Source organism: Notothenia rossii (genome assembly GCF_949606895.1).
Source record: "Notothenia rossii genome assembly, chromosome: 4".
Classification (NCBI taxonomy): Eukaryota; Metazoa; Chordata; class Actinopteri; order Perciformes; family Nototheniidae; genus Notothenia; species Notothenia rossii.
The window spans coordinates 27,077,260-27,221,438 of NC_136902.1; the positions used below are offsets into that span (position 1 = coordinate 27,077,260).

At 40.8% G+C, this 144,179-nt stretch overlaps 4 protein-coding genes and 1 long non-coding RNA gene across 10 annotated transcripts in view; all 5 read right to left on the reverse strand.

The window, feature by feature from the left end:
• The window catches only part of rhoab (ras homolog gene family, member Ab), a 12,803-nt gene extending 3,324 nt beyond the window's left edge, over positions 1-9,479 (reverse strand). Inside the window, exons 1-3 of the mRNA XM_079677661.1 lie at positions 9,332-9,479; positions 1,885-2,042; positions 618-738 (exon numbers count right to left, since the gene is read on the reverse strand). Coding sequence (XP_079533787.1) covers positions 618-738; positions 1,885-2,040 — 277 coding nt within the window. The 5' untranslated portion in view covers positions 2,041-2,042; positions 9,332-9,479. The remainder of the gene's footprint in view (positions 1-617; positions 739-1,884; positions 2,043-9,331) is intronic.
• Positions 9,480-10,973: 1,494 nt separating this feature from the next.
• On the reverse strand, positions 10,974-21,959 carry tmem115 (transmembrane protein 115). Its single transcript, XM_079679482.1, has 3 exons — positions 20,534-21,959; positions 18,667-19,031; positions 10,974-15,080 (listed from the first exon to the last, which is right to left on the reverse strand). Exons 1-3 carry the CDS (start codon positions 21,023-21,025, stop codon positions 14,795-14,797), a joined length of 1,143 nt encoding a protein of 380 aa, XP_079535608.1. The 5' UTR covers positions 21,026-21,959; the 3' UTR covers positions 10,974-14,794.
• A 1,718-nt stretch (positions 21,960-23,677) lies between these two features.
• Positions 23,678-119,763, reverse strand: LOC307037678 (helicase ARIP4-like). 6 transcript variants are annotated; one of them, XM_079678733.1, is made up of 24 exons: positions 119,595-119,763; positions 95,030-95,190; positions 59,471-59,705; positions 57,748-57,881; positions 57,334-57,504; positions 54,602-54,822; positions 54,106-54,189; positions 54,007-54,033; positions 51,521-51,654; positions 50,404-50,600; positions 50,090-50,293; positions 49,820-49,958; positions 49,544-49,721; positions 48,736-48,954; positions 48,106-48,224; positions 47,812-47,936; positions 37,927-38,026; positions 37,625-37,830; positions 36,887-37,062; positions 28,682-28,878; positions 28,345-28,544; positions 28,129-28,218; positions 27,740-27,832; positions 23,678-27,393 (listed from the first exon to the last, which is right to left on the reverse strand). In XM_079678733.1, exons 2-24 carry the CDS (start codon positions 95,142-95,144, stop codon positions 26,393-26,395), a joined length of 4,365 nt encoding a protein of 1,454 aa, XP_079534859.1. In that variant the 5' UTR covers positions 95,145-95,190; positions 119,595-119,763; the 3' UTR covers positions 23,678-26,392. The 6 variants fall into 6 exon arrangements, with proteins under 6 accessions (XP_079534859.1, XP_079534856.1, XP_079534857.1 ...); XM_079678730.1 differs by having other exon boundaries at positions 54,007-54,189; XM_079678731.1 differs by lacking the exon at positions 119,595-119,763 and adding an exon at positions 119,300-119,587 and having other exon boundaries at positions 54,007-54,189.
• Positions 66,204-70,531, reverse strand: LOC307038207 (E3 SUMO-protein ligase ZBED1-like). The gene is made up of 3 exons (XM_079679530.1): positions 68,770-70,531; positions 67,500-68,119; positions 66,204-67,331 (listed from the first exon to the last, which is right to left on the reverse strand). The coding sequence occupies exons 1-3, from the start codon at positions 69,614-69,616 to the stop codon at positions 66,927-66,929; spliced, it is 1,872 nt and encodes a 623-aa protein (XP_079535656.1). The 5' UTR covers positions 69,617-70,531; the 3' UTR covers positions 66,204-66,926.
• LOC307036837 lies at positions 106,945-113,590 on the reverse strand. Its single transcript, XR_013807486.1, has 2 exons — positions 109,321-113,590; positions 106,945-108,492 (listed from the first exon to the last, which is right to left on the reverse strand). It is a non-coding gene; the product is annotated as an uncharacterized lncRNA (long non-coding RNA).
• Positions 119,764-144,179: the final 24,416 nt, after the last annotated feature.

Consider the following 144,179-nt stretch of genomic DNA (forward strand, 5'->3'; position numbering starts at 1 on the left):
AATCAACATTGCCTTTATTAAAGAAAACCGTTTTGTTGTGTGATGTTCAAAATGCTTTGAAACAAATCATGGATGATTTTGATATCTATGTTAAATAGTTTTTTGGCGGTCATTATGGTGAAAAGAAGATTAGCGAAGTATTAGGTCTGTATTAAAAACGTGTCACATGCAAAGATAATTGTGTGACTGAAGACAGGGGAAAAAATCTAATCTAGCATGGTCAGCAAAAGCACAGCTTTAAAAAGGGGAGCTGTATGTCTGACATGTGGTCATGTACAACGATTTGATTACAAGCTTTAGTACAATAGGCCTGTCATTTGTTAAAATAGCAACTTCCTCTCATTTGATCCCGTTTGATTTATGTCTGGACCTATAATAATGTTCAGCTTATATCACCTTATTTTGATGTGATCACAGAAGTACTGTTCATAATCATTAGGACAGGAACTGGATGACTTTTTTACGTTTCCAGCATTGCTGCAAGCCCCTGAATGACACACGATTTGTCTAGACTCTAGGGTATGTGTGTATGTGCAAACGTAAGCAGTTCCTCTGCAATGTGGTTTTATGTCATGTATGAATGTGTGTGTGTGTGTGTGGGTGTGGTTTGTACTCACCCAAGCTGTCGGGGCTGTCTATGGAGAAGCACATGAGGATGACGTCAGTGTCTGGATAGGAGAGAGGTCTCAGCCTATCATAGTCCTCCTGACCCGCAGTATCCCACAGAGCCAGCTCCACCTGACACACACACACACACACACACACACATCAAGAGGAGACGGACAAAGAGAAGGGGAAGAACTGAAGTTAATACACCATGTCCAATATGATCAGCACAACTTTCACATTGAAGCCCGAAAGTAAATGATAATAAACAAGGTCCACAACGGACAAGAAGAACTGATTGCGCCATGATCACAAGATTCCTGCTGCAGAGCTCAAGCCTCGGGGGCTTTCCCCCCATTTCAATGAGGACGATATTCTATGATAGGAACAAGAGTTACAAGTCTAAACAAAAGAGATTCAATCAGAAACTCATGCATTTCTATTGGTGGAGCATCTCTGTAATGCTGGTAAAATGTTCATTAAAAAGGGAATTATGTTGGGAAATAAAAACCGAGCAGACTGCAAAGCTAAATCGGGTAAAAGGAACCAGATTTGGAGAGTTTGACACTTGACAAGAAGTAGTCAGAGTCCAACCCAGCAGCGAAAAGGGTTAGAGCCAAAAGCCAATAAAGATTCAAAATCCCAGTATCCCATTGCCCAACAATGAGGTCAGGCCTTGGAGCTGTGTGCTTTAAAAAATAGGAGTACATCCCGAAGCTGGAAGCCACAATGAGTCTTACTCCAGAGAGCAAATGCCTCTTCATTTGAGCTACACATGTTTTAAACATTCATATTCTTACAATGTGCTGGTTCTGGGGGTATAAAGGATTCATTTAGATTTGGCATATAATCTTTCATCAATGTGTATCCACATAGGACGTCTTTGACGTCTTTTTTATACAATCTAATACATAACAATTCAAGAGCCCTGGTTAGTGTGAGCAAGCATAGCAATTGACTGCATTTCTGATGGAACACAGAAACGTAAAAGACGACCCAGAATCCAGACAAACATTTTGCCAATCCATATGAGAGCCAGTGACTCAGCCCAAAGGAAGCAGTCTCTTTAAACAGGCCCGACTTGGCAACAGCTGCAATGTGAGGGAAGATGTGAAAAATGGAACAGTGGCGTTTTATCCACACATTGCCCTCAAGGTAGAATTAAAGCTGGAGCATTATTAAGCACCAAGGAGAAAATTAGCCCTTGATTCAAACACAAAACATTGGGAAGATTGAAAGAGAGATATGTTGCGGCAGTGGCCGGTGAAGTTGCCTCACCTGTTTGCCGTCCACCTCGATGTCAGCGACGTAGTTCTCGAACACGGTGGGCACGTAGACCTCAGGGAACTGATCCTTGCTGAAGACAATCAGAAGGCAGGTCTTTCCACAAGCTCCATCCCCCACTATCACCAGCTTCTTGCGGATGGCTGCCATCCCTGGAGGAAAACACGGAGGAGGAGGTTAGGATCAAGGAGCCACTGGAAAAACACGACATTAAGCATAATCAGAACTGTTGTTACTGACTATCTAAAACTGTTAAAGTGTGATCGTCAAGGGGAATACACAACAAATGATGCTATATGATGCATACACATCAAATAAAACATACAATTGTGTGCAATATGTGTGGCCTGTAAGCGAGACTATGTGTTGGGTAGTGTTGCACAGAGCAGGTTCCCAATGCAACACTTCACTTAACACATTTAACCACAGCGCTGAGAAAAAAAAAAAGCAGTTCTCAACCTGAAGTTCAGATTCTCTCAGGGGGGTTAGATTTGAAAAAATGGAATCTGAAAAAGTGCCAAGACAGAAATGTAATGTCATATTTGTGATTATGGTTTTTCCCCTGAGGTAAGGAAGACTGCAAACGGCGAGGCTTAATAAATGCACATGTGGCCCCACGAGAGCAGGAATCACTTCATATTAGGGATGGGAATTTGAAAGCAAATGTATATTCGAATATTCGACCCCCCAAAAAACGGTTAACTGAAATGTACATATCCTATAAAAAAAAAAAATTGGGTAACATTTTTTTCCCACAAGAATATTCACTTTTTTTTTACCCAATTTTTTTAAAAATAATTTTTGTAAATACATACATGTTCAAAAAGGGTAAGAAACCAAGTCGAATTTGTCAAATGTATTGAACTGGTGATCACAGTTTGACAGCTATAGGCCTACAGCTTTCATGTGCGATTCACAATCAGCCCAGCTGTAGAGAAGACCCTCTCAGCTGGAACGGAGGTTGCGGGTATAGCAAGGTATAGTATGTATATATAAGTTTAATTTGGCATAGTTTGACCTCTACACCGCACTCACTAACCTGGTCAAAATATTTCCACACATTACTCCTTTTTGACGCCATGTCTGTTGTGTAGGACTCTTCTTAGAGTGTAAATAATTACCGGACTATGACTGGTAAAATATGTTGAATACTGGCAAAACTAAATCTCTCCAGTTAAAATGTCTATGTACTTTGCCGCCACACACGGTTTCCAAGCAGCGCTTATTGTTGTTTAGGCTGGCCACTCATGTGTCGCGAGTGTTGACAGGGGGCGGGGGAGCACGCTCATGAACTGTTAGCACCGGAACCTCGCAACGGCTGCGGAGCGCATTTGCGCCACATTTGGGCATAAGATGAGGTTTGAGTCTGCGTGATCTGCGTGTAGGGAGGGGCAGCAGCCATATCATTGGCTAGAACTAGCTAGATCTGATGGATTTGAACATAAACACGAGTGAAGTATAACCGGACGCGAGAGAGAGATCAGCACCTGCAGCTCTGCCCGCTGTGAGGGACCGGTGAGCGGAGCAAAACACACCTTTAGACGTCAACTAACACATTTAGCTATGGCACTGTCGTATATATACACATTGAATTATTCAATTTGATAATATGTAATCAACTTAGGCATCACTCGAATAATAATTTCGAATATTCGATTAATCGTTCCCATCCCTACTTCATATGTTAGGGCAGTATGTGTAAAAGAAGACCTGAAATCACAAACAACCTTCAGAGTAGCTCCATATGAGGTAAGTGTAACCGATAGAGCGCTCAATTCAAACAAGCAGGTTGAATCTGTGAAGACAGATCTGTTGTCCTGTGTCATACTTTTATCAAGTATCTGATCAGGATGTATGCTGATGAGCATGTACAGCTTGAGTAAGGAGTAAAGTACAATAGGAGAGCCGTTTTAAGATTGCACCAGTACCGCCCAAGTATCTTTGCACGTCTCTGCCCTGCAGGTTCCTGTCCCATCCTTAGCAGCATACAGGTGTCAGCAGAAAAATGTCATTACAGAAGAGCACACCATGAGCTACGAGGAAGTAAAAAATGCAGCTATAGTTCCAGTTGTTCATGACAATAAACAACCTTGCAGACGTGTCAGCGTGGGTGGAAGAGAACAAGCTTGCCCAACAGCGTTAAGGGAAGTTGGGGCAAATGAATGTCAATCATGTAGTCTCGTGTCATTGGCTGAAAGCAGCTTCGAACACTACATATTAGGAAATTCCTTTTGAAAATCACAAACACAGGAACTAGGTTAAAACGCCTAACGTTTTCTCTTGAAGTCTAGCCAGTGTATGATAAAAAGAATAAGGGCCACATTTTTTCCAGGAGCAGAATGTGATCACAACATGAAACAGGAAGCGGCCATTTCCCTTCATACACAAAGAACTGCGTCCAAAAGGCACAGCGGCTTTGTTCCCCAAGAGCACATCAAACGCACCTCATTTGTCATTGAGGCACTGCTGCAGAGACAACTTTCACACTGACACAGTACATGCACTGTGTACTTACTAACTGCACAAGGACAAGCGGACCCCATATAGAGAGGGTAATACATCATACGCCTGACGGGCTGTTTCCTCCTTTATCCGGAAAGGTGCAGCACCGTGCGCTGTCAATCATGTATTCCAGCCTGCTATCTCCTTCACAGTGAGTCAGCGGGAGGCTCGATAGAGAGCAAACTCCCCGATGCCACTCCTGTTCTTTCGGAAATGATCTCTGGAGATTTAACATGGCGCTATCAAAGTCCAGGTTAGAGCTTTTATTTCCTTGATTTACTTTGCCCCTTTGAATAGAGACTGTGGGTTTAAATGTTTCTGTAAAAAAGGATTTCACTGCTAAAAACGGGTTATTAATCTGAAACAGGCTTTGCATAGGAAGAGGGTCTCTGGCCCCAATCAGTCAGTCTTCCTTCCCCCTTGATTTGTTTTGGTCAATACAGCAGTTTGTAAGCAACTGACATTTTCCACTACTGTAAGCTGCCTACATTTCCACTGCTTCAGTTTGAATTTCCATACCTTTCAGATGAAAAGCCAACATTTTGTTCCCACACACCTGCTGTGGCACATTGGGCATACCAGTAATCCCATATGTTGAAGGATGAATGATTAATGATTTTATGGCAAGAATACTGTAAAACCTCTGATTAATCATTACTCCCAAATAAAATGGCCTTAGATTATACAGCTTTTTAGCCCTCAGGCCCATTAGTTCCTGACCCTAAATTGCACTTAAGCACTGTGAGGTGCTGCAAGCTTTCTATAAATTGTAGATGAATCCTTAAAGTAGGACAGCAGTGTCGAAAAAGATTAGCCCATTCCCCCATGATTTGAAAAACAGTAAAGAGAAGACAAAAACGGGGGCAGCTGTAGCCTCGAGGTTGGTGTCTGGTCAATGCTTGAAACGTTTGACCAGCGGGTTAACCATGGTAAATAACAATGTGCCCTCATTTTGAACTAATGCTGCCTAGGTGCCTACAAACAAATCATTGGCGCCACACATGAGTCCCACAAAGCAGCTTACCAGACAACAGGAGTCTACAATCTGGTGTTCATATAAGGCAAAGAAGCTTCTATCATTTACAGTATTCAGAGTGCAATTTGCCAGCAAGTACGTAGAAAAATGTCTGGCCAACAAAAATGAGGCAGGAAATCCCTTAACACAATAAGGACGGGGCACAACAGGAAAATGTCCATTAGCAGCGGAGACTGTTGTGTCTGAACTGTCTGAACTCAATAACATACAATTGCAGAAGCACAAACTCCGATGTGAATAAAAACGATGATCAAAGTATCATCTTGGAGCAAGCTAATTGAGCAAGGATAATCTAGCGCTGATTGATTTCGGTCGAGTAGCCAACAGACAACAACCACTTGACTCGCCGTGTGTAGCAGGACAATCCATAGACACTGTTCCACAGAATAAGGGGTTACACCAAACTACACAACAAATACCTCAATAGTGCCAACATTTCCCATGTACTGTATTCAAAATGTCAGCAATGCTAAAAGCTGTTTTTATTATTTTATTTGAAGGGAAACCAGTCAGGTTTGTGAGACGAGAACAATTATTTCAGGAATGCACTAGGGATGGGAACGATTAATCGAATATTCTTATGAGTTATGAATATTTTTTATTCTAATTCTTTTTTAATTAAATTGTTTTGGGAGGGTGCCTAAGTTGATTACATATTATCAAATGGAATAATTCAATGTTCAAAATACGACAGTGCCATAGCTAATTGTGTTAGGTCTAAAGGTGTGTTTTGCTCCGCTCACCGGTCCCTCACAGCGGGCAGAGCTGCAGGTGCTGATCTCTCTCTCTCTCTCGCGTCCGGTTATACTTCACTCGCGTTTATGTCCAAATCCATCAGAAAACCAAGTTATGTTTTAAGCGTATAACTGTCGACTGTTCAAACTGTGATCACCAGTTCAATAAATTTGACATATTCGATTTGGTTTCTATACTTATTTGAACATTTATTTATCTATTTTTTTAAATTAAACTACATATTTATTTATTTTTGTACAAAAAAATTCCCGTATTTTTTTTATAGGATAAAGTACAATTAGGTTAACCGTTTTTTTGGGGGCCGAATATTCGAATATACATTTGCTTTCAAATTCCCATCCCTAGAATGCACGAGTGGTTTGTCCCAAAAATCTGGATAAAAATGTATTGCATCTGGCTAGTTTTCGACACATTGGAATACAAATAAATCCATCTGAAAATGTTAACTATTCCTTTTCTAAACATTTAAATATATTTCCAGTGAAAACGCTCCCAACTCTGGAACCATAGCCTGCAGCTTCATGACACAAACGAACAGAAAGTAAAGCTACCACCAACCACACACATCATCTTGGGATGTTGTTAATATGTTAGTCATGTCTGCCAGACAACTTGGCCAACAGCCAAGCCAAAATATTAAACAGGCTTGTCAAGAACTAAAGTGGTGCACGTGTGAAGAGATGTAACACCAACTACAGCTGGCTGTCTTCATTGGTGAATAGATATTAAATGTTTACATACACCAAGAAAAGGAAAAGGTTGTTAGGCTAATGGTCACAGCAACATCAAATTGAGTTCAAATCCGATTTAATCCCCCGGTAAATTGTAATCATGGTCGGCAAAAAGGACAACGCTACAAATCACCACCCCACCTGCATGCTAGCTAGAGACCCTGAGAAGAAATGAAGAGACAGACAGGGATAACCCAACAGGAGCATATTAACAGATTAGGATAGATACAGAGAGAGCAAAAGGGAATACTCCTGACTAAATAAACCACGCAATTATTCAAAGGAATGCCATGTTTGAGAGGTCTCGTCTATTGGGATTGTTAAGTAAACCGCCAACCTATCAAGCTATAACAGACAACCTTTGAGACAGCAGGCCTGCCAGTCAAACCCACTCTCATGTGTCCACACAACCAGTTTCCATCAAAAATGAATCAATTGTATGGCATGTTCGCTGCTGAAGAAAGTGTTAAGAGAAACACTATAGATTCTGCATTGTTATATTGTATGACAAAGCTTTATTGCACTTCATGATTCATCAGCCTGTTCTTTAGAAAAACCCCGCACAGGCAACAGTCGCATCAAAAGGCCTGTGTTTGTGTGTTTATGCCAGGAAATACCCGACGCATTCATAAGCGCGGAAAATTTGCCCCGGCTTAGAGATGGTTCACTGACTGTTGGCTGATGAATATTTCAGTTTCTGACAGAAACATGACAGGTGGTTTTCGTCTGTCATCTGACATGCATTTAAGTGGGCGGAAACATTATGAATATATCCATAACTGTGACAGAAGAATGTTTTTTTTAACAATGTGTGCAGCACACACACACAACATGGTAATACAATCTCCCTTGAGGTAAGTGCTGTATGCACCCAAACAGGGCAGTTAGCTAACCTGTCTTATCTACATGATACAGATGAATGCTACAGCATGCATGTGCTCACGAACATGTCATTTTTTATTTAATAAAAGTCACCCAGATTGATCATATCATACTGCTAATAGAAGCATTGAATTATCGGACCGTAAGACACAATGTCACTGATTCTTCCAAACCAAAAGATTGGACTGAGCTATAACAATTACAATTGGGAAAACCATCTTTCGTCTGCTTGCAATACATCCCCATTTAGATCAATGTGTGGGTGCCATATTATATCTTTATGACACTGTCCTATGAGACACCAATTTATTTCTGGTTGAATTGGCTTTTAAAAACAGGTATTCTCCTGCTTTACACTTCAATGAGAACATTTTCTTTAAGTCTGTCGGGGTGAAATTGACAAGAAATTAATCCACCAGTCTGAACAGCATGGACATTAGTGCTGTTTTCATTAATATCTCTGACTTTGATTTACTGCTACATATTACAAACTCACATTCAGAATACTGTCGTATGATCAATGACCGTTGTGAATATAAAAAAGTGACATAATTTGATCAGTAACCATGAGCCATAGGAGGTCAAATATGTAAGACTTTAGCATGACTGGTTAGAACATTCCCTAATGCTTCGTGTAATAAGCCACCGTACCCATGGCTCAGAAGAAAAAGGAAGTTGTGTTTCTCGCCTGTGAGAGCTCCCAGTATTTAGTCAAACATTGTTTTTAAACCAGCTAGCTACTGGGTGGGTAACCAGAAAGATGGCGTCATCACAGCGGCAACAGATGGCTAGTGTGTCCGCAGTGGAAGAATGGGTGGGTGGCCCCGATCCAAACTAAATACATAGACCAGTATATACGTTCCACATGACTTCTCAGAGTGAAAGACTGCTAATAACAAAACATTGTAGTAGAAAAAATTAAACGCCACTATAAACTAGAGACCGTCTTTTAGTCACCGACATCTCCTACATTCTACAACACAAGAAAATACTGATTTGGTGTTTAAAGAAGGCACATGGTGCTTTATCCGTTCCTTAATATTGTCACGTTACTAAAACATTAACGTCTAACTTTAACAAAAAAACGACCTAAAGCAGGCACATCTGACCGGTTGGGAAGCCGCCTGGTCAGCCGGGCAAGTCAGGAAAAGAGCCTCATTGCTTGGCTATGGTTGGATCGCCAATGTAGGCCAGTTTTGCCGGTTAAATGTGCAAACATCACATAAGTTCTCGCAGATGAATAAAAGCCCATGGTGTAGTCTGGCCATGGTGTTTCAGTCAGAGAAGCTTCTACACTGAGAATACAGCATTTTTTTCCGTAGCATGAGTGTGTGTGGCAAGTGCGGAAGCGGCTTGAAATCGAGGTCGGTTAGGGGAAACGCTAACGTTAGCTAACCTCGCTAGCTTTGAGCCTCGCTAGCACGGACTCTAAAAGATCTGGACAACTTTTAAAAATACTCCTGTCCGCTTTAGAACTTTAAAATACGAGATATGAGCACTTTATCAAGGTCTGGTACCCCAGAAAGTAGTTTACCTGCAGTTGTATGTGGCTTGCAGTCGGAGTTACAATGTTTCCCGGAGCAGAGTTGCTTTGCCGACCAGTCGAGTCGCTCTTCCTCCCGTCTCAATCTGATACAATGAATTACTTCGCGGGAGCGCGCAGCCACGGTTTGTAGTTTGTAGCTGGGGGAGGGGTGGCGGGCACGAGCCCGAGAGCCACACCTGCGCGGGCACGAGGTGTACGAGCAGAGTTACCGGCTCATCAACTGTATGGAAATTAGTAACTAAGGTAACGGCGAGCTATAAACGCAGTCTATTTTCAGACGTGACATTTTCACAACTTTTAGTGTTTGTAACAGCAGGGTGTTGTTTTACCTTCCAACACAACTTTATAAATGTAAGGGTCTAAAAAAAAAGTGATTCTTAGTAGTTTTTATTTAACTATTAACCTGGGTCCAACATGAGTTACTGTAAATAACTCCTTATATCTGAAGTAGGCTACCACTGGCATTGTTTAGTAAGCTGTCCCATGTTAAACTCTTATTTAGTTTAGCTTCTGGAAAAACAAATGATACATAATAATGGACACTGCACTTATCCATTACAAAATGCTGGGGTTATGTCCTTAGGAGACACATATCGTTTACAGTAAATTGTGTTATTCCCCCAATCAGAGTTAATTGAGCCAATTAAAGCTTGGCCAACACTGTAACGTTAGTTGTATTGCCTGCAGTCATGAGAAAACTGTGGTTACTGCCCCACCTGGCGGACAGATGAGGTAACTCATCAAATTCAGAGAAACGAAGGGAGAAATAACCACAAATATAAAAGAGATTAAAACGAATAGAAACATGTAAATAACCAACGTTGAGCCTAACTACTGTACTTAAGTACAATTCCGACCTTCTGCATTATGCTTTTACTCCACTACATCTCAAAGAGAAAATATACTAATTATTTTTGCGACTACATTTTTAGACTCTTACACATGTATTTTTACAATGTTAGGCATTTACTATACTGGGAAGTTGTGCACAATACAATTACTCACACATTCACAAACAAACAAAATACTATTACATGTCAGTGATAACATGTTATTTAATATTAAAATACAATTATAAAACACTATGTGCATAACACTTTATACGTTTGTCTAATGAAACATCCATGTACAGTCAAATGTGTCGTAATATAAAGTTCACTAAATTGATTAAGGCTATTTGCATATACCTTTATCCTGTTTTCAATTTTGATTTGATGAAGGATCAAACAAATACTGTACCCTTGAAAGTTGCATACCATGCCATACATTTTGACAAATAAATTGGGTTTAAAAAACAATTTCATTTAGATTGATTAATAGAAATGTTATTGTAAACCTTGAAAACTGTAGGTAGTTGAGTATTATGTCTGAATTAAACATATTTTTGTAATTATGAATGACCCTAATACTCAGCAGTGACACATGACAAAAGGGTGTCATATAGGATTTGAGTAATTGCTATGCTAATTGTATGCATATTCAAGATCTGGTAGAACACTTGGATTTCCTCCTATAGATCATTCTGTACGGTTCCTTATAGGATTGTACAGGTCACATCATCCCACCACTATCTAGCCCACCTTTAATGTCAAATCACATCCACAGAAGGAAAGCAAATGTCACAAAAAAGAATGAAAAACATATTTTTATTTCATACAATCGTCTTTTATTTCATATAGAGATAAAGTCAAATATCTGAAAACCAAAACAGAAAAGTCTGTGCAACAGAGATAGATAGAGAGAACGACTGTCATTAGTATGAACACGATCTGTTGGTGCAAAAGTAGGGACAGAAAAGGAAAATGAAAGTAGTGAAAACTATTTGAGAAAAGTAAAACATTGCTGTGAATGAACCCCCCTTCCCAACAGGACACAGCAGTCTCATATGATGTCATTCATTTCAGGGCCGGAGGAAAGCTTTCATTTACAAGATGTTTCTCCAAAGTCTCCAAACAATTAGATTTAATACGATATTTGTTGCCAGCCTTTCAAAAAATAAGCCAATTAGCAACTTTGAAATGTAAATTGTCCATGAGCTTTTGTCTCCCCGGCGGTGTCATTAAAACACTTTTTTTTCCAGTTTACATATAAAATGATAAGAGAAACTGGACTTGAATTTGTTACTTTGACAGGATACCATCCAGGGAGAATCGAATTGTCTGGGTGAAGCTGCCAAAGCACTCATTAAGGGTTTCAAATTGGCTTCCTGTCTGCGGTGTGTCTTTAATAATGATAAGATACTAGTGTACAGCACAACACTTATAAACCGTGTCTTTAACCACATTGAATTCCAGCAATAAAGTGCTTGATTATAACCTAAAACGACAACACACTCATTATCCTCGCCTGTAGCTCTTCTACTTTTCAAGAGCGACGATAAATTGGCATTATTCAAACTGACGGTCTGTCTCTTTTCTTCTCATTGAGGATGTTTACAGCCAGAACAAATGTAAATACAGGAATCAGGTATGGAGGTGCGGCCAGGCAGAATGAAACCTCTGACTGCCAACTAGAGCATTCCAACACGCTTCATTTACACAACTTCACCGGATTACACAACTGCATCGTTGGCAATGGCATCCATGTAAGAACGTGTTTCACTGCATTGCTGACTTTAAGGTATGATGCAAGCCTAGCAGCTAAGCCAAACCAGATAACATGTAATTTCCAGAGTAACTCCCAATTAAAAAAAGGTGCGAGATGACACCATAAAACTGTCATTGCGCGGTTAAAATCTGTAATTAGTTTTGACACTTTTCCACCCTTGCTACTTTGCTACAGACATTTGAGCTCTGCCTTCTACAACCTGAAGCTGTGTTTCATTTCTGTCCATTCAATTATATCAATAACGCAGCTCATTCATATAAAGCGTGGACACCGACGTAAACATCTTGTAGCCAAAATAAGAGCAGAGTGTCATGAGCAGAAGGAGAAACACAGAACACACAGAATCACATCACTCTATTATGGCTTATCACTTCCCATACATTACACCTTTCCATACGGGGAAAAGCAACCGTTTTTCAATGCTAAACTAAGAGTTCAAACCGTATATTTCATCTGAATTTGCCGTATTTCACATTGTTCATCTGGAGCACACTGTCAGATTCAAACAGAAGCACGGGTTGGAAATCTAAAGGGGACAAAATGTAAGCTGTTGAAAGTTTGAACGTGACTTTTTTGTCAAGAAAGTCAACAATTTCCCAGGAGCATGTGTTCCTTAACTCGTAGCATTGTAGCGTCAACACATTGAGTCAGAGGGCACTATGTCTCAAGAGCTAATCTTGTGATGCTATTACTCCAAACTATCAAGTCAAGGAATCAGACTTCTCCGCCATTTCCCCGCACATACCAAAATATCCTCCACCACTACACACCATTTGCTTGATTATCAGATATCAACAAATATCCATCCCAAAATCACATTACAGATCAAAGGCCAATTTATCCGGGTGAACAGGGGTCGGACATTTATAATAGAGGGGCGACACGTGGCAGAACAAAACCTGTCTTCTGTTTGTTATTATTTGTTTAAATGAATGCCAACTCAATTAGCGACAAATAAAATGATCAGTAAGGCCACTGCAATAAATAACACATATTAGATTTTTAGATATAAAAACCAAAACTCCTTATTTGATTGAACATGTATTAAAACATTTAAATTAAAAATGTTTTTCTCGAGATTTAATGTTAGTAATTTGGAATGCTTCTGATGACTTACTGAGGTGATGATGGTACTTGAAATCAAACCGTTTTATTTTCCAGGATGGTTTGTGAAATAAAAGACAGATGACCTTAGTCAGACTGTCAATAATCCACTTTAGTCCCAGGAAGACTTTTAACATCACAATTTATAAGATTTGTCATCACCGTGATCGCATAGCTGAAATAATGTATTGGCTGCTTCCGACTTTAATCAACAAGGACAGGAGGGAAATTGGGAATTTAATGGCTTGAACGTTAGCATAATCTGCGGCAACATCTACACCAATGACTGTCAACAAAATGAATAAATCAACTGACCTTTTTGGTCTGCATAGAATCTATGATGCGTTTTATATGGGACAATTTAGCTGCCAGTCAACCTCCCTAGAAAATAATTCACCACCAGCTCTGTTTGGCATCGAGAGTTTAGAAATGACAGATGTTATAAATTCAAAGGACATTGTTGGGAAATGGCTGATTACTGTTTAATGTCTGCGCAGTCGTTTATATAACAAGTGACAGCACAGATACAAACTGCTACTCTGTAAATACCTAAATGACCATCACGCCTCATCTCTACCCTTCTCCTGCCTGTCTCTGCAAATGACGCAAACAATCTCGACAGACCCCTCTCTGTATCACATGCACTCAGATAGTTAAATAGCTATTGATGATCCTTGTGTCATTTCAGATCGTAGACGGTGGAAGTGTAAAACAGTACAAGAGGATGTTTGAAATGAACCTACAACGTATAACTTGTAAAACATCCACACAACAGATCTGTGTGTAGGGGTAACGCCATTCACGTATCTGGTTTTTTTATAGGAACAAAAGGTGTTTTTTGATTTTGAATAAAAAAAAAAAGAAATCAAAAATGTTCTCCACTGTACAACAAATGGGATCAAAAAAGGTGGGGGAGGCTTTCCATTTGTCTGCCTTCTGTTTCAGAGACACACCGGGAAGCAATTGAACCTGGTCTGGATTCCTCTCATCTGGCACCTATTCAAAATCTTGAAGTTTTGTATCATAGTTTTTCAGCAGGACAGACCTGCAGCAGCTTCTTTCCTCCGGGCAGCACATCTCAGAGTACGTGCTTTTCATACTTCCTCCGTTACACACCTGGGTACACTTCAAGGCCCAGTGAGCGCTCCTTAGGGTCAACCTTCTGACAAGAATTCAGTGTTTGTCACTGACGTATTTCTCAGGCAATCAGAGAACAACTACGGCTGCTCCGAAAAATAACTATAAAAAGAATGTTGTACACCCATTTTGTTATTTATTTAGAAAGCAAGAGAAAGAGACATGAAGCAGAGGAGCGAGAGTTGAGCTTAAGTCCACAAAGACAGCATTTCTGGTCGCCTTTGCAGGAAGAAGGAGAAGAATTTGAGAGTCCAGTTTGCCCAACTACACTGAGATTTACAACATGTCTGAACTGAAAGCACTGTACAGTTACCAACAGTGTGTTTGTGAGCGCACGGCCGTGTGTATGAGCTGGTCATGTTGTCTGTGTTTGTGTGTGTGTGTGTGTGTGTGTGTGTGTGTGTGTGTGTGTGTGTGTGTGTGTGTGTGTGTGTGTGTGTGTGTGTGTGTGTGTGTGTGTGTGTGTGTGTGTGTGTGTGTGTGTGTGTGTGTGTGTGTGTGTGTGTGTGTGTGTGTGTGTGTGTGTGTGTGTGATATCGAGTGTGTTCTCACTGTCATTGGAGTCACAGAGCGAGGGTTTCTCTACGCAGCGTGTTCAATTTGTTACGATCTAGAAGGGGCGTCCTCGAAGCTAATGATGCTGGACTCGGGGTGCTGCGCTCCGCCCGTGGACGCCCCCCCGCTGCTCTGTGACATTGAGGATGAGGAGGTGGAGGAGAGAGAGGCGCCGGCAGATCCCCCTGAGGAGGAGGAGGAGGAGGGGAGGAGCGGCTGCGTGTCCGTCCTGATCTCGTCGTCCTCCTCGTCGTCTTCGTCGTCCATGCTGGGCCAGGCCGACTGGTCGTCCACACGCTTCAGACGCTCGTTCAGAGCCTTCAGAGCCAGCTGTCTGGAAGGAGGGAAAGAGAGATGTTAGTTTCAGCTTCAACTAATTGTTAAAATGGCAGGAAATGCAGATTTCAAACTCTCAAATACAAAAGGTTTGTTTTACATTGTTTTATATCATAATAAACTAATTTTTGGGGTTTTTGGACTGAAAACAGGACATTTAAACCTTGGACTTTAAGAATATTGGAATTCTTCTTTGAATATACATTTCAGATTATCTTTTATATGTTTTGATATTAGATTCAAGGTTTTATTTATTGTCATATGCACAGTAGCCACAGTGTAGATATGGCAATGCAGGCTCCTACCACAATGCAACATGAATATACAGTGTTTCCCCTATATACAAATAGTGGCGGCGCAGCGTCGCTGCTGAAATATGAGCGCCGCTGCTATTATTAAAATAATAATAAGTGGCGACCCTTTTTCATTTTTGATTGTTTGTTATGTGGATTTGTAGTATTTGTGTTACTGGCATAGGCGACACAGGCGGTCGCCTGGGGCGCCAGATCTGGGGGGCGCTGCGCTGGTAGCTCTGGGAGGGAAAAAACATTTTTGACCGTTGGCGCTCATCCAAATGTTCGGCCTTGATGTAACAACATTCATAATTAAGTAAATGTAACACCCTTTTCACCCCGGTTACACGTTTAATTTGCCTTGTACGGTGGGCGCTGTAAGTGATGAAAGTGGGGGATGTTGGCTTATCAGGCGCCCGCAGCTCACAGCCAAAGTGCGAGCGTGGTAGCGAGAGAGCGAGCAAGGGAGAGGGCGCACCGGTACCGGCGCTGTTGTTATTAGAATCTGGTGCTAGCTGCGCTAACGGATATAAGAAGTAGATGTTTCTACAACCAGGGTGGAGGAGAGCTCTCCTGTCAGACTGAGAGGCTCAGTGAGGTTAAGGACTCTCTGAGTATTTAGATTGTTAATTTTAGTCTAAGTTATCTCAGTGGGTCTCAAACGTTTTGACCACAAATTATGTAAACACATATTTCCAAGGCACTCCTTTATAATTATTAGGATAAATAAAAACAGGTTTGAAATCATTCCAATGTATACAATAGGACAGTTAACCAAAAATATCATTTAAAGTTGGAGAGATACAAAAATATGCATAAATAAATAAATGTTAACTAGGTAAAATAAGATATGAATGAACAACAAAAATAAAATAAGCTACATTTATTTGTTATTGGCTATGGTAGGTTATTGGTTATGTTCACATACATATTTGATTATTAAAATGTAAACCGATCTTTTTCATATGGGCGTTTTAGAGTTGTGCCCCCTAGATCAGGTCTCGAGTAAGTGTGTGCTCAAAGTGCACCAGATTGAAGCATTTTAATGTAAAATGTTAAAAAAAAATCTTCCCGGGGGGGCATACCCCCGGACCCCTCTAGAGGATTTGACGTTCACCCCCCCATTCAAACATGTTCATACAATACTGAATACATTTGAAGCCATTTTGACATCTATTACCTATGTCAATAAGTTTCTGTTTTTGCAGTGTATTTGTCTTTTGTAGAGATTTTTCATTTATTCTTTACACATAAAATCTCACCTAGGGCAGCAAATTGTCTAGAACCGGCCCTGGTACTAGGCCTCAAGAGCCTTTCTTGTGCAGACACATAGAAACAAATTTGCGGGGCGCACTTCGCACACACTAAAAAATTCCACGCGCTCCGCGCTCACGCTGGGCCCACGTGCCTTAGCACCGCTGCTATGACTCCATCCTAGGGGAAACACTGATATATATATATAAGACATAAAACAAATAAAAACAAATCGGACAAGGTACAGAATAAGGGAGGCTGATTTAATGGCCTTATTTAGGAGACGTAACAATTACATTGAAAATGATCACCATGAGGTTAATTAGCCAGTCAGCAGAAGTCATTCCTCTTAATCCAAAGCAAATCAAAACAAAGCATAGAGGGTTTCTTCCAGCGGCAGCCATATTTAATGTGTCATACCCGAGGAAGAGAACAGCACCTAGAAAAGGCAGACCGGAGCCTATGGAGTTCAACAGGTTTCTGGGTAAATGTGTAATAATATGTATGTGATGTTTAAGCATGTGCAGCAGGAGGCCTCAATGGCTATGCTGAATGGAAGATGGATAAGTTGAGGCTTTTAATGTTCAGTCAGGACAGTGTAGATAGACAGGAAACACAAAGGGACATCCTGCCACAAAGGACAGAGTTGGTTGAAAGTATCAAATTACCCCGTGACAATTACAGGGGTGCAGGTCTGTGTTAGTGTGAAAGAGAGATCTATCTCTGTAACTGAATCTGTGTGACAGCTTGAGAGTGTGTCTGCTGGACAAAGGAGCAGAAGGAAAGGCCATGGACTGTAACCTCTGACAGCAAGAGAGATTAGTGAGTGTGTTTAAGATTGAATGCATGATCTGTTTGAGCAGTATGACTGGAAAAGAGCACAGAGGTTAGATATACACTGCTTTTGTTATTCGTCTCCTCTAGGAGTATTTCTTTGACTATATGGGTGAGTGTGTATTTTTTAAATCAGTCACGGGTCCTTGTGTGCATTCTGTTTCTTTCTGATGACAATGGTATTATATCATTAAACAATATTTCACTGCTGAACAATATGTGGCATCACAGAAAGCCCCAGAACAGCTACTTAATGACCCTTATTGGGAAAATGTTAGCAGTCAACAATATTTTATATTTATCGACATTAATGAAATAGAAGATGATCATTATTTACTCAAATTGAAAGTATTCAGTATCAACAACTTCTGAATCAACATTTAGATCATGAGGGATGACTACCCTTTCATTGGAACCACATGAGAAGATTTGAAGGTAATGTATTATTGGTACAGCAACATATTGTTGCCATAGAGAGCATTTAAAGGGTCCCTATTATGCTTTTTTGGGTTTACCCTTTCCTCTAGTGTGTTATATACGTTTACCTTGAGAGCCTGGAAAGACGCCTATATAAATAAAATGCATTATTTGTGTAATTATAATGTAGGTTGTTGTGTGTGGAAATGGGCTGCAAAGGCTAAAATGCTCCATTTGCCACTAGAGGGAGTTTCTCTCCCACACATTCCCCCCTGCCTGAAAAGCCTTAATTGGACTCCTTTGTTTACTTCCGCGACAAAGTGACATAACCATCGCGCTTCAATTGGCTAGCGCTCCAACACAGTGTACGTGATAGGCTATGGCACAAGACCTCTCTAAGCGGTTGACCAATCACGACAGAGTCGGCCAGCTAACCAATCAGAGCAGACTGGGCTCTGGTTTCAGACAAAGGGTGAACAGAGATGCTACAGCACAGGCAGTATGAGAAAAAGAAAGAGCTTTTTGAACATTAATGCATGTGATATGTCACGGTAGAGGCACCAAATATGAAACCTGAATATGAGCATTATAGGGCCCCTTTAATCTACAATTTACACCAAACGCTTTAATGAAGATTATTGTAAAGGTCAACTAAACCATATGCAAAGGCTCATGAAGGTACCCCTGAACTCTACTAGACTGTAACAGGCCAGTGTCATACATTTAATGAACCAATATACCCAACCACCTTTTCCATGAGATGACTAAGAACAGAATGTGACTCACCTCCTCCTCTCTGCATCCTGGGGGTCTGTCCCTGGCAGGCTGATGGTGATGGAGGAGGGCGCCCCCACGTCATATCTCTTCACCATCTTCCTGCACACCTTCAGCTTCACCAGGGCAGCGTGCACCAGCCCCGCCAGCAGCCCCACTGCCGGCTGCAGCGCCTCCGGGAAGAAGCTAGCGAAGGCGAAGTGGTCCGACATGTCCCCGCGGCCCCGGCTGTGCCTCTGGTAGAAGCGCAGGTACACCCACCCGGACAGGGCGCCGAAGCTGTACGCAGCCAGGGGGGCGGAGCTCTCCAGCAGCCCCGACAGGCGCAGCAAGGAAAGGAAGAGGAGGACCAGGGCCGGTGCTGCTTTGAGTCTCACCTGAGAGGAGGGCGGAGACAGATTTGAGGTCCTGTGAACAGAAACCATCGGGCACAAGGAGAGATACTATTGGGTGCACAGACCACTGTGGCTGCCAGTTCCCACAATTCACTGAGGTCAGCAGGATTGAGGAAGTGTAACACCAAACAATAGCTGGTTACACGCCAGGGTGGCAGGTGAGTCCAAATGTACCAGGGTTTGTTTTGATACAGTTCCAAACGTGCTTTACTGAAATGAGGGATTTTAAAAAGGAAGGCTTTCACAAGTTGGAGAAAAAAATATATAACTTTGGCTGATATTGAGATATGACTCGCGACATTAGGTACCCACATAATCATTACAAATATATACTAAAAGAATTATGGTGTGATTTTGGATTTAAGTATTTTATTAAGTCTAAAAAATGGCATTTGTAGGTCGGGACTTAATGCATCACCACAATAATTTACTTAAATATTTTTAAAAGTTTCCATCTACCAAAATTAGAACTTACTGCCATTTGGATACAGAACAAGTCGATATTGCCATTTTGATTAAAGTTTCATTAATTGTGCAGCCCTACTCCTGTTGATTTATTTAATAGTTAAACATTTATTTTCTGGCTGTTTTAGTTTATTGTAAATGTACCTTATATTTAGTGTAATTATTGAAGTTACTTGAAGTAGTTGTTTATGCTTTTACTTTGAAGGCAGTTTGGGGCACCTGGTGATTATGTACCGTACATATTGGGGACACGTGTAGGTCGGATTGGCAAACAAGAGGGCACATGGATTTTTTGCAGGAAATGTAATCATATTCTTGAGTAAGATTCTCTATGGTGCCCCGGTGGCAGTTTCATTGTCTACACCTACATTACAGTAAAGTAACCTAGTGTAATAGAAACTCATAAAAAGCACCAAAAATGGCCTGGTTTAGACACATTCAGAATGTGTAGCTAATGTGTGCTTCAGCAAAACACTAAGCCCTTATCGGGACATTAAGTGTAAGCTGCCCTGCAGAAGAGTATCAGATATCATCTTTAAATGAACAGATCACACCGTAGCCCACATTTGGAAGAGAATCACAGACAACACAAACTAGGCACTGAGCGATCTAAAAACCACTGGCCTTTATGGCTTCAATACAATCATTTGACGTGTGTTCGTTCATAAAACGATTACAGCTATTACTAACAATATCACACTGTCATTAAACAAACTAAAAGAAGCAAGTGCTGTATACTACGTGACAAGAATAAACCAAACTAAAATAGGTCACAGCATAAAATCCCAATTCATGAAACTGGGAAGTCATCCCACTGAAACAGTCACAAAGAAATGTAAACATATTTTGTAGAGAAGTCCTGCAGTAAATATAAATGTCTTTGTTGTTTTTCTTACTGCTACACTTTGTAGTGTTGTTGTGTTTCTAGTATCCTTTTAGGGTTTTCACCAAAGTGTTAGTAAGAGGCTGTCAAATAAGCATGCAGAGCAGAAATGACTTTCCGTGTTTGTTATGCTCACCTGAGGCACTCTGAGCACTGTAGTGTCTCCCATGGTCTGCTTCAGCGCCACCAGCACTCCTCCCAGGAACCCGGCTGCTCCATAGGCCCGCACAGCAAACAGGTAAGTGAGGTCAAAGGTGGCAACATATGTGAGGAGGTAGGCGAGGCCGGCCAGGAGGCCTGCAGAGACGTTAACCACTGCGAAAAAGATCAGGAGCTCCAGGGCGCCCCAGAGAGGCTCCAGCAGGCGCCCAGAGGCCATCACTGTCCCCACATTCACTGCCACACCCCAGATGTGCTGCTCCACCACCCCATGGGTCAACAGCGTCCACACCCAGAAGTTGGGTGGAAAGAGGTAGCCTGGTGTCACCCCTAGTGCGTATGGAGTGTCCACAGCCCATGACAGCAGGTAGAGGAGAACCACCACAGCACTTATACTCTTCACCACCACACTGGTGCTGGCAAGGGCAGCCAGGAAGTGCTGTCGGGCCACCGGCAGGTAACGATTCATTGTGGTCTCTTTTGATGAGGACCCTTCTTGAGCAAATCTGCCCAAGGGAGCAGAGCAGCAGATCAGTGGCTTCTGGTGGAGCAGAGGTCGGTGTGAGATTAATAATGCCAAGAACAACAGGTGACACCTGTAGGTCCTGACAGCATCAAAATCCACACTTCTCTGTGAGCCTTCATCCGTGATACTGTCTTCCAACTGGTCAGAGATAGCGTGGATGATCAGCTCAGTAGGACTATTCCTTCTCTTCGAACGACTAACACACTTTGGGCAGCAGTATAGATAAGATGTGATAACCTTAACTAGGAGACCTTTTGATCAAGCTGCCTGGCTGGCGACCTTCAGTCCACGTACATAGAAGTACAACAAGGTTACAAATTACCACCAGCTAGCATGAAGGCGGAAGTACGCAAATCCTAACAGAAACAAATACACCAAAGAGCCAACTTCTCCTGACTGTCTGGGCTGGGCTAGCTTGTAAACAGAGCAGAGCTAATGTTAGCTAGCTGTCAAACTGAGAGCGCCTGGAGTTTCGCTGTATATATCCGACACCCGGAGCAGGAGAGGTTACGTCTTCGTTGTGTTATAAGATATAACTGGCAGGGTCAGTCAAACCTGGTCGTTATCCCGCGGAGCTCCTGTCCCGGTCCCTTGCGCTCTCTCGGCCCGGTGTCTACAGGGCTAGCCCGAGGATCCCCCGCAGCTAGCAACAGGCCTTCAAAACAATGTTAGAGAAGCTCCTGAAACAGCGTCAAAACGGGTATAGTTCCCGGGTTTAAATATAAGCGTTGTTTCACTCGTTTGTTGTTTTGTTCCTCCGTGTTTTCAGAGCAAGTCGTCGGAGTAAATTATTTTTATCTTGGCAGGCACTCCTCCCAGTACACCGCTCAGCTACTAACCTGCGCTGTGTCTTCCGTCGTCATCAACAATCGGTGAAAAAAACGTCAAGTCAAGTAACAGCAGAGAACTCTGGGAAACCGAGTTTTCAACAAACGACGCATCTATGTAGGTCTCGTCTCAGTATGACACTACAAAATACGTTGTGCTGGGTTAAAAAAACTTTGAATTGTGCTTTCCTCAAAAACTCTTAGACGCTTTACATAATTTAAAAATATAACAATTATGATGATAAAATGAGTGTGAATAATCATAACCTTTAGTTGCCTTTGGTGGAATGCAGCCAAATTACATTAACTCAGTTCAGTAAAGTTAGACAGTTACTACCGGATTTTATCTTGACGGTCAATCAATAACTCATAAACAAATCAAAGTATCTTCACAACCGTTGTAAGGGAGACACTGAGCTATCATATATAAAATATTTGTTTTAATGAAAAACAATGTATGGTAATTGATGGTCTTCTGTTGGTTATAATTCGCCAACAAGTTAGGGGGAAATATTTTTTCATAATTTGGTTGATTATTTTTTGTGGAAAATATTTTTTAACTTCACTGTAGGCTACGCAGTGTAGCTTATCACTGCACACATTAATAATAGTCTCCTTCTGGTAAGGATTTAGAACAAATCCAATACTTTTTGTAACAACTGTTCTAAACAGGCAAAGAATGCAACAGAGACAAAGGCTGAGGATTAAAACAACTTCACCGAACTGAGTCCAGTACAAAGTTAAAAAGTCAGAAAGGCAACCAAAACAGACAAGTAGTAAGCAGGTTCTCTGGCTTACACTACATTTGATTAGGAAGCATATTTTTGTTTCAAATTCCTAGTTCTACTTGGTATGACTTTTGCAATTTTCATTAATTGCATATGAGGGGCCGTTGCAGATCGGTACATTTGCACTGAAGTGTAAAGGGTCGAATAAAATCTAATGAAAAGCACAGGTGTTGTACATACACATCCATAACAGGTTCTGTAATTGAATAACCATGCAAATCTACTAGTGGGCTATTTGTCTGTGAAATTAGATCCCCTTCTGTGTTCAGGACAATATCATAAGAAACTTATTTTGATTATTGTGACATTTGAAACTTGTTACTGGCATTTGAGGTCAATGCATCCCTTATACTTAACTGTTAGTCCTGTTTCGGTGTTTGGAATTAACTGATACCAACAAACCAAGAACTCAAGTTACCTGCAAAGTAAAGTCTGCAAACTTTCAGATTAACTCAAATTGTTCAGGAGAAAAATGTAATGATTTCATGTCCTTATTACAACTTTAGGAATTCAATTTGATGTCTTCACTTTTTATAAAAACACACAAACACACAAAAACTCCACTATTTGAGCAACATTTTTTAAACTACGAGATTAAAAGCAGATCAGTGAAAACCCCAACCCAGATTTAACTGTTAATGTTACGTTCCATTGATCTTAATCATATATACTGCCAAAAGCAATGACACTGGAGAAGGCAACAAGAAAGTTATCCCCCTTCTAACTTTATTTTATAAAAGCTTTTTTTATAAAAAAGATCTCATAAGCCATAAGTAATTTGATTAGTGTCATGAACATATAAAAGGTCTATCCCATTTCTCAAAGTCTAAGATGAGTTCTTTAAATGTCTTATTTTGTCAGTACTAAACCCAAACATTTGAAAAAGAGAAAAGACTTAATGTTCTGTGTGTATGGGGAATACAAAGGGGGTATGCACTACGCCTGCTACTCAAATTGATGTAAAGAAATAAGGACAAGTGTTATTTAGAACATGTTTCTTTTTATTTACAAACTTCAAAAACCAAAAAAAAGGATCTAAAAGTAATCCAAGGTCATACACATTGATAAACGACACAACAGGCTTTGACTAGAGCCAATCCTCAAAGACAGCAGCTTTAATCTTCTCCTCGGCTAAAATGGAATTCAGACGGTCGGCTCCACTCGTCTTACCGAATCGATTTGTATAAATAAATATGTAAATTCAAGTAGAAAGCGGTGAAATAAAAGAGCAGTCAGTCGGCGCGGCAGACACAGAGCTGACAACAGTTCAACAGGGAGGAAACTCGCCTCGGATGTCACCATGGACATTTCTGATGATAATAGTAACGGACCGTACAAAAAAAAAGTAAATTAAATGAACTGATATCATTATTTTCTTGTCCTCTCAGATGATAAGTGGTTGGACTGCTTCTGTTTCTGACCCATAACGTGTGAATGAGCTTCATTTACGTGCACCTAATATTAAATATTTAAGATTTGTACCCCAATTGTTGAGAAGCTTGATATTCTCACGAAGAATCTTGGCTCATAGAATCGAGAAAAAAAAGGTTTTTAATACGGCTTACTAATACCAATGTATCCCTGATGTTCTTCTGTTGGGTTTATCATACTGAAGATCTGATCACAGTTATCCTGACCTATAATGCGTACAGTAATGCACTTATTGGTTGATCTGCACGCAGGCTCTGCAAAAGTTCACATGTTCTGGGTCAGACTCGCAAAGACAAAAATAAAAATCACCAGAAACCAAAGTGTTTCCATCTGTAGTAACAACAAAAAGTGACTGTAAAAATCTTAAAAACAAGATAAAGAAGAGCAAAAAAACAATGTACAAAAAATGAATAAATATGCACCATGATAAATAAATACATTTGGTTAATTCAAAGAGCACAAAAAAAAAACAAGTAAACTAAAACATGGAAGATAAAGAGGATGACATGCTGATGTCTTTACTTGACGATGTCACAAAAAGAGCTGCTGGGTTTTAAAGCTCTTCGCTGCAGCCGTTTTTGAGGAGAAGATTTTTCCACTTAAGGACAGTGCAGACCGTAGCCGATCCGTTTGTGTGATCAGAGGGGATCAGAGAGATGCTTCATGGGTAATCTAGGGGGAACTTGGTCACATGCTGAAGCTTTCACAGCTTTTCTAGACGCATACAGATTTGTGTCTCTATAACAGTGCAGTACAGTGTACAGTGTTACCTGCAAGGTCATACAGAGAGATGGATATGGACGTCTCCACTGTGCTTCGTGAGGATGCTGTAGACAGAGCGTGTTGCCGTGGTGGCGTTTGAAATCCTGTTTTTTTTCATTATTTGGTCTTTTAAGACACAATCCTCTTCGACGGAGGTCTCCGATGTGCTCTTGTTTTTGGCAAAGCTACATCGTCTCCCCCAACAAATAAAAAGAAGTTTGGTTTCACAATGTTGAATGAGATGAGACAGAAAGAACAGGCAACACAAGCTTCTATTTTGTTTAAATGATTCCTTTTGTAACCCTTAAGAACACAACGCACAGATACGAACACAGTAACGACACAAGCGTGACCAGAACTCAGGGTTAATTCCTCGGGGGGTTCGTACGTATACATTTATAGGCTTGAGTGAGTGTTTTGCATCGCTTTTCGCTAGGCTACAGTAAGACTGTGGGTGAGATCCAGAGAGCCGCAATGGCCGTCTGTCTCTCTTCACCTCTACTCTCTCACAGTTAACATTCAGTAAGATGGAGGCAGAAAGGCATTTTCTGTTGGTGGTTTCTCCGCTACGAGGAGGACACCTCACAACAACACAGTTATTTCCCCCCCCCCCCCGTATTTTCACCTGGCTGTTTTTAGGCAATTGTTTTCTCTAAAAAGTATAAGAGATTACATCAATATAAAAAAGAAAATCAGATCTTCCAACGTCTGAAGCCTAAATAGGAGACTTTTCAAAAAAAGGCCTGGTTTAAAGGCATTTGATTTAGCATACATTCGTTCAATCGAGTTTTAAGGTTTCAGTAAATGTCTCCCACCTCATCCTCAACAAGTCTTTTTGATACTTCAAGATGCTCTCGTTACTTTTCTTTTTTTCAACTGTACAATACCCTTGTCCTGGCAGTGAATTATTCAATTCAATCAAAAATGCTCTTTACATTTCTGTGATCTTTTTACCTTTTTTACCATTTGAAGAAATATTCAGTAGCAATATTCAACAACTGAAACAAACACTACCAAGTTACTGATATTTAACGAACGTTACTACCAATAATCAAACCTTTTTTTTACGTAAGCGACTGCATCCTACCATCATCTTTTTAACAAGCTGAAAAAAGCGAAAGAGTTTTGACATTTAGCAAAGCTGCAGAACTAGATTCTCTAAAATCAACACTACACCCACTGCAGGCCCACAATCAGCAGTTCAGTCCAGTGATTTGTTTTAAATGCCAGTAATGGAGAAAACTTGGAAGCCCAAAGTCCTCTTGGTTTTCATTTTCTTCCTCAGGTTTTATCTTCTGATAGTCAGCATTGAGATTTGTCGCTCTGTGTCCAGTCTGTGTTCAATCCCTATTCAGGCCGTTTCTCCAAGGCAAACAGGGGAAACACTGATTTGCCATCACTTCAATTTATTTTGTCCATTTCCCTCATGGCACAAGCCCTTTTACACCTTCCTCCCGGAGGACTTGATCTTATTTCGATACTTTTTAAAAATCATTGGTCTGTCACTGTCCCCTCACCTCGATGACATCGTCGTCATCATCCGAGCTGCTGGCGCTGCTCACGTTCCTGCCGTCTACCAGCACCGTTCCCCGGCGGCCCTCCCCCGAGGGGGAGAAGGAGGAAGGAGAAGAGGAGGAGGAGCTGGAGGCGGCAGTGGAGGGGAACTGGGAGAGGAAGCTGGCTCCAGCAGGACCTGGAGTGGCGGCAGGACCCGGCAGCCCCCCCGGCAGCATGGACCCCGTGTAGAGGCTGGCCAGGGAGGGGCTGTAGGACAGAGGGAAGCCTGCGGGGAGCATCCCGGCCATGCCCACCATGCTGGGGCTCAGCATGAACGGTGGCATGGCTCCTGGAACCGAACCGGCCCCTTTGACTGAAGCAGAGGATGACGAGGAAGATGAGACGGAGGTTGCGGTGTTGGTCGTCGGGCAGGAGGAGGAAGAGGAGGCGGTGCCGGTTCCACCTAAGCTGAACAGATCTGGGTACATGTAACCGGGGTCCCTCAGCTGGGTGTGAGGGGGCTGGAAGTAAGGCGAGAACATAGAGGTGTTGATACCCAGAGGAGGGAGGCTGTAGCCCCCGTTGAAGGGGAAGGAGAAGCCTGGGTTGACCAGAGGGGCAGAGGAGTGTTTGCCCGAAGGGGGCTGCTTACTGGGAAGCTCCTCCAGAGACAGGGTGCAGGCTTTGCGCTTGGGGCCCTGTCTCAGGTCAATGGCGTCCATGTTGGGCTGGATGACATTAGTCACAGAGGCGTCATGGTGGTGAGTTTTCCCTGTGCTGCCATTGGTCTGAAGCAGTTTGGTGGAGGGCAGGTTGGTGGGGGGGCTCTCTGGTTGGGCTGCGGGGGGGGCGGCTCCTGTGTAGCGCTGCAACTCGCTGATGATCTCTGGGCTGTCCGGGGAGAGGGGGCGGGGCACAGTCTTGGAGGGCGTCTGCTGCTTCCTGTCAAGTGACAGGCAACCGTTGCTGCCATCGGTTGACATTTCCTGTGGTAGGGCCTGGGAGTCTGAGAAGAAGAATCAATATATTAGCTCTTGAAAAGGAATACATTCCTAACATGGACTGCTTTATTAATATTATAATGTCAGTATTTTTTTTCTGCATGCTTATAATTATATAATGCTCATTTTCTTCTCCCTCTTTCTGGTTTGCTCCATTTTAGCGGCTGTGTCTTCAAGCCCCCCCTCCCAAAACCCTGCCCTTATTGGTCAGTATTTCTGTCTTTGGTCTTGCTCGTTGCTACCTCAGCGCCTGCATTTCCTGGAGCCTCTGCACCAACTTTACTGTGAGCAATGACTGTAACTTTACGGGACATTTGTTTGGAAGTTAGCTCTGGTAATAGATCATCCTACCTTTGGGTGGCGCTGTACTCTCTCCTTCAGGCTTGGCCTTGCCAGCTGCTCTGATGGCAAAGATTCGACCATCAGACGACCTGATGTAAGTCCCTAAAACAGACAGAGGTGCAAGAAAAGGGCAGTACACACAGAGAGTTTACTGATGAGCTTCATTAAGTTAAGCATAAATGGTTCTCAGTGAAGCGGCAAGAGCTACAACTAATGAATATGTTTATTATTAATCTGCAGACAATTTTTTGTCTGAACAACTGTCGAAAACCCACAATTATTCAGTTTAGTATCATGTCAAACGTTGGCGAAAACCAAATGTTCACATTTTGAATGATAAGTTGAATATAAGAGCCATCATGCACATATTTGTAAAGTTTAGTAAAGGGTCTTTGTACCTTTGGTGCCCCTGATGATGTGGATGCTGTCTCCAGCCGTGATCCTGGCCTGGACATCTGTTGAGCTGTTGGTTCCTGGAATCACTATGTCTATAAAAGACACATTTATATTATAGAGTATATAAAAACATAAATTATCATATCAAAATACCCAAGAGGCGGAGAACAGGAGAGACAATAGTGAAAATAAGATCAGGCAGTAAACAGTTTGCCTACCAGTAGTGGTGACGATCTTCTGTACGAACACCCCGGCTTTTTGCAGGCACTTGACAGGAAATTCTCCGAGGCTGGACTCTGATGAGTCGTTGCCAGGGGCGGAGCCTGCAGACGCCTGTTTGGGAGTCATGGGAACTGGAGTCGACTGGACCGGACGGACACTGGCCACCGACTTCTCTTCAGTACGAGGAGGTGGACGCCTGAGTACAGATTTTTTTTTTTTTTTAACTCAAGACTTCAGTAAATTATTTCAAAACTTGTAAAAAGTTGTTGCTGAAAAGTTTCTAATAAGAATAGAACAAAAAGTAGATTTTTTGTTTCTGCTGAAAGCACTTACCAGTTCCTCTGACTGAAGGCGGGGATGTTGGTGAGGCTCTGGTCGCTGGCAGGGTAGTAGTGAGCGTAGGACGGGCGGGTGTACGGCACGGACGCCCTCTTCTCCTCTTCGTATCCTTTCTTCGCCGCTTTCTTCTCAGCCTTGCTCAGCCTTAACTCTCTGCGGTCTATCAGCAAGGACTCGTGGGGGAAGGGTTGCTGGAAGAGACAATAAAATAAAGATGTGATGGTCAATCATTTTTTTTCCATATTCGGAATATTAACAAACAAAGGTTATATGGGTACCACTTTACAATAAGACTACCCTTATAAAGGATTCATAAAGGGTTTATAATTAGGTTGTAAAAACGTTATTAATCATTAAGAACTATTTATAAACCAGTTCTAACAGTTTTCATACATCAACACAGGCTCACTATTTGGCAAGATGACTAAGCCTTATATTGGCACTAGTTTACTTTGTCTTCATCAGCCAGCATCCTTGGTATCTGTTGTTCACTGAGTTGATTCTCTCACCCTTCCATCTTGATGTTTCTTGGCATATCTTTATGACCATTTATTTACGAGTTACTAACATTTATAACTGCCAAAAGGGAGCCTTGTAAAGTGTAAAACAATCACCCGTTATTAATGAGTTACTACCATTTATCATTTGTTTAAGTTTTGTTAAAGTGGACCTATCATGCTATATTTGAATAATATAGTGTAGGACCATACCTATATAAGGCATATTTATACTTTTTATTTTTCAAAATGCCAAACAGATCATGCATTTTAGCCATTCCTCATTTCGCTCAATTTAACACTGTCTTTGCATGGGCTGATTCTCTGAGAACAGCACCATCTACAGGCCTGGCATATGTACTACAGCGTCTCCAGCGCTTTCGAACGGCAACGTCCGTGGCTGTCTCCTCCTGATTGGTGGAGTTGGCCCAATAGCCATGGCGCCACTTCTGTGACGTCATAGAAGTGTTCAAATCTGGATCAGTCTGTATCAGATCCGTTGCAGCCCTTTTTTAAGAGATTTGGGTATGGAGGAAAATAGAGAGGGTTGTGTTTTCTGACACTTGGGGTGTTCCCTGGAACACCGGAGACACATATTCATGTATAAAAGACGTACAAAAGTGCATTTTGCATGATAGGTCACCTTTAAGCCTTAAGGTTATGCATAAATTAGGGCGTGATCACATTGAGTGACAGGTAATTCCAGTGACTGCTGTTGTTTGCTAGCAGCTCCATGATGCTACAGGGGCTCTGCCTCCTCAGCTCATCCGGGGAACATAACTTGAACTCGGCCGTGTTTGTTTTGCTGGTGCCTTGTATTGTGACTCGCTCTGCGGTTAAAACAGACGGTGCATGAATGCGGTTTTGCGGCAAGTGAAATTTGAGTACTTTATTTATGTGTTGCTTATGTTTTGCAGGGGCGGATCTAGACACATATTCCTGGGGTGGCAAGAGGGTGGCAGGAGAATTTCAGGGGTGGCATCCCCTGGCAGAAGTATATGCTTATTTAATCACAGTCAAATCAATTACTGTAATGTTAACTTGGAAAGCCACAATATTTATTTTAACTCAATAACATTTGGTGACATTATTGTGGCACATCAGTAAAGCCTTAAATATAAATACTGTATATAAGGTGGCAGAATTAATTTAACCCTCTATGGTATGATATTGCCTCCAGGCAACATACCCATTTTTTGCTTTTTGCATTCACACAATACATCTCAAATTATGATGCAATACTTTAAAAAAGAGACAGGACCATAAGGAACCAATAGTAGTGTTTGTCCCATGACTCTCTGGCGGCCAATTTGAAGATCCTGTTTGCTGCCTTTCCCACAAGGATCAGATCAGCCATTTCCTCCAAGAAATGTGTCTAAAAACGTAATTTCCTGCGCATTTCTTGTCTGGAAAAAAATGTATTCAAAATAATAGGTGAGTAAACCTTAATTTCTAATAGTTTAATATACTTAATTTGCTAATTAGGTAATGGAAACTTGTTAAAATGCAAATGTTGCCTGGAGACAACATCGTACCATTATGGTCAATTGTAAATGTTGCCTTGAGGCAACACCGTACCATTATGGATTCACCATGATATTGTTGTATTGTGTGTTTAGTAGGGATGTAACGATATACCGAATATCGCGGTATCACGGTAAATAAACTTCCCAATACCGTCGTGAGACTGACAAAATCTACAGCGATTTAAAAAAAAAAAAATTTTTAAAAAATAATTTTTTTTTTTTTTTAAACACTTTTTTTTTTTTAAACCTTTATTTAACCAGGTGGTCCCATTGAGATCATCGATCTCTTTTTCAAGAGAGACCTGTCCAACATGGCAGCAAGTAGGTTACAACATGAAAATAAAACAACAGATAACACAAAAGGACATCGTATTTACAGGGCTACATTTACACACCTAGAGACATTGACAAGTATCAACCATATATTTATATCTCGCCATGTCAATAAGCCTGGCGTTAGACTTTTTCGCTGTCCGTCATTTTGACAGACAGGATCGTAAAATATCCGTCATAATCCCTTATTACGCGTCGGGTCTGAACAGTTCACGATAGAGCATGCTCGTGAACTGTCAACGCGGGGGGGGGGGGGGGGGGGGGCGGTGTTATGCCGTGTGTGCATGCAACTCGCGGGACGCGCACAGCGTGAAGCAAAACCTCCCAGACATGTATTGATCTGTACGGCAAATTACGGTTTGGGAACTATATCATTTCCTTTTGGAGGGCATGCATAACACGGCATAACACCAGAGCCTTGCTGCGGGGAAACGTTGGCGCTGTTCCGAGTTTGTTCTAATCTGTCAAAATGACAGACTGCTTTCAGATTTTTCCGTCATTGTTAAATAAAATATTCGGTTAACGCGACCACTGGTGTCCCAGCAACATCAGTACCAAGCGAGAGAGTTGTTTCCAGAGCAGGGGATATTGTAAATGCCCAAACACCCCAGCTTATAAATACCTGGAAATGTGGACATTCTCATATTCCTAAAAACCTGTTGGATGATGCTGAGTGAGTGACTAGTGAGTTTGAGTTGAGTTACTTGAAAAACTAAAGTGAAACTTGATTTATTTTATTGCAGGGTCTGATTATTAAATGTCCTTGTTTATTTGTGAGATGCAGTGGCATAAAGAAAATGCTTACTTTGTTTGGTAGTACCAGTAGGTACAAAAACACTGGTTTTCTTGTTCCAGTCTGTTACTGTCACTTTGTTTTTGACACTTTAAAATACTGCTATCCTACAAAAAGGCTGTAAAAATCAGATTTATTATGTAATAAAGAAACATTTTCCGAGTAAAAAAATGTTTTATTGAAGAAAAAAAAAAATATGATTTTTTTTTTCTTCCCTTTATTATTCAATATCGCGATAAATACCGTACCGTGGACTTGTTATCGCGATATTATCGTACCGTGAGTTTTTGGTATCGTTACATCCCTAGTGTTTAGGTATAAACGGTTCAAAAGCATACCATTCATCATAGATCTCTACAATTTAACCAAGATACATTTGATGTTAAAGCCAACCCAACGATCTGTGCAAAGATGGGATAAGAAAAAGAAAGAAACATTGCAGGTTACCTGCAATGTTTTCTTTGCATACAATAAAAGTATGGGAGGAATGGATCTTCTAGACTCGCTGATTGCTCTCTACAGAACAAAGATCAGGTCAAGGAAGTGGCATAACAAGATCGTGTTGCACATGATGGATTTCACTCTAGTGAATGCGTGGTTCTTGTACCCCAGGGACTGCAAGGACTGTGGCATCCCCAAGAAAGAAGTGTATAGCCTGCTTAAATTCAAAGCTGAAGTTGCAAGTTGCCTTTGCAACGAGAGGAAAGTTTTGAAGAAGAGGGGGAGACCATCTCATAATGTTGACAGAGACCTGGCTGAGAAGAAGCACAGAGGTTCTTCCTCATCAGTGCCATCAACACATGTGCATCATGACCACACTGACCATTGGCCTGTGTGGGTGGAGAAAAAGGGCCGGTGCAAATACCCTGGCTGTAAGGGTGAAAGTGCAGTGATCAAAGTGTGTCACGTACCTGTGCTTCACTGCTGACAATAACTGCTTCATGAACTTCCCCAATAGTGAGTCTATTTTGTCAAATGGCTCAATGAAGTTTGATGAAAGATGCCTAGGCTCTTTGCGTATTTATTCCTAAAGGTTGTTTCACAATGGTACAATGTTGCCTGCAGGCAACATTCAGACATGTAATCTTGTTAAAATATAAAAAATAACAATTTTCACATTTTAATTGGCATGCAATTTAACCTGTTGAGGCTATTTAGTATTTTCCATGTGTTTTTAAATACATTTTGTTCAAATTTGAAACAATAACTCTCTTTTTTCATAACTTACTATTATGGTGCAGTGTTGCCTCAAGGCAACACACCCCAAAAAGTACCCCCAAATAATTATTTATTTGAAATGTCTTTAGATGATGTTTATTTGGTCTATTATATGACAAAAAAACACTCCAAACATTTTTATCATAGTGCGTACCATAGAGGGTTTTAATGAATTTTAACTGAACAATAACTGAATGAGTTTGTCTCACTCTTAGACCAGCAGGGGTACCAAATCTATGCAGACTGCTGCAATAAGTATATTAATTAACTGTCTATTCGATGTTTGTCTAAATTAATATTATATTAGCTGTCAATCACTATTATGATTCACATATTCAGTGTTATTATTAAAAAAAACTATATTTTTTGGAGGAGTTAATGATGGATGTTCCACAAGATGCTTGCTCACCCTCCTTCAAATTTGAAAGACCAGTAATTAGTATCATATATCAATATAATCAAAAGAACAGTTCAGCGCCGCACAACTTCATTGCAAACAGTTACAACCTTGACTTTACATTAGAAAGAACAAACATTAAAGAAGTGACTAACTGCATCAGTTAGGGTTAAAAAACGTGTATTCAACTCAAACATAAACATCGCTACAGTAAGTTATTTTCCAGTGGAAAGTCCTTACCTACTGGCCTAGTTAAATCAAAGTGGTTACTTTTTTTTGGCTGGGCAGTGAAGTTTTACACACCGTCTTATTTGACTTTCTCAGGACTTAAAACAGAAAAAAATCATATTTACAAACGTAAGGTCATCATCTTAACAGTTTATTATGCTCATCGAGTCATCCGTGAGCAGAGCATCAAGTTGGCATGCCTATAACAGCTGAATGTGGCGATTACCATCTTGCTCAGCAAAACGCCTCACAAACTTATTAAGATTTAAAGCTATGGTGCATTTTGATTCAATGCTGAGGTACAGCCTGAAGAACATATCGAGGATTAGAAAACTAATGTCACAACAGGACTTAGAAAAGCTTGTCCATGCTTTTATCTTTAGTAGACTCGACTACTGCAATAGTGTATTCACAGGGCTGACAAAAAAATCCATCAGAAAACTGCATCTGATTCAGAACGCCGCTGCACGTGTCCTCACTAACATTAAAAGATTGGATCACATCAGTCCGGTTCTGAAATCTTTACATTGGCTTCCAGTCGGCCAAATAATTGATTTTAAAGTACTATTGCTAGTTTTTAAATCATTACATGGTTTAGGACCAAAGTATATTGTTGAACTCCTACATAATTACGAGCCATCAAGGTGCCTCAGGTCTTCTGGGACGGGTCTGCTATCGGTTCCCAGAGTAAAAACAAAACATGGAGAGGCAGCATTTAGCTATTATGCCCCGACAATCTGGAACAAACTACCCAAATCATGCACGTCCGCAGAAACGCTTACTATTTTTAAATCGAGACTAAAAACATATCTCTTTGCCGCTGCTTTGAATTGAGCTGCTCATATTCGCACTACAGTATGCCTTTTAAACATGTATTGTATACCTGTGGTGTTTATTTTAATTATTTTATTATATTTGCTTTGTAATGCCTGTTGTAAAATGCCATTATATATGTGTTTTTACTGTATGTATTCCTAAAAAGTATTTTAATTTGTTTTGTAAAGCACTTTGAATTGTTGCGTACAGAAAAGTGCTATATAAATAAACTTGCCTTGCAGCCAAACTTGACAGTCTCTTCTCTGTCATTCCAGACCGCAAATACCTCATTCCTTCCGTCTACTTGGATCCGAAATGCTTCTCGTTTTGCGCTGTCCCCCCGTTCAAAGGAAATTGCCGCCAATCATATTTCCAGGCTCGCGCCAGGGCCGGGAGAGGGGTTACAAGGCGCGTCTTGTGCTGCATTCACTTGCACTCGGACATTAGAGATTTTCTCTCATAAATGCCCGATGAGCCACAACTTTTCTTTCAAAACAAAGCTGCCATCTGGGGTGGCAGCTGGGGTGGCAAGGCATTTTTCTGAGGTGGCAGCTGCCACCCCGTGCCACCCTGTAGAACCGCCACTGGTTTTGAGTCAGCTAACGTTAATGAATGTTAAGGCCTGGGTTAGCATGTAAGCAAGTGGTAGCTACATCTGTGCTAACGATGCTAATCGTAGCCTCGAAGTTAAAACGTAATAGAGAAATGTTAAGCATTAAGTGGGATAATACTGTAGAATAAACGGCTTCTGTTTGAGGTTGGTAAAATAAGGTCATTCTTGTAAGTTAGAGATATTTTATTAGGTAGGTAACTTTATGCATTGCTAAGGTTAATTTAAATTAGCTATGATCGATTATGTAGACAAGCTAACTTCAAAGTAGTGTTGAAGAGCAGCGTAGTGTATGTGAAATTAACCTCACAATAAGATGTGTATATTACAAATATGAATGTCATATTTCAAGATGATTATTTAGATACAGTATTACAATATGGTAGAGGAAACCGTACAGAGAGTTTGTTGGAGGAACAACTCAAGGTTCTTGAATGGTCATCTTGGCTTTGCTCTGGTCACCCTGATGGACTGCTTGGATGCTTGTTCAAGAATATACACAAAGCCTTTCCAGTTTGAGTACCATTATGTCTTACCAGGTCTTACATTTATGTCTGAGAAAAGCTTTTATGTTTAAATATGTGTATCAGTCAAACTAAACAGTCATTACTTTGAGTCCTGATTTTCTTCATGTGTGAATAAAATGTTTTGCTTGGTTCTGTTGCATCTTACTTTGCATTTAATGGGGAAAATGTGTATTAGGTAAGCGTGAATGTTATAACTCATTCATAAATGGACATGTGTATTAAACTTAAAAACAACGCACCCTTTCAGTAGTTATACATTTTAGTGACTCATCAATAGATGGTCATAAGAGATGCCAAGAAACATCAAAAATGGATGGGGGGAGAATCAACTCAGTGAGCAACAGATAACAAGGATGCTGGCTGATGAAGAAGACAAAGTAAGCTAAGTAGCCAATACAAGGCTTAGCAGTACAGATAAATGTGGGCTCACTATTTGGCAAGCAACCGGTCACAGTTGCCCTGTTTATCTCATGTCTTATAAAAGCTTAATATTAATGATTTATAAAGTGTTCACAACGTAATTAACAAATGAATTACAAACTATTTGTAAACCCTTTATAAGGGTAGTCTTATTGTAAAGTGGTACCGTTATATGTTTAGCACGTATTCGGTAAGAATTTCCATAAGTAAGCACCAAAAGATTTAGATGATAAAAAAGAGACAGGATAGTATTTTATATAGAAAATAAGTAAAGCAAAGAAAAATGAATAAATAAGATTTATAAGAATACAATTAATGTAATCTAAGGATAGTTATCAATCTTTTTTACACTTTCAAAAGAAGCAGAGGAACACAATGCCGTCTTTGTGCTTCAATGTGGAAGCCTTCACCTGCTAAATTAGTTTTGGAGGTGAAAATGTAATTGCCACACAAAGCAAGCTTGAAATATTATAGGCTCAGTCTTTTACTACGAGAGTTAAGTCTGAAAAACATCTGCAAGGATACAGTGGGTGACTCAACAACCTCTCACACTGTAGATCATTGGGAGCTATTTAAAACAGTGTTATGAATATAAAAGGACGTGCAAATGCAACTGCTTGGGGTAGTTCTAAACTCAGATGTAATCAACAAAAAGACTAAGATGGATAATGAATGAGATGTTTGACGAATTCAAACATTTGCATTGATACAGCCATTATGACTTGATTGGTTGTCAATCATTTTTGCTACAGTCGAATAAAAAAATGACACTTTTTCTTAGTAAATTGATTAAAATACAAAGTGTTTTTTTCTCAGTATCTTGCGAGTGTCTACCTTAGTAATCTGGCGAGGATAGAGGTGCAGAGCCTTCCTCAGCACGCTCTCCATGCTGTCCTCGGGCCGCAGCTGGACCTGGGAGGGGTCCGGCTCCTCCTCCACAAAGTGAAGAAGAGACTCCACCTCCCTCCTGGTGAAGGTCAGCACAGGGTTCAGGTCATCCACCACCCGGTCTGATGGAGAGAAGGAAAAAGGGAAGACAGAAGAGAAGTCAAAAAAAGGAGCAAATTGTGAAAAACTGTTGCTGATTCCTACAGCTCTGCAAGGCTTAAGCAGCCTCAATATGTCTTACCAGTCAAAGTTTACTCTGTCAGACAAGAGGCTCTTGGCAGAAGAACTCTAGTTTCAAGGCAAAGCTGAATATTTAGTCTGGTTACTAACAGTATTGAATGTACATGGATTGAGCTTATTGTGTTTTAACATGTTTGATCATTTCCATTCTGATCTGTATGTATTTTTCCTCCTTTTTTGTATTTCAGTGATTTTATATTCATAGTGGTTCATATAACATGTTTATGCTGTTGATGCGACCAGGACTCTCAGGATATCAAATAAAAAAAATGCACCAAAAGCATTTTATGTTCCTTTGCAATTGCATCATGTTTTTATTGGTCACCAATCTGAAAGGATTTATTTCACAAACTTCGCCATACCATTCTGTTTTTGGTATGAACAATAGGAAATAATTGTCTACTGAAGGCATATTCAAACTCATCCATGCATTTTCCGACTCACCTGACATGCCCTGTTTGGAGATCTGGCGGTCGTAGATCTTCTTCTCCAGCGTGAAGTCGCACACCAGCCGGTAGATGTGGCACTGCTTCCTCTGACCGTAGCGGTAGACGCGGCACACGGCCTGGGCGTCGTGGCAGGGGTTCCAGGAGGCATCGAACACCACCACCCGGTTCGCCCCGATCAGGTTCACACCCAGGCAACCAGCCCTGACAGAAATCAGGTTATGTTTGTTATTGTTATATTGTTGCCTGAACTTTACTTCTATTTTCTTCCATTGATTTGATTGTGTTGGTGAGTTTTACCTGGTGGACAGCAGGAAGACCCATGCTGAGGTGTTGGCCGGATCGTTGAACTGGTTTATAAGTCTCTCTCTCTCTGAGGCTGCCGTACTTCCATCCAGTCCTTGAACACATCACACAACAGAGAGTTAGAAGAGTTCCTAATGAATGTCATCAATAGGTAATAAAACAACATTTGTGTGTAGAGGACTCAAGTTTAGATTCAAACATTTAGTTAGTTCATAGTTAAACCCATTTTACTTTAAGGTGGTTGACACATTAGCTTGGTGGACAAAACACATATTGTACTAGTGGTAGTTTGTTACATTTAGTAAGAACTGTACTTAAGTTCAATTTTAGTTACTTGTACTTTGAGTATTTTCATTTCTGGCTACCTAATTCCTTATACTTCACTACATCTTAAAAACAAATATTGCACTTTGTACTACATTACATTTATTTAAAAGCTTTAGATACTTGACATTAATTCAAATTACTAATATAAAAACATAATGAGAGACTTCCGGTTTACACATGAGGCGATAAGCAGCTAAGAAGAGGAGCTCCCGGCCAAATAAGTTCAAAAAGGAAGAAAACCCCAATAAATGTGATTCGAAGTTGGAAGAATAGGTCATGAGCAAATTAGTAAATAAGAAAGGAATGGAGAAAAAGACGAAAGCCGAAAAACAGCCCGGAGAGATGCAGGTCCAGATGGAACACAGTCAGCCGCTAACGGCTAACGCTAAAGCTAGCAACGACGAGCAACCTAGCTGGGTGTCGGCGCTGCAGACTAGCTTAGATGCCATGCGGGATAAACTCGAGAAAGCCCAGCACAACATGGATGCTAAACTGGATCAAATTGGTAGCCGGATGGAAGAAAATCTAAGAGGAGTACGTGAAGAAATGGGACAACTGAGAGAATACAGGACTGTCTCAGAAAATTAGAATATTGTGATAAAGTTCTTTATTTTCTGTAATGCAATTAAAAAAACAAAAATGTCATACATTCTGGATTCATTACAAATCAACTGAAATATTGCAAGCCTTTTATTATTTTAATATTGCTGATTATGGCATACAGCTTAAGAAAACTCAAAAATCCTATCTCAAAAAATTAGAATAGTTCCTCAGACCAAGTAAAAAAAAAAGATTTATAACAGCAAAACACAATCAAACATTTGAAAATGTCCATTAATGCACTCAGTACTTGGTTGGGAATCCTTTTGCACGGATTACTGCATCAATGCGGCGTGGCATGGAGGCAATCAGCCTGTGGCATTGCTGAGGTGTTATGGATGCCCAGGATGCTTCAATAGCGGCCTTTAGCTCATTAGCATTGTTGGGTCTGGTGTCTTTCAGCTTCTTCTTCACAATACCCCACATATTCTCTATGGGGTTCAGGTCAGGGGAATTTGCAGGCCAATCGAGGACAGTAATGCCATGGTCAGTACACCAGTTACTGGTGGTTTTGGCACTGTGGGCAGGTGCCAGATCATGCTGGAAAATGAATTCCTCATCTCCATAGAGCTTTTCAGCAGACGGAAGCATGTAGTGCTCTAAAATCTCTTGGTACACAGCTGCATTTACTCTGGGCTTGATGAAACACAGTGGACCAACACCAGCAGCTGACATGGCTCCCCAAACCATCGCTGACTGTGGGAACTTCACACTGGATTTCAAGCAACTTGGATTTTGCTCCTCTCCAGAATTTCTCCAGACTCTGGCGCCTTGACTTCCAAATGAAATACAAAACTTGCTTTCGTCTGAAAAGAGGACTTTGGACCACTGTGCAACTGTCCAGTGCTTCTTTTCCTTAGCCCAAGTCAGACGCCTCTTCCGTTGTCTTGAGTTCAGAAGTGGCTTGACCATGGGAATACGGCTATTGTAGCCCATTTCCCGGACACGTCTGTGAACAGTGACTTTTGATACCTGGACTCCAGCTTCAGTCCACTGTCTTTGAAGCTCCCCCAAATTCTGGAAGCGACTCTTCTTCACAATGCTGTTAAGGCTGCGGTCATCTCTCTTGGTTGTGCAGCGTTTCCTGCCACATTTCCCCCTTCCAACAGACTTTTTGTGGATGTGCTTTGAAACTGCACTCTGTGAACAGCTTGCTCTTTGAGAAATTTCTTTTTGTGTCTTACCCTCCTGATGGAGGGTGTCAATGACGGTCCTCTGGACAGCAGTCAGATCAGCAGTCTTCCCCATACTTGTGATTTAGTTTACTGAACCAAGCTGAGTGTTTTTCAAGGCTCAGGAAACCCTTGCAGGTGTTTCGAGTTAATTAGACGATTCAAGTGATTCGTTGAACACCCTACTAGTATACTTTTTCATGATATTCTAATATTTAGAGATAGGATTTTTGAGTTTTCTTAAGCTGTATGCCATAATCAGCAATATTAAAATAATAAAAGGCTTGCAATATTTCAGTTGATTTGTAATGAATCCAGAATGTATGACATTTTTGTTTTTTTAAATTGCATTACAGAAAATAAAGAACTTTATCACAATATTCTAATTTTCTGAGACAGTCCTGTATATGGACAAACACGGAGAAGATATGAAGCAAGGGCTTGATAGCTTCAGAGAGGAAACAAATAGAAAATTCGAGACCGCCGAGGCGGAGATGCGGGCCCAAAAGAAGGATATGGAGATCCTTGAAGAGCGTACGGCTGGGGTCGAGGAGTGGAGTACCGACGTCCAGGACATTATTACGGCCTCTCTTGAACAACAAACCAAGCTCCAAGATAAGCTGTCCGACATAGAAGGGAGGTCGAGAAGAAATAATATACGAATCTGGGGGTTGAAGGAGGGAATAGAGGGAGATTCGGTCTCCGAGTACGTCGACAGGTTAATTCACAAGGAGCTGGGAATGTCGGAGGATATTAAGTTGGAGATTCAAACGGCGCACAGGGCACCTGCTTCAAAACCACAACCAGACAAACCCCCAAGACCCATTATTGTCAACTTCTTGAGGTTCGAGGTCAAGGAGAACGTCATTAAGACGGCCTGGAGAACGGCGATGGAAGTGAAGGGACGGAGAGTGACATTCGACCACGATTATTCTTCTGAGGTGGCGGTTAAACGTCGGAAATATGCGGGGCTCAAGAGAATTCTCAAAGATAAAGGGATTCGTTTTCAATCTCCAATGGACACACTGAGGGTTTACTGGAACGAAGGAACGATAGCGTATAAGAGTGCTCAGGACGCGGCAAGGGCGATGCGGCAGAGAGGCTGGCAGGTGCCGGACCCGGGAGTAGAGAGACCTACGCTGCTGCAGAGACTGGAGGCAGCGCGCAAGTGGACCAGACTTCGGAGACGAGAGCGGGGAGACAACAACGAGATAGGAGTGAGGGAAGACCGGCACCGTATCGAGGGTGTTGATGAGTAGTCTGAGGGAACAAGATACGGCGTTGAAAAGACAGAAGGATGAGGTGACGGGCCACGGCGATCAGAAAAAGACAGCACAGACACAAACAGATTTAACCAAGTTACTTATAAATGCTATAGCCTTTTATTTTGTGCCACTTTGAAACACTGCAGTGGGTGAGTAAGTAAGATTGTTATTTGTTTTTATAAAAGGAACCTGTATGGACATGTATGCAGGCTGGGGAATTATTTATCTATAACATTTTACGATTTGATTCGGACTAATTTAAAGAAGTGCTAATTCACTAGAAACATAGAATCACCTCCATCGCCAATACAGAGACCAGGGGTTTAAAGACTATATCAAAAATGTTCACAAAGTTCCGGCCGGGAGCTCCGGAGTTTAAACCACACGCTGGAAAATTATAGTGAGCTTGGAAGATCAGCCACAGGAGAGATCTCCGCCACTAGGGGGGGCCCTCTCACTAGGAGAGGCCTTACCTTCCATCCACCAGCGGGGGAAAGGGGGATATTTTTAAAAACCCCGAAAACCTTGGAAGACCAAGTTCTGATGTTTAATTTGTATTTGTTTAGCTTAGCGGTTGCTGCTACTATATATATTGTGTTTTGTGACATGGTGGGAACGAAAAGATGCTTTGAAGGGAAATATAATGCAACGTAGGGGAATCAAAATGGTGTCGTTAAATGTTATCAGTACAAGAACATGAAAAACTGAAAAGGTATGGATATAACAACACATTTTATAGTTCATTTAAGCAAGGTAGGAGAGGGGTGGCTACACTAATTGGGAACTCAGTAAAATTTGAAATAAACAAAGAAATATATGACAGAGAGGGGAGGTATGTGGTGATCAAGGGGAAAATGGAAGGACAAATGGTTACACTAATTAATGTTTACGCCCCACCGGACAGCGATAAGACTTTTTTTAAGGAATTGTTTGATATCATAGCTGTGGAAATGGAAGGAATCCTGATTTGCGGGGGGACTTCAATGTGGTACTAAACTATGATTTGGATACAACAAGTACAAGGAAGGCTAGGACGCACATTGTCAGATACATGAACATACAACTGATGGAACTAGGAATCACAGATATATGGAGAGATATACACACACTAGATAGAGACTACATACACTACTCACACCCACACTCAGTCTATTCTAGGATAGATTACTTTTTTATGTCAAAGGGAGATAAATATAGGGTAGAAGACTGTAGAATAGGTGTTACAGATCTGTCTGACCATAGTGCAATATATCTAACATTGAATCTAAATGGTAGGAGGAAGAACACTGTCTGGAGATTGAATGTGGGTCTATTAAACAATAAGGGGTTAGTGGAAGAAATAAAGAGAGAGATAATCAGATATAAGGAGGAAAATGATAACGGGGAAGTAGACCCAACTATTCTGTGGGATGCACTAAAGGCGGTATTAAGGGGGAAACTAATAGCACAAACAGCACACCTTAAAAGAACCAGACTGGAACTCTATCAAAATTTAACTGGGCAACTAAAAGAATTAGAGAGGCAACATAAAAATACAAATGACCCAGAGACACTTAGGAAGGTTAAGGACATTAGAGGGAAGATAGAAAATATATTATTAATAGAGGTGGAGAAGAAAGCTAGGTTTGTAAAGCAGGCATATTATGAAGGGGGGCCCAAAGCAAATAAATTATTGGCTAGAAAGATAAGGCCACAACAAACATTAAACACTATACATAAGATTAGGAATCCTAAAACCAATGAGTTACTTAGAGAGCCGGAGGAAATAGAGAGAGCATTTGAGGATTATTATAGGACACTATATGCACAACCAACTGCAGCAGGGGAAGAGAGTATGAAGGCATTTTTAGAGGGGCTGGACCTACCATCGATAGGAGAAGAACAGAATAGGTTATTGAACTCAGATATTACAGAAAAAGAGATGGGGGATGCAATTAGTAGAATGAAAAATAGTAAGTCACCAGGCAGCGACGGGCTGCCACCCGAATTAAGCCCCTTACTGTTGGCATCATTTAAATATACTATGAAAGAGAACAAAACTCCCCCGTCATGGAAAGAGGCTATCATTACTACAATTCCCAAGGAAGGCAAGGATAAAGAATTATGTAGTAGCTTTAGACCAATATCCATACTTAATGTAGACTACAAGATGTATACGTCCATAATTTCGAAAAGATTTGAGACATTCATGCCCGACATTATAGATGAGGACCAGACTGGTTTTATTAGAGGGAGACAGACACAAGATAATATAAGGAAAACAATTCATATAGTGGAGGAGGCCCAAAGGAGGGGAGACAGTGCAATTTTAGTGAGTATAGATGCAGAAAAAGCTTTTGATAGTGTGAACTGGGTCTATTTGTATAATGTCTTAGAAAAGTTTGGATTTAATGAAAAGTCAATCAAATGTATAAAATCATTGTATCATGAACCAACAGCTAGAGTGAAAGTGAACGGTAGTCTGACGGATCGGATTAAATTAGAGAGGTCGACAAGACAGGGCTGCTGTCTCTCCCCAACACTTTTTGATATCTTCATCGAACCATTGGCCCAAGCAATTAGGCAGAACCAGAATATAAAGGGGGTTGAGGCAGGAGGTTTAGAACACAAATTGGGACTATTTGCGGACGACTTGATAGCATACATGGGGCAACCAGACGTGGGCTTCCCGATACTGATGGATTTACTGGAGGAATATGGACAATACTCAGGGTACAAACAAAACGTGACAAAGACACAGATTTTAGCACTAAACTACACACCAACACCAGAGATCAAAGACAAATACAGAATTAGATGGAACATGGATACAATTAAATATTTAGGGGTTAACATCACAAAAGGGTTAGACAAATTATACAATGCAAATTATACACAGATCAATCAGAATATCAAGAGGGATTTATGTAGGTGGACAATACAGACCTTAGACCTTAGTTCAAGGATTGAAATAGTTAAAATGAATATACTGCCTAGGCTACTGTACCTTTACCAATCACTACCTATATCTATTCCACAAAGTCAATTTATGGAATGGGATAAATGGATTTCGAGGTTTATTTGGGGGGGGAAAAGGCCCAGGATTAGGCTTGCGACACTGCAGCTACCCAAAGGGAGAGGAGGATTGGCAGTGCCGAGTTTCCAGGATTATTATTATGCAGCACAAATCAGAACAGTGGCATGCTGGTGTAATATGGACTACGTAGCTAAATGGAAGGACATCGAAACAAATGCGGAAAACTACCAGATTCAAAAACTACTCGGGGATAAAGAATTATTCAGGACAAAGGAAAACGTATTAGACCCAATCACAAAATTCACTTTAAACACTTGGAACACGGTAATAAAGAGATACAAAATAGGAAAACAGACAAAGATTTTGAGATGGATAACAAATGATAATACATTCCAGCCGGGAAAAGAAGATGCAGGTTTTAAACGATGGGCCCGAGGGGGCATCACAGCAATATGTAGGATGGTGGAAAAAGGGGAAATGCAGAGTTTTCAATATCTAAGAGATAAGTTCGATCTGGAAAGGGGTGACCATTTTAGATACTTACAGGTGAGAGACTATTATATAAAAGAAATAAAAATGGATAAAAACACTAAACAAAATGGGGTAATTAAGGTAATGATTGAAGCATATGAAGGGAAGAAAGGCAGGGTGATTTCAGCTCTATATCAAGCTCTGTTGGAGAGTAGGGGGAATTCAACTCTATATATAAAAGAAAAGTGGGAGAAAGAACTCGGGATTGATATGACAGAGGAAGAATGGTATAATGTATGTAGAGTGCAGCATTCAACTACTGGGTCAAGGGTATGGAGGGAATTTGGGTGGAAAAACATAATCAGATACTTCATAACCCCAAAGATAAAAGGGAGGTATGCCCCGGAACACAACGCATGTTGGAGGCAATGCGGCGAGGTGGGGGCAGACCACACACACATTTTTTTTAAATGCCAAAAGATGAAGGGATACTGGGAGGAAGTATGGGGAGTATTGAAGGGGATATTAGGTTATGAGGTTCCTAAGACCGGCCTGATGTTATACTTGGGGAATCTGGTGCAGGAAAACACACAGGGTGGGGACAGATACCTGATTAAGGTGCTGCTGGCTGCAAGCAAGAAAACAATTACCAGAGCATGGTACAAAGCAGATCCACCTACAAAGGAGCAATGGCTGGGAGTAGTACAGGAAATATTTGATATGGAGAGATTCACACACACATTGAGGGTCCAGGAAGGGAAATTTGAGTCCAAATGGGAAAAATGGGTTGAATATAAAAGAAAAATGAACGACACCACAAATTGAGAGTTGGAACCAGACCATGATGTTGCATTAAAATAGGATAGAAAGCTTCCATGTCACTGTTTGCTTGTTTTTATTATTATTTGTATTTTCTTTTTTCTTCTTCAATGGGTTTCTAATTCAAGTGTATACTGAACTATATGTGGTTTTGTATGATTATAAAAATGTCAATAAAAAGTTAAGTGAAAAAAAACATAATGAAATGTGTATGGAGGTAATAACAAGCTAGGCAGCATTGCAAAGTACATTATGTTATTTTTGTACTTTTACTAACAACATTTTTGAAAGCCCACTGTTGGATGTAATTCTTTCTTCACAGTGGTGGTAACACTCCTTTTATTTTAGTTAAACATGAATTCTCCCAAGACTGCATTTACAAGATATTTCTTTAGATATCCTTGTAACATACAAACAAAATCTGAATTTCTGTCTGATCCTTTGAGAACTATGGACTAAAGTCTGGCTGTTATCAAGAATCACCAGCAGAGGGCAGCACTCATTGTAAGTCAATGAGACAGGGTATATGCAGGAATCCTGAAGTCAAATTAAATACCTTTTAAGACCCTTTCCATACATTTTAAGACCTTATCACAACTTCGAGTCCGGTTACATTGGCGACACACTTTACCTCACATTTACTATATTGATTGTAAGATAGCATAACTAAACAGAGCGCAGACAGACTACTGAAGCCTCCTTTCCACATGAACTTCAACCTCTCTGTGAAGGTCAGGTTTAATGCAGTATGCTGCTTTTTTGCTTCTGTAGACTGTGCTCTTTCATTCCAGTAAAACTCTTCAGAAACCATTAGAAACCAGTATTTGATCAATAAACAAAACAATAGACAAAACTTTGAACTATGAAATATATTAAACTTTGGTGAACTTCAGCAGGGTAATGCCATATAGGAGCTCCCTCTCAAATACCCAGGGGTTAAATTGGCCCGGCACATAGGACGATGCTCACACATTTGTCATGTTTACAAAAAACGATATATATGTTAAGACTTTTCTCGTTCTTAATATAGACTATATTTAGGGTCGATATGTGTTGAGTTTACTTTAAAATAGCAGATCTCTGTCACCGGATATAGTTTGGCTTAGTGAACAAGGCTCCTCCGCGGCTACTCCGCGGCTCCTCCGCAGCTCCTCCGTGCAGAGAGTCTGCACTGCAGCGGTGTGTGTCAGCGACGTGCAGTCTCAGGGGAGGCACGGATTGGTCATTTTAAATGCCGTGGCTTTCTGGCTAGCATGTGGGACCGGACAGCTTTGATCCCCATCGACAGACTCTCCACCCCCCCCACAGAGCGGAGCAAGGCAACAAAACTTAAAATAAGAAGCAGCATTTTACGGCGCGCTATGCATTGGGCCGCCTTGACGGGGTTTCCCGACATGTCGTTTCAGTAAATTAAAGGGTGTTTCATTTTGTCGTTGTTGTGAACCTTCTTAATATCTTGGAAAATGCCGTTTAATAACCTTAATTTTCGCTAAATTGATTTATCAACTTTTAATGCTTTTTAAGACCGGACACCCTGATGAGAGAGCAGTACCACTCAGACAGAAATATACATATAAAGTATAGAATGTACCATTAGTTAAGCATGGTTTATAAACAGGGCTGCACATAACAGGTGTGCATGCGCACCCCCCGCCAAAAAAGAACCACCGGATCATTTGAAAAAAGGCTCATTTGCGCACCAACATTGAGAGAGAGACAGAGAGAGAGAGAGAAAAGAGAGATGAGAGAAAAGAGAGATGAGAGATATTTGCGAGTTGCATAAGAACTGGTAAGATAGCAGGGTTTCCCATACATAGATTTTACTTGGGCGGGTCCCTAGCTCTACCCCTCGCTATCGCGTGAAGGGTCTGCTTTATGCGCTCCGCACAGTAACGCTGCTGCGAGGCATGGGCGAACAGTTAATGAGCGTGCTCACTAGCGCCCCTCCCCCCCCCGTTCATAACGTCAAGTACCCCTCAAAAGGCCCGGTTTATTTCATTTTAAGGATGCGCACCAAGCAACATCTCCAGGTGCTCCTTTGAGAACCAGGGCAAAAAAGTTATGTGCACCCCTGTTAATAAACTGTGACACATATTTAGACCATCTTTCAATTAACCTGTCACTGTGATCAAAACAACCTTTCACCTTGTCTCCTTATGAATACTGAATAAGAGAAAAGCATTTTTAATCATCATTTCTCAGGACTTACTGTAGTAGTTGTGGTTGCGGATCCAGTTCTGGTTTGGTCTGCCTTTGCTGGATGTGTTGGGTGAAGGAGGCACAGGTCTCTTAGCCAGGAAATCCTCAATCACCGTCAGCGTGAACAGACTCTGACTGCAGGAGGCACACAAACGGTTGGGAACATTACGGATTGGGTCACATGCCGGAAAGAAGTTTGAAGGTTCATAATGAGTTATCTTTTCTGCTATAGTTTTGTGTTTCATTTACGTAACAAATGTTGAATTATCCAGTTGAAACGCTCTTGTTTTGTCTGGTCTCGTACCTGAAGACGAGGATTTTGTCTCCCTTCCTGACGCTCTCCTCGATCAGATGGAACAGCAGCACCATTTTGGCAGAGTTCTCCAGGATGCCAGGCTTGTAGTCATACAGGATCTCCTTCGCCTGGCCATGTGAAGAGAAAGACAACTGTTAAAATGTAATGTACTATTAAACGTCACCTTTATATTCATAGTTCAGTTGAATAGTTGACCTAATTTCACAAAGCTGCTCTGCACGCCTTATAAGTCAGGATGAGATAACAACCACAGCTATGAACTTTATTTGAATGCTTAACTTAGCAAATGTGATCTTAAAAACAAAAGTAATGCTCCATGCAGCGCTAAATGTCAGAAAGAGATCAGCATTTTCATTTTGCAGACTTAAATGCTTAGAAATGACATGCTTTGATGTGTGGATTAATGGGTAGTTAAATAATTATTTTTGTATTTTTCTTCATTTTGCTGTGGGTGGCAGCACTGGACTGTCAGCAGTATCTCAGGCAGGGGGAACACAATGTTCTGTTTACCATCAACTGAGATTTAGGGTTAAAAGGTGTACCTGAAAATCAGCATTTTTATGTAAAAGGAAGCTAAAATACTGAATAAGATCCAACACACTCAGTTTTTCAACGTACCCATTCATAAGTGATGACCTGATTGGCCCTCTCCTGCAGCTGGTTGAGGCTCAGTCCACCAATGGGGTTGGGGCTCTCCAGGGGCTTGGACTTTTGATTAGTTGCGGTCGTACATTGGGAGGGACCTGTGGTGGTGATGTCATCCAGGTCCAGGTCCTGGTCAGTGGCCAGGTTTTCTTTCTGTAACGCCTCGTACAGCACGTCAGGATGGTTCCAAATCTGAAGAACGACAAACAGTCAGCGGTGTGAAAACTCTCTCAAAGTAGCAATCACTGGATTTGCCAAGTATGATAAATATAGAGGAATTAATTTTGGTGCCAAAACATGTTGACTTGAATGGTAACTTGTGCAACTTGTATTACAATGACTGCCTTCAGAGAGAAGAAAACAACTATTTTCACAGTGATTTTTGAATAATGATCCTGTAATTAAGGATAAATTGTGTCATTTTTTATGAAAAGGCTTCGCTATATTTTTTTCCAGAATACTTTCTACCTGGTAGTACGCATCAAGTTTGATTTTTTTCATTGACAATTTTTACCTCAGTAACAGTAATAAAAAAAAAAGCCAGTCCAATAAATGTCACTAATGAATATTCACAAAACTAAGTAACCAAATAAATAATTTAAATAAAAAGTGAAAAAATATAAAGTGAAAATACAAGAGCAACAAGTACATAAAACAGCTAAATAAAATGACTTCATTTGAAGGAGGCTAAACCATAGATGTTAAATAGAGGTCGTATCCAGGCAGTGTTCTTTTCCACACCCATGCACCCCCCCCCCCCCCCCCCCCCCCTCACCCTCACCTTGCAGCAGACGGCGAACGCCTTCAGGGGGTTGAGGCTGAGCCAGCCGCTGTTGCCTGCCTCTCTGAAGCGGTTCATGAACTCTGTGTAGAGCGCCCTCTGCAGGGGAGACAGACGCACCAGGATCACATGTTCCTCTTTGGAGGGCAGCTGGTCCTTCAGGATGTCGTGACCCCGCCTGGAACCAACACAGGTCAAAATGTTTAGAACGTTACTAAAAGGGAAGAATATCAGGTCTAAGAGGGTTAAATGTCTGTAGTCGTTTATTGGGCTCACCTCTGTACGAAGCCCTCCAGCAGGCTGTGCAGGACGTGGGTCCTGTACCTCATCAACTGGTCGTCCTGAGGGGTGCTGTCCATACACTGCCCGTTCAGAATGGGACGTTCAAACATGTTACTGAACTCCTGCCGCGTACCTGAAATAAATATCGTAAAAAATTAGAGGATTACAAGAAATCCAAAGTATTTTGATGACCAACATTTACATGCTTATCCCAGAAAGATATGGCAAAAAAAACTGAAACTAATCGCTGACGTTGCCCCATACCTAAGAAGTCGGGTCTGACGAAGTCGACCATGCACCAGTACTCGATCAGGTTGTTCTGGAGCGGGTAGCCGGTCAGCACCACGCGGCGCAGCGTCTGGATGTTCTTCAGAGCCTGTGAAGTGCTGGCGTGGCAGTTCTTGATGCGATGGCCTTCGTCACAGATCACAAGGTCTGGACCAGGCCGGGCCAGCGCCTGCTCGATACCTGGAGGAAGACAACAGGGAGATGTATCTTTAAAAACGCTTTTTTTTTGGCACATTCATTCTCCTTCTGAATCCCTCTTGTTCCCCCCCTGTCCCTATCATCCCTCTTACCTTTGAGCAGTTCCTGCTGCCTGTCCTCTTCGTCCAGGTTGATGACCACCGGTCCCGTTGCTTTCTTGCTCTTCTTCTTCCTCCCAGCCACAAAGCTCTTCTTCGTCGACAGGAGGCGGTACATCTCGTAGCCCATCAGCAGCACCCCTCCGACCTGAGCCCAGTCCTCCACCACCTTGGCCCTGATCGCTGTGTTCCTGGGTGACATAAGGAAAGGTAAGTTCATTTGGAACAATCCAGACCTCATTATCCCTGTCAAAGAGAGGATTTCACTTATTTTTTTATGTTGCTTTACTGTATTTTTGCACAAAATGAACCCTAAAGCAAAACAGAAAGATAAACACAGGCATTTCAAAATAAAAGTACCTAAATATTATTAAAATGTAAAAAACTTGAACACAATGTAAAATGCGACAATGGTGTATTTTGCATTCTCAGTCGTGGCTTAAAATATATGTATAAAAGAAAAGTGTATGAGGGAAATGAAAGAGGAAAAAAGCTTGGCAGATAAAAAATACATGGTAATCAATCACCTAATTGAAATAAATTACCAATTAACTATGAATGAATAACATTTTTATATTAGTAGAGTAGAGTATTGCTTGAACAGTTGAATAATTGCTTGTGAATTTTGTTAATTTTCAACGCTGTTAAGATAATTTTGAACTGAGACAGAATGAGGTTACTGTGTCGCTCTCAGTCATGGCTGTATTACGAAAAACTGTGCTCTCATCTTACAGTGTTTCCTCTATAATCCTGAAACACACACAATGCATGCGAGAGTCAGGAAATGTTTCCGGCACAGGCAGCTGGCCAGAAAGAGGATGATGGAGAAGAGGAAGAGAGGAAGAGCCAGATGGGGATAGATTGCAGAGGCAGGTCAGATCACAAGGCCAGCGATGCCTTTTTTTGAAAGAGATAAGGAAAGTCTGTGCTTTGGATGAATGGAACTGTATCCAGCCTCCTGAAATGAACACTTTCTTTCTTCTCTTCAGAACAATGTAGCACTGAAAGTCTACAGTTCTCATAAATTAAACATTTTCCAACATATATACAAAGCAGGTGGGTGAAATTATTTAGGTTTCACACAGGGAAAGCGTATGTTCCCGTTACTCACTTGTGTTCGTCGTTGAGGATGTGAACCTTAAAGGCACGCGGCGTCACCAATCCCGGGTCGCTATCTCGAGGTAAAGCCTCTGGGGGCGGGACCCACATGTTGAACTCTGCCAGCCAGTTCTGCAGCGTGTTTACCTGGGAGGAAAATATAGAAATAATCTAACTTCATTTCACAATTTCTACTTTTTAGAGGTAAAAACTGCATCTCTTTTTATTACTTTAATACCAAATATTAATTTACAAATGTATGACAATAAATGTAATGCAAAATGGCAGGAAAATTGTGCAAGAGCTCATGTTATTTAAAGTGCACCTATCATGCTATTTTTAGGCAATAGCATAGGTCTCGGATATATACAAATATATAAAAAACATGTCTATGAAGTGTTTTGCTCAAAATACCAACAGATCACCCATTCTAGCCATGCCTCATACCCCTCTATTTCAAAAGTGCTGATTTTGGGTATAAAACATTGATAAATATTAAAAATTGATAAAAAAATAAAAAAGGAGGGGGCTGAGGGCAGCTACTGTCTAAACTAAATGCTGCCGTGATGAAACGCCATATCATGGATTATCAAGGATTATTTCTGAAACAGTATGGAGCTCAAAGGCTTTCTCTCTTGCCGGTTATACCACAAGGTGAGTTCCTTTTTATTTCCTGCTTCTTCACACACATGCTCTCCAGTACAGGTTAGCTCTGAGTGTTAGCGATGCTAATGTAAACACCGACCATATTACATCCAAAAAAGTCTGGCATTGTTTCTGATAGCAACTTTCTGATAGTGCCGTGGGTCCACATTTCCGATATTATGTCATATCGGACGCAAATCTGGATCAGCTCCGTTGTACCCCCGTTTTTAGAGATTTGGGTACGGAGGAAAAGAGAGGGTTTTATTTTCTGACGCTGCGTGAGTTCCCCGACACACCGGGGACACATATTTATTTATAAAAGACATAAAAAAGTGCATTTTGCATGATAGGTCCCCTTTAAGTCATCTTCTGATTCAATCAAAATGTATTGTGTGTGTGTCTACTAGAGATGCTAAGATTCACCGATTCGCATCGGTGCACCGGCATAAACGTTCAAGATGCGAGTGCACCGGTTGAAAGAGTGCACATCGGCTACAGTTTGGGTTGAACTCGCGATGCATCGATTGCGTAGCGTCTTTGCATCGGTAAAAAACCGATTCATTCATATAAAATCCCCTCATCTTGTCAACGCTCAGCAGAGACGATCTTTGATATTTGCTTCGCCACTACGGAGAACGAGAGTCTCAGTTATCAACACACACGGAAGTTGAGGAGAAAGAGAAACACAGCGCAGCGAAAAATACCTACAAATCAAACGTTTGGCAACACTTCGGATTGTTCAAGAAAGACGGTGTAATAGTCATTTATGCTATATAGTTGACCGCAGGTCATGGAGAGTAATAAGGTATCCGTAGACCTTTGTATGAGGTATCTTTATTACTTAACAGGTCTACAGCCATGATACATAGATCCGTCCTAGATGCGGACTTGCATACACACAGTATCACTCGGCAGCCGCACCCCATCAGTAACGTCCTGATGGTATATGTGCGCGGCACTATTACTACAGACGGTCAACTTGAAAAATCACTCGCAAATTGTTAACGATGCCGAGCCGCTTTAAAGTACACAAGTAGTACGAGGAACTTAGCGACGCACATAAAGAGGCGACATGGGGTCTGCGGCTGAAAAGAGAAACCTGAAAGTGAGACATATGAGTTAAATCACTCAGTGAGGTGTTCTGTCAGAGAGAGGTGTTTAGCTTACAGCAGCCTGTGACGGCCAATAATAATTTAAATGTCTTCCTTAATGTAAGCAGTTATGAAATACCTGTTTGTGAAAGGTTATTTGTTTTCTTTATTGTTCAGATAGAAACCAATGCTTTCTGCTCACTGGTGTGTTAGCCTCTGAGTGTTAAGCACATCAGGCTGGCAGCTGTATGGGCATTGCTCTATGGTAGCTGTTATTTGCACATTGTTAATCATGAGCAATGCATCCTTACATTGTTTAACTGTGAGGTGTTATACAATTGTACTCTGGAGAGCTTTTAAAGGTAAAAAAATAAACGGCATGATGGGATGTGCAGTACCAAATATGTAAAGCACTTTTTTGTTAATGTATGATTTGCTGCATATAAGGAATAAAACAAAAATCCTCTGTCGTACCATATTGAAGTATCATTATTTTTGCATCGTGTTGAATCGCATCGTATCGCCCCGAATCGCATAATGTTGAATCAAATCGTATCGAACTGTATCGCAACAGGGGTGAATCGTATCGCATCGCATCGCCTGGTGTTTCAAAGGTATCGTTAATGTATCGTATCGTGGTAACGTATCGAGATGCGCATCGCATCGGCCTCAGTGATGGAGATGCACATCCCTAGTGTCTACATCTGAGCACTAATCTATCCACATTTCCTTGTATTCCAACTGTCAGCAGAAAGGTGCTTACAGGTACGATGGCAAGCACGGTGTGAGCCTGGGTATGCCTGAACAGGACATCGATGAAGGCGATGATCTGCAGGGTTTTGCCCAGGCCCATGCTGTGAGCCAGGATGCAGCCGAACCCGCCGGTGCTGCCGAACCGCTCCACCGACTCCACCAGGTTGTCGTACAGGAAGCGGATTCCACCGATCTGAGCAGGGAGGGATGAGAGGGGAAAGACGGAAAACGGTGAAGAAACGGGAAAGTTGGAGAAGTAAGAAAAGAGAGCAAGGTGATGGAGAAAGAATGAAGAGAAAAATGAAATTGAGACATGGGAAGAACAAGAAGAGAAGGTCAGCGGAAAAGAAGAAGAGGTGATATCTCATTCAAACTGAAGATCACACTGAAGACTGTCCCTGACATTAAAAAGGTCAAGAAATAGGAGTTTTAAAGAAAGTGATTTTCACACTATGACTTTACAACAGTAAAAAAAAATTACATGGTATACATTATGTACTTTTTAAAAATGTTTATTCAGAAACTTATTTCCTTAAAAACTTCCCAAAACGTTACAGGATAACCACACACAAGTTGGTTTGCCCTGAGGTCATGAGTAATCATACCTGGTGAGGTTTGACAGCTCGTGCCAGTTGAGGAGACAGGAAGATGTCCGTCTCCACGTCCGGATGGTTCAGGTTGACCAGCACCCTGCCCCGGCTGTCCGGCCGGTTGAGAGCATCAATGACATGAGCTCCGCTCGGCTCGCTGTCTTCCTCCTCGATGGGGGATTCGCTGCTGACGTGGACAATGGTGTCGTCTTCCCCCGAGCTGAGATCGATCACATCTGCATGAGGGGAGAATTTCTAATATGAACACTTGCAAACACATTTTGACCTCAAACTATAGTAAAAGTAAAAGTAATTGTATATATTTTCATTCCTGCAGGTTCAATACATTCTTACACACCAACTTAAAAGACAAATTCACCTTGTTAAAATGTTAAAAGGATAAGAAACTTTGGCTCCATCACGAGTATGTTACGTCAAACATGGACGTCACTCTGCGCGCGCGTGTGTGTGTGTGTGTGTGTGTGTGTGTGTGTGTGTGTGTGTGTGTGTGTGTGTGTGTGTGTGTGTGTGTGGCGGACATCTGATAAAAAGGAGTTTAACGTCAACGGTATTAGTTACACAAGCTGGCAGCCTGCGAGGGCACGGCGGGGAGAGGATGTGTGTGTGTGTGTGTGTGTGTGTGTGTGTGTGTGTGTGTGTGTGTGTGTGTGTGTGTGTGTGTTTGTGTGAGAGATCGCTTATATAACTGCAGTGAATGGCCAGTTATACAAGTAGGATTAGAGTGGAGGGGGAGACTGGTTATGCAACCCCAACTAGAAATGTCACTGTGCCACTGCGTGAGTGTGTGTGTTGGGTGCATACGTGTGTGTTGGGTGCATACGTGTGTGTGTGTGTGTGTGTGTGTGTGTGTGTGTGTGTGTGTGTGTGTGTGTGTGTGTGTGTGTGTGTGTGTGTGTTCTGGCTCATAACCAGGATTAGCCAGCTTTATTGCTCCACAGTCCTGCTCTGATTTGCCCCGCAGACGCTCTCTCCCTTCATCTCTCTTCCTCGCCCCTCCCTCCTTTTTTTCCCTCCTCCGCTTTTGTCTTTCTCCCAAATCAACATATGATATGTCTTTGTTCGTCACAACACTCTCCACATCTCTAATTCATATGTATGTGTGTGTTAGATGTATGTGCCTGCAGTCTGCCTTCTTTCAATGCAGAACATATGTGTGTTTATCCCTGACTGAGTGGTGGTAAAAGTATTTGAGTGGCTCAGTGAGAGTCAGTCAGTCAGTCAGTCAGTCAGTCAGTGTGTGTGTCAGTGTGTGTGTCAGTGTGTGTGCACTTGGGCAATAAGGGAACAGTACATGATGTACCCTGAGGAGGATTCAGACATTGTGATGCAAATGGCAGCTAAGCTATGAAACCCCCCCCCCCCCCTCACACACACAAAAACACACTTAAAAGTAAAAGAGGAGATGTTTGACCTTGGTTGTTTACATCTTGCAAGTGAAACTTAAATGGCTGTTCATTTATACAAAAATGTGGCTATACAACATTTGAGGGATTCGAAATGAGCCCCAATATGCTCATTTTCAGGTTCCATAATTTCATTTTGTGCCTCTACTGTGTTCACAAAGTGCTTGCTGGTTCTGTTATGATTGGTCAAGTGCTTAGAGATGTCCTGCCCCTTAGCCCATCATGTACAATGTGTTGGAGTGCTAGCCAATTAAATAGCACACTACAAGAAAGGGAAAACCCCAAAAAGCACAATAGATCACCCCTAAAGTAAAAGTGTTGAATTGAAACTTGAAATTAGTGTAGAAGTCCTTCTGGTATAAATCGAGCCGTTAACACTAAACTGTCTCTGAAGACGTGAACATAATCCAAAACATTTTTTACAGTTCATCCTAACATTTCAGATGAACAACTGGCCCAGACATTCGCTATGTTTTATTTTTTTGGGGTAATAACCTCATTATAATTTGGGTAATTTTTCAATCCTCCATGTTTTTTTTCTCCTGGAAATTCAAGCTGATGCAGCCTTTTAATTCCCAGACGCTCTACAACCCCTGGGCTCAGCATTTGGGCTCAGCATTTTGAAACAGCGTGTGTAATTTAATAAAAGCATGGCTGTCATGAGGCTATTAGGGCTGCTTTGCCTGATCTCTGAGAGACTGATGCTTTGGAGATGAGAGGATTCAGCCCGACACAGACAAACTAGCACAACTGTAAATTGTGTTTTGCTTTGACTCTCTCAGTGTGTGATAGACATGCCCTCGAGCAAGTTATTGGACCCTAAATGGCAAAACTGAGGAATTATTCTTAAACTCAACCTTAACATTTTTTAACATTGACATCTGAAACTCTTGACATGATGTACCAAAGCTCACACTTGGCTCTTTAGCATTTGCCCTATTTAATATTTGCCTAGCTATGTGGACAGCTGAGAATATACTACTGAATGTTGGGTAATAAATAGCCTTCTCAGCCCTGTGTGCCTATCTGCTTAATGACCCCCCCCACAGCCATCTGACACACTAGCCCACTTACACACTCAAACCGCAGTCTGAAAGCCTGGTTAACATAAAAAGGGGCTTTACTTTTCTCCATTTTCTCTAGCAAAATTATATTTTTTTATCCTGACTATGAATTCATCCTATAAGCTAATCCTGCTTTTAAAAAAGTACAGTTATACACATGGAATAGTTGGGAAATAGTTTCTGCATTTTAGTTTTTCAGTATTTGTTGCTGATTTGAGTTGCTCCAAGACGACTGTATGTATTAGTGTGTGTGTCCCACCTGTTTTGTGTGTGCGCTCGGTGGCAGCAGAGGCTGATACGTTGGTCTTGCTGTCGTCCTCGCTGATGCCGGTGCTGCTTGAGTCCAGGCAGATCGCTTCAGGTCTGACAGGCTTCACTTCCTTCAACACTGTTGATGCCGACGATGACGACACATGCTTTGTCACATCACCTGGAGAAATGGACAGTTATGACCCAGCAGTAGAGAAAGTAAAAAGAAAAGAAAGTAAGATAGTTAAAAAAGATGGAGGCAGTGATCAAGGGTTAATTATGACATTATATGTGTATGGCTTAATGTATAGTCCACGCTGAAATGTTAAACAATGTTAAACCTGGTTGAACCCTGAATTATTTGGTTGACAGTTTGGGTGATATTATATTTTATGGAAGCCTTTTCTGGGGTACATGCTCTCACCAGTAGAGTATTCAGGCAGCAGGGGTACGGGGAAATCCTGTTTGCTCTGCTGCTCCAGGCGTCTCCTCCTCTCCAACTCGTCTTGCTGGGCGCTTTTTGTAACTGCCTCTAACTGATTCTCCCTCAGTAACTTCCTGCATAGATAGAGAGAAAAATATGTTTAGGCTATTTACAGTCTTTTAATAAACTTAGCCGTGTCAGTGTAATTAGAACTACAGGATGATATGGTTTTCATTGTATATGCATTAATTTGTGGATTCATCTTATCAAACAGTGTTTTTTTTGTGTTTTCTCAGATAAAAAGTTTAGCTAAAACCCACTGCATGCTACCTGGCTAGAATGCTGCTGACCGTCAGAGTTAGCAACTAGCTAGTGTAGCAAACCATTACCCTCCTTAAGAGACTGCTATTTTACCTCAGGAGTCAGTGGAAACAAAACCATAGCTAAAGGGTGAGTGCAGAATAGACTTTCATGTACTTTTTGACATAATTACAAATCCAATTAAATGCTTATGCTGCTAATTGCTTGCTGGTTGTCTGTTTCGCTAACAAGTTAGCCACAAGGATTATGTTATGGTTTGGTGCATGTTAGCTTAAAGTCGAGCTTAAAGCTATACTGCCTATTTTTCTATTTAAAAAGCAAAACAATAAACAATACATTCTGTGTTTGCCGGATATCTTTTTTATAAGATTAGACAAAAACATTTTGATGTGTTTAACTCGGCACACAGGCATTTTTAGAAAAATGTGAGTTTTATTTTGTCACTACTTCCAGCAAATGTTCCTACATTTTGTATAACCCTGCATACTTTTATTTATTTCGAGTCCCCTCATTAAAAACGTACACAAACAAACATTAAAGCAAGGGTTTAAATATCTGGCATATGTTTCATGTTATCTGAAAAAATGCTGTTGCCTTAAAAATCAGCATCATACTTGAGGTTGAGCCTTATGGTGGTTACTGGCAGCCGGAGGAATGGAGCTGCAGACCGAGCATACGCATAAGCATGCATAAGCATTGAAAGATTTCTGCTCCTTTTTTAAATCGGAGAACTAAGGCATAAAGACAGATGATAAATTCTAGTATGCAGCCAACAATGAACATTATAAAAAATACAATAGGCTAATAGTGGAATAGGCTGAGTGAGTGTTTCTGCACCTCAGCAGAAACACACTTCATCTCAAGGTTGACTGCCTGGCAAGCATGAGTCATTTTCAAATATCTAGTTTAAAAAAAAAAAAGACTTACAACCTTGTAGTTTGGTTGGATTTTTGTTTTGTTTTATATAATATCTATAGTCTATTTATAATGCTGTATTACAAATCCTTTTTTTAAAACTCTTAAGAGACTCCCCATTTTGATTACAGATTAAATATAACTTTGACCAACATCGGCCCAACATACGGTTAATACTTTGCATTGACCGTTAATAGAATAAATAAAAGTGCTATCTATGTGGCCTTATATTTTACAAGCAAATCCCTTCAGATGATTCATTACTCAGAAACATGTGTTTAAATGTCATGGCAACAATTTCCAAGTATAGGGATCAGTTTCTTATTAAAGCTCCAGATGAAGGGTTCAACCTGTTTTATATAAGAGATGATGGTGGGTTAATTGCTGCAGTTTCTTGAGGCTCCCTACAGAATCAACACGTGGGTATCTGGTGGGCATCCACTTGATCTCTCGATGGTTCCTGCAGTAAGCATGTAGAGCTCAGTACCTGATGTTGCGCCTCATGTGTGCCGGTTTGGAGTTTCTCTTCTTGGTTCCCGTCAGGGCGGAGGGAGAGGAGGGGCTTCGGCTGGCTGGCCTGGAGCGGGGTCTGGACACAGTGGGAGGGTGGGCTGGCGTCTCCCCTGCAGGTGAGGTAGATGGGGGAGGGGTACACTGCCACGCGGCCGAATCGCCTCCCTGAGCCTCATTCTCCGAGGTGAAGGGGGCTCTGTGGGACTGGTCTGTGGGAAACAAGAAAGAAGAGAATAAGTAATAGTTATTTTAAAGTTTAAGTAGATTCTTCAGCGGGACATCATGTTTGTTATGAGTCAGATGTTTAACATCTACGATTTAGAATCTTTCAACTACCACATTTAAAGAACCTGTCCCAGGTGTCATTTCACAACAACGGGTTAAAGTCGATGACCCCGGAAGCATGGTACGGAACTGCTTTTCACTAATACAGCTCAATAAAAAATGTGAAAACATAACAAATATTAAGAGACGCCTCTCTTTAGGGTGTGTAGTGTCTGTCTGTAACGGTTTTCACCTAAAAAACGATGTTCAATGTTCAATTGTGCTCTAGTATTTCAAATTGGTTTCAAAGTGGTAAAATGTGGTTCTACATTATACAAATCCTTACAGGTATTCTTATATTTATGAGGACCTGTTTTTAAAGAGCTGCTGAAGAACTTCTAATGATGCATGTTTATGATGTTTGAAATGGAAAGTTTCCATCAAACTGGCTCGACTCATTTAAGCTGTGGTTGCCAGTCGGAGCCTTTGAGGATTTCAGTTTTCATTGACATTAAACTAAACTAGATTTGCAAAACACCATGAAGAGGATTCTTCTCACCCTATGCCAGAGCATACTTCAATAAAAAAAAAAAACCTAAAACTGTACCAGGTGGCAGCTTTAATTTCTGCTTGTTTTCTTTCTCCCTCTTGCTCTAAACTTCTTCTTTATATCAACTTTGCTGTTTCTATGATAGAAATATACTATGTGTATCAGAATTTCACCTTTCTTCTTGTCAGTATCCTTCTTTCTGAGTTCTTCTGGCAGAGACACACTGAACCAGATCTGAGGCTTATGTAAGAGCTGGGTCATAAATATGGACGGCTTATGAAACACAAGACAGGACACACACACACACATTCCATGGGACAAGTGTTTAAATAAGAATATAAATCAGCAGCCAGCAAATCTCACACACACACACACACACACACACACACACACACACACACACACACACACACACACACACACACACACACACACACACACACACACACACACACACACACACACACACACACACACACACACACACACACACACACACACACACACACACACACACACACTACATAAAACACCTCTTCAGTACATCGCGTGATAACAAACTTCTCCATCTCGCCTTCTATGACACCAGCCTGTCTCAGAAGTTTGTTAATATGTGTGTCGCAACACTTGCAATCTAATTAGTTATTGCCCATGAAGGAAAAAAAGAAGGTCTCTAGCTTAACCAATTAAATCTCAAGCATACTAGAATACATTAAAACCGCTTTGGCACATTTTTGGTTGCTAATGATTAAAAAACAGTTCATCAGCATTAATTTGAGCGGTAAATTACACCCAGTGACAGACGTGCACAATTAGAGATCTTCACGGGTTTCACTCAGCAAGTAAACAAGTTCTGACCCCAGCCCCGAGTTGGGCTTGGTCCAAATTATAAATACAAACAGACTGGACCTTTGAAGACCTCTGTGGAATATTATTAGCCATGCTTGTCAGTGTCACCTGATTGGATTCATCCCTGCAAATAAGATCTCAAATTAAAATCACTGCTAGCAAACATGAAAGAGTGGAAACAGAGCTTTTGAGTGAGTTTAAAGAGGTCTATTGTGATTGGTGGTGTTTTCCCGTCCCGTTAGTGTATTATGTAGGTTTGTGTGCATGTAAATTAGACCCTCCAGAAAAACGCGATTCTGCGTTTGCAGAATTTACCGCATAATCAGCAAAATGGCGAAGATTTTTAAAAGGCCGCATATTTATCAAAAGGCCGCATAATCCCCACATTTTTCCACGCAAAGTTGAGAGAAAAAAAAGTTGACTCGTCTTGACGTGACGTCATCAGCTCGCGCATCACAGAATGTAAACAACACTGTATAGAGTGAACGTGTGGAGCTCACACGATAGAGAAAACACCAAGATGAAAAAATCTAATCCATCTAATTTACCAACGAACATTTCTACTAAAGACCGGGCAAAAAGTTGGGGGAAACTATTCTGCACCCCGTGCGACTGTGTGTTCGAGCATAAGAGAAAATCGACGGGGATGACCCACTTTGATTCATTCAAACATTCGAAAATGCTTTCTGCTGCTGTGGACAAGAAAGCCAAACAACTCACGTTCAGCGAGGCATCAACCTCCAAAACCCTTTCGAGGGCTACAAGAAACGATGTGAGTAGCCTACAAGATTGAGGCTGGTCAGATAACGAACGAGTAAATGAAAACGGAATGAGGCGGAGAGGTGTGTGTGTGTGTGTGTGTGTGTGTGTGTGTGTGTGTGTGTGTGTGTGTGTGTGTGTGTGTGTGATAAAAAAAGCCCAATTGCTTTTACAATAAATAAACATTGAATGTGTTTAATTGAATAGTAAAGGGGTTTAACGTTGGCAGGTTGTGTGTGAGAGAGAATAAATAAGACAGCCCAATTTAAAAAAAAATTGTTATTCTTTTTCCCCGCATATTTAGCATATTTCGCAACTTCCCGCAATTTCACCGCATAAAATCCCTGCATGTTTAATCGCATAATCAAGGAATTTAGCCAGCATAATAAAGGATTTTTGCCCGCGTTTTTCTGGAGGGTCTAGTATATGGTCTGCAAAGGCTAAAATCACAAAGTTCATTCCAGAGGGAGTTTCTCTCCCCCCCTGTCTTTTTTTTACTTCTGTAACATAATGACATCACTACGTTACACACGCATTTCTATTTTCTAGCGCCCTGAATAGAAGCATAATAGGGCCCCTTTAACAGAAGGACAGATTTATATTCGTAGTTTGTTTTTTCTCGAGCAAGGTAACATTTATCCTTGGCTTATAGTTGCGGTTTTAAAAGCTTTAGTTGTGAAATGTGTTCCAAATAATGAGTTGTGAAAATCTAAAACAGACAATGCCTTCCTTTGCCAGCCACTGTTCTTCTTCGACTTATTTCAATAAATCAAAAAGCGGGAAGCGTACATCAGATCATTTCCTGTTCACTACATGATTTTCTTTCCAGGAAAGAGCTGCCAAACGTGGTGTGTTTACAACAGAAAATGTAAAGCTTTAATAAAACTGGACACGAGTTAAATGGTTGCTATGTATGAGTTAGAGATACGAGCAGGGAAACAAGACGTTTCTTTGCATGGAAATGTCCCAGAAGTGATTTATACATCCCTGATTCACCCTCGACTCAACCTTACAGAACAGTTATATAAAGATTCCTGAAAAACACACACACACACACACACACACACACACACACACACACACACACACACACACACACACACACACACACACACACACACACACACACACACACACACACACACACACACACACACACACACACACACACACACACACACACACACACACACACACACACACACACACACACACACACACACACACACACACACGGAGAGAGCAGGAGGGAGATGAAAGCAAGGTCATCATTCAAAAGAGAAAAAGAGGTGCACTTCAGAGGTGGGGGGGGGGTGGACACACACATCTAAAAGAAATGGTGGTGACACACAGACGTAGATTCTGGGAAGTGAGACTGTTTCCTCTGCCCCGGGTCAAGAGGAGAGAGAGAGAGATATTGGCAGGGACTTACGCAATATGTTACATAATATGATTGTATTAGTTGTTAAACACACCTCGTGTCCACATTTAGTTTCACTGTACGGATTCAACGCATCATTTCAATAGGATTTAGTATAATTGATATGTAATTGCAAAATTATTTATAATAAATTCAGTTATTTTTACCCAAAAAAATGATATAAATATTTACTTAATGTATTTGTCCCTTGTCTTTTTTTAGTTGCAACTATTAGGATGTGGCCTTTGTTAGAACCGATATGAAACCGTTTTCATAATGAAAAGGGGGATTAATAGGAAAATAATACAGATCATATTGTAGTGCAAGAAAAGCACCTGTTTCCTTTTTTTGTTTCCAGAGCAAATTGGCCACAGGAAGTCCAACAATCAACAACCTCTTTTATGGTTTTACCAGGAACATGCATCTTGTTTCAGAAAAGAAAAGGACCTCTGGCTGGCTGTCTGAGAGGCGTGAAGAAGAGTGTCAACAGCAGGCCGATTGATCATGTTGTTTGGCTCGTGTTCCTGTGTCTACAGTGTGAAAAAGTTAGTTGAGTTGTTGACATTAACAGTTGGTAACTAAAAATATTCTGTATTGTGTATTCAGTAAAGTCCATTCAATTGAAGAACACAACATCTTTGTGTACAATATCATGATGGCAAACTATGATTCTTAATCAAAGGAAATGTATAATAACATTCATATTATTTCAGCAGAACATACACAGTGTTGTCCAATTCTAGAAAAAGGATGGATAGGATATAATTAAATAGATCCGATTGGACGATGTCACATTGAGCTAGAGGACAGTATTGGATTTTCTTCTGTATTTCCTGCCATCATATGAAAAGCCTTTGATAATACAACAAATTGTAATGTGTACAGTTACAACAGAGTTCTCCAGCTTTTATTATTGAGGTTAGGTTTTTATATGCAAGTGAAGACACACTGGCGTCACTCTTATGTAACATTGTTTGTCACTGTGATTACAGGCTGGCATTCAGCCAATCACTTGTTGTTGATCCACAGGATAACAAAATACTTCTAAAAGAACAGGAGGAATCACGCTAGGAAACATGCAGGAAAACAGGAATTATAACCTCAAAGTACTGACAATCGCTCTATGATCTTTTACTGCGATAAAAACGTGTCGTCATGATGGTGAAGGATCTGTGATTTGAACACAAACTTGATTTAAACACAGACGCATGATGAGGGTGAGGACAGCTTATATAACATATACAAATGCACACAGGTTATATAACTAATGAATCATTCGATATTGAGGATCCAAAAAACTGAACACACACACACACATTTTAGCTACAGCGGAGATTATACTCAAGAGACATAAGAGCAGCGGACCTCAAATCCAAATAGCCCCTCAGATAAAAGGCGAGTCCCACACATTACATAACGCTGTGATAATAAACACAATGCAGTCAAGACGTGTTTTAAACTGCAGAGTTGAAGAAGACACTTCTTCCAAACATGAAGTAGTCAAACGTGGAGAATTTGTAAATATTAAGAGGTATCCGCTTTCTATGTGTTAGCAAAAAGCCATATGTATGCATACAGAAGAACAGTGCATCATTTGAATGATAGTAGCATTACATTTGTCCCATTAAGAGATGTTTGTCTAGAAATAGACACACGTTGGTTTAAGGCTAGAAACAATTTGCCTGTGGTTAAGGCAAACTTCAATGATTCTTTGAAAACATACTTTTTTGTTTTACTTTAACTCGGATAACGGGAATCACTTTATCATGTTTTTGTGGCTGCTATCTAAATAAAGCTTCAAACTCCAAATTCTATATTTTGTCTTTATCAAAGTTTCAACATATATTTTTTAGTCCAGAGAAACTTCTTGCTGAACAGCCGAGTGGCAATTACTGACTTCACCTCCAGTAACTACATGCTGCTTAATCTTCAGCTTCACAGGCTGCCCGCCTCATTAAGAATCACTACCACATGCATGAGTCCATAGAGGTGTTTTCTTAAGGTGAAGAATGGATTTAGAGAGCCGATTGTTGCTAGGCGATCAAGTCAAGATCCAATATTCAGCTGTTCGTGATGAGGAGGAGATGAAAAACAGGAGAAGGGAGCAAAACAATAGTGATGAAGTGCAGGCAAAATGAGACGATACAAAGCAGCGAGAAGAGACAAAAGTGAGAAAGTGTCACGATGAGTCAGCGAGTGTCACAGAGCATATACGCACCACCCGCAGCACATTTTCTTCTGTTGTGTGTCATAAACAGGGGCTGCAGTGGACAAACGTCTTCTGTGACCATGAGGTTATGTAACATCATAAGTATACAGTATGTTAAGTGATTATATAACCTGTCACAGAGTACTGCAACGGCACTGAGTATGTGTCTGCTGGTGGTGGTCCTTCAAGTGTGTCAGGTTTTTAAAGAGCATTGATTGAAAAACAAGAACAAATAAATCTAATTTCCCCCCTGTCTCCACATAATTAAAATGGCCTTATTATGCTTTTTGGGGTTTTGGCTTTCCTATAGTGTGTTATTTAAGTTTTTGTTCAAGTAAATTGTCTGTGAAGGCAAACATCCCAAAGATTCTCTTCACTCCCCCCCAGCCTGTTACGCCTCAATTAGGCTCCTTTGTTTTATTCCTTAACATAATGACATCACTATAGGCACTTTCACACCAGAGTACTTTTCCAAGTATAGTTCCGATAGTTGTTGACATTTTGCGTTCACACCAAAAAAATCCGAACTAGAACTTAGTTCATGAGAACCTTTTCAGACCCTTTTTAGTCCCTGCTAGAGAGCAGGTACTTTCATGGGAGAAAAAGGTTCCCATTTCTGATTGGCTGGTACGGCAAAGTACTTGGTGTGAAAGCGCCTTATTAGGGCTGAACGATTTTAAGAAAAAATTGAAATTGCGATTTTTCTGGCAGAGATTGCGGTTTCGATTTCAACCACGATTTATTTTCTTTAAATCAAGTTTCAGTGTAAATTAATTAAAACAATGAATTTCATTAAGATAATGCAAGAATGAAAACGGCTGGCAACAGATTTCAAATGCAAGACTGTTTATTAACAAAATATCAAGCATTAAAAAGATCAATGGCTCAGCAGCATCAAAATAATTGCACTTTTGTAAAATAACGTAGGCTACATACAAATTATAAATTATAACAACAAAGTGGAGCAAAAAAAGAAGTCTTACGTTAAAAGTAGTGCAAAATGGCTCAAAGGAGCTAGCTTATGAACATCAACATCAGCAGCAGTTACAGATATTCAACCCGTGTATTCAGAAACCTGTGCTTCTTCTTCAAATAAAGTGGCAAGAGGAAGTGAAATGTAAAGGTAGTAAAAAATAAATAATAATAATAATCATAATAATTTAAAAAGTTTAAATTACCCTACATTTTCCTCATCAAGAAAAGATGTCAAACTGGTTAAATTATTTTACATCTAGTCTGTATACAAAAGATAAGTAAAAAAGAGTGAACATCTTTTTTAATGGAACAAAGACATGTCAGGGTAAGGTGCCGATAAGAGATTTCAGGGCAAAGGGCAGAAGAACAACAACAAAAATCAATAAATCTTCCCCTTCATCCCTTCAGAGATTTTTGGCCAAGAAAACCAACATGTCAACCTTTGCTGGCTTCAGACATGCACGCTGACATGTGACAATATTGCCACTGGCACTGAACAGTCTCTCTGATGGTGCACTCGTTGCTGGTATGCAAAGGTACTTACGAGCCAACTTGCTAAGCCATGGGAAGTTGACATTGTGCACTCTCCACCAGGCCAGTGGATCTTGCTCTCCATCAATGGTAGGAGTTATGAGGTAGTTGTCCAGTTCTGCTTTAATGGTATCCTCCAACTGCACAGTAGAGGAAGCAGGGACCACCTTGGTCTTAAAAAAGCTGCCCAGTGACCGCTTTCGTTTTGTAGAGGTGGATGGTGGTTCTTCTTCTGCACTCAGGGGCATGGTATGGGTTATGACACAAGCCCTCTGCTCCTACAACACACAGTAATAAGAGGCATCAATGTTTTGCTATCAGTTGTGATTAAGACCAACGAGGCATTTTGTCTAAAAGTTTAAAATGTCAGTAGAGTATAGTTAAAAAAAACTAAAAATACAACTTTTTGTTTTATTTTGAAACAACAAAGAAAAAGGACAGCTTACCTTTTGTGCCACCTGTTCCATTTCCATCTTCACTCTGTCTTTGATGTATGGGACATTCTCTTCGCTTATGTAGCTTGTCTTGAATCTTGGATCAAGGAAGGATGTGATGTCCAAGAGCTCCTGTGTCACTGGGTCGCTGTATTTCTCTTCAATGTAGTGGAGAGCTCTTGATTTGATCTCCTTGGTGAGATTCGTGTCCTGGTCAGTTTCAGCAAGCGTTGCTGTTCTGAGGAGATGGAGCACTGGCTTCAGGTATGACACGCTTACGTAGTCCTCACCTGAGAGGGCGTCTGTGAACTCCTGAAGAGGACCGAGGGCATTGTTTACAGATTCAAGTACATCTATGTCTTGCCAAGTGGGGATCAGGTGCCGCGTCTTCCTGTCTTCAGACAGAACCTGGCACAGTGCCTTGCTCTGCTCCAACACCCTCCCAATCATTTTCTGCCGGGAGCCCCATCGTGTCGGACATTCAGTGACCAGTGACTGTTGAGGTAGGTTTAAGTCTTGCTGTGCCTGTTTGAATGCCCTCTTCTTCTTCCAGCTGTGAGTGAAGACCGCAACCAGCTGCTTGCAAAGTCCTGTGGCCCGTTTGATTCTTTGATCATCTTTGACAGCATTTTCTGGTGGAAAACATTACATGTATTACAGTATGAAAAGCCATAAGGATAGCTCATAACACAGAATTCATAACATATTGATTACATCTGTTGTCATCTTGTATTAAGTTCAATTACGTTTTTTTAGCAGCAGACGTCAGTTATTGCCCATAAATTAATTTGTAATTGGTAATTAATGTACAAGCAAGGAATATGCTTTTTAGATATTCCACTAAAAAACAAAAAATCATTTAATTCGTAATATAGTAGCATCAGCTGTGGTTGCACCACCCTGACATCTGCTACTACAAAAACGTCATTGACCCATTAGTAAGGGCTTCAAAAATAGGGGAGACCGCCTTTGCATCTCTCGGCAATCCGCAATTAAACAGAAGCAAGCAGTATTGGGAGGTTTTAAAGTTTACCCATGAAAGGGTTCATTTTTCTCACTAGGATAAACAGTATGTTAAAGTAGCATTGCGCTAACAGTTGGTCAGCTAACTACAGCTTGACAACAAACCTCTCGGCGCTTCATCCCTCCCCCCTCCCAACTGTGTTTGAGGGCAGAGTAATATAGCAGAGACTAGGGCCTCTGCGAGGATAATACGAACTCTCACACTTGTAGTAACTTTGTAAACATACACACTCGCACGAACACACATTCTTGTACTTACCAATTGCAAGATGCAGCCTGTGTCCGAAGCACTGCAGTCTGGTCCATTGGTTAAGTTCCATTGCTTTGATCATATTTGTAGCGTTGTCTGTTGTTATGCACGTCTGGGCCTCTTCTTTTAGACCCCAGTTGGCCAAGCACTCCTTCAGCCCCATGGCAATATTCTCCCCTGTATGGTCAGTGGGGAAGTATGCTGTCTGCAGGCAGCGGCTACACAACTCGAAGTTGGCGTTGACGAAATGCACGGTCAAACTCATGTAGGGCTCGGTCGTTCTGCTTGACCACAGATCAGTAGTTGACGCATAAAACTCCGTGTTTTCCAGATCATTTAGAACTTTGGCCTTACATTCTGTGTAGAGCTGTGGGATGGCAACTTGATTGAAGTATGTGCGGGAGGGCAGAACATACCTCTTATCCATTGTGCGTAGCAAACTTTTAAATGCGTCTTTGGTCACTGTGTTTACAGACACCATGTCCTTCGATATGTAAGTCGTTACGGCAGCGGTAATCTCCTTGTGTCTTCGGCTAGTTTTTTCATAAGGCGTCACACTGGCGAACGATGATGTTATTGTTGGCTGACTTGCCGAAGTATGGCTGCTGCTTGATTTTTCACGGTTCTTTTTCGCCATGCACTGCTCATACAAGTTCAGGTGGTGAACTCTCAAGTGGCGATGTAAATTGGTGGTATTGCCAGCCGATGTAGCCACTTTTACACGACATGTTTGGCACATCACCTGTTTCTGGTGTTCATCATCATCCTCAAATCCAAAATACTGCCAAATGACCGACGTGCTGTTTCTTTTTGGTATTAATTTAGTCGGCTCCGCTTCTGCTCCCGCTTCTGCCATGCTTGAAATTTAATGACGAGCTACACACTGATTGGGGTGGAGAACACGTCATCTGGTCACGCGCAGGCTGCAGCTTTCTGATTGGTAGCTGGCACAGAGCCTTGGGCATTCATGTGAAATTATTGACGAAATTATTATTATTATGCACCAAGAAAAACCGCAGCTTTGACGATCCCAAAATCGTGTTGTCTGAGATCGCGATTTTCGGTCTAAAACGATAGATCGTTCAGCCCTACGCCTTATGTAACACTTGCACTTCTTTAGGCTAGCACTCAGACACTTTGCACGTGATATGTTAAGGGGTAGGACATCTCAAAGAGGTTGACCAATCAGGACAGAGCTGGCCAGCTAACCAAAAGGAAAGGTAGAAAAACAACACACCTTTTGAACATTAAAGCATGTAGGCGTGTCACAGTAAAGGCACAAATGCAATTAGGAAACCCGAAAATGACCACAATAGGGCGCCTTTAATGTATATAAAAGCAGTAATATACCATGAAAAGTGTCTTTTCCTGTGTGGTCTGATAAATCTGTGACACTTTTAGGTGTGAGAAACCTTTTAACCCTCACTTGATGAATTCAGGCCGTTTTCTTGGCTGTTAAAAATCTGTTAATAATACCAAGTGTTCACCCAACGGTGATAAAAACCGCTTGAGAAATCCACTGAATAAGGTTTTTTTGTGTGAGCTGTCTCTTAGTATTCAGAGAAGAAAAACTTCCCTGGAACAGATGGATAAACGTCTGCCCTCGAGCTGCAAACACAAGTAAAATATTTGAATCTGATAAAGTCGTCCGCAAAAATTTTGTCGAGCTGCTCCATTAATAATTACCGTACACAGACTGTGACAGAACAGACTGAGTTCCTCTCTGCGATATGCTTTCTTAGAAAACAAAATACCTTGACCAAACCCAAAGCCACTGTTTTCAGGTGTGTGGGTGTGTGTATTCTCCACTGTTAATGTCTAAATGTTTCTGCCTCTTCACTGACCTATATGCTGAAGTCAACTAAAGAGACATAAGTGGACAGTCTGTCTGTGTCTTGCACTCATGCCCTCTAATGGTCTACATAAGCAGATTATGGCTGACGGCACATATTTACTACAACAAGGCGGAGAATCCCACACACACACACACACACACACACACACACACACACACACACACACACACACACACACACACACACACACACACACACACACACACACACACACACACACACACACACACACACACACACACACACACACACACACACACACACACACACACACACACACACACACACACACACACACACACACACACACACACACACACACACACACACAAAAAACTGTGCACTGTGTTATCTAACAGAGACCAGGGATTCCAGGAAGTAGACAGGAAATGGAGGGATAAAGAATTTATTGTAATCAATGGTTTCCAGGAAGTAAAGGTTAATCCGTTTCATGGCCTCTCTACTAAGCCCCAAATTTCTATTTATTCTGACGTAGTTATTCAACAGGCTTTGGGAAACTTCAATGGGAATTATGTAACGGCTGACTTTTGAAATGCCAGGGAGAGAGAGGGTAGGTTTGGTTATAAAACAAAGATTGTTAGGTTTGAAATGATGAGGTAATCATGGTTTATTGAACCTTTACGCCCCCCTTATATCATTAGTGTGGACCTTTATATATACAGTCTACGGTGTGCACACACTGATATCTTTAGGAAAAAACCCATTATTTGTAAAATCTCTTATTGACATCTAAACTATAGCAAGTCAAAGGGATTGGGACATTTTCGCTGCTCCATCTAGGTTAAAAATGAATATTTGTCCCTTTTAAAAAAGTATAATTTGCAACTTAACCATCAAACTTCTTGTGTTAGTTAACTTTATTGGTTGGCATTTTCCTGCAGCAGGTAAAAACAACTAATAAGGTATATAAATTCAAGTTATTATTATTATTATTATTATGTGGTGGAAATTACATTTGGTTAAAAAAATGTTTGAACTGACAAATGTTCTTATGTTTTTAAATCAGAACATTTGACATAAATGTGCCTCTTCTATGGGATAGCAAAAAGAACATGTATTATACTTTTAAGCCCTTATTTTATTTTGCGATCACAGCCTGCTCCAATCTTTATAAGTGAAATCAAATGTCAGATTTGAACTTCTGATTTTCCCTTCTGATGCGCTCTCATTTTACATTTTCTGACCTCTTCCTAATTGTCCTGCCACTTTTACTTCTTAACTTTTCTCATGTGTCTGATTCTACCTGCCAACACCTTCTTATCCCACCTTATCATCATCCTTAAGAACTGGACTGCATTTAATCTACTTGCATTTCTCCTACGCAACTCTTATCTCTATTCACTGGCCACTTCATCTTCTAACCTCAACCTGTCTTCTCCTCTTGCTATATTACATGTACTATCTCTTTATTTTATTTCCTTTCTCTTCTCCAACCTTCCCCTCATCCAGGTACATGTCTGAGCTCATTGGGCAGCCATGTCCTCTTTGTTACATAACCTCCTCCTGAGGTTATGAAACACAGGATAACGTCTAACAGGGCAGGAAGACGTTCTTGAGATGTTCGGCACGCTGCTGTCATAACAAGGTGTAATTAACCTACAGACAGATAACTGGCTTTTTGACAAGTTGACATCATGTCAAAATAAAATACAAATAGAGATAGACAATCATGGGATATTGTCATACAAGTAAATATCTAATGGAAAAGTTGTAAGAATGTTCTATCTAAAAAGTGTTCCATCAAGTACTGATACTACCAAATACGACAAGTTATTTTGCACCAAATTCAGATAACCAACTCATTTTATAGTGATAGTACATACATAAAGTACGGAAGTACAGCACCACTTACAGGCCCGGCATATGTTCCAGCGGACGGACACGTTTCTTGAGCCGATTCCGTGTGGACGGAATACTTTTTTGATATCGACATCGGTTCGTTTTCATTTTCGTGTGGATGGGGCCCAAGACAACATATTTAAAATTCCCTGAGAACTGAAGTGATCATCTCACAGCAACCAAACGCATCCGATTCAATGAGGCGTTTGTGTTCAAATGTCAGAAAGGGGTCAACATGGCCAACATGAGATGGGTCACGGATGAATGCAAGGTTAATAACCGTCAGTAGGTTGTGTCGAGGTCAACGAATACAACTTTTGTTATTTTCCCTTTTTACTTCCAAATCAAGGTGCCTCAAGCGGTTGCTGCCCAGAATGAGACGACACACACACACACACACACACACACACACACACACACACACACACACACACACACACACACACACACACACACACACACACACACACACACACACACACACACACACACACACACACACACACACACACACACACACACACACACACACACACGTCCTGTACGCAGACACACACAAAATATGTACAGTGGCACTGACACAAAGCACAGTCGAAGGAGCTTCTAGACAAACAGGGACATTTAAAGGACATCTACAGTAGACTTAGAGACACACAATCAAATGAACACACTGGCGGATATTGAGAAAGGTTGTGTGTGTGTGTGTGTGTGTGTGTGTGTGTGTGTGTGTGTGTGTGTGTGTGTGTGTGTGTGTGTCAGGATTTTCTGCCCTCCTCCAGCTGCTGGGCAGAGTTCATAATGTTCTCTGAGTTTTACGACAAAAGCAACAAGAACAACGTGGGAGAGGATTTCAGATTTGACAGACAGCATAGTGATAAATAGGAAGACAATTGACTCAACTCTTTCAGTCATTATTGACTTGGATTATGTTCTTTGGTTGGTATTAGGTTTGCAAAAGAGAAAACCTGCAAATTCCCAAATGTACGTAGGGGTGAACTGAGGAAAACATTACAAAGTTCAGACAGTGAGACATAACAGGTTTTTTAAAAAATAAAGGAAAAACCCAAACCAAAGAAAAAGTTGTAGTGGAAAAACTCTTGTGGTTTCCTTCCCGGGAAAAAACAGGATTTCACTGGGTTACGTAACTTGTCTTGAGAAAGACAAAAAACTACACACACACACACACACACACATACACACACACACACACGAGCAGCCCGACCAAGCAAGGAGGCAGAACGTCCAAAAATATAACCCGACATGGGCATTTATTAAAACACTGTGCACAAAGTTCACACAGCCTCAATCCTGCTGCTGTTCACGCGAGCGCAGCCTGCAGCCACCAGGATCTCACACACACTACCTCTCACAAGAAACAGCACTTAAATACACAGACACTAACAAGACACAGGTGAGGGGGAGCAATTAAACACAGGTGAGGGGGGAGGAGACAACCCAAGGCCCCAGGTGCACACAATCATCAGCCACAGACATTCAACATATTATTTGCACCCTGATTACTCTCAACCGCTGTCATCCTTATCCCAGCATCCAGATGACATCTCAATAAATACGGCTTAATCAGTTAAAAGAACACTACTTCAATAATTAGTATAAATTATGTGCAAATACGCAATGTGAACTGTACTATGCAATCACACTAATAAAGTGCAATATCACCCGGCCCAAAGCCGTCAGTCCATAGTGACGAAGTACACACACACACACACACACACACACACACACACACACACACACACACACACACACACACACACACACACACACACACACACACACACACACACACACACACACACACACACACACACACACACACACACACACACACACACACACACACACACACACACACACACACACACACACACACACACACACACACACACACCTGAATGAGTTATTAAGGCTGCTTTATTAGAGCGAGGCAGGTGAGTTATGAAACCCTCCCACTGAGTGTGTGTGTCAGAGAAATAGAGAGATTAGACAAGCATTTAAAAAATAAAGAGACAGACCAAGACTGTGATGGAGGAAGAGCAGCAGGAGGTTGGACGCTCTGTTTGTGGGCCAACGTGTCAATGCTGCTGAGGAGGACGAGGAAGCGGAGGACACACATACACATGACTGCAGGCTACCAGCCATTACCATTGTGCTGGTCATACTATAACCGGTTACATAAACGCTTGTTGGCAGCATTTTGGACCCTGTGTGTACTTTCAACCTCTCAGAAAAATAAAGTGTGTAATTCAATATGATCTATTAGCCTGACAGACAGTATACTCTAGAATTATAAAAGCTTATCAATATTTACACTACACAAATTTCATTTTGAATGTTGCTAAAAAACCTCTGTGAAGATGTTAATCGATATGGTGGGCTTGGCTTTCTAGATGGCTAGGTTAAGCAAAGTGCAGCCATACAAATATATTAAATAATAGCTTAGTGGTTTTATTTTACTGATATTGAAATCAAAGTTCAGTTTCGGACATTAAGCAGCGATATGAAGCGACCCCCAGTTTTAAGACTGGCATTGTACACTGTCGCTTTTTTTTTCTTTTAATGTAAAGTATGAACAGCATGTTCCTGACTATTTAAGTGAGGAATGTCAGAAATAGAAGGAGGGTTTTGTTTTGGGACTGAGAATAGGGGACTTTGTTTAATCATGACGTATGTTATACAAGCAGCAAACTCCTTTCAGGAGTGCGTAGGTTGTGTGTATCGCTAACAAGTGCGGTAAAAGAGAGAGTGTGTGTTTGACGTATGAAGTCAGCAGGATGTAATAGCTGTAAATGCAGCATATGTGCAAAATGTGTTGATGAATAAATGCTAAGCCAGGAAAGTAGCAAAAACAACGGCTCAGAGGATCCTACTTAAAGTCCATGTAATGTCCAAAATAAAAGTTATTCTGTGTTAATAAATCGCTTCATCACTTTCCACTGTTTCATTTGACATATCAACATCAATGATTCTTTCCATAAATACCCCCCAAATAACATGAAATGTGTGCCACTTTCCCGTGTTATTCCGCTCCGGTAGCGAAAAGCTTGCCAGCTGTGTGACGTCACACGTGGCAAACACCAGCCTCTCTGGATTGTTTGTTTTGTATCCTTCCGCTATTTTCGCTCAACATATGTGTAACCGGACCTCGCTAAACTTTTTTTATCTAACAATTCATGATGGGGAAGCGATGTGTAGTTGTGAGCTGCTGTGAATGTTTCCTGATTGCTATAAACATTGATCATGGGTGCTGGAAGATTGTGCACAAAACTCGGGTCAGAATTAAGTTACTACAGGTGTTATGCCAGCTTGAGCTAAATGTCACCAGAGTACAGTGAACTTGCCTAGTGACTGAAATATATAAAAGTTGAAGTGAAATAAGTAAGGCCAAAAATGAATTACGTCTGAATATCTTTATTATTTTTACCACTTTTAATTATTTGTGGGCTCGCACATATACCAAAATAGACTAATGTACACTGCAATAAAGATCAAATGTTACAAGTGAAAAATTAACAAAAGAACCCTTTTTTATTTATCAAACAGTAAATTAATACAATCTTACAAATTTGTGATTTGGAAAATGTTGTTATATTTACATGTTTCTTTGGAAAAATAATATTGTAAATGATGTACTTTGTAAATTATTTACATCATGCGAAACCATTTTAACCAGTTCAGCTGCATGATTTATGTCAAATTACAGATTTGGCCATTGAAATCCCTGATAGCGGCCTCCCGGCTCAGGGTAAGTCTTCCGTATCTCGGTTACAGCACATGCAGCGGGACTCTGATTTTTGGGCCGAGTAGGCCTACACCCTAGCACCAACGTACAAACTGTCGATAAGCTGTATATCGATACTTCCTAATGAAAAAAAAGTATACAGATTATAAATATATTTGGAGAAAAATAAAATGTTATGTAGTAGCCTACTATTATGTAGCAATGGTTACAAATTGGCTTATAACATGATATTTGTATTTTACTTGTACAAAATAAATATGAGGTTATACATGACTGCTTGACAGAATCATAGACCTCTTATATATTTCCTCACATGTGTAGTTGTTTCTTTTCTCAAGCATATACATTGAACTTGCATACACAGAAAAAATAAAAGCCAAGCTGTTTTTGACTGCTTGAAAGAGTTTAATGGTATCTTTAAAAGTGTACCATATCTGTAGCGACTAAAAGTATTATATGAAAGCAAAGCTGCAATAGGCAGTTGGGTCAATCAATATTTACTTACTGGTGTAGTGGGCCATCAACTGCTCTGTGTTGTTGTTTGTATTGAAGATACGCTATTTTCAGTGTCCAAACACTGAGACAGCCTTCTCTAAAGCCTGGGTGGCTAATAATGCACCTTGGTTTCTCGTCGGTGTCTTCTATCTGGCAGAGTCCTGCACGGGTCTGATTTTCAAGACCCGCTCCCGCCCCGCACCCGTGACGTGCAGTACCGAACCCGCCCCGCTACCCGCACATATTGCCAATTAGTCCCGCAACCCGACCCGACCCGCCGGCACATGATCCGCAACCCGACCCGAACCCGCATATATATAAGCAGTGACAACGTGCAATTATTAACACACGCAGTTGCATATTTGGCTCAAAAAGCCTGGGATGTTGTTTATTTTCTCCATCTAGGATGACACCAAAAGCCTCCCAGACGTTGGATTTTGCTCTTGAGGAAGAGTTATTGAAAATGCTGTATTCTCCCCTATAGAGAGCTTCACCTCAGCCATTCAGAATGTGGTGCGCTCAGCAGCAGATAGATGCACTGCAGAGGTTATGATTATGCTCGGTACCGCGGAGGAGAGGTCTGAGGATTTAAACATTAAACTAAATTATTATTGTTTAAATATATTTATTATGCAACACCCGCAACCGGACCCGCATCATCTTTGTTTTACCCAGAAGTGAACCCGGAAAAAAGCGTTTGAAAAAATACCACCCGCAAATCACCTTTTTTGCGGGTCACCCGTCGGGTACCCGCGGATACCCGACCCGATGCAGGACTCTGCTATCTGGTCAGTAGGTTGCAAACTGTCTATTTGTTCCATCACCTGCCAGATCTCTCTGCAGCATACACATTCATCTGCAGTGGGCATGCTTTCACAGCATTGACATGTACACCTGAATATTGTACATAACATTAAAAAACAAAACAATATCTGCCGGACGTGTGAGGAACAGATGACAAATTAAGATCGACATTTAGTGCAGGTCAAACTAAATAAAACAGAATTTACCATTCAGTATTGCCGACTCGAGTCTCGCCGGCTGCGGAATCCGCTTCTCTTTCACAAGTTTCTGCCTCGTTGTTCGATTGCTGGGCAGGAGGCTCGTACTTATAAGGCAAAATGCCTTGAAGTGAAAGGCTAGCTGGTTCACTCTCTACTTCTGTAACTGAATCCAGATAACCCACTGAATCTGAGCTTGAATGATCGCTGTCGCTGTCGCTGTCTGAAGTTATCGCGTTGCTTGCCATTTGGACTGATTTGATCAAATGGCAATGTTTGCCACGTGTGACGTCACCGCTCGTTCGGGAGTGATCGGGGGCGTACTCGGCAAACTTCGGAACCAACATCGGTTTTTAACGTATATGTCATTTAATTATGACGAAACTTTAAAAAAAATTATTTATTTTTATTCTGGTGATATCTAAACTACATGTTAAAAAACACCTGTGTTAGATGCATTACATGGCCTTTAAGGTGGAGTACGCTTTAAGGTGTTTAGTAGCTCCTTGGGCACAGCTATTCGGAAAAAAGGCTAAATTAAAAAGGATTAATTTTGTTTTAAAAATGACTGGTTGTAATTAAAGGTTTTGCTGCCATGTATAATAATGAAACTGGCGTCAGCTTGGCACAGGCTCTACCCTCATGACATTCATCTGATCATAAGACTGCTGTAATGTAACAAGATACTCTGCAGACATTTAATGTGTGGGAGAGAGACAAAGGGGGCTGTTTAAGGTAAGACAGAAATGTCCTCATGAGCAAGAACAAAAAGGAGTACAGACACAACAGAGTTAGAGATGAAATCTAAAGAGCCCCAGGAGTGAGAAAGAAAAAAAAGAGAGTCAGAGAAGGGAGGGGCATCATCGTGCAGCGGCAAGGTAAAAAGAAAAATGGACATCGCCCAACAAAGAGAACAAAAAAAAGGAGAACATTTACATTAAAAGAGAACAAAAAAGGCAGCAACATTTTTTTTGGACAAAGGCGACATTGGGGAAGTGGTAATAAGAGCCATGTGGCCGGACTGGTGAAGCCTAGATCCTCTGAGCCGCGGAGTTATAAAAGCAGCCAGAATACACGTGTTCCCGGCGTTTAGCCCGACCCGCCGCTGCTCTGAGAATGGACAGGTTGTTCCTGTGCATCGTGCTGAGACAAATTACAACTCAACAGAGCATGCGGGGGGAAATAAACAAAGAATTCATTATAATGACCGTAAAAGGTGTTGCTGCTGTAAAACATTCATTTTCAATTATTTTCACAATAAGCAGTGTGTGACTGATGGACAGACTGTACTCACAGGATGAAAACACAACCACACAATGTTTTGAGGGAGAACAGCGTGTTCTTTTAGGCTTTATCACTACTCGCCATGCCACGGTTGAGGCGATGACAAGGCATCTAGTGTGTCTTTTCACAATGAGCCACACACCCGGAACAAAGCCCAGGAAATTAGGAGCATGTAGGCATCAGTTATTCCTTCATAAAAGGCTCCTCTAAATACATGCCAACAGAGTGAGAGGCATCTGAACACAGTGCACCTCGAGGAAAACCAGAACAAAAGATTCATAGAATAAAAAGTATAAATATTGATCTGATTTTGTCATATATATATATTCTATAGTCCAGATTTGTAGTCTTTCATTGTTCTGGGTCTTTCCCTCCAACAGTATTAACATATGGCTTCAATTTATTGGGCCAACAACACTGTTGGACCTTAAGGTCAATGCAACAGGTAAAGGTCCGGTAAGGTAAGAGTTTTTTAGGGTCAGATTTCAGTCACCTTATTCCACCCGATCATATGTTTAACCATCTGGGGGAGACATTTCCACTTACTCGAGTACCCTAACATTGTGCTACGTGTATAAAAAGGCTTTTAATTATTGTACAATATGTCTCAAGTAGAATTGAACACACTTGAATTAAAGCTAAAAGTCACCTGAATGAATGGACTTTAACTTTGAATCCAATGCGCTGAGACATTATAAGAACTCAATGTCCTATATTTACAGACTGCATATTACTGTAACAATTATTTGCTTATCAGCTGGCTAATCTATCATTTCTGTGAACTTTCGGGCTGTTAATGATGTATCTAAAGGTTTATCTGATGATAAAAGGGACAAGTTAAAAACCAATAAACATGTAAAGAAAGGATTTATTGACCTATATCGATCCGTCATGAACTTTTACAGAGTAGATTCATGTCACAAATCACTCAATCTCGCATTAAAATATTATGGAAAAAGTTGGTATAATATAATACTACAATCTAATTACTAATACTGATATCTCTCTTTTGATAAAAGGTTTTTTGTATTCCCTTTGCTATGTGAATACATTAAGAAATAAAGCATTTCACATCAAAAAGAAATCCCCTCTTTGAATAGATATATCTTTCCAGATAAACTGCCAACTGCAGCATTCTGACTCCCTCCTCACGCGTTTACTTGTCTCACCCATGGTCTGATAAACGATATGTTTTCCTGCCTACACATGCTCACACTTCCAGCATGGCCCAATGTTGATCGGATCCACCAATCACGCACCGGCATTGGTTTAGGTAACCGTAGTAACAGCCAATGGGAGGAGCGGGCCGGAAACAACAAGACGAGAGAGAGAGAGAGACAGCCGGGCACGCGGGGGACATACCGGCTTAAAGATGGAGGGAGGGCCGACAGAAAAAAGGGAGAAAATCAAAGAGGGAGGAAGGATGGATGGAAGAAGAGGAGAGAAATATGAAGGGATGGAAGTTCAGAGATTGAAAACAGCAAGGTAGACGTAGCATGCAAACTTAAGTAGGTATGGATCCACTGTTACACATCAATGTTAAGTTACGTCAATCAACTACTGCTGCACATTCCAGCCACTTCTAAGATGGTTTTTTAATATCAAAGCCCCCCTTCATGTCCTCTTTAACACATTAATGAACTCTCCGCATGCCACTCATTAGATATAAAGTACAGTGAGTATTTATTCAGCTTTGTAGGCAGCATTTCTTTCCTAGAGGTCAGTGATTCATCCCAACGCCGACCTTTTCTCTGGGGTCATGATGGTGATGTCACTCACCTGCAAAAGACTCCGTTTCATCCAGGAGCAGCATGGTTATCAAGTTAAGAAGAGCCGGGTCTTTTCTGCTTTCCTTCTTCCTCTCAATCTACCTGTCAAACTCTCAATACTGCCTCCTGTTCTAGGCAGCAAAAGAGGTGTTTTTCTCCTGCTCTCAGCCTTGTTTTACACCCTGCTGGCCTTCAATATATCTCCTCAGTGACTGGCTGGCTGGCTGGCTATGTTTCGGGTGCTTTGTGTGCTCCTCTCTGCTCAAAAGCAGTGTGAGTATGAGGTAGAGGCATGTAGAAGAGATGGCAGCTGAAAAACTTGCATAACCCTTCATGCTGGAGCCGGGGCCCGCTGAGGGGGGACTGGTACGGACGATCATCCCCCATTCTCCCTCCCCTTTTAGGCAAAAGCCACTCCTCCATAACACGCTCAGGAATACAGAGCATGTACGGAAGCAGCCGCCCACACACGCATGTCTGTTAGTTAACAAATGATTGATTATAGGAAGAGGCTCAGATTTAAACTCCTCAATGACATTTGAAAATGGGTTGGTTACTTAAAATGAAAATTCTTTAAAAAAATGGACACACAATTACAATTTGAAAGTATTGATATGAGATTGATGCTGGTTGCATTTCACACAAATCCATGGATGAAGAATTTGATTGTTTTAATTATATGTCAAACTATTACCTCCTCTCCCACATGGTCATCTGTATACAATAGAGGCAACGCACAGCTGACCTGAAAGACAACTGCGCACTGCGTGTGTGTGTGTGTGTGTGTGTGTGTATAGCAGAAAGAAGGGCACAGCGGAGGAATGTGGTACCAAAAATGTGTGTCAAGGTCCTCTAAACAATCCTCGATGGTAGAAGTGTGATGTTAATTTACCCTGGACTCAGTCTTGAATATAATTTGTCAAACAATGGCAAGTATTGAAAAATACTCACTAACTGTTACCTCCGCATGTTACTTAACGTAAAAAATAGTACAACAAATATGTACAATAAAGTACAACAACAGCTTCCATACTCATCTACTGTTGCATAAGGAGTATTTTAGTATCACCATTCACCAACACTCGTTTTTTTGTCTCGAAAATAAATGCTGCAGAAGAACATGGACACTACACATCATTCATCTGATTTCTAGTTAATGAATCAAATATGTTAAAATGTTCCAAATAACTAAAGGACTTATGTTACAAAATGTTACAGAAAACTCTTCACCCTGGATTACATGTTGCATTGCGCCAACAATATAAACTACTTTTATTATAGCAAAAAATTACTCGTAATGAAATTAAAAAAGATCAAACTAAATCCATTGCTTCATCCAATTTCTGCGAGAAAAGATGACAATGTAACTTAAAAATGTTTCATCCACTTAACAAGCATTATAAAACCTCTGAGTTCTGCCCAGGCCACAGGCTTGGCACTGCCACACATATAGGTCAGTGTGCCTGCATACAGCCCTGACAGAAAGGCATACAGCAGAGGAGATATTGGGACTAAAAGAGATAAGTAAGTAGAAGTTTGAAAGACTAAACAGAAAACAACTTACACACTGAACAAGTAAAAGATTTAAGCTGCTCACCCATGTCATGTGGTTTGGAGTTGTCTTTTGTCATAGCTGATGATACATCCATGCCTCCTCTACACTTTCACTCTTAGAAACTCCAGCTGTTCCTCCTTCCTGCCCCTAACACACTCCAAAGGGAGTGTTTCAGAGTGTGTTTTCTCAACATCTAACGCTAGACTTGTTTACCAGCTTTACCGGCGCTCCAACGAGGACAGAAGGCCAGTGGGACGATTACAAAACAATGAGTCTTAAAAGTTGCCCCAGTCTGTCGTTTGTAGGAAACCCCCCTTATTGTGCCGGCTTTTCCTGTCTACTTCCTCCTCCTCCCTCTCTTTCTTCCCTCCCCCCTATGACAGACTGACACAGGAGTGAGTGTGATGTCACCAAGCCACGCCCCCTCCAGAGAGGCTGCCTTAGGTAACAAGGGTAACGGGTTCAACCAGGAAGTGGTGGACAGACACAGGACAGACTGAGGGTAAACAGAGTTTACTGTCACATCTGGTCCTGTTGACTTGTGGTCATTTCACTGTAATCATGTGAATATCAGGACTTTTTTTATATTAACTGAAATACAATTATATTAAACTGATATATTAAAGGAAATTGAAGTTAAACGTTTTGGAACGAGGAGGAATACACAAAAGAGATCACGATTTCAACCTGCCAAAATCAGCTGTTATCAAAATATGAATATGCACAGAAAAACTTGAGGCACTCATATCAATTATATTCAATTTTAAATATATTGGGAGGGGAGGATAAGAAAGACGGGGGAATAAGGATAAATAAAGTCATATGATACTACTTTATAGTCCAAGCATACACAATTCAAAGACTGTTGTTTGGCTTCACATGATGGTATTACACATCGTAAATGGTAATAAACACATCATAAACACTGAAATTGCAGTAGACGGTTCATTTCAGCAACATTTACAATCCTCCTCCAATGTGTGCATCGTCGTTATGATTTCCTTTTAGACTTTAACACGTCCGACATTCCATTCAATGAGTATACGCATTTATTCCATTTATTTACTCACGACCGGCCCAGCCTCTCAGCTCCGGTGTGTCCCTCTTTTCCGGTGATCCAAACGGTGTGTGTCTCTTCCTTACGGAGTTTTTTGACTTGATGTAATGGCATCAAGGGTTTCCTCTTGCCACTATAGAGCGGGGTTGACGACACGCAATCCAAAACAATAAGTAGCCGAAGGTTTTCAGTCAAAAATATGTAATTTATTAACAAAAAACTATTGACTTAAATAGTCTCAAAATAACAAATCTTTAAACAATATTTCGGCGGTATGCTTTCCTATATAAACTAAACTATACTTAATTTGCAGTCCAATTTGCAACACTAATTTCTGTCAGCAATTTGAGGTAAAAAAAACTGTTCCGCTCCCCGTCTCATCAGGTCTCCGAGCACGCCGGCTGTCCTCAATTACCTCACTTAAATACACACCGGAAGGTACACGGAAACAGATCATATTTACGATATAAAATTAAACAATCACTTCATCAAAACATATTCACCATGGCAATATAAATCATTTTCCATCATTAAATCATTTATCAAATTATGAATCGAAATAATAACTTTGTGGCTCTAACAATAATAATGCGGAAACCATCAATGCTGAAGTTGGGAGAGGAAATGGGGAGAATAATAAATCCCAGAAAATTATATACATGATAGGTGAGATGAAGATGCATAAAAGAGGGGAAATAAATGGTAAACTATAGTAAAACTTAACCAATGAAATGATGAAGTCACGATACAAAAAAAACAGGAACTAAGAAATGAATGATAACAAGGGGGATCACTAATTTCAGAACAATCCTGTGAACCTGAAGACCCCTTTAAACCCTCGTTGGTGGTGTGGACACACACACACACACACACACACACACACACACACACACACACACACACACACACACAATAGCCCAGTCTCACATGGCTACATACAGTAACCTACATTGCTGTGGAGCTCGGGGGAGGGGTAAGCGGAATGAGAAATACTGAGGTGGGGGAGGAGATAAGAGGAGGCGGTGACAGCAGCAATGTGGAGCGGAGGACTGAGTGGCAAATCATACACAGACAGACACACACACACAAACACACAAAAACATTCACCTTTGCCCTACCACAACAGTTCTGGTATCCAGCCACGCCTCCTCCTGTGTGAAAGGAAGGCTCACATTTCAATTTTTACATAACCTACTTCGTGACCAATAAAAAGTGAGAGGGATATCATTTTGGTTCACAATATATTGTACTTTTGTGCTATGCTTGAGAAGAGTTCAGGCCCTTAACTTAACTTATGGGACAAAAAGCACTTGTGACAATGACTAGAGCAGGAGATTACCGGTAAATCAATATTTTACGTTGTCTGACAAAGCCCTAACCGCTAATCACAGAGAAACAACTATTGATACTCAGGTGTCAGTCTTTTAGAAACCCACTTCCATTAAAGGGGCCCTACTATGCTTTTTGGAGTTTTCCCTTTCCTGTAGCGTGTTATATAGGTTTTTGTGCATGTAAATGGTCTGCAAAAGCTAAACGTCCCGACGTTCCCGCCAGAGGGAGTTTCTCTCCCACACAACCCGGACTCCCTGAATCACCTCCATTGGACTCCTTTGTTTACTTCTGTAATCTGGTGACATCAATAAGTGACCCTTGCGCATCTATTGGCTAGCGCTGCAACACAATGTCCACGATAGGCTTAGGGTGCGGGACATCTCTAAGCAGTTGACCAATCACAACAGAGCCGATCAGCTAACTAATTAGAGCAGACTCGGCTCTGGTCTCACACAGAGGGTGAAAAGAGGTGCTGAAGCACAGGCAGTATGAGAAGAATAAAGATCTTTTGAACATTAAAGCATGGAGACATGTCACAGCAGAGGCACACAATACAAATATTAACATGAAAATGAGCATAATAGGGCCCCTTTAAAATGAATGCAATGGGTTTGTTCCTTGGCCTATGCTACAAACTTCCAAAACGTTTTATTACTATCTGTAATCCTGCTGACTAAACACTTCTTTGGCCAAAGTAATAAAGACGTATCACTAACTGAGTTTTCACCTGAAGCTTCATCATCGAGTGTATCCTGCAGTGTGCAGATTCAAAGGCTTAAACACCAACAATTAGATCCATCCCCTGTAATGAAGCATCAGACCATAACACCTCTGTGTACTTGCAGCTGATAATAAACACATCACATATGCTGCTGCTGCTGCTGCTGCTTTTGAAATGAAGGGACACATGCTGCCAGCAGAGCAACATGGCATCCGACTGTGGCACCTGACAGGGCATCGGTCAGGTGTGAAGGTGTGCACAGGTATATTGTACTCCATCGCTTCTATTTCTATTGTTTAGTTATGAAACAGTTATGGTATTCATTTGTATATACTCAGTATAACACAAATCACATTTTTGTTTTAAGATACAGGAAGTATAATCCATCAACATAGTTTTAGTCAACACCGGACCTCTGGTTTACATTTACTGCTGACTTTAATGGTTAAGTAAACAAAATATATTTAGTAGATCTCATGCAGATTTAAAATAAGCAAGGACTTTTTGTTTATGTTGTCTTGTGCTAATCAGAGGTTCAGATGACCCTGCGCATTTTCCATACCTAAAAAGTGACCATAATGTTTTAGCTATATTTTGGGATACCCATACCACCCACCACATACAGCCATGTTATAAAATATAATTTTGAGAGATTTTAGATACATGCCTATTATTGAGGCATGTATAATAAGAGTCTTTTTTTTATACTAAACTGCTACAAAAGCCTGAGATTTGTTGAGAATGATGACATTGCAGCGTAAATAAATGCATATGAAATCGAAATGATTTTAGACGAATATTCAGGGGTTTAGGTTTGTAAAGGTGATATCTGATGAAACTCGCACCCACTCAGATATTCTCCACTCCTGAACGTCGTTAAAAAGGGCCCACCACTATCTGATTATATTAAACTCCTGTCAATCACATTAGTGGGACTCCACATGATTGATGTGAAAATTATGAGAATAGATAATGAGATCTGCAGGATGGAAACCTGTTTCTCTGGAGTAGCTCAGTTTGTAGAGAGGTGGTTTAAGTGGTGAGTTACTCAATTATTACATGAAGTTGTTATTAGATATTATTTACTGATGCTTTCGTCCAAAGAGACACACAAACACTCACAATGATCGGGCAGTCTGGGTTGTCAGTATGTAGACCAGCTGGTGCTTCACCACCTACACTTCACTCTGTGCAGCCTTTAATCAGGTTGCACACATTCATGCTTCTCTGATCCAATCACATCCATTTCAGAACTCATTTTCAGGTAAACTTTTAGAAACAGGCCCAGGGAAACATATACATCTTCATTACTGACATGACATCCAAGAGAGACAATCTGAAGAGAGGTAACACCAAACTTAACACCATTTAAAAATACAGTGTTGGAGTTTGGGTCTCTTCTTTGTTCACAGAAAGGTGTTATTTCTAATAAGCTGACATAAAGCAACATATTTAAAGATCTGTATGAAATCTAAGTACAACACATACTCAAGGTTTGGTCTCCACCTCCAAGGAAGACTTTCTGTGCCTTTAGCTGTCAAATGCTTCACTGGCTGAAAGTTTCCTTCCCTGTGACACATCTTTTTGTATTGCTAAACATTGTTAAGACAATGATGCTCCTCTGCTTCGTTCTTAAGATGTTTGTTCCGCACGACCTTTGTTCATATAAGGTTGGACGTAGAAGGTAGTACGCTAACAATCAACTCTTTCAAAAAGGCACTACCTGGGGTTGGCAAGGCGATGCATCTTGCCGCGGAGGTGTCAGTAACATTCGTGGGAGGAAACATGTTTACCTGTTTTTCTTCCCAGAGAGTGAGAGTGTACTCTGCGTACCCACGCCTACACACAGGCGGGGGAGCAACAGGCTAATTAACAGACTATTACTCTCCCGCTCTCTGGAGGCAGCGAGTGTGTGTGGGTCTTATGAAAGATGTGACTAAACCTCATGGCCGCCTCATCTGAGCTCAATAACATGCAGCACACACACACCTCAATCTGTTCACACACAAACACACACACTTGACCCAGAACAGACATCCCGATACATGTCTGTGCTTCAGAAATAGCTAAAACCGAAGGTTCTTTATTGACTTTACATTTCAGTGAAGTGCTACATGTCCATACAATTATTTCTGAATGAGGGAAGCAAGCAGGGGAAACTGTAAAACCTAAACAACACAGATCCAACAGTTGGCAGATGGCTCTAATAAGAAAACTGCCTTTTATACAATCTTCATTCAAATGACTTCTATAAATATTAACTTAGCAACATGTTATTTCATACATGCGTGTTATGTGATGCATGTGGTCACCATGACAACCTAAAACTTGTTTTCAGAGAAAACCCAACACACGCAAGCAAACAAAATATTGACCTGACCTTCAGCCACAAAAAGACACAACCAAAAACATATAAAGCACAGCTCCATGTGCGTCAGATAATTTCAAAAAAAAAATCCAGATGCAGAGTGTTCACGAACACCAGGGTGAAATCTTTTAAGAAATGTAAGAGTTAATCGCGTTTGGAATAACTATGGCAACAATGTGACAGAATTTCATGCACATATTGTAATCTGTAATAATCATACAATATAAATGTGTTCACAACTGTTTTTCTTCAGTGCTGCGAGAGTGTTATTCTTGTGCTCATAAACACATTTTAACTGGCTATGTTCTCATATTCTACTATTTTCTGCTCTATAAAATCACATCTCTTTCCTATTTTCTCTCTATGGAATGGAAAAAAGACATTTGAGTTTTCAAAGTGGAGGTAAAACACAAAAAGGACAGAGAGCAGAGGAAGAGATGATAATATAGCTTAAATCAGCTGGAAAACCCTATAAAGTTCCGTACAGGCAAACATTTAAAATAATATTGACGTACGTGAAGAAAAAATTAACAATAGAGTTGTGAAGCTGACCGTTGAGCGGCCCAGACCAAGCAAGGAGGCAGAACGTCCAAAATGATAACTCGGTGTGGGCATTTATTAAAACATGAACACATTACACACAGCCTCAATCCTGCTGCTGCTGTTCACCTGAGCCCAGCCTGCATCCACCATGGATCTCACACACACTCCCTGCCCCTAACAGACAGGGAAACAGAGCCTAAATACCCACCCACAATAATCAGCAATTAGACACAGGTGAGGGGGGAGGAGACAACACCGGGCACCAGGTGCACACAATCCAGCAACACACATTACGGGAGGGGGAACACCTCTCAAACACAAACATACAACCGAACAGAAATAGACACATACAAACCCAACCAAATGCAGTCACTTGAACAATTAATGCCACCCAACGCTATGATGTCCACACCCCCACATAATTATCTGCACCCGGATTCTTCTTAACCGCTGTCATTCTAGCATAAGCACTTTCGGCGCTCTCGCTAACTCCCCTATCTTGTCAAGCGGAGCAGAGGACCCGACCAGCACCTGCCAGACGATATTTCAATCAACACGGTTCAATACTTTAATAAATACTATTTCAATAATCAGTATAAAATGTGCAAATAGGCCATGCCAAACGGTACTGTGCAATCACGCTAATAAAGTGCAAAACTGTTCACTAAAGTGCTGAGTTACAAGGCCCGAAGCCGTCAGTCCACAGTGACGAAGTTACCTTCGTCACAAGAGTATTTAGAAAAAGAAAGAAAATAATGTGTTACATGTAGAGGAATGGAGGTAAGCCATTGATCTGATCAGAAGAAAAAAATGAGTGAACAAAACAAATGGGGGATCCTCGAAAAGGAAACGGTCACAACTCGGCGGGGGTCAGCTTCCTGGTGACAGTTGTCATGGAAACCATAGGACAATGAGACGGCGGGGGGCTGACGATGTCAACAGAGCAAAAATAGATTTGCAAATGGAGGAAGCTAAACATGTAAACTTATTTTTGAGGGTTTTTTAATCTAGCTGCCAAACCGAAACTTAATTAAAAAAACTGCAGTAACTGTTTGTCTCCTGTGCTCAACAAAATATTTTGGATGTTGGAGACATTTTAGAGTAAGTAAGTATACACATAAGTAAAATACTATGTGTATTGTACGTATTTGTCAATTCTGATAAACATCAACAGGGTAAACTTGCACCACCATCATTTGTTCCCTCTTACCAGGACTTTTCCACACTAAGGAAATCAAACCAGCAACCTCACAACCCCACTCCTGCAGTCACCTGTCACCTCTGGGACAGTTGCACAAAGAGTGGCACAACTTGTTTTGATACAAATGTTTTATAAGCCTGAACATTAAGCAAGAAAGCAGGAGGACCGGAAGTCCTTTTTGTCAGATGATTAATGTTACATCATTTCTGTCTCTCGCACACAGAGCCTAAATAACACGTACAGACCGGGAGAGAGAGAGAGAGAGAGAGAGAGAGAGAGAGAGAGAGAGAGAGAGAGAGAGAGAGAGAGAGAGAGAGAGAGAGAGAGAGAGAGAGAGTGTGTGTGTGTGTGTGTGTCAAGAGTTCTTCACAGGTTCACAGGGTTGTGTTCCCTAGGCCTGAACATATCAGGCAATCTGCTACATTAAAGGGTTATGTAATGCTGACTCATAGTTCTCTATAGGCAGAACACTTTACACAAACATGTTTTGGCCACTTACATATAAGTGATTCCACAGGAAGCACTAATAGATCTATGGCATGTAGTTATACTGCAGAAAAACAATCTGTTAACAATGACTTGAGGCTCTACAAAATAAGCCAAATACAGTATTCAACATGTTCTAGATCAGGGGTTTTAAAAGTGTGGGTAGGTGAGCCTCCCCTCAGAGAACATAAGAACAGCCGCGCCCCCCCTCCCAATTATTATTGCTGTTATTATTATTATTATTGTTGTTGTTGCTATAATGCAGGGGTATTCAATTGCATTTCAAAGAGGTCCTGTAAGAGAAAATGTAATTAAAATGCTCTGTTTTCGCTGTCTACCTTCCGCCATTTGAAATTACTCAGACTGTTTCTCTCCTCTTGTCTCGTCTCTTTGTATCTGTGTTTGAATCTATCGTGCTGACTGCACCGATTTGATTGGCTGAGTAGCGTCACCTCCTTAAAACATTAAACAATAACTTTTTTAAACCTTTTTATTTTTATGTTTTAAACATATTGTATAAAACTCCCCCACTACTTGGACTATTCCTTGCACCCCTCTAGAATAAGCCCGAATGGTCTCAACCATATTGCATCAGTAACGTGCACTTGTTATTATAACAAGATCGCAAGGACACTGGTAGCGATCGGAAAATTGAGTGTTGTTCAGTTTGTGTGTAGTGGAACATGCGTGTCCGTGCATGAAAATATACCACACACCCAATTACAATTGCATGTTCAATTCACTACCCTGGAAGTTAATACAGTTGTTAAAGTTGGAACAGCCTGTGGACAGCCGTTCTTCCTTGCATGTCAGTCGCCGACACCTTCTTACAGAGGACAGGCACATCTAGCTGCAGCACGACCATGAGCACGACCCGTATATTTCCGCACGCCGTGTTCTCAAGACATATTTTTTTTTACATTTTCAACATGGTGGATAAATCCTTATATGCTCCCGGCAACACACTGAATGTCAACTTTGCCTCCTTATTACACTCACCCCTTTAGTGGGAACAATGAGTCTGCGTCTTTGATGCACAGAGGAATAAACGCAGATCATACTCTGGCTGCAGCCTTTACCGGTACTTGCTTTTGATCAAAGTCAATGCGGAAAACCTGCACTCACACAGGTAGGTGGAGGTGAAGGGAATGAGCACTTTTACAGCCTTTTTGGCGAGGTGGGGGAACTCGGTCTCCACAGACAGCCACAAGTGGGCAAGTGTCACTTTACTCGTCTTTTTCTCGTTCTTTTGTGTCTCACGCTGCGCCTCCCCTGAAGCTCTGTGGCGCCCCCCAGGGGAGGCGCGCCTCACACTTTGAAAACCGCTGATCTAGATCAATCGAATTGAGGGTGACCAGCAGAGATTGCGCTAGACTTTTTAGCTGCCCGTCATTTTGGACGGACAGGATCGCAACATTTCCGTCAAAATCCATTATTACCCATACTGTTAGCGCCGTGTTATGCATGCCCACAGCACCTCGCAGGAACGCGCACAGCATAAAGCTGTCATTATATATCAGATATAATTTCCTTTTGGCATGTATAACACGACATAATATCGGAGCCCCGCTGCGGGGAAACGTTGTCGATGTTCGGAGTTTGTTCTAATCTGTCAAAATGACCGGCGGCTTTCTGATTTTCCCGTCATTGTTAAAAAAAAATTGTCATAGACGGAAAATATTCGGTTAACGCAACCTCTGGTGACCAGACTCTTAAAGAGGACATATAATGCTCATTTTCCAGGTCATATTTGTGTTTCGTTCCTTTACAGCAGGGGTATCCAAACTTTTTTCACTGAGGGCCACATACAGACAAATATACGAAGGGCTGGGCCACTCACTAGAGATTAGGTATATTGCCTCATAAATTAAGTTATAAATTGGCTAAATTAATCAAATGTAGGTAAATGATGCTTGTTACTTCAATATGCTTAAAGAAGAAACAGCCTTCATCCCAGCTCTCCATGGGGTTTCATTTATCTTGTTGGCAGCTCATTCCTTAAAACAGGATCCTGAGATTGCTTATCATAAGAGGAAATATGACGGGTCTATTTCAAGCTTGTTATGATAATAAGTTATTGGGCTTTTTTCTTATCAACTTAGATTTTTTAGAAATTGTTTTCAACTTGAATTGACTACATTTATTTGAAAATGTGCTTATTGATACATGAAAATTACTGTGTACTAGGGGTGCACCGAATGGGAAATTCTTGGCCGAAACCGATACCGAAAATAGGAAACAGTTGGCCAAAAACCGAATACCGAAAGGCCGAAAATGATTAATAGAAATATATATATTGTATACATTTTTTACCAATGTTGTTCAGATACCTGATTATGGAAAAAGACATGATTATGGCAAAACTTAACTTAAATAATAATCACTATTATGGGTCCATAAAACATTTATTCAGCACTTTTGAATGTATACAGTACATTAATTCCAAGTCAAGTGCATTTTCTTTTCTCTGTAGGATAACTACAACAAAGTGCATTCAGAACAAAGCCAAGGTGCTTTAAAACTGCATAAACATCTAGGCCAGTAGGCCTACAACAAAATAGTGTAAATAAAGACTGTAACAGCGGCCTTCAACAACAAATGCACCTATAAGTTTGGTAACCTAACGTGTTGTTGTGATGACGTAATCAAAACGTGGCGACAAGCACGGCGCGCGACCATGCTCGCGGCTGGCTCACAGCCAACATTTCTGGCACTTGGAGATATTTAAAAATATCAGAGAGAGAGGCGCGGATTGCGATTTGTAAAACGTGTACAGCTGACATTTCTCGAGGGGGTGTAACTGCAAAGACTTTCACCACTTCGGGATTACTCCACCACTTGAAATCAAAACACCCGGACAAATATGCGGAGTATGATCAACGTAACCCTGTTCTCTGACATTCGGTGATATTTTTTCATTCGGCCGAAAGCCGAAAGGGTCTTTTTAACCATTTTCGGACGATAATTTTCGGTGGCCGAATATTCGGTGCATCCCTACTGTGTAATATAGGTTTACATATTTTACATTTACATATTTAAGAAGTACAAGACAAGCAAAAGTTAAATTTGCAGGCCATATTTCATTATACTTTTGGAATTAGCGGAGGGCCGATTCAAAATGGCCAGCGGGCCGCATTTGGCCGCCAGGCCGTAGTTTGGACACCCCTGCTCTACTGTGACTTGTTTACATGCTTCAATGTTCAAAGATCTCTTTGTTTTTCTCATACTGCCTGTGCTGCAGCACCTCTTTTCACCCTCTGTCCCTTAGCCTATCATGTGCACATTGTGTTGGAGTGCTGGCCAAAAGGAGGGCAAGTGTTACATAGTGATGTCTCTATGGAGGCGTTTCAGGCAGTTTACATGCAGAAAAACCTAACACACTACAGGAAAGCGAAAACCCAATAAAGCATAGTGGGGCCCCTATAATGGAAGTGGGTTTATAGAAGACTGCTGCACCTTTTTTTTTTTAACATAAGTGTGTGCGGGACGATTTCCCTTGGATTCTATTGGCTCTAACGGTCAGAAAGAGATGTCACATGTCAAAATCGAACAAGGGGGGCCAGAGATATGGAAAATCCACCTAAATGGCCCCAGAAGAGGTTTTCTTTGCTAAATCTGTTTAAAAAGGTCAAATATCACTTGTTTTGCATCAATCTTGATACAGGGTACTTATTATATAAGTTGTACTTTGGATTCCTAAAGCTTTAAGTCTACTAACCCATCATCCAAAGTTAGTTTTCACTATAAGTACAAAATATGTTTTGGACAGACACTATAATTTACATTTTTTTACCATGTTCAATCTGAATTTTCTTTAAGATTAAAAACATCTATATTGATTCTGACTTTTCTACATCCAACTCAAAGGTTTATGATTACTTTGAGAAAAAAGATTATTAATTTAACCCTTTTAGAAGGGAAGATATGGTCATTTGTTCTGGGAATGTCATTTTCGAGCCTGAAACCTGAAAAACAGGCTTGGGGCCTAACAGGGAAGGGAAATCAAATTGCTGGCATGGAGCGCAGTGAAAAAAACTCACAGAAATTTCTGGGAGGAAGGTCTTAAAACTCAAGTTGGTCCTCACAAAGATAGAAGTATGAGAAAAAGCGTTGATACTAAACGCCTCTGCAATTAAACTCAATTTTAGCTTTATGGATTGACAGTTAATTACTTCAGAGCATGAGATGTTTATATCAAGCAAATCACCTGAGAAAGCAGTCTGAGTGTGTAAAGAGCGTTACTATGGTAAGTTAAGTTGATGAAATGTGATGCGACGAGTTACCAAGGTGCTCTCTGATCGCGCTGCACCCCCTCCTTTAATCTTTCATTTGAATCTAAGAAACTGTAAATACTAAGCTCCTCTCTACGGGTAATGATGTCAAAGTCATCCAAACACTGACGTCATTAAAAGGTATCCAACTAAAGTTACATTTTACCTCCTACACACACACACACACACTGAGGCCCACAGACGACTCAGCATCTAACACAACAATGATGATTCACTGCGTTATGCAACGCAAACTGGCAACAGAAGAAATGAGAGGAGACGAGGGAGTTTAGAGGAGATCAAAAGGTTCATGTGGAGAGCTTGTCTGGTCTGTAAGTGTATCTAAAAGGCAGTTTAATATTTTAGGCAGACGAGATATTAGAAGCTTTAGTTAGTGTTGCAAGTAAAGAATGAAATGATAATTGAAGCCAAACTGTGGCAAGCTTCCTAGATGTGTCCTATTATCCTCGTCAGTTCACAGCGTAAGTCTTTTTCCCATAAACCTTTGTTTGGTAGGCTTGTATGGATATAATCAATGCTCACATTATTTCAAATTTAGGCATTTAGTGTGTCAATTGTTATTTGGAGTGCTCATATGTCTGCTAGGCTCATCAGCACTTATTTCAAACATAAATTATTCCAGACATCTTTCAATTGCAACCTTAGTTAAAGCGATTATTTGGTCATAAACTACCATTCTGACTCACCAGGTATCCACTCATCTTCATCATCTCCGTCGTTGTCATTGTCTCCATCAGTGATGTAGCAGACCTCCATCCCCCTCTTCCTCCCATTCAGTCGCTCCTCTTCTTCAGCAGACATCCTGACCTGCAGGCTGCTGCTACCTCAGCATGGCCGCACTGCACACCTGAAGCAGAAATACAAGGTGAGGATGAATAGATGACCAAGTACCTGTATAAACACAGAGACACTGATTTAATGAATTTGAATGTATTTGTATTAGCTTGTCTCGGTTGATCTTCAGCCTCGGGTTTGAAGCTTTTCTTCAAAGTAAAAAAGTGCAATTAAATAGAATAAAATAACTGTATTGGCTATGCATTTTATGCTTGGGTAACATTTGTCTGTAGGAAAAATTTAAAGTGGAAAGCTGGAGAAAAGAAAGTTAAATGTTTGGAGAACATTTTATTTTACAAGGCTATTAAAATCTGTTTAGAAAGCTTGAAGACACACTGTTTTTCATTTAGTTTAAGACGTGTATTCACTCAATTATTCACTGAATTACGTAGAAGCATGTATAATCCAGTGGCGAACCGTCAGGCCCTTCAAGGTATTCAGAGAATACCCTGGAACACTCAGATAAAACAAACAAAAAATCGATTTAATTATATAAATAAAATGTATATAAAATGAATAAATGAGAATTGTATCTGTGTTGTTGATCTGTAATATTACAGTGTTACGTTGATTTGTTTGTCCTTCTCGGACCATGCACTACGCATTTCAGTGGTTTTGTGTTAGAAAATAAAGCAACCAATCAGATCTGTTTCTGGGTCTCTGGGTAGAATATCCTTCAACCAAGGTATTCTACATCCTTGATCGAATGCTCTGGCCGTTGCACTGAATGAGAGCGTGCGTTTGGATTGACAGTTTGATCAAAGAATCATATATTGATTTGTAGTAAATGGGCTTATTCTTCCAGAGTTTCCCTCGGTTCCAGGGTACTCTAGAAGGCCCGTTATTTCACTGGCTCGAGACAGAGGATCAGATGAATTTCATTCATTTTCCGTTTTATTGTTTTTAACGCTGAAATGGCAAGTGCAACAGGTGAAGATGATGTTGTTCCGGAATTGTTGTGAGTACCCTTTTCAAGACGACAATTCAGTGAAGAGACGGACATTATAACGACGGCGCGGGTGTGCGTGTCTGCCGAAAGTCCAGTTGTGATAGACACGGTTCGCCACTGTAAACATGTCACAGTAGAGGCACAAAAACACAATTATGAACCTGAAAATGTGCACAATATGTTTTTTCTTGTATTTGTGTAATTTGTGTTTTCTCTGGTGGAAATAAAATATATCACATCATTTTGATTCTGTATAAAAACGGTTTACCTCCAGGGTTTTTATATTACTAAAAGATAGGACAGGAGCATATAGCAGGTTCTTTGTGAGAGACGTATCAAAGATCATGACCTGTGGATGAAACACAGAGCTGCAGATGGACAGGAGGAAATAAACCTCAGAGAGACACAGTGAGAGAGCTCTCAAGACTCTGTGATGCTTGTAAAGCTCCATCTCTCAGCGGCAGGGAAATTACCCTGGTATTATTCACATGCTTTTCTGTCTGCCAAAGTGAAACAACCATAAGCTGGAACCACAGACTGCTGCCGTGCCGTTCATTATCAGCTGCGAAGCGGCAAAAACAACATTTTGTTTTGCTTTATAGCACAATGATAACACAAAGATATCATTACTAATGTCATAATTCACAGCAGTATTAAAGAAACCTTGACTATAGCAATTTAGAAGACAAAGACTTTCTCCATGCAAATGACACAAATATATAAATCACATGAATTCTCCCAGGCAATGGCCTATAACCACCACCATAAAACAATAATTATTGCTTTTGTCTTCTTGCTTTATTCAAAACAAAGGCTTCAAATAATATTCACCCCGGCGCAGATGAGCCCAGACTCACAGTATCACAGCACGGTTTACCCTTGATCCCCTGCCAGCTCACCTTGCATAACATTACACAGCAGATTACACAACAGGTGACACCAGCCAAATTCACCAATTGGCCTCGGATTGACAATTTCAAAAGCCTCATAAATCTTGACTTTGAGTCCCAATACCTATTTGATGGATTTCAGATTTGTTGTAGAAAGACATTCAAAAAGGTAGAAGTGCTAACTTTTGGAAGATTTGTAATTTGGGACGGCACTGTGCAAGTAGAATGCTGTAGCAGAAATCATCATGCTCTCTTTGTGTCTCATTATATTCCTCTTGTGTTCAACGGAGTGAAATTAAACTGTGGCTCATTTTCCTGAGAAACCTCCTCAAATCCGCTCAAGGACTGTGTGGAGGACGCACAGTGGATATCATTGCTGCACCACTGATCCTCTTCAAGACAAAATAGATACGGGCTAAGGAAACAAAACCCCTTCTGTCAAAGAGAAGCCCATACTTGTCCATGAGAGTACGTGAAACGAGGTTCAGCTTCTACATCCTACATTCCCTACAGGGTTTGAACCCTAAAACCATTACAATTAATAACCAACGCAGTCTTCACAAAAGGTCAGAGAACCGGCAAGTACTCACAAACACTATCACATCATATCAAAAGAGCTTGACTAATGTTGTTTTTTTAAATTTTACAAAAAAAACGTTTTCCTTTTAAAGAGGTCCCCTATTATACTGTTTTTCATCAATATATTTTAGGTCTCGGATACAAAACATGTCTCTGAAGTGTTTGGCTCCAAATACCAAACAGATCGTGCATTGTAGCATCCTTTTACTTTTACTTTAGATGAAAATAAGGAGCCACTCCCAATGCCCCTCTGACAGATATTTGGTTAAAAATAACACAATAGGCGCTTCACACCGGAGTACTTTTCCCAAGAACTAGACCGATAGTTCTTGGGATTTTGGTTTCACACCGAAAAGATCTGGAACTAGAACCTAGTTCATGCAAACCTTTTCACCCCCAGATAGTGACTGACGCCGTTTTACATTTATATAGGTTGTAGATACGAGCCTATAGCCTACTATCATGTTTAATCATGTTTTGTGCCGTTTGCCAATACTTGATAAGTTGCTCTTAAAACACAGGAGGTATGGAAACTAAGAACACCATATTTGGTCAATTGTACAGCTGATATAAGTCAACACATTTGTTTTATTTCCTTTAACTGGTGGATATAGAGTTGCAGCGGGGGGGGTTGAGACACACAGGGTGCAGTGGAGACGCTGCGCACAGCTGATCGACAGCTGGAACAAAAACCACAAAAACAATTCAGATCCAGTCGTCATGACTCCACTCCGGAGGGATTCCCCGATCATTTTTTTCAGTTTCTCATCGGGGGGGGGTCTCCTCTCCCCGGTACAAACACACTGCCTGAGGATGGTTATGTGTATTTTGTCATTAACTTTTTCACACCATTTATTTATTAATTTTGGTGACGATCCGACCTCCATGCTGCTACTCTTGTTCAAGCTGCATCCACCAAACAATGATTATCTCGACCTCCCCAAAATAACCAAAATCTGACACGGTGTGAAATGTCTTTAGCTGTTCTGTCGTCATTTCCTGCGATCTCCTTCATGCAGTCAGTCAGAATGAATATTAATACGGGGCGTTACTTTGATAATTTATAGGAAAATATGGGCGTTACGTGAAGCACGCAAAAGCTGCGCCGCATTTCGAGTTGATTGTGATTTATAAAGGGAAACCGGCATAGGACGTGCGTGCGCTGTGTTTTATAAATCGGAATATTTGTGCGTATTTATTTGCTTTGTCCTACGTAAGCCACCTTCCCACGTGAATCCTAAGCAAAGCTTTATAAATGAGGCCCCTAAACTTTTGAAACAACATCCATAACATTCATCTGGCTGCAACTTACAAATTATTTATCTAATATATCATATTCCGATCACTTGTATAAAGACTCTTATTGCACTATTTTTCTTTTTGCATTTACTTGCACTATTTTTTCAGTTTTTCAGTTTTATTGTGTTGCACTGTTGGAGGAGCCTGTGACCTAAGATTTTCATTGTCATAACTACACTGTAGCTATGTACGTATGACTAATAAAAGCCTTGAAAATCTGATCAACTCATTTTCAGACAAAAAGTGAGTGAATCTTTTTTCCTGAAACTTTTAGAATCTCTTTACAAAGAGGGGACACATGTTTATGTATAAAAGACGTGAAAAAGTGGATTTTTGCATAATAGGTGACCTTTAATGACAATACAATTAAGGGAACTTGTTTTCCGATATATCCTGGTGGTGAACCACATTCACCATCTTAGTTTGATGTGCTTGCATTGTTAATTAGCATAAACAGAACATTCCAGCTGAGACAAAATAATTGGAAATATTTCAATTTGAAGAAAACATTTACATAATGTTATTAAAATCTTTTTTGGTGCCTTAAGTAAGCCCACGAGCATCAGAAAGTGCAACACTGTTATCACATCATCAACCACAGAACAGTGCTGGGAAAGTGCACTACAGTTTACTGGGAACAGGAACATGCAGTTCTTGGATCAGTGAAATTATTGTGTAACATTACATGCCAGGGAAGAGTGGGCTGCAGATTTAACTGGGAGGCCCTCAGTGTGCCTTTTCCTCGGGACACTTATGTTACTGTTTGAGCATTTATGTCTAAGATTGCCATTCACAGCCAGAGTCATGTTACTGACATGGAGAAACTCTCGCTACTAGGCCAAAAAACATCAATGCAAAAAAGTAGATTGCACTTAAGCAATACATGTATAAACTCTGCTTACAATAACTTCACCTTTACTGGTGCACTTTATACTATTTTACTGAATGACCATATTTTTAAAAGCAGGTTCTGTAAGAAAAAAAGAGAAGCAACACTGGGAAGAAATTGTCTTGTTGAGACAGTTTTTTTTTACTTTCCCTCGAAGTAACCTGACTTGTCGTTAAATACCAAAGGAAGGTGAGCCAAGCTGTTGAGTTGACGTCAGGCCATTAACCTGTTAAATGTCACTTACATAACATGATATATATATATATATATATATATATATATATATATATATATATATATATATATATTTGCTGCTCTCAGCAGCACTGCGTTGGTCCAGCAGGTTAGACAACCCTTTTTAACTATGCTTGGCTTTGGCACATCAACACTTGTACAATAAAATGTAACAGCTTTGTGAAGGATGTCCAATGGGCATTGTAGCGCCATACATTTTTAACAAAGGATTCATTCCAACCACTGGTGGTAGATATCCATCATCTAGTACAGCTGCAATGATTTGTAGACTCATAAATTAGTCAATCGACAAGTCTTTTGAAAGTCTTTTCATTAAGTAATTATTAATGCACAAATCCTCTCAAATATAGAGATTTCATGCTTTTCTGTGTTTTACATCACATTAAAGTGAAAATCTTTGGGTTTAGGACTGACAAAATAAGAACTTTAAAGACACCACGTTGCAGTTTGACACATTTTCACTATTTCCTGAGATTCTATAGAGCAAACTATCAATCGGGTCAGTTACAGCACTTCATGGGAGCAGAAGTGTGACATTAAAGGACATTTATTCAAGATGATTACAACCATTTCAATTCACAATCAGGCTAATGTTAAGTCACAAAAATAACATTCATATTATTATATTCTTATAATCCTTTAGGGTTTTTATTATACACCATTTGTCTTGGTCAGCTTTTTTCCAGGGACAGCTGTTACGTTTATTTGCATTTTGTAATTGTCTCTTGTAGCTGTCATTGCTATAGTGGAGTCGGCATTAATAGAATGGGCATTACATTGCCTACACATGCAAAAGGGATACTCACTAACAACAGGCATACTTGATGTGATGGAGAAAGGCAAAGCTGATGCAGGCAAGCAAACATTTAGTCACAAGTTTAATATCACTGTCGGATCACATTGTTGTCCGTCTGTACAAAAAAAGAACTACAACAGAGGAAGAGCCACAACAATGTAAAGACTTTTAAATTATATATCAAAAGAGAGATATCTTTATTTGTGTTAAAGCAGCTTCCACCAACTACAAACAACTCTCTTGAAATGTCTCACACACAAAGAGTTGAAACCATCGACACCCTACATCACCTAACCTTAAAGAACCTCACCTGGAGGCATTCCAAGGACATCTCAAAAGCTTGCATTGCATTGTGGGAGTGCAGCATTGCCAGTTAGGATGAGAAGCCATTTCAATTCAGTGAATATAGAGGCGGGGTGCTGATGAGGGCAACATATAAAAAGACCAGAGAGAAGAATATAAATAAAGAGACGGACGCATGAAGGATAACAGAGGAGATGGACATAAACAGGATGAGGAGGGGGAGGGGATAAGAGGCAGGGGAGCAGTCTGGTATCCTAAAACACCCCATGATCAAAAGGGGGGAGGGGGTGAGACAACCTTCATTTCTCTGGTTAGAAAATAGGACAATCCACGATACGATACATTAACGATACATTTGAAACACCAGGCGATGCGATACGATACGATTCACCCCTGTTCCGATACAGTTCGATACGATTTGATTCAACATTATGCGATTCGAGGCGATACGATGCGATTCAACACGATGCAAAAATAATGATACTTCAATATGGTACAACAGAGGATTTTTTTTTTTATTCCTTATATGCAGCAAATCATACATTAACAAAAAAGTGCTTTACATATTTGGTACTGTACATCACGCCGTTTATTTTTTTACCTTTAAAAGCTCTCCAGAGTACAGTACAATTGTATAACACCTCACAGTTAAACAATGTAAGGATGCATTGCTCATGATTAACAACGTGCAAATAACAGCTACCATAGAGCAATGCCCATACAGCTGCCAGCCAGATGTGCTTAACACTCATTCATAGGTTAACTCACCAGTGAGCAGAAAGCAGTGGGTTCTATATGAACAATAAAGAATAAAAAAAAACTTTCACAAACAGGTATTTCATAACTGCTTACATTAAGGAAGACATTTAAATTATTATTGGCCGTCACAGGCTGCTGTAAACTAAACAGCACTCTCTCTGACAGAACACCTCACAGTGATTTAACTCATATGTCTAACTTTCAGGTTTCTCTTTTCAGCCGCAGACCCCATGTCGCCTCTTTATGTGCGTCGCTAAGTTCCTCGAACTACTTGTGTACTTTAAAGCGGCTCGGCATCGTTAACAATTTGCGAGCGATTTTTCAAGTTGACCGTCTGTAATATATAGTGCCGCGCACAAATACCATCAGGACGTTACTGATGGGGTGCAGCTGCGGAGTGATACTGTGTGTATGCAAGTCCGCATCTAGGATGGATCTATGTATCATGGCTGTAGACCTGTTAAGTAATAAAGATACCTCATACAAAGGTCTACGGATACCTTAGTACTCTCCATGACCTGCGATCAACTATATAGCATAAAGGACTATTACACCGTCTTTCTTGAACAATCCGAAGTGTTGCCAAACGTTTGATTTGTAGGTATTTTTCGGTGCGCTGTGTTTCTCTTTCTCCTCAACTTCCGTGACTCTCGGCCTCCGTAGTGGCGAAGCAAATATCAAAGATCGTCTCTGCTGAGCGTTGACAAGATGAGGGGATTTTATATGAATGAATCGGTTTCTTACCGATGCAAAGACGCTACGCAATCGATGCATCGCGAGTTCAACCCGGTTCAACCCAAACTGTAGCCGATGTGCACTCTTTCAACCGGTGCACTCGCATCTTGAACGTTTATGCCGGTGCACCGATGCGAATCGGTGAATCTTAACAACACACACACACACACACACACACACACACACACACACACACACACACACACACACACACACACACACACACACACACACACACACACACACACACACACACACACACACACACACACACACACACACACACACACACACACACACACACAATATCCTGGGGATCACCACGATTGATTGCGTAGTAGGGGGTACTTTAGGTTGGCTTGAAATGCTTTGGGGGTACAGTACTCAAAAAAAGGTTGGGAACCACTGGAGTAGACTATACGCATTACACTGTTACACAACTACTATACACTGTAGTGACTACTCGACCACGCTGTCTACTATGTCTAAGCCAATCACATCGCTAGCTTCCCTTGACGTCACACAGATCTCGCGAGCAGTTGCGATATTTTGCGAGACTTCGTGAGTTCAGTAATGGCCGCCATATCAGAAGCCGACACGATGTTTTTCGTCTTTTCTCAGCGCAAATGTCTCGATCTAGTGAAGGTTTTAGATGGTTTAGAACAAAAAGGAGAATATACTTAAGTGCTAGTTTTTAACCGGACTTGAAACGAAACTTTTTACAAGTCCAGTACCGGTTCGGTGTACCGGTACGCAGCACTAGTCATGTGCCTTCAATGGGATAAAAGTTTGGTCCATCTTTTTTTTTACAAAATCTACACACACAATCACCCGCCCCCCACCCCAAAGGCCTTCTTTGTTTACTTCTTATAGTGACTTCACCACGTAACACTCGTGCATCTATTGGCTAGTGCTCCGACACATTGTACGTGATTTACTAAGTGGTTGGACATCTCTAATATCTCATTCACACCAACGCAACTCCGGTTCAAATTATTTGGTGCTCGAAATGAACCGGATTCCGGAGCTAAGAGGCTGCTCTGCTGCGGTGTGAAGAGGAACACCCGGTGCTTTTCAAGCTCCAGCTCCGAACTGGGCCTGAAACACCGTTGGTGTGAATGAGGTATAAGCGGTTGACCAATCACAACAGAGTCGGCCAGGTTAACAATTAGAGCAGCACAGTACAAGTAAAAATAAAGCACTTTTGAACATTAAAGCATGTAGACATGTCACAGTAGAGGCACATAATACAAATTCATGTGAAAATCTGCACAATAGGTCCCCTTTAATGTTTTGCTGTCTTTACTTGTACCTGTGTAATTGTGGTGAACATAAACACTATTTTTCTCATCGCGGGCCGTGTTTGGGATTTAAATTGCCAGCACATGTGCTCTCCTACAGCTAGATATGTCCTTCTCAGGGTGTCATGTACAAAATACCTCACATATGCACCCACTTACATTTACACCATGTAATTAAAGAGAGAGAGGACATAAAGAGTGATACGTAAGGAAGGGGGCAGTGAGAAGACAGCTGCTTGCATAAGCCGCCTTACATAAGATCTGGCTAATAAAGCCACTCTTTGGCTTGGTATAAAAAGTTGTACAAGATGTATAGACGGATGCAAGGACCACACACACACACACACACACACACACACACACACACACACACACACACACACACACACACACACACACACACACACACACACACACACACACACACACACACACACACACACACACACACACACACACACACACACACACACACACACACACACACACACACACACACACACACACACACACACACACACACACACACACACACACACACACACACACACACACACACACACACTATAAACCCTGCTGAAGCTCAATGGGGTTTATAATGGGGAGGAGATACATAGTAATAGAGAGTTAGAAGGGGATGTGCGGTGAAGGGCCAAGAAAATAAAAATAAACGGCAAGTCAAACGGCACAATCTTTTCAAATCCTAAAGATGCTGATTTCCGGTCAAATTAATATCAGATTTACCTCAAGTTCAAGGCTGTTTTGAAAAGAAATAAAAAGAATAAACAGACTGCACGGTGGCTTGGGTTAACAATTTAATTAAAGTGGACCGATCATATCTGATACGTTTCACCTTCACATCAATAACCCCTGTTGAACCTGTCAATACTAGACATGTTTTTTTATTTAAAACCACAAACAACAGCTCAGTCTTCTCCTCTGATAAACAGCCTGATGATGCCCTTCACCGGTTCTCCAAGCGCAGGCTTTTTGCGAGATTTCTAACACTTGGGTTTCTTGCTCTGAAAATGTATATTGTATAACACCTTGCTTTTCTATTGGAATTGCTTAGAGACGTGGAAGATCTGCACCACATACCCTCGCTTGTGTAACAGAATTACACAATACTGAAGGCTGGTGGTGGGGGGGGGCAGCAGGAGGTTGACCAATCAAAGGCAGGTTATTTTCATTCAAAGGCAACATCACACACATATACTGGTCAAAGACACACACAGTGCTTTGAGATAAAGGAATGTATTTCTGATTATAATGGTGGAGGTCTTTTCAAAATCTCCTTTGCTTAAGTGACATCAAGCCAAGACCTAAATGCCAGGATGAAAGATTTTTTTCACCAAAAGCTTTTATAAGCAGCAAAAAGTTATACCTTGACTAACCATCAAAGTCGCTACTGATCAAGTAATTATTTGACTAATAGAATTTTTTCAGAACTAACCGGAAACATTTATTCAAACCCTTAAAAATGCTTCAACTCAGGGACAGAAATGTACAATTTCTCAATTTCTTTTCATGTTTCTGGGTTGTTTGCGAAAGTCTTAAATAACATATTTAAATGAGACGCTTCAGAGTTCATCCAAGCTCAATGTCACACTTGCGGCCTTCTGATTCTAATTTGGGCCTGAAACAGCCCACACACACGCCTTTTTTTCGAATTCTGTCTTTGAACCTGTAAATACCTTCAACTCGTACACAAGTGTAATTCAGGATTAGCCTGCATTTAAGACGTTGGCCGAGAGGTCTCGAACAAATGACTGACCTGGATCAGTGAACCGAGGATATTTTTAAACCCTTGGGTCAATCTCACCTGGGTGTCATTTCTAATCCCCACCCACCTTCGCTCCCTTTGGCCTGCAGCTCCTGAGCACAGTTAAACAAAAGAGGAAGAAAACAAGAAAACTCTCACCTATGAATGATCACATCGCTTGTTGTGTGGTTTTTAGAAGCCAGACGGTGAAAACATCGATTTAGTTCTTCTAAATTCTTATTGACAATTAAATTAAAACAATGTTATTTTCTTTCTAATGTCGGCATAGCTTCAAATAAAGACAGAAGCAGGAGCTCAAACACTTTATCATTGTCTCCTGAGTTCATGCAGTTGAACTAGGAGGTGTTGAGAGACATGGGATAACTGCACAAAGGTGATCTCTAATAGAGAACCGCAGTGACGCGTCGTAAAACCCGGAAGTAAACTTTTTCCGGTTCCTTCTTGAAAAACCAATGCAAATTCTCCATAGGATTTTGGAAAATAGCTCGAAATAAGGTCTGTGGTTGACACACATTTAAGAGAGGGATCACGTTTTGTTCAGCCGGATAATCTCCACATGTCAACCCTACTTTTATAATTTCTGAATCATAAATCTAGTCGCCAAAAGCGAAATGCTAACGTTATGCTATAAACGAACTACAAGCCAGTACAGCAGCAGGGTCGCACGACTTCAACGTCACGCCAACTTAAGATCGTTTCAACTGACTTGCACTGAAACTGCACTTTGAACACTTTAAATTAAATATATTAACATTTTAAACTGTATACCCCGGTTATCTAGGCCCTTTTTGTTTTGTTTAATGTATACCACGTTTATCTAGGCCCTTTTTGTTTTATGTATACATGTCACACTGTGGGAAACGATATTTCGATATTTCTGGATGTATAACACATGTAGAATTTTTTACAATAAAGCTGAATTTGACTCTCGCATGCTTGCATATTTTAACAAAAGCTTTTCATTTTAGCCACACTGAATTTAACTAGAAGTCATGGCTGTGTCAATTACCAGTCTGATATCGTTTTACAAAGATGACAAGAAGAGTGTAGATAGGAGAGAACCACTACAAGTCAGGACACGTAACAGTGCAGCCTAGATGAAGGTGTGCTTACCGGTGTTGTCAGGGCTAGCATGAGGGACAAGGTTTATAGTGTCGGTGAGTAGTGATAGCAAGAGTACCGTTAACCTACAGTTAATTTATTCACATTAATTCCCATCAACAAATCAATTGTATGTGTCACATGAAATCTTTATTAGGCAAGGCAAGTTTATTTATATAGCACTTTTCAACACAAGGCAATTCAAAGTGCTTTACAAAAAATAAAAGACATTAAGAAAATGGCAATTAAAATCAGTCATTAAAAAGAAAAGCTAATAAAATAAACATTAAAAGAAAAAATACATGGATAAAAGTTACAGTGCAGTCTAAGATATGAATAGTTCAATTAAAAGCAGCGACAAAAAGAAAAGTCTTCAGCCTGGATTTAAAAGTAGTAAGAGTTGCAGCGGACCTGCAGGTTTCTGGGAGTTTGTTCCAGATATTTGGAGCATAATAACTGAACGCTGCTTCACCATGTTTAGTTCTGACTCTGGGGACAGAAAGCTGACCAGTCCCTGAAGACCTGAGAGATCTGGATGGTTCATCATTTAGCAGGAGGTCAGAAATGTATTTTGGGCCTAAACCATTCAGTGCTTTATAAACAGCAGCAGTATTTTTAAATCTATTCTTTGACACACAGGAAGCCAGTGTAAAGACTTCAGAACAGGAGTGATGTGATCCACTTTCTTAGTGTTAGTGAAGAACCAGAGTAAAGACTTCAGAACAGGAGTGATGTGATCCACTTTCTTAGTGTTAGTGAGGACTCGAGCAGCGGTGTTCTGAATCAGCTGCAGCTTTCTAATAGATTTTTTTGTCAGACCTGTGAAGACACCATTGCAGTAGTCCAGTCTACTGAAGATAAAAGCATGGACACGTTTTTCCAAATCCTGCTGTGACATTAGTCTTTTAATCCTAGATATGTTCTTTAGGTGATAATAGGCTGATTTAGTAACTGTTTTAATGTGACTGTTGAAACCAATAACTAATTTAACCCGCTCACAAGAGAGCCCACCTCCGAAGATCGTGACTGGCTGAGGGACAGACTCGGGGGCAGGTTCTCAGGAATTTCTTGGCTTCTCTCCCCCGAGCCAGAAGAGGAACACTACAGCTTGGAAACACTTACTGTTCCTGAAATTATCAAATCTGTTGGGCATCAGGGACCTGAGGCAATTGTGGCAAGCATGGCATTGTCTGAGGAGCAACAGAGGGCAATTCAGGTGGCTACCACTGGTCAGCGAACCAACCCAAACTGGCATTTGTTCAGGAAAGGAAGGTTGACTGCCAGCAACTTTGGAGCTGTCCTGAGGTCAAAGCGTGTGACTGCTTCCTTTATTGCCAGGGTGCGAGGGCAACAACAGGCCCTTGATGGTGTTTTGTCTGTACAGTGGGGGACTATGAATGAATGTGAGGGCGTCAGGGCATTCACCACTGCAACCCAGATGCAGGTCCATGAGTCAGATTTGTGGCTCTCCCTATCAGGATTGTTGGGGGCATCTCCAGATGGTCTGGTAGGGTCTTCCGCTGTGCTGGAGGTAAAGTGTCCCAACGGAGCCAGGGAAATGACAATTAGTGAAGCATTGCAAATCAAGGGCTTCTGTGTCAGTAAGGAAGGAGAAACATTCAGCCTGCGTGAGGAACATCCTTACTGGCACCAAGTGCAAGGTCAGCTTCACCTCACTGCAAGAAAGAAGAAGAAAGACAAAAATTGTGAATTTTTTTTAATTTACATTTACCGGTACTCGCCTTTGCAATGTTGTGGTTGTTAGAGTGTTAGGTTTCCTGTCATCTCGTCTGTTGGGAAGATATAAAATATTAGTTTCATGGAAGTCACGCCGTCACATATACTGTAAGAGCATTAAGACATAAAGTACATAGGCTAAAACAAAACATCTAAAGATATAACCTTGCACTTCGATAAGTCTCGGGAACATTTTCACTATTTCGACATTTTTATAGATGAAAATTGAACTAAATAAATAAATGGTAGATTAATCCATATTGAAAATAGGTGTAAGCTGCTACACTAATTATAATAGTTATATTTCTTAATTAATTAAGATAAGATATTACTGTATTGATCCCAATTTGGGAAATGTTTGTGTTGCAGCAGCATAACAAGAAAAACAAAATATAAGTTATTATGTATACAAAAGTATGTGAGGGATGGAATATTAAATTGAATATAAATGTAAAATGTACATGTGATTTTACGTCCAAGAGAAGCTATGGAGCAGAGAGTTCTCTTCCAGCCAGAGGTGATTTGTTATTAGTTCAATATGTCAAACTGATTTCCCTGACTACAATCTTTAGTTACATGGTGAAACGTTATGTTGCTTGTACTAATTAGACTTATCATATAAGCCACGCAGGTTTTAATAGGATGTATTCATTAACTTTACTTATGTTGCGGTCTTTTCAGCAGCGCCATCTCTAAAACGGCGATACAGTCACTACCCATCATTTACATTTCACCGTGACATGGACAAAAATGTAACGTCAGCTTACCTCATGACACGAATCCAGACTCCCCTTTGGAAAACATCGGCCGGGAAACGATAGAACAAGCACGTTTCATGCGAAGACCTGTGGCTGCAACCCGGAGCAAAGCAACAAACCATTGCGTAGCTAACTAGTAGCGCTAGCTTTAGCTAACGTTAGCTAACGAAACGAACTGCCGAGTAAAATTGGAAAACACTGGTAATTAATTATTCTATAATTTGTAAAACTACGGTGTTAAAAATGACAATTTCAAAAATGCAGATTCTAATGGTCAGATATAGATATACAGATACTAAAGATATGCAGGTACTTGCTTTCAAGCAGAACACAGGGGAAAACAAACTTAGCGGGAGTGTTTACGTGTTCGGCGTAATGACGTAAAACAGCCTCGACAATTTCTGTAGTCCTATTCAGCCACTCGGTAACAACCATCGTTTTTCAGACACGTAAACTCTTCAAAAATCCCCAGTGGGGTCACTGCTGATGTATTTAATGTCGTAGAACAAAACGTGATTTATCTCTTAAATTTGTGTCAACCACAGACCTTATTTCGAGCTATTTTCCAAAACCCTATGGAAAAAATGCATTGCTTTTTGAGGAAGGAACCGGAAGTGCTAAAATGCTAACTTACTTCCGGGTTTTACGACGCGTCACTGCGGTTCTCTATTGGATGCTGCTGGCTGTAGTCCAGCCAATCAGTGAGGGCTTAGAGGGTTCATTGGGTTTGTTAAGGGTTTACATAGGGACACGGGAGGGGGAGGATCTCCTCTGCTTAACCTATAGAATCCCTAGTAGGATGGGCTTATTCTGGCGGCAGTCAAAACACAACTGCTGAGAAAGAAACCTGTTATACATATCAGAATAAAGAGAAGACTATGAAGAATTAAGTACAAAAGGAGATATACAATTAATTAAAGTAAAAGTTTGGCACCGTTCTGTAGTTGTTGTAAAATGTAAGTTTGTGATTGGATAAAAAAATCTTTATAAAAGCTAAACAGATCAATTATATGCTGTATTATGGTCACTGGCTATCATTTTTCTACAGGAATCAATTTCCTTCCACGATCAAGATCTTAGACATATTTTTTAAACCATGCATGCAAGCCAGTAAATGTTTGTTTATCGAAAAAAATCCAATCTCAGATTTTTCCATCCCTCTCTGCCAACATCCATCTCCTCCCTCAGGTCTTTCAGACACATCTTTAGGGGTATGTGATCCAACAGGGAAAGCAAGTGTGTAAGACAGATCCTTTATCAAACAGGGTAGAAAACAATCGTATTGATTGATAACATTGTTTTGATGAACTGCAGTGAAGTTAAAGGTGTTCTTTCATACCTGAGCTAAAATGATCATAAGCCAAAACAGTCATTTAATTAGTCATTTAAATGTGTCTTATTATCCCTCACTACAGACTCCTTACAGACTTTTTCAATGATTAGTCAATTTGCGTATCAACATACGTTAAAGATATCAAGTATACATTTAAAAAAATACTAGACACAGAGATCATAAAGAATTTTTCGAAATATAAGGTAATGCAGCTTTTGTCTGAATTTTATAATACAGAACTTGAATAGATGGATAATACAAAATTATCAATACACGTAATCCTTTTCAACCACAGATTAAACATTACATTTAACTATGATATAGGAAAAAGTCTTGACTTCAAAACTATTAGCTACCTCATCACTGACATTGTTTTTGGTGTATCTGCGCTGACCCCGCCTGACCTCTGAGATTAATCATTAATGGGATCATAACAAAGTCTGCTGAGTTAGAGAACTACGAGTCAGCGGTTATCTGAGGAACTAGAGTGGATGAGAGAGGGAAGAGAAAAATCTTTTGGGGCCATCGCTCCGCTAATACCTTAATGTGGCAGCACATGCAGATGCCAGCTGTGTGTCTGGACGGTGGCATTTAAGCTGCCTGTGGTAATTATTACAGATGGAAAGTGCAGAACTGTGGTGCAGCAGCTGCACCCGGGGAACGTCTGGGATCAGACCGTGGCTCGGATTTGTTACAGCTCAGAACAAATGAATGAGTTCACAATTGGCTGCCATTACATTATCATCAACGTGGAAAAAGTCATGTCAGTTTCCATGTAAAGCAACAACTACACAAACAGATACAGGCCTGTCTCTCTGAGGCTATGGAACGACCCTTAAAAACCACATGTAGATATTTAAATTGGGACAACTCCGAACTAATTTGTCAGTCAGTAAAGTCTGCGTCAAACAAGATTAACATCCATACACACACACACAAACAGTGTTGTAAATGAAATGGGACACAGATGAAGAAAAACAAGATGACAGGGGAGCACAAGGTGTAGCCATGGATTCTGGTCAACAAATGACTAATGTCAACAAGAACAGGAACACACCCTAATAGAGAAATACCCATATATTAAAAGAGAGCCTGGCTTATGAGGGGGGGGGGGGGGGGCTGATCAACAAATTAAAACATCAACACTAACAACGGCTGTTCCACACACACACAGTTATGTAACTTTCACACAGACAGAGCTACTCTACTCTACAAATGCTAAAGAGTAACGCAAACACACTCACACACAAATGTCCTTCTGTACTTAGGAGGACCTTCTCCGACTATATGCAGTACCTTGCAACTAATAACTTTAAAACGACATGCCTCACCCAAACCCTTATTCTGAGTTCAAAATGAATTGGTTAATTACTTAAATTCGTTGAATTTCTGGTTCCAGGAGCTCACTTGTTTGGATTTGCTGCTTTTGTCATATGAGAGAATATCAACTATAAAGCTTTTGCACTGTTGACGTTTGAAGAAATTTCGACATTTTATTCATTTTTAATGAGAAACCTGGAAAATAATCAACACACAAATAGAAAATTATAATTAGTTTGATTCGAACCTCAACAAAGTAGTTGAAGCAATTTGAATGGTCACATCTGGCTGGCTTTGTGTCCATAGCAACTCTCACGGGTTGTATCGACAGCTATGCATTACCAAACTGAAGAAATGAGACATGATTGTCAGATAATTAAAACTGATGGACACAATATGAACCTTAAAGAGCAACTTGCAGGTTTTTTTTTTTAATAGATTTATGCTTAACCTTGCATGAAAATTACAATTAAAAAAGTTAATGCAGGATTTGATATTTTTTACAAGACATAAGGGCAGGAATTCAGAGGGAAAGGAGCCGTTTTGAGCTCTGCTACTAAAAACTGCTTCTTTTTTTTTTAACGTCAAACGCCTCATATTACGTCACATGGGGGAGCAACTTTTTCCGACTCCTTCTCTGCCCAATCCGCGGTAGTAGTTTGTAGTTGGTTTGAGCGGTTGTGATTTAGTGAGCTGGTATTTTTACATTGCATTTCACCATTTTTAATCACGGTTGGCTTGAGTTTGTGCAGGTTGCACAAACTCCAGCCTGTAAGGACATCGAGTCCACAGTTTCCGTTTCCCTAACAGGAAAAGGACCGGAGCTAGCTTTCGTTCCTGGGTGCATTGTGCATCCACCTCCCTGCAGCACACACTCTCCACAGCTGAAGCCTATCAAACAAAACGTTTATCAGGAAACTGTATTACATCTCTCTCCCCCCTTCGCTCCTCTCTCTCTCTCTCCCCTCTGGTACACAGCACCGTAAGACGTAGTGTGGAGTTGCATTAGGTAACGCGAGATACGGCTGATACTTGCGCATTAGTTTCTGTTATGGATCAGTATCAACAGTCCTGCCAGTAACGTTACTATACTATCAATACTACTTTAGTTATAGCCTGATATATGATAGCTAACTTTACAATGGTGTGATGTGACTGACGTTAGCTAACATTAACTGTAGCTAACGCCGGTGTTCCGGATTAACTGGTTTACAGAGGTGGGGGGCCTGGCCTTCGACTGAAATACACATTTCGATCGCTTCTTCTGTCGTTTACATAAATCTTTTGGTATATTTGGCTGGGTAGGAAGACTTTGATGCACATTCAGTACCAGTGTGTGAGGTTGTGGTTACGATGGCGATATCCGGACGCGAACAGCAAGGACTACAAAAAGAAAAACTAGTTGTCTGGGGATGTCTGTTCAAAACATTGCAAACTCCAATAAATCATTTAAACCAGCTATTGTTGCCAGACTAATTACTGAATATCGTTCTTAATGTGATACCAAGTCCATCTGAGACCTGTGTACACCTTCAGACAGTCTCCAAGTGAAGCGTGCGTTGTTTACTCACAGTTTGAAAGCAGCGTGGAGAAGTCTTCAGCTGTGGTAAACTGTGATCCTCTCAGGTAAACCGTGCCCCACCCATGCCCCACCTCTGTAAACCAGTTGATCGGGAAACCAGTTAATCCGGAACACCGGTCACTCATCAAGACAGCTGCCCTGTTCTCCACTGGTTCTCCTCACACCACAGCTCCATTTCTCTCCGATGGCCGTTATTTATTCTAATCATTGGCTGCTCCTGATCTCTTGGACGCCTAGCAGGCTCATAATTATAATCATATGCATTCAAATATATATTTTCAACTTCTTCTGTGTCAAAACTAGCATCGTGATCCATGTTTATTCATACGTTAGACCGGCCGGTCTCCCCCATGTTACGTCACAGGCGGGAGGTCACGTGGGGAGGCTTGTTTTATGCGGAAGTAAAAATGTCTTACAAAAATGACACCAGATGTCACTGTAGTGTATATTTCTGTATACTTTTTTGAAAATCTAGTGTATTCATCATTTTCCTACACATTTATTCACTGGTGTGTCTAACCTGCAAGTTGCTCTTTAAGTACATTATTCGATGTGACTTCTGGGTTTTTATGTAAAGGAATGTTGAGTGTCATTAAGGGTAATATTTAGAGTAATAAAACATTCAGCCTCCCATGTTTCACCTTTATCAGCCTTCACTAAGATATTAAGACAAGAGCAAACAGGTTCTGAAGACCCAGAGAAAGACACAGTCCCTCTTTTCAGAGAGATCTAGCACTAAAAATCTAACAAATCCAAACACGCTTGCAGCCATCAATAAAAGCCTCTACGCTCTGAGAATAAATTACGAACGTGCACACCTTTAGAAAGACATTAAAGCATTACAAGTTTAGATATTCCTCGCAGCACGAGGCCTGGAAGGGAGAGAACCCAGAAGTATGGGGAACTTTGAATAACACTAACCAATTCTTCTTTTTAGAGCCAAAAGGCCACCGTAAGCATTAATTTATTATATAACAACTGCCAGCTTCTTTAACTAACAAGAACAAATAAAAACAGCAGCCTTGATGCTGAAAAACCAGTGGAGGCCTTCTTCGTTTTGGGTCATCTTAAATTGAGGAATCGATAAAGAATCAGACTAATAGGCTATCACCTGCACAATATAATGTAGTTAAGTAAATCCTCTACATGGAGCTGATTCCATTTTCATTTCCAGAGGTGTAATAAACAGAGCAAATGTCAGCGTTAAGACAGTTAGTCAGGAACATGAATTCAGTCTGTGACCTTTCCTGTTGTAAGGCTGTTCCTCCGGTTACTAAGCCTCCCTGCTGCTGTGGTGGCTTACATCGCTTTATCCAACGTTACCTTCATTGATTTACGTTTAATAATCCGCAAACATGGAGGAAAGCCTAGAGAGACATAACCTTTACATAGGGATATAAAATGACATGTATAAAAGGTTTAATGCCAGACAGCGGCTACTTGCTTTATCAATTCATTTATCTTTTGTAGTTTCACACAACATGTTTGAGGAAATTTATTTTCTCCCAGGTTATTTCAGCTTTTAACGTATCGCAAATGTGTTTTTTGATAAAAATCAGGTTAGGGTTTGCTTTGACTTATTTTAACAAAGGCTACATGCGCAAGTTACTTAAATTACGTACTTAAATAACGTAATGTACTTGATGGAAAATACATATTTATTTTTCCAAAACCAATAATGTTTACTAAACCTTTCCACAAAGCTTTGTTCAAAAAATCTAAGTCAGCATTGTGTTTAAAACTGTTATCATAATCTGTAATGCTCCGTTGAAAGAAATGAAACGACCATCATCTCCCACGAAACATAATTGGAAACAAAGTTTTGTTGTATGGTAACATGATGTATAGGACATAGAGTTGCATAGTTTCATGACTTTGACAAAAAAATCAGCAAGACCGGGATTCCATCTTTTCCAAAAAACTTCTCGCCACTCCTGAGGAGAGAGGTGAACTAGAAATAGCAGACTATGTACTTACACATTCCTCCCCCATTAAAGATTTAAAAGTTATAGTAAGTGAACACGTAGAAGTATTATTAGGTCAGACACAGCAGTCCATCCTCTCCCTACATGTTGTTTTAGGAATGACTAAAACATGAGGGGCAGTGGAGGTCTGAGAGTCTCTGCCCTATATTCTCCTCTCCCTTTCTGCTTCAGAGAATTCAACTCTCAGGCCATACGGAGGGAAACACTTTAAATAAATCTCAACTTTAATCCACATTCCCCGCTGTGATGTTTCAGTTCTCTGAATATTAGCAGTGGAGGTCAGTCAGACCGCTCCACCCAGCTTCACTCGCCCTCCGACAGTTTTACAAGGAGAGGAGGTCAGCCGATACGGGGCTGCCGCTCCTCCCCCACTGTGTCATGGTGTAAGGTCAGGGAGACCCACACTGCCTCCCTTCTTGTCCTCATTTACAGTATGGCTTATAGAAAGTTGTAGGCATTGGTTTCTATTTAATAGGGAATCACATGTATCGGTTTTTTGCATGAGACAACATTTTGTGCATTTATATCCTTGAATTTTCTTCCTATAACAATAAAGGTCTACGTTGTCTTAGTGTACAGGAATTTGTTCAATAATCCATCTTTCTAATTTCAAGATGCAGCTTACCCAGGGTGAGCCCTGGTTTGTTTCAAATCTCTCTAATGCCAAACAAGACTTTGCATTCCCAACGCAGGGCTGATCAGGGTTCTTTACATCTCTGCTAACTGCAACATTTTTCAAATTCCCTTTTTCGAAAAGGATTTTGGTTTGCAAAATTGCAATACACCAAAAATCAAAATATTACAGAATTAGAAGTGAATTAAAACCATTTTGTATGTCCTATGTTCCATCAATATTCATGCTCTTTTTTCTTGATTGTAACTTAACAAATTTGAAAAAAAAAAATATTGAAAATACCATTGCATTTTTCCCGATAGGAGTGGTGCCGTTTCGCATCACTTGTCCAAACACTGACAAAAGTTTGCGTTAAAATCATTTCCTTACATAATTGTGCTGATTAACCAAAGACAATGAATTCTCTTCATCTCCCACTTACAGAACTAACTTTTATTTGCTAAAATGTGAAATATCTTTTTACTTAAGTAGTTGTAACTTTTGTCTATCTATGTACACTGCAGCTCTGATTGACATTTCCAACCATGCCGTCAAGCTTTGCACACTCCCCCACTATCATATCAGCGGTAGCCTCCCGCCTCCCTCCATCACTCCTGACTGTTGTGAGCTCTCTGTTCCTGCACTCTGCCTCCTGCTGAGCTGGGTAGCAGGAACAGACTGAGGCAGTGATGACAGGGTGAAAAGGAGAGGGCCACAGTAGATCATCCTTTTCAAATGAAACAGAAAATAGTCTAAAACAGGACAAAAACCAAACACCTTGACCGTTGTTCAAGCATGCAACAACTCGAGAACGTTATAATTCTCTTTGACATTCTTATCTAAATACTAGCTTTAGCATGCCAAGAGTGCAAATCATCAATTCCAGACAGTCTGATGTAAGCAAAACTGTACTGTGACCTTCACACATATCACCACCATGAGTCCAGGTATATAACAAAATACTGGAACTTCAGGTTACAGACTAACCTTCACTAAAGAAAGCACACAAACAAGGTAACCTTTCCCGATGACGACAGTAAACACACTTTATGCAACCTCTTTTTCACTCTGTTCGTTCTGAAGTTGCCTGAAGGAATAACCCAAAGTTTTGAACAGAAGAGACAGAAAGCGAGACGGTTTCATCAGCTAAGGTTGCATCTGGCTGAAGTGGTTCACTGGATACCTGATCCAAGGTCAGACTAAAAGAAAGTCTCAGGATCAACACTGACAGTGGAGGCAGACAGAAAAGCCAGAGAATCAGACCATTAGAACATAATCTTCCTGCCACGGGTCGATCACCGTGATACAGTATGTGACTTGGAACCGAAATGCCTGGTCAGGGTTACAAAACTCCCCCAGATTTAAAAGACAACAGTGAAAGCTGCAGTGTGATACATCTTTGCCAAATCAAAGCCATTGTTTCAAGTAAAAACACACCAATGTACTTTTAGGGGATCAAATAACTCAACAACTAACTAAATGTTTTGTCTTTTAAAATCAAACAAGGCTTTCTGTCAGAAGCTGCCATTTTACATGTATATTCAACAGCTATACAGACAGAAAGTCAACTTTGCCGTACTTAATTCCCAGTACTTAGTTAATCAGAACTCTTTAGTTCTGATGAACTAAAGAGCAGATCGCGTTCACACCGGAATAAGTCCCTGAGGGAGGATTAGGCAAATGAAGCCACTGACGTCACTTCTTCTTCTTCTGCTTCTGCTTTGGGTTTACTAGCAGGACGGAAACAACTTCACGGCGTATACTGCCACCCGAAGTCCCCGGAGTTGGGGACTGGCTTCATTTACTCTGAAGCCTTCAGAGTAAATCGCCAGAACGCCGACACCTCCTCATCACTCCATGTTTCTTTTTGTGTTGCCATAAGTTAATCTCTCTCCGTTGGTGCGCTGGGCTAATGCGAGCAAAGAAATTGGCGGCTTCACAAAACTTTTTGGGAGTTTTACGGGGCGTGGTTTGCAATCCGCCCAGCCAATCAGAAATGGGAACCTTTTTCTCCCATGAAAGTACCTGCTCTCTAGCAGGGACTGAAAAAGGTTCTCATGAACTAAGTTCTAGTTCCGGATTTTTTTGGTGTGAACGCACATTTTCGGAATTGTACTGGGAAAAGTACTCCGGTGTGAAAGCGCCTATTGAATTCCCACTGAAACACCAATTGACCAGAATGCCCTGCAACTAGAAGCCATGTTTGCACGACTCAAGTTACAAGTTAGGTCCAAATCTAGTCTAAGTATGTAGACCTAGTTGCAATGTAAGTACTCAGAGCTGTCGAGCAAGCTACCCAACTACATTGCTAAGTGGAAGTAATGGGATGTTTAGGCTAGCAGGCTAACTGTTTCCAGCATGAGTTTACACTGACAAAAGATTAAGTTAACAGCATTTCCCTCCATTGTTCGGTATGTTTGATGGAGATGGAAAAAGTCAAACCTACAGAAGACGCCACCCGCAAAGTAACATTAACAACTAGAAGACATGTTGGGTATTGATTAAAGGGCATGACTCTCTCAACTTCATGTCTGTTAGTGTATAGCACAGTATTTCAGGCTCATTGAAAGCTAGTTCGTCCAGAAAGTGGTAAATCACACACACACACACACACACACACACACACACACACACACACACACACACACACACACACACACACACACACACACACACACACACACACACACACACACACACACACACACACACACACACACACACACACACAGTTTAGATAACCTGTCTAAAGTTGTGGTGGTGACATTCCAATCCTTTCAGTCTGAGAACACAGAAAACATATTTAACTAACAGCACTTGGCTCAAATCTTTGCAAATACAAACAATTCTACCAATAAGGATGAGTATTATCTCAAATACAAAGTGCTATTGCGCAGGGAGCCACCCTTTAGGCTCACTGTCTGATCTTTAACCTTTGAACTGCAACCCAGTGCGCTTTAAAAGACTTCCAGAGCTTATTCAGGGATTCAACTAAAATAACTAACCAATTTGAGTGATGATGGGAATGTATATTTAAAGCCTCAGTTTACATAACTCTTTATATAAGCCAGACCCCTTTTTTAGTTTGCCCTCATAGCCTAGCAGAGTTAGGTAACACATTAGGCTCTCGTTGCAGTTAGCGGAGCAATACTAACCCCGCAGAGGTGTCTGTCAGCCAGGCGGTGTGGTCTCCGTGAGCCCCGCTGCGTTTATGTAGACCCCAGCAGGGTTAGGAAAGAAAACAGGCGAAAAAGAAAGCAGCGTGCTCGCATCTTTCATAACACGGAAGCAGAATGTATGAGCAATGCAGTCAGGAAGAAGCGGAGGGGCACAAGTACAGCGTGCTCCTCTATTGTCTACGGCTAAATTAACGCCCCGGCAAAAATGGAAAGAGAAAAAACCGAAAGAAAACACTTTCAAGCGGACATTAAAACCCGGTGTGGGGCTCACCTTCCGTGTCTGCGCGGAGTCCCTCCGAGAGAAAAAGCTAATATTTGTGAAGTGGTAATGAGATGCAAGGCAGGCTCGGTCGCTTCCACTCATTCATCAGTTTCTTGCTAAAAGAGGAAGGTCGGTGCTGATGGTCCCTGCACGCGCTCTGCACAAAAAGCCATTACGAAAGTTCCGGAAGTGCACGAGCATCCTAACTGTTGGGGGTTACAAAACCTGCTTACATAACAACAGTGCATTGCAACTCGTGAAATTAGATTTATTATTTATTATGTATAAGATATTGTTTAGTATCCTACCACATTTGTATTATTATACACGTTTGGGCTAGTTAAAATAAAATAAAAATACGGGTTTTTCAATGTTATGTACATAATTAGCCTAATTTCTATTAGTTTTAAATATCTTGCTCCATTTTAGCCACTTTTTAGCTATGCTTTTTAGTCACTGTTATTAGTTTGAATTCATATTCACTTTACATTTATTACTTTTGCTGTGTAGTTTTTCTTATATTGTTGTTTTAACATTGCTATGTTGGTTTACTTTTTTAATTAAATGTATACTTTTGCTGTATTAATAATAATAATAATAATAATACATGGGACTTTTATAGCGCTTTTCATGAAACTCAAAGACGCTTTGACAGAGAATTTAAGAAAACACAACAAAAAAAAGACAAAGAAATACAAAAAGAGATAAACAAAACAGAAAAAATACGGGGGGAGTGGGGTGGTCAGTGGTTGAATGCAGTGTTGAACAGGTGGGTTTTGAGTGATGTTTTGAATGCTGTGAGGGAGGAAGAATCTCTGATGGATTGGGGTATTATTACCTCTTGTACTTTTATATACATTTCTCAGTTTTTTGTTCTTGTGTTGTTGTCATTGACTCATTCAACCTTTGCTTAGGGGGAAGTTGGGTGAAGTTATGCTGGAGAGTACATCATTCACCAATCTCTGAGAATAAAAACAACAAATATACCTGGATAGTGAGACTGATGTCAAACAAGGACAGTGTGATCCACGTCCTGAGCAGCAGTCTAACAATAATATATGAATTACATTAAAAACACAGCTTTGTATCTAGAGTGTACTCAAATCTTTAACATGAACTGACATAAAAAACAGCAAGAAAAATACTTGTTTGTAATTTGACCCATTACCCAGCCAACCTCTTGAATAAAGATGAGGAGTTTAATAACTTAATCTAGCTTCCACCTGATGCTGCGGTCATACCACAAACCTCTCTCTTGGGAGACAATACTTGTCACACACAGCTGTGATTAACAACTCATACTGGCTTTATTCCATATAAGTGAACCGGCCTGCTAGACAGAAAGCAATGGCAAATTTGACACAACCCTTACTTGAAGAAATTAGTGAAAATTGGACTGCAATATACTCTATCAGGTCTACCAGGCTAAATCTTACCAAATTGAAAGTAACCACCGTAATTATCAGTGAGCAAATTGTCTTTATCCTTGTAAACATATTCAGTGGTGATTGTTTTAAAGAGATGGCAGTGTCTTTGTTTGCCTTTGATTGCTCACATGAAACAAACCTGCATTGAGCATGTTTCATACTGTTATGAAACAGCTCAGCAGGTGGACTGCAGCACACCTAATGAAAGAAAATGCAGCAGCATTCTTTGCCTGATTTTATTGTAGGCTACTGCACTGTGCTTTCTCTTTCTCTCATTCATATAGTGCCCCCTATCGGCCAACAGCCCACTGTGCTTCACATTACTCTGGATTATGCCATTTTAACAGAGGGGTGAGACTGGAGGGTAAAATGGATAGCTGTTTGGAAAAATAACCTTTAATTCATTATTGGATTTTTCTAATAAATATGTAGAAAACTGATTTGATTATGAATCTTGATGATTTCCAAGATATGTTCAAGCTGATATACAATAGATATCTCCATATTCAATGTCGTTAACCTGAGAAAAAAACATGAAACCCAAATAAATGGAGCATGTTTGTTCATGATTAAACTTCACCCCCATGACTTCATTACACAACCACACCTATACAACACAACAGCAATACCTTCAGTCTTTCTATGAGTTGTTTTTTCTTTTCATTGGCAGTACAATTGACAGAGATATAGCTGTATAAAGTTCAAGGACGCTTTTAACCTGCAGTCACAGAGACACAGAGCCATGCACACACGTGATGGACAGAGAAGACAATAATGGAGAGGTGGCTTTTCAACCTTTTTCAGGCAAGTGTGGCAGCCAACCTTGTTACGTAAAAAGACTTTTCTATTGTGTAATGCAGAAGGACATGCCTGGTTTTGTGATGAAAACATTCTTCAGTCTCCAGTCTGCTTCAGGGCTGCCAATTTCCTTTAAGCATAATCAGATCCATGTTTTCTTCCTAAAATGGAATGCGGGGTTCCTCATTACATTGCCAATAGAGTACATATGTTTTGTACATTTCTATTTTCTATCTGGTCATAGTAATGGTAATCAATGCTGTTTCTAATTCTTCACTCTTTAAGGTTCAAGGTTCAAGGCTTTTATTGGTCATACGAACATAGCTGTAGTTATGGGGATGAAAATCTTAGGTCACAGGCTCCTCCAACAATTTAACTTTAACTTTAAATTCTCCTAGGTTTTCTAAACAGTGCCATGGCCAGACATGAACTATTGATACATATCTGGGTGTTTTTCGGATCAGCCATATTTCTCACACATGAACAGGTTTCTACCTGGCATTGTGGAGGTGGTCCAGTGCATGAAAAACCAGCAAAAGCACTTCTACAATGGTGCTGTAGAGACCATAGACTGTATGTATAAAAGTAGAGACCTATTTGCATATGCTTGTTGCACCATTCTATACCCATACAACCCCTTTAATTAGGGAAACCCAACAGTCATTTGTTATACTTGTACATGCTCTCCAAAAAGGTTTATGTTGACTTAGTAACTTAAGATATGTTTTAAACAACGCTACGGCTTCAAGAGGTATGTGTGATTTTAATCTTTGTGAACAAGTAAAATCATGTATTTTTTACCAGTATGAGGTGTCCAATACAACTCACTTAATTTCTGTCCCCAATCAACTTCCCTAATACTTTGAAAAGATTGTGAAGGATGCACAACTTGCTTACAAGGGCAGGGGTTAGGGCCAATGTGTTAGGAACCCTATCAAACATAATTCTAGCACACAGAGAGGATGAAATTACTTTTTATAGATTTTTTGTTAACTTTAAAATGGTATCCAGTTCCAAATTAAAGCAGGAAGCACAGAGAGTATCCACAACATTGATGCTGAGCTAAAATGTTGGATGAAGGTCACAACGTGTGAAGGTTATTGGCTCATTATCAGATGTTGTCAGTTTCTCCACTGGATCTCCATGTGTGAGTCCTGACCATGACCCTGTAATTAACAGACTGCAGAAGAGTTGTCCTTCTTGGACATCAGTGTGTCCTAAATGAAAGCCCAATGAATAAAAGCCCGTCAGTGGATGCCCTTTAATTGTAAGCTTCCAAGTTTTAATGTTGACAATTACGTCATAAAAATGTTTTATTCCTGCGTGTGTCTTTCTAGAACAAAGACATCAGATTTAATTAACTTGAGAACACTTCTAAAAATGTCTGCAACATTCAATAGTTTTCAATGCCAATTTGGCAGCATTTAAAAAAAAAAGCTATGATGATCACAGGTAACACAGGCTTTAGTTAAATGAACCCTTAATACTTAGAATGTCAATAACTGGAAATTAAAGGTGGATCTCTTTTTTATCATTCCTCATCTTATGCTTCAGTCTTATTATTGATTTTCTCTCATCGTACTCATAATGTCTCCACTATTAATGCATTTCCTCTTCTTACTCCATCTTTTTTCTATGCCCATGCCCATGACTTGCTATTTTGACACCAATTATTGTGCATACTTCTCTTCTTCTTTGAGCCTCTCCTCAATTGAGTTTCCTTCTGTCTTCTGTATTTGTGACGCGTCTGTGCAGGAGCAAGTTAGCCAGAAAATAAGGGGCCAAAAATATAATCCATGTCAGGATAGATGAAGGGAAGGTGTTTTTTGTGATTGATATTGGATATCAGCAACAGGAAAGATGGACGCCATGGCTGCTCTGGACATTTGAACAAGCTCTGAGGCTCGGCCATCTTACCTTTTATTTTATTTTCTCACATAATTTTCCTGTTTTAAGTCAGTTTAATGTGTTTGTCTTACCTGTGATGGCTAAGTTCAGACCCACTCATATAGCATACAGGAATAAACACAAACTGAATAAACAAGCAGGCCCGATCGGTAATGCTTTATTCATCATGCAATGTAGCTAAAAGAGCTTCAGCCAAATCAATATGCTTTGAGCTTTTTTTAGACTGATAATGATTAAGTTTATGTTGCATTTGAAATTATAAAGGCAAACATTTATATAGTTTTATTAAAATGCTTAAACAAATTAAGGAATATTTTTAAATATATTCAGTGTCAGATCTAATTTAATTTAAATGTATTTAATACAATCATTTACTGTGAATTCATTTTATAGCATATAGTCAAAGGGACCCTTTTATGGTCTTTGGAGTTTTTCCTTTTTCCGTAACTGTTATATAGGTTTTTGTGCACGTAAATTATCTGCAAAGACATAAATAAGACGTTGGCCCCTTTAAGGATTTCTGTAAAGGGTATTCGAGGCATATCTCAGAACACACTGTGATGAGTGTCATGCTGCATTCACATCATGTGGGATGAACAGTAGGGACAAAGATGTTCCTTCTACAACTTGTTATGTCCTCTGACAGCTCAAGATTGTGACTAATATCTCATTCAATCAAAGGCACAGAAAGGAAATCAGTGTGAATCTTCCTCTGTGTTGACCTCATGTACACTAGAGGGAGACACTTACCATGCTATATAACATCGCTACATTTGACTAATTTCCAAAGCAGGTTTAAGTATGTAGTGTTTTCACACTGGAGTGACAAGTGCGCAAACTCAAAGATGACACAGAAGCTGTCGGATTATTCAGCGTCCTGCTGATTGACACTGCTGTCCTACAATGCAAATTCATGATAAACAGACGTGCTGAGTGTGCAAAAATTTAAGGATTTGCCATCGAGAAAGTGGCTAGAGCTCAAGGACTCACACTGTGGTTGACTTTTTGAACCTCTAATGCAGACTTCCCTTGACTTTGCGAGGCTGTGTGATATTGAAAAGTGACATTGTCGTCAGTGGCGTCGCCTGAAACACCGGATGTTTTTTCTGTAGCCCCGGACCATTCTCCCTCAATAATACATTAACCGTGCTTTACCTGAACCTCGTCATGACACTAGAGAGGACGGCAGGATTGTAATTTCCCGTGTTCAGTGAATGCAACAGAGGCAAGACACCAGACCAATCAGGGAGTTGCATGGAAATACAGTAGCAGTGGCGGCTGGTGGAAAATATCTTTGGTGGGGCTATGGAAATGGTAACCAAACCATACGGGGGGGTCCGGGGGATGCTCCCCCTGAACAACATTTTGAGAAATGACCCCTTAAATGATGACTTCTGGTTAGAGGGGTGGGGGGGGGGAGAGGACACATTGAGGCTTAAAAATATGAGATAATCCATAATCTTCAGTGTGGTTAGCTATGAATCTTCCAAAACCTCCAAATACCTTGTCCTGGCAACCCGATATCACGGCAAGATGTGAACATGTGACGATTTACCATGCTGGGAGACGTGAAGATGTCACGATTTCGTCCCTTCAAACGTGACAGTTACACGGTATTGTTAACCCATGTTGACCAGTGGAGAAAAAAACGGAAATGACAAGCAAATACTATCCCGACGGTCGGTTGTTATTGTCAATATTAATATAATAATTAGGGCCGGGACTTTAACGCGTTAATTAAGATTAATTAATTACACAAAAATTAACACGTTAAAACATTTTACGCATTTTAATCGCACTTGTTTTTGTACCGCGGAACGTTTCTCACTGGATGAGTTTCAGGGGTACCGATTATACTGGAGCACCAACTAACGTTCATGACTTCAGACAACAACAAACCACAGTGAACAATAGTCGAACGAAGAAGCTGATGAGACCGCTTTGGTTGGCCCCGTGGATGGGACATTTTGTTTTAAAAAACGGACGGATGGAAGCGTCGATAAGAGCAAGGTTGTTTGCAAATTATGCAAAAAGGAATTTGCATATCACCGCAGCACATCAAGCCTCAAGTATCACCTCAATGCAAAACCTATAGCAGCTAGCGTGGAAGGTAGCGTGGACGTTAGCCCGACTCGGAGTACAAGGACCCACACCCAATTCGCGTTGATCAAACAGTGGCCTATGCAACAGAGAGATTTTATTTTTCATCAGGATATTGGAAGAATAGGAGGGATTGAGGTCAATCACTGGCACTTTTTTATTTTATTTTAAATGGTACAGTACACTTTATGTTGAACTATTTATTATGTTGTTGGTGCAGCTGGCACTTTATGTTGAACTGTTTATTGTTTTGGCCAAGGTTATTGAGAGAGTTGGACTGAAATTTATTAGATTTTTTAAATCAACTGTTGGTAAATCAACAATGTCTGTTATAATAATAATAATAATAATAATGCATTTTATTTATATAGCGCTTTTCACGACTCAAAGACGCTTTACAATATGAGGGAGGGTAGACAAACAAGGACAGGCAAACAAGTAAGTATAGTAAAATAAATAAAAAGGCAGTCAAGAGGAAATTGATTGAGAGGAGGGGGGCTTATGGGTAGGCAGAGTTGAAAAGATGTGTTTTGAGGCGGGACTGAAAGACTGTGAGGGACTCAGAGTCACGGAGATCTTGGGGGAGGGAATTCCAGAGCCTAGGAGCTGCCACTGAGAAGGCTCTGTCCCCAAAGCTGCAGAGTGTGGATGTGGGAATGGATAGGAGTCCGGCTGCGGTGGATCTGAGGGACCGTGGGGGTTGATAAGGAGTGAGAAGGTTTGTGAGATAAGGGGGGGCCAAATGGTGGAGTGCTTTGTAGGTGAGGACCATCATTTTGTAATTGATGCGATGGGAGACCGGAAGCCAGTGGAGCTCTTTGAGGACTGGGCTGATGTGATGCCATGATTTGGTATGTGTGAGGAGACGTGCAGCTGCATTTTGAACCCGTTGGAGTCTGTTGAGGGATGTAGTGCTGATGCCGTAAAGAAGTGAGTTGCAGTAGTCAAGGCGGGAGGAAATGAAGGCATGGATTAGTCGTTCGGCTGCGGGGCGGGTGAGAGAGGGTAGGATTTTTGCAATATTGCGGAGGTGGAAAAATGAGGTTTTGACTGTTTGGCGGATGTGAGGTTCGAGGGAGAGGGTGGGGTCAAAGATTACGCCAAGGTTGCGTGCCTGATTGGAGGGGGAAACAATGGTGCCATCGATGGTGAGTGTTATGTTAGTGACCTTGCTGAGGGTGGATTTGGAGCCAATTAGGAGGAGTTCTGTTTTGTTGCTGTTCAGTTTGAGGAGGTTATGTTGCATCCAAGTTTTAATAGCTGTCAGACAGGAATCGATGTGGGTAAGGGGTGGGTTATGGAGGGATTTGGTGCTGAGGTAGATCTGAGTGTCATCAGCATAGCAGTGGAAGTCCAGGTTGAAGTGGCGGAGTATCTGACCGAGGGGCAGGATGTAAATGATGAAGAGGAGGGGTCCAAGTACTGATCCTTGAGGAACACCTTGGGTGACTGAAGCTGTGGCAGAGGAGTGGTTGGGGAGGGAGATGAAGTGGGATCGTTCAGTGAGGTAGGACTGGAGCCATCTGAGTGCAATACCTTCAATACCAATGTCCCTGAGTCGGGTGAGCAGGATGTTATGGCTCACGGTATCAAAGGCTGCACTCAGGTCGAGGAGGATGAGAATATTGAGGGAACCAGTGTCAGCAGAGGTGAGGAGGTCATTGAGGACTTTGACGAGTGCAGTTTCCGTACTGTGGTGAGGACGAAATCCAGACTGAAGGGGTTCATAAAGCTGGTTGGTTTGGAGATGGCAGTGAATTTGATTGGCTACAATGCGTTCAAGAGTTTTTGAGAGGAATGGTAGGTTGGAGATGGGGCGGTAATTAGTGAGGGAGGAGGGATCAAGACCAGGTTTTTTGAGGATTGGAGTAACGGCAGCAGTTTTGAAGGGAGAGGGGACGGTTCCATGGGACAGCGAGGAGTTGAAAAGGTTAGCAAGATAGGGGCAGAGGACGGGGAGGCAGGACTTCAGGAGAGGAGTGGGTAGAGGGTCAAGGGAGCAGGTTGTGGGATTTGAGGAACCGATCAGATGGAGTATTTCAATTGGGGTAACGAGGTTGAACTGGGAAAGGCGGCGCTGGGGAGGAGGAGTCAGGAGGTCAAGGGAGATGGGGGGATAAATGGTAGCGGTGGAGGTTGGGGGAGATGCTTGTATATCAGATGGAGCTGAGAAGGAGTGGTTAATGGCGTTAATTTTGTCTGCGAAAAACTGGAGGAATGAGCTGCAAGTAGCGGAAGTAGAAGTAGGGAGGTTATCAGCACGAGGTTTGAAGAGCTTGTTAACTGTGGAGAAGAGGGTCCTGGGGTTACGGGAGGGGTCAGTGAAGATGTTGGAGAGGTAGGCAGATTTAGCGGCAATAAGAGCATCTCTGTATGCATTGAGATGGAGTTTGTAGCTTATGTAATGGACTGTGAGGGATGATTTCTTTGAAAGACGTTCAAGTTGGCGGCCTCGCTGCTTCATTTTACGCAGTGCGGGTGTGAACCAGGGTGAGGAGGTCTTGAAAGTAACAGTTTTATTTTTGAGGGGGGCTAAAGTGTTGAGGAAGGTGAGTAGGGTGGAGTTGAGGTGGTTGAGCAGATCGTCAGGTGAGCTGAGGGTTGCGTCCAGGGGGAGATTAGACGATAGCAGTTCAGAGAGATGGTTATGGTCAATGGAATGTAGATTACGGAAGGTGATGTTTCTGGGTGGGCAGGGGTTTCGGGTGGGGGGGGCAATGTTGAATTGTATGAGTTTGTGGTCGGAGAGGGGAAATGGGCAAGGGTGGAGGTCAATCACTGGGAGGTTGGTAGAGCAGACGAGATCAAGAATGTGTCCTTTCTCATGGGTGGGGAAGGTGACATGTTGGATGATAGAGAAATTGTCCAGTAGGGTTGTGAATTCGGATGCCAGCTTGCAGGTGGGTGAGTCAATGTGAATGTTGAGGTCACCAAGTAGTAACAGACGTTGAGAGAGGGATGAGGCAAGTGTGAGGAACTCAGTGAAATCGGAGAGGAAGGAGGGATGAGGTTTAGGAGGCCGGTAGATGAGGATGACTGTCAGTGAGGGAGGGGCTTTGAAGGCAATGAATTCAAAGGATGATACTGAGGGGAGGGTTAGTTCTGTGATCTGGATGTTCTGATTGTGGATTACAGCAAGGCCGCCACCACGGCGGGAGGGGCGGGGTTTAGTAATGTATTTAAAGCCAGGGGGGGATGTTTGGTTGAGGGAGAAGAAGTCATCGGGCTGTTGCCAGGTTTCGGTGAGCAGAAGGAAATCAAGGGATTTTTCCAAGATTAGTTCATGGAGGGTGAGGGCTTTCTTGTTGAGTGATCGGATGTTAAGGAGGGCAATATTAGTTGAGTGGGAGGGGCGTGGTATGGTCACAGGCTGAAGAGGTGAGAGGTTGTCCAGGTTGACAGTGCGGGGAGGAATGTGAGATGGGGGGGAGGAGCGGAGAGGAGGTGGAAGGAAGTGTGTTATTATCAGTTTTTGGTGGTTGAGGGCGGTGGAATCCACTCCAGGTATTTGGGCCAGCTCTGAGCAGAGGGCAGTGGAATCCACTCCAGGTATTTGGGCCAGCTCTGAGCAGAGGGCAGTGGAATCCACTCCAGGTATTTGGGCCAGCTCTGAGCAAAGGGCAGTGGAATCCACTCCAGGTATTTGGGCCAGCTCTGAGCAGAGGGCAGTGGGATCCACTCCAGGTATTTGGGCCAGCTCTGAACAGAGGGCGGTGGAATCCACTCCAGGTATTTGGGCCAGCTCTGAGCAGAGGGCAGTGGGATCCACTCCAGGAATTTGGACCAGCTCTGAGAAGAGGGCAGTGGAATCCACTCCAGGTTTTTGGTACAGCTGGGATTGTAACGGACCAGTGGTGGGTGTATAATATGGAGTAATAAGTGCGCTCAGATGACATGACAGTTGTGGGACATGGCGGTTAGTCGACCAGATAGATGTTATGGATGATTTTCCGGACTGGGAGTAAACAAATCTGCGTTTGGAACCTCTATGGACATACCTCGGTCTGCGTAGAAGCCCGAGGCAATTGATGACAGACAAGCTTAGAGGAAGCGCAGAAAAGTTGTTGAGATTAAAAAGTTGGGAGACAGAGTATCGTAACATCGTAGTGCCGCGGTAGGATGCTAGCGTTAGCACAGCGCTGGCTATGGTTGTAGACCAGCGGCGCTGAAAGTGGAGCTGTTGGCAGCCGTCAGACAGGATGAGAGTTCAGTTGCAGGCTGTCCTTTACAGCAGATGGGGGGACCGGCAGGAAGAAGAACCAGAGTCAGGGCCCACGGGGAGGGGCAGGACGAAGAATGGGGCTGGTTATTTGATGGATGGAGCAGCGTTAGCAGGTAGGTGTAGCAGGGTAGAGAACCAAGCGTCCGTCAAAAATGGCAATCGGGTGTAACAAATATGTCCAGATCAGAACAAAAAAACAACAGAATAGTTAGCAATCTATAGCAGTAGAAAGTGGTCAGAAACAATTAGATTAACACAAAGAAAGACGAGATTTTCGGACAGAGAAGCGGCGAACAGTCAGCGCCAGCGTCCTCTCACGCCGAAGAAAAAAATGTAGTGGTAATGTAGTTATGGCCTCTGAAGCAACAGAGAGAGGTTTTCTAATAGTCAGGGTTTCCAATGTTCTTAAATGTACTTGAAAGTATTGTGTTTTACTTAAAAAACAAAGTGTTATAGTTTACAGAAGGTCTACCTACCTATAGGCTACCTGAATCTCTGAAATGTACTATATTCCTAAATATGCTATTGCTACACTTTATGGCCAGTGTACCACCTTGAAAAAAATAAACAATGTTTTGTTGCTTAAGCTTATGTATTCAGTCATTATTCAATGGTATACTAAAATCCATGTGAAAAAAATTGCTTCTCACTGTTCTCAGGTCCAATATTTCTATGTGATTAAAAATGCGATTAATTGCGATTAATTAATTACAAAGCCCGTAATTAATTAGATTAATTTTTTTAATCGAGTCCCGGCCCTAATAATAATGATTTATTTTTTAATAGTCACACTCGATTACGCCAATTTTCTTGTTGCCCCAGCTGGTCGACACCTCTTTTCGCAGAAACAAAGGCGACATTAATGTATTAAATCGATGTTAATCCATGATCCATGCGTGTGGATGTGGAATTAACAGACATGACGTTGTGCGATTGAGTTGCCAGGCAACAGCTTCGGTTCATGTTAATTTACAAACTCTTCAACTACAACCATAGTTATATTTAAAAACATGTTAGAAGGCCTCACGAAAAATACTTTAATGCAAATTAAAATGTGAAGGATTGTGTGTATAACAAAATACCTCGGTGATAAATGAAACCGGAAACTGACGTAGGCTATATCCTCAGCTCGATGATTGGATAGTTTAGCCGCAATGCATGCTGGGATTTAGTGTTTATGTGATGTGAAATCTGAAAACGTTTTTAAAAAATAAAATAATACTTTATTCCGAGTGTGCTTGCTTTTCTCTTTGAAAGTCATCATATAACGGCATTGTAATACACGGTTCGGCTGCATTAAGTATTACATACAGGGTAGGATTTTCACGGCGGCCATGACGGCCATGGCTGTCGTAGCCCCTCGGTCTGGCCGTTATGCCCCACAAATAATTGTACGTCCTTTTAAAATGCGTGTTTTCTGAATGGATCAATCAGGCTAAACTAACCTGTAACTGCTCCGTCCACACTCACAACAACGTCCTAAAGACAGAATTAAAGCAGCGATTGTATTCGCCATGACATTCTGTGGTTTGTACATGTTTAACTTTTGTCCAGTTTCTGAACAGAAATGTGAGGAGTTGATTAAAGATACTCTCGTACACACACACACACTGAAGGCTGTTTCTTCTGCTCTCAAATTGAATATATTTGTTACATATTAATATAATTTTTGATTTTTTGATTTGATTTTGGATTTGTGAATGGGAGAAGTAGTAGATTGAAAACATACCAAACACTAATTATTTAAAGTAAAGTATTTTATTTTATATACGGTAATACTAAGGAGGCATAGGCCGATATGATGAGATAATGTTTGACATTATTGATATTAAAACGGTGATTTGTTTTCCATGTCATTCGTGTGTTTTTCTTATCAAAAAGTGAAGTTATTTATTTGTAAGCTCCAAATCCAAATGTTTCCCTCAATGGCCTTTGTGTCCTGGCATGTGGCCTTTGCGCCCTGAAAAAATGTGTGACACCAAAGGCCAAATGGCCTTGCCCCTAAAATGACGAAATTCCAAGCCTGATTACATATCTGCCGTATAGTTCTCTATTTATAGAGCCCTGCTGAGAAGACTTCTAGACAAACAGTTAGAACTGCCGCGAAAACTGAAAACGTGACGTTGATCATAAATATATAAGCAATTAAACAACATCTTACATTTCTTTTCACAAAATACGTCTCCTTGCAGTATCAACACTAATTCGGCTGACCTTTATATTTGATCCAATTGGTAGATAGGCTGTATTTACACCATAACGGTGCAGAGCTGATAGAAAGGGACACCTGGTGGTTAAAGCACGTTATTGAATTGTATTATTTTATTATTAGATATTAATAGGAGGATGTGAAAAACAGACAAACTAATAAGGCTTAATTTAAACATTAAAGAGTACTTTAGGTTAAGGTCTTCTTTTGAATAAGAAAAAAGCTTTGGGGGTATAGAAGAAGAATATGGAGGGATGAAACCCTCTTTAATGGTCACACATGCAGAGCACACAGCATACACAGTGACATTTGTATCTACAGATAAATATTAAACCTGACAAAGTACTTAACGTCTAATATATTGCTTTCCTGCAATGTCAACTATGTTTAAGCACTTATTTGTTTATTATTTGTTTATTATTAAACTGATATTATACATATGGATTATACTCTTATAAGATGTATGTAAATAGTATAAGAAATGTGCAGAATGACAGTTTAATAGTGAAGGATTATTTGAATTATTTGAAGTATTAAAGTAACGTGTTATGGCAGGAAAGTTAAATCTGGTATATTCATTTTAATGTCACCTTATATAGAATGTGTGTTAAATTTGAAGGGACAAAGTATATTTTCCCTCCCCAATATATTGAGGTGAAGTCTTTGTGTTTAGAGAGGGATGCAAGCAGGGGACATCCTAATTTGGGGATAGCTCCAAAACTCTGGAATGTTTCCCTCATAAAAGAAGAGGGTGCGTTACACATGCTTGGGGCAAATATGTGTGTTTTCTTTGCAGTAAATATATGTACTACATGACTACTGTTCAACTATACCTCTGTTCTTATTCTTTCATGTGTGGGTACTAAATGGCTACAAACATTGTGGAGAAATTAGCTTAAACATGTTTTATTACTCTATATGAAATGGAAGCAGCTTTTATGATAGGGACGAGAGAGCTGGGGGAGGGGACATTCTTCCGAAGATTTTCAGCATGTCAATTATCAGGGAAATCTACTTGTTTTCAATAGATGTGTGTGGTTGGTTACTTTGTATTAATAATAACAGTATGTGTAAAGGAAGCTGGAAATATACAATGTGAAACCTTTTATTTGAAGTAAAGATGTGAACGATAGCTCAAACAAATGGAAAGGCGGTAGGACAAATGAGTGTGTTCTCTATATTAGGCCTGTGTGAAGTTTGACTATTTGGAAAGCATCTCTAATACTGCTTAAGAGCATAGGTAATGTGTTCCTCGTTATTATTGATATGAAAGTAATTAACATGTATTACGTATATTTAGCCAACTATAACAACTATATCTTAAAACATACTTTTAACTTGTGTGTGGCAGCCTGAGGCGGGAAGATGGACTCAGGGACAAAGGGACATAAAGGGGATGTGTGTGTGCTGGCTACAAGATGTGAAATAAGATAAGGAAACTTGTTGTTGAGAGCAGGTTCGTACCAGACACCAAAAGGTGTCTGGTCTTCGTCAAACTGAAAGAGACTTTTTGTTTCCGGGTTTCTTCTGCTGTGTCGCACTGATTGGGTGCGACAGGCCATGTGTTGGTCTCTGCCAATAAGATGACCTCTGGGGGAAAGCACGCACACACCTCCTCCTGTGTTTTTAGTATGAAACACTGTGTTTTCCTTTGGTTCGCGCTCTTGTTTTTGACCGGCCGTTCCTGAGACCTGTCTCACACGTGGTAGAACCTGAGCCCGGAGTACTCTGCAGAGTGCTTCGTGATTCCTTTGTATTTGTATTGTTACCTTGTATCATTAAAACAAGATTATTGTTTCACTTGCATCCTGGTGTTTCTTAATCCCTTCCTTTTTACGAATTTACCCAGCTTATCAAACGACACGCGGAGACGAGGTTGGTTTTAAACATCCTCCAAATCTCCAACAAATGGTGACCCGACGTGTCTGAGTGGGGTGTTTTCGGGGAAGAGACCACCAGCAGCAAGCGGACGGAATAGTCCAGGGCTAAACATCTCGGCCTCTTCTGACAACTAAAAACAGAGCTCTGTACAATAGGCTACCAGGTGAGCAGACACGATTTAATTCGAAACCTGTGATTTGACCATATTCCAAATTTTAGGGTTGTCAGACGAAGTTTACAGTGTTTTTTTTGGTAACAATACGGATACGTGTTTTAGTTGAAAGGTAGGATATTAAGTTCTTACAGCTGGAAGGGTATTGGAGTCCCTGGCTTAAAAAGTGGAGGTAGAGAGTCCCCACAGTTAGCCTGTCTGGAGTAGTCAAATGGTAGTATTAAGTCTCCATATAAGACTGACTCAAAATAACGAATCCACAGCTCGACGGGGCTGGAGATTAGTTATTTTTTATAAGTGATCCAAAGGAGAGTAACGCAAACTTCAGAAAGTCATTCTGAAGTGACCGGGCCTCACTATATCCTTTGGTGTGTTGGGGTTGAATCTATAAAGCCAAACGTCACGGTAAAGAGTTCTGTAGGCCTGGGTTACGACTCCATGTCAGCGTCACATCGTTGAAAGACGGTGTTGAAGCGCGCTGAGAGGCTTGCTAAACTTGTTGGAATAAACATCGGACAATAAAAGCTGAATAGACTGTACAGGGAATTTTTTCTGTGAATATTTACTAATAACAAAGACAGTAAGTCAGATCAATGGATATGAAGTCTGTGAATATTTACTGGTACAGGGTGTCCGCGGGGTCTTAAAAAGTATTAAAAGTTGATAAATCAATTTAGCGAAAATTAAGGCTATTAAAAAGTATTAAACGGCATTTTCCAAGGTATTAAGAAGGTTCACAGCAACGACAACATGAAACACCCTTTAATTTACTGAAACGACATGTCGGGAAACCCCACAAGGCGGCCCCATGCATAGCGCATGCTGCTTATTATTTTAAGTTTCGTTGCCTTGCTCCGCTCTGTGTGTGTGTGTGGGGGGGGGAAATAAACGACTACGGTAACGGGTCCCAAGGTGGGTGGACCGGCATACGCAACGCTCTGGGGGTCCAACGGCTCCGTGTGTGCCCTATATGATCATTTTCTGATAACGATGAAAGAGCCCGCCTCCCTCTCCCCACGTCTCCTGCTGCTGCTGGGCTGTCAGAAGAGGGGGAGAAAAAGAGAGGCAGTCACTGTTTATTAAATATTATTATATAGAGAACAGAGTCGTTATCAATTTGTTTTAAAGCTCAATAAATAACAAAGAAGACCTCTGACCGGCACTTTCCTAATTTTGTACAGAAGATTTCAACTTTAACGGACATGTTGACCGGCGGAACATTTTTTTTACGGAAACTGCCGCACGGTCCCCTCGTTCCTTGGAAGAGGCGGAAAGGTGGGTGTTTTTCATCTGCTGGTGGACTACCTGAGAGATACAGCAGGAGAACACGCCGTCCACCGCGGAGAATAAACAGAAGGGCAACCATGGCAACCATGCTCCGGGGTCTTCTTCGCTGCTTTTGGTGTATTTCGGGCGGCAGCAGCGCCACTTACAGGCCTGACATATGTACTACATCGTTTCCAGCATTTCCAGCGGTCTAGTGTGAACGGACACGTTAATGAATCGAATGCGTGTGAACGGAAGCCTTTTTTGCGCTTGCGTATGCGTTTTACCGTGTGGGGCCGGGGTCTAACCTAAACTATATCCGGTCACAGAGATCTGCTATTTTAAAGTAAAGTCAACACATATAGACCCTAAATATAGTCTATATTAAGAACGAGAAAAGTCTTAACATATATATCCTTTTTTGTAAACATATGACAAATGTGTGAGGGTGATGACGTCAGAGCATCGTCTTATGTGCCAGGGCTTAGCCCCGGACAGCCCCAGCCCAATTTAACCCCTGGGTATTTGTGAGGGAGCTCCTATATGGCATTACCCCGCTGAAGCTCACCAAAGTTTAACATATTTCATTGTTCAAAATTTTGTCAATTGTTTTGTTTATTGGTCAAATACTGGTTTCTAATGTTTTCTGGGGAGTTTTACTGGAATGAAAGAACACAGAGTCTACAGAAGCTAAAAAAGCAGCATACTGCATTAAACCTGACCTTCACAGAGAGGTTGAAGTTCATGTGGAAAGGAGGCTTCAGTAGTCTGTCTGCTGCACTCTGTTTAGTTTTGCTATCTTACAATCAATATAGTAAATGTGAGGTAAAGTGTGTTGCCAATGTAACTGGTTAGAACTCAAAGTTGCGATGAGGTCTTAAAATGTATGGAAAGGGTCTTAAAAAAGGTCTTAAAAGGTATTAAATTTGACTTCAGGATTCCTGCATATACCCTGTGGTAACAGAAACAGCCTAAGTCAGATGAATAGATACGAAGTCATAATGAAGGGAGAATTTTAACGAGAGGAGCGTGAGTTAAGAGCTTACGAGGACAGTGGGTTCAAGCAGAAAAATTGAATAAAAGGATAGCAGAAGTGTTAATTGTTGAAAGCAGCCCCCCTTTTCCTAAAGAGGCTGAGAGCTGCAGCGGGGGAGAGAGAAGGGGGTGTCAGTATTTGTCTGTGAGAGTTCCCCCCCCTTTTTCCTCTCGAGAGCAGCAGCGGCCCGGAGGGTGTCTGCTTGCTTTTTTCTCTAGTGATCTGAAGTTGGAAGGAAATACATAGAAAATGAACAGATCAAGGTGTGATTTGAAGTGGTAGATATATTGAAATAAATAAGAAACAATGATTTGCTGTTATTTAAATATAGTCTTTGAGAACTGATTGATATCGTTGCATTGCGTTGTGAATTTCATGGTATTTGTCTTAACTATAATGTACCCACATGCATGTGGTTTCTTTGTCCCAGTTCATTTTAAAGTCAGCCGCCTCATGGCTAAATCTATTTGACCCCATGAGGTCAAGAGTCATTCTGTTAGACCACCATCTTGTGAAAGACAAATCATTGTTCTTTTGTCACATTTTGAATTAGAAAAGAGTTCATTTTGCTAGATCAATTTATCTATAAATGTTGTAGTGGGAGTTTTGTGTTTGCTAACATTTTTAGGAACGACAACACTAGGAGATGAGTAAACTCAAGAATCCGTGGAGTGTAAATACATTGAGAAAAACACATTTTTATACTCTAACTGTTTGCACATCATAGACAAGGAATTTAGACAATATAAATAAATATTCACCAAAAGTAATAAGTAAAATGGAAAGTAGACATAGGCATACACTTGAGTCCAATTATATTACTGTGATCTGATCAGTGTGCTCTGCAGGTTTACTATTGTTCTAAGTAACAGTGGGATTTAAAATATTGGAGAAAGTATGGAGATGTTCTTTCGTAGTGTGTGAAATATGTGATGCTTGAAACAGGTATTTTAATTTATGGAAGAAAATGGTTTCCTGAAAGAGTCAGGTTGGGTAGATATGTAACAATGGATGAAACAATTTATAGAGGGAGTTTTTGTAATATCATTAGTAGACATTAATGGTGTTGTTTAGATGGCATTTAGCAACTAAGACAGATAGTATGATTAGAAAGAGACAGAGTGGAAAGGGTTGGATTTAAAGAAATCTCAGTGTGCTAGACTTCTTATGGATAATGCGTCCCGGGACCTGGACTCCCCCTCTGAGTTAGAAAGGCTACGACCCCGTCCCTCCAAGCAGACAAAAGACCTAACCCAACAGGAGGCTCCTCCTTCTCCATCAAACAGACAGAGAACAGGAGCTGAACCGTCTCCACCTGAGGCATCCAGAACCAAACCGCTTGCTGACATACAGAAATACTCTCATCAGTCCCTCAGACAGGGCATGAAGCTGAGCCACGAGATTTGGCACAGGAGCAGAGTGGGGGACATGAGAGCAGAATCCGCCCTCCATGAAGCAGCAGAGAGACTGTAAAGGAGGAGATGAAATGCAATGCAGTGCAAAGAACAGTGGCATGATGTGGGCTGCCGATGTGACTGGGCCAACGGCTGTCTAAAACAGTTACAGCGGATGGATTCAAGAGCTGATGGACTGAAGAGAAGACAGAATCAGAGGAGTTGGCATAGTCGATTTGAAGTGAGGAGGTCGGGGTCACGGCTTGAGACAACCAGGGGAGGAGAAAAGGAAAACGGGAATGAGTGAGTTTACACATAAACACACTTATTCACAAAATGCACATAGAAGACACCACATTTACAGAACTTGAATTGACTTGATAAATAAGTAAAGATAAAAAGAGGTATTAACCATGAATTAATCGATTGGTAAATTCAAAATAGCAGTAAAGAGGAAACTATTAATGTAAAATGAGAAAATCATCCTAAAAACACAGAGGGTTAAAGGGGGAGACATGAGGGAAATATGCACTACACTTTAAGCAGAGGGTGTTTTGGAGTAGCACAGTGTAGAACCATATTCTTCAATCTTTCCATCATATTAATAAATCATTCTTCAAGAGATTTTTATTCATGTGTGAATAAAGTAGTGATCTCATTTGTTACAATATTGATTTCACCATTGTGGCATAGTTATTACCATAGGAGGGAAACTGTTTTTAATCCTTGGTAAAGTAAAGGGTGATGGTTGCATGTTCGGACACCCAAGGTTCCACACTGCTAAAGAGTTTAACATTGTTTTTAAGTAGACCAGAATTGAAGATAAATGAGTATAATGAGCTATGAAATGCAGAGCTACACAGATCCTAGTAATGTTTTGACTTAAGATAATAGTTATGTACACAAGTTTCTGAATTAGATTTATTAGACATTTTAATACTACTTAGGTGTAAATAAATTGCAGTAGTAGTAGTACTATTATGAAGTGAGTTTTGTACCAAGTTGCAGGAAATGTGGGAAGCAGCCGTCCCGATGACAAGTTAGAGATATCTGACTTAAAGTGGTAATCGTGAATTGATAAATGATGGCGCTCCATATATGACTGATTTTTGTAGACAGAGGATACTGGCCTATGCTGAAATATCAAAGTCTCTGCAGAGCACGACACATGGCCAATGAAATTGAGACCAAATGACCTTTGACCCTGACTGACAGTGTGACTTGAGAACAGCACTATCAATGACTGACTCTGGGGCTGACCAAACTTGACTTTACAACCTGACAGTGTGGGTGTGAATGAATTTCTGCATGTGATCAGTGTAACGGCATGATTCTAAAACAATAACTAACCGAGCATGTCTTTGGACTAATACATTATTTTGGAGCTCCATGGGAAACACAGGTTTCCTACAATTCCACACATTTGGAAAAACACACATGTGACCCGTTTCTAATTCCCACAGGAGTTGGCGGTTTGCAAATGTATAACTCAAACTAAAATCTAAAGATTCTGTTTCTTTTAGGACTGCCAGCTGGAAATGAACACTTATTTTCCCTGGAGTGTTTACTGTGAAAAATGATGGATGTACTTTTGTGAATGATGTTTGGTATTTTCTTATAACCACTGGTTACCTGAAGGTTTTCTTCCCATACAGGATTTTGTTACACATGTGTATATGTGTAAAAAGGGGGAGTGTGGGATATTTTCATTTAGGGACTGGAAGAAACCTGCCGCCCCAACTCAGATGTTCAATCTGACCATTGATTGACAGTTTTAGATTTAACCTGCTCCATATCTGGGGATAAGATACTGTTTGATTAATGTTGACATGTTTCTAATATTGATTGAGTTATAACAGGTAACACAGATGCAGAATCAGTGGCCAAGGGGCTACTGAGAGAGGTAATTCCAGAATGAGAATGAGAAGGTGAACTGTGATAATGAAAATAAATTTGGAATATTTCAACAGGTATTAAAGTAACTGAGGTTTGAAATGTAGAAAGAACATATTACAGCTAAGTTAAAACATAGTAATGTAATGAGATAGAATTTAATTTAGACAACATCTTGCAACTAGCCTGGTAGAGAAGTAAAAGCCATAGACTGTTTAGATCATTATGGGGATGTACATTTAATTTAAAGTCATAATAGAAAGACATTTGATGACAGTATGTTGGATTTCTGTATTCATTTTTCAGCTTGATAATATCCAAGCAGTGACAGGTAGAAGCAGTCTCGCCTGGAAATTATTCACTTTGTCAGTATCATGATTTTAGTTGTTTTTAATCCATAACATTAGTGTGTTCCATTACCAGAGACATTAGCAGTTCATATTATATTTAGATTTTAAATGGGATCTCAAGGATTTCATTTATAATAACACAGATGCTTGTCAGAAATTCAGAGCTATTGGGATATGTTATTTAGTTCACCTGAAGATGTTGGGGTTTATTTTGTTGACACAGGCCAAGTATTAGAATTCTGAAGCGGCCTACCAGTGGTGGGTCAAACACCTGAGGGCCCAGAAGCCCTGAGCGTAGACTTGAGGGGTGGGTATCAGATTTCTCCACACAGGTTGCTGACGCCAAAAGGGGGACCCGAGGGGGGGCCTGATGATTCAACAACACGCAAGGATGCTGCTTTCTGGCACTCAGGCTCTCACTCTGATAGTTTCTTCACTGTCATTGAAGGTTGTTTTCTGTTCCCAAAGGTTTAATATTCATTTTAATGTCACCTTATATAGAATGTGTGTTAAATTTGAAGGGACAAAGTATATTTTCCCTCCCCAATATATTGAGGTGAAGTCTTTGTGTTTAGAGAGGGATGCAAGCAGGGGACGTCCTAATTTGGGGATAGCTCCAAAACTCTGGAATGTTTCCCTCATAAAAGAAGAGGGTGCGTTACACATGCTTGGGGCAAATATGTGTGTTTTCATTGCAGTAAATATATGTGCTACATGATTACTGTTCAACTATACCTCTGTTCTTATTCTTTCATGTGTGGGTACTAAATGGCTACAAACATTGTGGAGAAATTAGCTTAAACATGTTTTATTACTCTATATGAAATGGAAGCAGCTTTTATGATAGGGACGAGAGAGCTGGGGGAGGGGACATTCTTCCGAAGATTTTCAGCATGTCAATTATCAGGGAAATCTACTTGTTTTCAATAGATGTGTGTGGTTGGTTACTTTGTATTAATAATAACAGTATGTGTAAAGGAAGCTGGAAATATACAATGTGAAACCTTTTATTTGAAGTAAAGATGTGAACGATAGCTCAAACAAATGGAAAGGCGGTAGGACAAATGAGTGTGTTCTCTATATTAGGCCTGTGTGAAGTTTGACTATTTGAAAAGCATCTGTAATACTGCTTAAGAGCATAGGTATTGTGTTCCTCTTTATTATTGATATGAAAGTAATTAACATGTATTACGTATATTTAGCCAACTATAACAACTATATCTTAAAACATACTTTTAACTTGTGTGTGGCAGCCTGAGGCGGGAAGATGGACTCAGGGACAAAGGGCCATAAAGGGGATGTGTGTGTGCTGGCTACAAGATGTGAAATAAGATAAGGAAACTTGTTGTTGAGAGCAGGTTCGTCTGGTCTTCGTCAAACTGAAAGAGACTTTTTGTTTCCGGGTTTCTTCTGCTGTGTCGCACTGATTGGGTGCGACAGGCCATGTGTTGGTCTCTGCCAATAAGATGACCTCTGGGGGAAAGCACGCACACACCTCCTCCTGTGTTTTTAGTATTAAACACTGTGTTTTCCTTTGGTTCGCGCTCTTGTTTTTGACCGGCCGTTCCTGAGACCTGTCTCACACGTGGTAGAACCTGAGCCCGGAGTACTCTGCAGAGTGCTTCGTGATTCCTTTGTATTTGTATTGTTACCTTGTATCATTAAAACAAGATTATTGTTTCACTTGCATTCTGGTGTTTCTTAATCCCTTCCTTTTTACGAATTTACCCAGCTTATCAAACGACACGCGGAGACGAGGTTGGTTTTAATCATCCTCCAAATCTCCAACAATAGTGGAAGTATACACACATATTGATAGATGTCTTGAAATGCACTGTTGAGGAACCTGCGACCCAAGTTTTTCATTCATTGCATAACTACACCTAGTTGTGTATAATATGATATGTCAATAAACCTTAGCTTAGAAAATCTTGAAATCTTGAAAGGGGTGTACAAACTAGTCATTATATACAGTCTTTAATTAACTATTAGTAGAGAATAACAAGTAATGAATATACTTTATAGGGATCCTATTAATATCTAATAATAAAATAATAAAATTCAATAACGTTCTTCAACCACCAGGTGTCCCTTTCTATTAGCTCTGCACCTTTATGGTGTAAATACAGCCTATCTACCAATTGGATCTAATATAAAAGTCAGCCGAATTAGTGTTGATACTGCAAGGAGACGTATTGTATGAAAAGAAATGTAAGATGTTGTTTAATTGTTTATATATTTATGATCCACGTCACGTTTTCGGTTTTGACGGCAGTTCTCCTGTTTGTCTAGAAGTCTTCTCATCAGGGCTCTATAATTAGAGAACTACGGCAGATATGTAATACTTAATGCAGCCGAACCGTGTATTACAATGCCGTTATGTGATGACTTTCAAACAGAAAAGCAAGCACACTCTGAACAAAGTATTATTTTATTTTTAAAAAACGTTTTCAGATTTCACATCACATAAACACCAAATCCCAGCATGTATTGTGGCTAAACCATCCAATCATCGAGCTGAGGATCTTGCCTACTCTGTTTCCGGTTTCGTTTATCACAGATGTATTTTATTATACACACATTCCTTCACATTTGCATTTTAATTTGCATTAAAATATTTCGTGAGGCCTTCTAACAAGTTTTTAAATATAACTACGGTTGTAGTTGAAGAGTCTGTAAATTAACATGTTGCCTGGCAACTCAATCGCACAACGTCACGTCCATTAATTCCACATCCACACCCACACCTACGATCCACACTCATGGATTAACATCGATTTAATACATTAATGTAGCCTTTGTTTCTGCTAAAAGAGGTGTCGACCAGCTGGGGAAACAAGAAAATCGACGTAATCGAGTGTGACTATTATTAAATAAATCATTACGTCGGGGTCGCATTTGCTTGGCATCTCCGGTTATTTCTCCACCTGTTAATTGTTTAACAATACCGTGTAACTGTCACGTCCGAAGGGGACGAAATCGTGACATCTTCACGTCTCCCAGCGTGGTAAATCGTCGCATGTTCACGTCTTGCCGTGATACCGGGTTGTGTCCTGGACATAGTTTCTACAGTAAACTGTGCAACAGTACAGTAGGCCCACACAAACTGCAGAACATGGTGCTTTGGGAACACTCAAATGATTTAATTCCCATTTAAAATCAGGAGACGAAACTAACTGTGTGTGTGTGTCATACTTGCCAACCCCCCCGATTTTCGCGGGAGACTCCCGATTTCATTGCCCTCTCCCGGTTTCCTCCTGGGGTCATATTTCTCCCGATTTCTGACAAAATCAGATTTACTTACGACTGTTTCCACTCGGACTTTAATACAGCTACACCATTGTTTGGTTTCCATGGTAGCGCGTCTCTTTAGCAGCGCGTGCAACTCAAAGTCTGAGAGGGTGAGGAAGATAGTCACAGAAAACTGAATAAGAATCGACAACTCGACCCTCTGCTCACTCCTTTCCTGTAAAATACAGGTCCAGCCCACACATATGCTCCATGGCGCTACAGGCATTGCACTTACAACTACAATAAGCATGTAAATGTTAATCTACAGCTCCGGCGATCCACTAGCACCCGGAGTCTCCACCTGCAGACGCAGCCATCCTCGTCATCAACTACTGTAGCGTCACCTTGGATACAAGTCCAAACAACTCACAGACACACAGGGCACTGACAGGGCGCCCTATGACCATCAGATCTGACGACGCTGATTGGCTGAAATTATGTTTCAGCGGCATAGTTTACAGATAGCAACAGTCAGCAATGTGTTGGCTGCTGCTGCTCTATGGCGGCAAATCTCTGTCATAAATCGCGAGGGCATATGAGATCCACGTGAGCACAAGTCAAGCAGCCGCGGACATATATTATTTTCGCGAGCACTAAAACGGCACTCGCGCGAGAGCAATATTGAAGCTTGCAGGGGAGAAACATGC

What these genes read in the sequence shown, in the direction of transcription:
- LOC307038207 (XM_079679530.1), bottom strand. Translation starts at nt 69,616, where the DNA reads ATGGCAGAAGCGGGAGCAGAAGCGGAGCCGACTAAATTAATACCAAAA. An exon ending in CAGGCTGCATCTTGCAATTG is followed by an intron (nt 68,120 to 68,769) that starts GTAAGTACAAGA and finishes GTTTTCCACCAG; the next exon opens with AAAATGCTGTCAAAGATGAT. An exon ending in TGGAACAGGTGGCACAAAAG is followed by an intron (nt 67,332 to 67,499) that starts GTAAGCTGTCCT and finishes TGTGTGTTGTAG; the next exon opens with GAGCAGAGGGCTTGTGTCAT.
- LOC307037678 (XM_079678730.1), bottom strand. Translation starts at nt 95,144, where the DNA reads ATGTCTGCTGAAGAAGAGGAGCGACTGAATGGGAGGAAGAGGGGGATG. An exon ending in GAGCTGTCAAACCTCACCAG is followed by an intron (nt 54,190 to 54,601) that starts GTATGATTACTC and finishes CTCCCTGCTCAG; the next exon opens with ATCGGTGGAATCCGCTTCCT. An exon ending in GTCTTCCTGCTGTCCACCAG is followed by an intron (nt 37,831 to 37,926) that starts GTAAAACTCACC and finishes GATTTCTGTCAG; the next exon opens with GGCTGGTTGCCTGGGTGTGA.
- tmem115 (XM_079679482.1), bottom strand. Translation starts at nt 21,025, where the DNA reads ATGAATCGTTACCTGCCGGTGGCCCGACAGCACTTCCTGGCTGCCCTT. An exon ending in CAGTGCTCAGAGTGCCTCAG is followed by an intron (nt 19,032 to 20,533) that starts GTGAGCATAACA and finishes CCCTCCTCTCAG; the next exon opens with GTGAGACTCAAAGCAGCACC. An exon ending in CAGGATGCAGAGAGGAGGAG is followed by an intron (nt 15,081 to 18,666) that starts GTGAGTCACATT and finishes CCCTCCTTCCAG; the next exon opens with ACAGCTGGCTCTGAAGGCTC.